Here is a 144179-nt window from a genome sequence, read left to right as displayed (position 1 = left end):
AGCTTAAGAGGTTTTGGTGTTTATGGTTCCCAAAGCTACACTAGACATCCAGAGAAAGGGTAAACAACAATGTCCCATTCCTGTGACTACAGTCTTCTGGTAGTGAACTAGATCTAGAGAGCTATATTCTCATTAAGTATCCAACTACTGACATAGAATGTGTGTCCACTTAGTCTCTACAGTGGTAGTGTACAGTGGTAGTGGACACACATTAGTGTCCCCAAAGCCCAGGGTATAGGCTATCCTAAACGTTACAAGAAAATTTCCTGACCACTTCTCTAAAATTTTATAATATAAATTTTAAGTAAACAATTCATTCACGTTTGCGTAATTTATTTATTTGTTTGGGTTTTGATTTTTTTTTTTGGGGGGGGGGTTGAGACAGGTTTTCTCTGTGTAGCTTTGGAGCCTATCCTGGCACTCGCTCTGGAGACCAGGCTGGCCTCGAACTCACAGAGATCCGCCTGCCTCTGCCTCCCGAGTGCTGGGATTAAAGGCGTGCGCCACCAACGCCCGGCTCAGGTTTTGATATTTTATTTATTTTTAGTTTATATGTATGGGTGTTTTGCGGGCCTGTGTATCTTTGCACTACTTGCATGCAGTACCGGCCATGGCCAGAAGAGGGCATCAGAGCCTCTGGAACATTTTGTGCATTTTTATCAGCCTAATACATACACATGTTTTAATGAAAAAAATTAATGTATTTGGATCTTGTTTTCCTATCTCCCAACTCCTCCCAGATCCCCCCACCTCCCCACCCAACTTCATGTTCTTTAGTTCTCTATCTCTTTATAAAACAAACAAGCAAATAAAATAAACAAACAAACCGTAATTAAAAAAAAAAAACACCAGGCGGTGGTGGTGCACACCTTTAATCCCCATAAGAATACAAAATCAGAGACCATAATATACAAGCAAAAGACCAGTAATACAAAAATGCCCAATGAAGCAGTGTGAGGATCTACGAAAATACCACTGAGATTGTTTTGTGTTGGCCATCTACAGCTGGGCATGGGGCTTGCCCTTAAGGGTTAATATAGTCAGTAAGACTCCATTGGAAGCCGGGCATTGGTGGTGCACACCTTTAATCCCAGCACTTAGGAGACAGAGGCAGGTGGATCACTGTGAGTTCGAGGCCAGCCTGGTCTCCAGAGCGAGTGCCAGGATAAGGCTCCAAAGCTACATAGAGAAACCCTGTCTTGAAATGAAAGACCCCCCCCCAGACCCCTAAGGGCCTCAGGATCCCAAGGAGCCACCGAGACTCAGAAACCAGACCAAGAGCTGCAAAAGCAAGAGGGTTTATTGAACGAATGCGCATTCGGGTGTCAGCAATATCAGGGAAGCTGCACACCCCAGCATGGGGTGCAAGCTCCTTATATAGGAAAAAACTGCAGATCAGCATACAGGCAAGGGGCACAAAGTGATTGATTACAAAGTATGATATCATGTTAGAGTGGTCACCCAGGTGTGACCTGCTTTTTTACAAAGGAAAAACCACAGACTGTACACTGGAAAGTCCTTGATTGTCTGTTGGCCAGCCAGGTGTGACCCAAACAGAGTTGTCTTGGCGATTGCCCCCATCTAAACCATAGGATGTGCCCGGGGTTGGGGCCAACCCCCTTGTAGTGGGCCAAGGCCTGTGGGAAACTTTTTCTCTCTGTGAACTAAAATCTTTCAAAACTTTTTCTCTCAGCAAACTAAAATCTTTCAGAAAAACCAAAAAAAAAAAAAAAGACTCCATTGGAGGAAACTAATGTTTCCTTTGCAAGCAGATGTCAATTGGAGATAGCTTCTTGGTTATAGATGGGATCCTTCATCCATTTCTCCCTCTCAGTGCTTGGACCCTATATCTGCCTTGAAGGCCCCATGCGTACTGTCAGTTCTCTGTGAGTTCATATGTGCATCATTCCTGTGTGTTTCCTTAGTCACCTCTGCCACACACACCCCCGTGTGTGTGTGTGTGTGTGTGTGTGTGTGTGTGTGTGTGTGTGTGTGTGTGTGTGTGTGCGTTATTGATTCTTTGGGAATTTTCCACCATGCACTCCAGTTGCGCTCACCTCCCAGTCCTTCCATATCCACCCCTTACCCCTGCAGCATTCCTCCAAAGAACTCCCCTCCCCCCCCAATTAGATAAAAACAAACAGAAAAACACCTCCATCCTCCATCTTTCTAACACCTCTTCATTCACCCTAGTGGCCATCAGGAGCTGCGGTGTGTCACGCAGTGTTCCCTTTTGTCCAATCATCCCCACCCTCAAATGTTGATGCGACGAGTCATTGGTCTGGTTCAAGACCTCTGACACACCATCCTCACTGGGCCCTCAATGAAACTGTCAGATATCCTGCTGTTGCCTGGACTCGCGGAGATCCTGCGGCTATGATTCTCTGTCTCTTACGCTCCCCTCTGGCTCTTACACTCTTTCTGCCTCTCTCTTCCTCATTGCTCTCATTGCTCCCTGAGTCCTGAGGGGAGGGATCGAATGAAGATATCCTATTAAGGACTCAGTGCTCCAAAATCTCTCACTCTCTGCACATTGTCCAGTTGTGGGGCTCTGTTATTTCCCATCTACCACAAGAGGAAGCTACTCTGATGATGGCTGAGCATGACCTTTGGGTATACCAGAATGTCCTTAGGAGTCATTTTATTATTACATTTCCTTAGCAGAACAGTAGCATTTGCTTTTGCCCTAGGCCCAAGGCCTATTCAATTTTGAGTTCTTAGCCACCTGAGCAGTGTCAGGTCTGGCTATACACACACACACACACACACACACACACACACACACACACACACACCATCAATATTAACAAACTCATCTGGGCCTTTTTTGGTGAGGACTCTGTACTATATAAACTTGAACTACAATTTATCTTTTTTAAAGATTTATTTACATTTTGTGCATTGGTGTGTTGCCTACATCTATGTGTGACAGTGGCTGTCAGATCCCCTGGAACTGGAGTTATAGACAGTTGTAAGCTGCCATGTGGGTGCTGGGGATTGAAGGCAGCTCCTCTGGACAAGATCAAGTGAGTTGGGGGTGGTATAGCCATAGACTAATCAGAGTCCTCAGGAAGAGCAGTCAATGATCTTAACCACTCCAACTACAATTATCTTAAGGCACACTCTCCTAGCCCTCCTTTCCCCACAATCCCTACTTCCTAGGGGCTCCTCCCCTCTGCTTTGTTAGTCATTCTCCTTCCACCCAGTGGCCTCAGTCCTTATGTCACAATGAAGTGCCTCCAAGCCATATTCCCTTCCAGCACACCCTCCACGATATCACCAAACTAACCTTGCTAAAAAGGAAATCCAATAATGTTATCTCTAGCTTTAAAAAAAAACCACCACCAACTGGTTCTACAGTGTGAAAGTTCAATTTCCATAGTGAAGTAAAGGCCACGGCTTTCATCTTAAGGGAATAAGAGATTATTTTGGAGCCCTTTTGAATGATTGTGATCTGGGAATCCCAATTTAGGTTACCCTAATTCTATGCTCCAGCATCGAAGCAGTCTCATGAAGTTTTTTTTTTGTAGTTTTACAGAACAAAGTAAGTCATAAATCAAGGCAAATTTTAAATACATTGGCGGCTGCATCAGAGAGGCAGGTACCTGGAGACAAGGGACCTTTCTTTGTAGGCCTCAGATGTTACCTGATGACATTTGAGCCCTTGGATTGGTGGAAGCTTGTGCTCTAAGTTAATGGTTTCTAAGAGGTTTGTTTGTTTGTTTGTTTGTTTGTTTGTTTTTTATCACTTCAGATAACAGAGTGGGGAAAGGCATGGCTGTTCCAGAGGCCCAAATGAGTCCAAGATAAACCAGTTAGCATCTGGGCCTACAAAATTCCAATGGGTCCTTTAGTCTCTGCAGACACAGACTCCTTCCGGGAGTTCTTTGTTCACAGCTTCTCTTCAGGAATTTTAGTTCACAGTAGAATCAGGATTTGAACCCAGCCTGTTTTCCCCAGCTCTTCTCTGGTGTTATCCTACTCCACCGCTGCTCTCTCTCAAATCCCCCAATCTGCAGCTACAGAGAGCTAGCTGTTAATCTTTGAACCCTCCATCTTTTATCAACTTTCATTGTGCCTTTGCCTATGCTGGCCTCTCTTTCCTGGGATGGTCTTTCCCCTCCCCCTTCCCAGTGAATGTCTTCAGCTCCTTCAACACCTAGCATAACTGTCAATTCCTCAATGAACCTTTCTGAGCACCTCAGGCAGAATAGGCTCCCCCTGCTGGGTTCCTCATACCTTTGGGTAATTACTTATTGATGCTTAACTCGCCTGAACTGTGAGCAACTGTCAAAGGCTGTGAGCAGCTGTCAGATATCATAATATAGCTGCCTGTGTCATGGTCACTGTTCTCTCTCTAGGGTACAGCTTATTATAAGTGATCAGTAAATGCTGTTGGATAAATAGGATAATTTCTGAAGCCTCAATCAGATCACGAGCACAGAACCCAAAGCTAGAGAGACCACTCAGCAGTTAAACATGCCTACTATGCTTACAAAGGAATGGAGTTGAGTTCCCAGAACCCATGACAGGCAGCTCATAACTGCCTGCAACTCCAGCTCTAGGGGATCTGATGCCTTCTTCTGGCATCCCCAGGCACTGCATACACATGCAATTACACACACACACACACACACACACACAATTTAAAGAATAAAAATAAAATCTTTAAGGGCACATAATCTTAAGTATGTTCACAAGAAGAGGCAATGAGGGACGAGTAGATGGCCCACTCCTAACTAACTCTAACCTTAACCCTGTGAGGCTAGGTATGATGGTTATCTTTAATTGCCAACTTGACACAACCTAGAATCACCTAGGAAGAGAGTCTTATTGAGAGACTGTCTACATTGGACTGGCATGTGGGCATGTCTATAGGTGATTGTCTTAAGTTCATTGATGTGGGAAGACCCAGCCCACCTGGTGTTAGGAATAAAGTGTAATGGGTTGGGACCGCAGGTGGCAGGCACTCAATCCCACGCTGGAACTCATGAGGATAGCGGTCTGGCAGTGGGTGATGGAGTGTGGATGGGGAAACCTGTAGATGCGACTCATATTGAAAGTTTTATTGAGGAGGAAGGAAATAAGGGAAGGAAAGAGAAAAGAGAAAAGAGGTAAAGAGGTAAAGAGACACAGAGACGGTACTGGGGGGAACAGGAAAGGTTCTCTCTGCCCTCCAGAGAAACAGCAGGAAAAAAACGGAAGTGGGTGGAGCCTCTCTCTCTCTCTCTCTTTTTTTTTTTTGTTTGTTTTTCCGAGACAGGGTTTCTCTGTGTAGCTTTGGAGCCTATCCTGGCACTCGCTCTGGCGACCAGGCTGGCCTTGAACTCACAGAGATCCTCCTGCCTCTTCCTCTGCCTCTGCCTCTGCCTCCCGAGTGCTGGAATTAAAGGCGTGCACCACCAACGCCCCGCTGGAGCTTCTCTTTTAAAGAGCTAGGGTACAAACACCTGCCATGCGCAGGTGGGTGAGAGGCAGGGCCAGGTTTCCCTGAATTACAACACCTGGGTAGCACCATTTCCAAGGCAGGAGGTCTGAACTGTGTAAGAGTGGAGAAACTGAGTTCAGTACAAGCAAGCAAGGAGGCATGTATGAATTCATTTCCTTCTTCTCTTGGCTGTGGATGTGATATGTCTAGCTATTCGAACTTCCCTCCTTGACTTATTTACAATGATGGGCTAAAAGCTGGAATCGAAAATGAAAATAACACCATTACCCTCCCAGTTACCCTTTTTCGGGGTATTTTAACACAGCAACAGAAATGAAACCAAGACAACTGGTCACAGGAGGAAAGTATTAGTATTTCTTAGGTGGCATAGTGGTTTGAATGAGAATGCCCCCCATAGGCTCATATACTTGAATGTTGGTCCCCAGTTAGTGGAACTGTTTGGGAAGGATTAGAAGGTATGGCTTTGTTAGAGTAGGTGTGGCCTTGTTGGAGGAAGTGTGTCATTGGAAGTGGGCTTTAAAGTTTCAAAAGTCCAAGCCAAGCCCAGTGCCTCTCTCTGCTGGCAACTTGGGGATCAGATGTGAGCTCTCAGCTACTTCTCCAGCACCACGCCTGCCTGCCTGTCACTAAACTCCCTACCATGACAATAATGGACTAACCATCTGAAACTCACTATAAGCAAGTTCCAATTAAATGCTTTATTTTACAGGAGTCCCCTTGGTCATAGTGTCTTTTTACAGCAACAGAACACTGACTAAAGCAAGTATCCACTGTTATTTTTGTAATGCTTTCTCCCCTAGCAAACTTTGGTGGAACTGTGTGATATCATGATTCATCAAATACTGCTGTTCTTGGAAATGGAAGAAATAAATGAATAAGACAGAAGGGCTGAGGGGAAAAAAAGTCCCATCGTCCCTAGAGAAGTTATTCCTTGTTCCTCCTACCTAATATCCTTGAAAACTAACAGGCTCTAACATAAAGATCATCATCAAGGGCTCACAATAAAGGGCCATTGACATTTCACAGCAGACATTTCTGGTCGCCCTCCTGACATTTAGAAAGCTTGAGTGAATGACTCTCACTGTCTGCGGCTCTGACACAGAGGGCACAAATGGGTTCTGCTAGGACAAGAGATGGAAGCTGCATCCTGCTAATGCACCTTGATAGAGGTTTGTTTAACATTCACAAGGATGGAAACGGGGTAGAGAAAACATGACCTTGATGAAAGGAAAAGGAGATCCACATGTGAGTCCTTACAGGCCATCATCTCAAAGAGCTGTGCTAAAGGCCCCTGAAATACACCAGTGCTGAGCTGTACATGCTCCACTTAACTGTGTCAGTCACGGTCCCCTAGGGAAACAGGTGGGACATACAGGTTGGGCTGGTAGATACATGTGGACTCAAGAATTGGTAAAGGACTGTGTAAATGTCTCCACATTTCACCCGATAATGGACTAACCCTCTGAAACTACAAGCAAGCTCCCAGTTAAATGCTTTATTTTATAAACTGCCTTGATCACGATGTCTCCTCACAGCAGTAAAACAGTGACTAAGACTAGGATTCACTGTTATTTTTGTAATACTTTCTCCCTTTGCAAACTTTGCTTGAATTGTGATATGATTTATCAAATACTGCTGTTCTTTGGAATGGAAGAAAATTGGCGTGACAGTGACACTGACCTGCTCACAGCCCATCCCTTGCTGTTGTGGCACACCAGTTGAACACACAGGAGGCCAGAGTACAGTTCAGCCTGTATCACTGGCTATCCTGTGTCTTGTAGGCTACTAAGCAACACCCTGGACTTCAATCCACTTTCTTCCCTCTAGTAGTGATGATGATAACCAAAAATGTCTCCAGACATTTCAACATGTTTAGTGGGGATAGAATCACTTCAAGTTGGGGGCTGGAGAGATGGTCAGAGGTTAAGAGCACTGACTGCTCTTCCAGAGGTCCTGAGTTCAATTCCCCACAACCACATGGTGGCTCACAACCATCTGTTATGAGATCTGGTGCCCTCTTCTGGTGTGCAGATATACATGGAAGCAGCATGTCGTATACATAATAAATAAAATCTTAAAAAAAAGAATCACTTCAAGTTGAGAACCATACATCTAAGATAACCTAAAATTATAAAACATATTCAGAGCTGGGCGTTGGTGGTGCACGCCTTTAATCCCAGCACTTGGGAGGCAGAGGCAGGCAGATCTCTGTGAGTTCGAGACCAGCCTGGTCAACAAGAGCTAGTTTCAGGACAGCCTCCAAAGCCACAGAGAAACCCTGTTTCGAAAAAAACTAATAAAATAAAACATATTCAATGATAAAAGTGTAACATGTAAAGCTCCACAACTCCTGTTCCAAAATGGTTACTCAACTATGTAGAAATTCACCAAGATGTATAAATTTGGGGTATGGTTAATTTTGGTATGTATTTTTTCTTTTTCTGTATTTTCAAGGGCATTTTTATAACAAAATTTTATTTTTATTTTAATTTTTTGAATTATAAAATATACCATTGAATAGCCATGAAGGGAATTAACATCATTCTGCTATTTGGATAATTTAGTTTTTCATTTCAAAGATGCCAATGTTATGTGAGCCTCTAACCTAAAGTAAATTTTATTTATATTTTATATTTATTTATAAAATTGTTTGTGCCAACAGATGAAGCCACTGCCTCAAGTACACAGAATAGCAAATAAGTGACTCCAAGACTCAGATGAGCAGGTTTCCTCTGTGTGGTGGTTCCAAAGAAGGCTAGACTTTCAAAGCTTGAGTAAGTTACCACAGCTTTGTGGGCATTCATCACTCTTGTGTTCTCACGCTGCCCAAAGAATATTAGGTGAGTGAAATGCCCAAAATGTTCTGTGTCAGGATCTTCCTAAGTGCCACGATTTGCAGTGATTAATTGTGCTTTTGTATACATAGAGTATACAGATGCTTAAAATCCCCAGTGAACCGTGATATGAAATTAGCATGGGTGGGAATGAGTCCTTTGTCATGTACTTGTTGACTATCTCCTGTGTGCCTGGCACTGTTCTAGGATCTGAGGTGACCACCATAGTCACGATGTCAACACTCACAGGGTCCCACACATTCTAGTGAGAGGAGCCGGTGATAAATACTAAAACATACATGAAATGCAGATAATTCCATAGAGCGGACATAAAGAGTCAGATGGAAGATAGTCGTTTGCTTAGTCATGGGGAAGAGCTGTCTTTAGCTGATCATGTGAGGCAGATCGGGCGTTGGTGGTGCATAATCCCAGCACTCTCGGGAGGCAGAGGCAGGCGGATCTCTGTGAGTTCAAGGCCAGCCTGATCTACAGAGCAAGTTCCAGGACAGCCTCCAAAGCAATACAGAGAAAGCCTGTCTCAAAAAATCCAAAACAAACAAAAACAAAAAAGATGTTAGGCGGCCTGTGATGGAATTGGGGTTTTGTTCTGCTGATAGTGGGAACATACAGGAAGCTGTTGAGCAGGGGAAGGACAATATTGATTAATGCTTTTGAAAGAGACCCTTTACTACCATGTGGGGAACAGATAGGAACAGGTTGAGAAGACACATGACACATGAGAAATGGTAGACCCAGTAGGTTGGAGAGTGATATGTGATGTGGGCTGCTTTGATGACTCCAGGCTTGTGTTGGAAGCATGTGTGGGCCTTGCAGTGTTGGAGAGAGAATCCGGCTCTGTTTAAAGACAGGCCGAAGTGTGAGGTGCTGAAGGCTTAACAAAGCTATTGAGGCCACCAGAAGCTAGAGCTCCAGGGAATGACACAGTGACTAATGACAGAGACCATGACATGCCAGGGCCTTGTACACCCATTTTTCTTTTGAAGTAGGCCAACAGCCAGGAAGTAGGGCATTGTGTGCCTCCCTGGAGCATCACATCCAGTCAATCCTTGAAACTTAATGAACAACGCAGCCCAAGAGTCAAGGCTGGACCACAAGGGACTGGATTCTGTGTAGCCTTTTCTCAAATCTCTCATCTGTGGGTGATGCCTACAGTACCAATCAGGCATGTCCAAGCTGGGGACAGTGCAACAAGATGTTGTCATCTACAAAGTACAATCTCAGGAATTGCACGATCAGGTTATAAAAAAATTACAAAATATCTCACAATGGTTTTCTTGTTTGTTTTTCTTTTGTTGTTGTTGCGCTTTGGTTTTGTTTTTGATGTAGGCTGGCCTGGAACTCACTGTGTAGACCAGCCTGGCCTTGAACTCTTAGAGATTGACCTGCCTCTACTTCCCAAGTTCTGGGATTAAAGGTGTGTGCCATCACCACCAAGCCCTCATAATGTTTTAAGAAAGATTACAAGTTTATGTTGGGCCATATTCTTAGCTATCCTTGGCTCCATGAGGCCCATGGGCAGCAGGTTAGACAAGCTTCAGTTCAGAAAAAAAGTGCAAGCTTCCTTTCTACACACAGAACAGAAGCTAATGAGGGAGACCAGACACAAATGAGCAGTGTGACTGTGAAGAATAACCTTGAACTTCAGGGTAGTCAGAAGGTAAGCCAGCTGGGACCTGGAAGTAGGATATCTGATTTGGAAGCATTGGAGGTTGGGGGTGGGGCAGAACAGGGAAGAAGTGACCTTTAGACCCAGAAAGATCTGGTAAGTGGCAGAAAGGCAAGGATGTTTTCTTCTGGGCTTTCCTAAGTGAACCTGCTTGTAGCAGGCACTCACCAAATCCTCATGTGGCCCCGGAGTGAACCCAGGGGTATGGAGTATAGGGGCAGGTGCTAGAGAAAGCTTTCCCAAGTTCTTCTGGTGACCAAACTATTCAATTTAAAGAGCAAGTTTCAGAACATGTCAGACACGGAAAGTGTTTTAAGTGTCATTTGAAAATGTGATCAAACCTAACTTCTTCCCTGAATTTCTTCTTTTGTTTAAAACGTTGCTAAACATCCTTTTCTTTTCTATTTTATGTGTATAGGTGTTTTGCCTCCTATATATCTGTGGATCACATGAGTACAGTACATTTAGAGACTAGAAGAGGGGTGTCCAATGCCCTGGAACTGAAGATACAGGCAGCTGTGATCAGCTATGTGGGTGCTGGGAATCGAACACTGGTCTTCTTATCTTTTAATGCATCAACTTTTTTCCATCTCATCTCCAAGGAATTTAGATTAGTAACATTTGCCATTTTAGTCCCAGTCATGTTTTCCTCTATCCAACAGGATGTTCCACCTGTCCAACCAAAGGCTAAAGATGCCTAGGGAGGGCCAATGAAATAATTCAGCAGGGAAAGGAGCTTGCCACCAAGCTGGACAAACTGAGTCCCATCCCCCGGATCCACATGGTGGAGAGGAGAACCAAACCCCACAAGTTGTACCATGACCTCCACAAGTACACCTGACATGTACACACCCACGCACAAACATATGCACACACATGGATAGGCACAATAAATAAACCTATGGTTTTCAAAAGAAGTCTAAGGAAAAGAGCTCTCAATCACCTGGTTTTCATTTGTATTTCCTAGTGCATATCTTGTTCTCATGTTAATTTTTATCTTCAGTAGTCCCTTGTAGTTTAATATTATACATGCATCCTTATGTTGTAAATATTTATTGAATCTATGCTATGTATCAGCTTCTGTAGTAGAAGCTGGAAAGACAGAAAAAGTCCTTTTTTCTTCCCAAGAGCATTTTTTAGCAGTGGCCAGACTGTAAAAGCAAATCACTAAAATGTAAAGAAAGCACACTATAATCAAGACACACTCAGAACACTGAACAGTAATTTTAGTTTCCATTTTATTAAGTAAAGAAACCATGTATCCATCACTAATATGCGAGTTGAGATTGGTAATATTGTCTTTACATAATTCAAGAAAGTTCCATGCACATTGGCGAGTGTTTTCATTTTTTAGGGTGTTAATGCTAAACTTTTCTTACTGCTTATGTTGGGTTGCCACCTGGTGGAAAGTTGTGTAGGCTTCTCACCACCCTTATTATTTCCCTTGTTGGAATTCCATCTTCTGGCTTATTAATACTATTGTAGCTCAGGTTTTCCCCGGATTTCTTATATTAGGTTACAGCCTTATAGAATTTGTGTGGTGTTATGAGACAGTCATCCCTTTTTACATGTCAAAATACTCCCTGAGGAATTTGTCATAACAAAGCAGGTCTTTTCAGTATTAAACAGGCACAACACAAATTGCTTATAATTGCACATACATGTTTCAGTCTTACTATCATTGTAATGCCCCCATAGTGGAGTTTGTCATCAATTGCACACTGGAAAAATTTTTCTGTATTTTTCTAGGTGGAGTGCTAGCTAGCCTAGCTATCTGCTTGTAAATCAGTGATATTTCTTCTGTGATTAAGGTTAGAATGCTAGCCCAGTGAAATTCATGTGGGTGGGATTATAATGCCATCACAGAACGGATATTGCTTTTTTGCTTCTACCAGCATACACATGCAATAGATAGAAAATGCATTTAAGGACATTGGGGATATGATCCAATAGGTAAGAATGCTTGCTGTGTAAGTATGAGGACCTATGTTCAAATGCCCAGCACCCAAGTAAAAATCTGGGTGTGGCTGTGCACATGCCTAAAACTCCAGCTATGTGGAAACAGAAACAGGAGAATCTCTGGGGCTTGCTGGCTGCCTACCTAGCCCCAGGTTCAGTAAGAGACTCTAACTGGAGGGAATAAGATGGAGAGTAATAAAACAGGACAGCCAACATCCTCTTCTGGCTTCAGAGTGAACACAAGGCATACCCCCAACACACACACACACACACACACACACACACACACACACACACACACACACACACACACACACACGAGAAAATGCATTTACTAACCTAACTACTGACAGCCTAACTAAGCACACTATAAAGCCCTGACTGCTTCCTCATAGCTGGGCTGGAAACTATGGCTGCTAATCCCAAACAGAAACACAGAAGAGGTGTCTTTGGTTGGGGATTTCTTTTTCCCTAGTATTAGAGTGTAACCTGGTAGGATTTTCCAGCTGTTGCAGAACAAATGCAGTATTGATGAGAGTGCCATTTAGTTGGATTGTCAAAGATTCTAAAGTACATGATTGGTCCTCAGACTTGTACCCAAGCTCCCTGGAGAACTTTGGAAAACAAAGATTGTAGGCCTCTGCTTGCTTTCCTATGAGGAGGGAAGCTGGGAATTTTCAATTTAACTTGTATTCCCATTTGTGCTGATGCTGCCTATTGGGGGGTCTGCACTCTGAGAACTACTGAGAATCCATCGTAAATGTAGCTTCCCACATAGCTCACCCTTTTCCTGTCTAATTCTATCACTGTTCCAGTTGGGAAGATCTGTGGAGATTTGAAACATTTGCTTTCTGGGCTTATTCCAAAGCACTCAGGGTACCTTTTGATCAAATGTTAGCAGTGGGTGTTTGTTTATTTTATGGGTTTTTGTTGTTGTTTCACAGTATGGGATTTTTTTTTCTTTTTGGTTTCTCGAGACAGGGTTTCTCTGTGTAGCTTTGGAGCCTATCCTGGCACTCGCTCTGGAAACCAGGCTGGCCTCGAACTCACAGAGATCCGCCTGCCTCTGCCTCCTGAGTGCTGGGATTAAAGGCGTGTGCCACCAAAGCCTGGCTCACAGTATGGGATCTTATCTGTTTGTGTATCTACAAATCTTGGAGAAGGTACTCCCCCCAACTCAGTTGGCTTAGTAAATAAATTTGGTCCTTCAACAGTGACAGTTTTTGTTTTGTTTTGTTTTTTGAGACAGGGTTTCTCTGTGACTTTGGAGGCTGTCCTGGAACTAGCTCTTGTAGACCAGGATGGTCTCGAACTCACAGAGATCTGCCTGCCTCTGCCTCCCAAGTGCTGGGATTAAAGGCGTGCACCACTACCGCCCGGCAACAGTGACAGGTTTGTTTGAATAAATGAAGTAGATGTGTCTTTCCTTCTCTCAAACTTCCCTACACTTCACACTATAGGAAATCATAGGTAGAATTCTGTCAATATCTTTCACTTAGGCAGGTACAAACTCTGCTGGATATCTTGTTCCAGTGACCTTGTGACTGCCTGACTAGCCTGAAGTGCTGACCCAAGGCCCACTCAGTCATGTGACAGTCTTCCTTAAGGACAGGCATAAAGTCATAGCTCTAAAGGTACTTGGCTTTGGGCTCCTTCATTGCTCCACTCTGTTCATTGGGGGGGGGGGGCAAAGATTCCTCAGAATTCTTCTTGCCCACCACATCTCCAGAACACCATTTACCCACTTAAACTTATACCTAGCACTTCTTAGATGCATCAACAAGTTCCCCTGCTACAAGATTATTAAACTATTTTGAGATGGGTGTCATCAGGTGGTGGTGGTGGCAGTGGCGGTATTGCACGCCTTTAATACCAGCACTCAGGAGGCAGAGGCAGGCGGATCTCTGTGATTCCAAAGCCAGCCTGTTCTACATATCGAGTTCCAGAACAGCCAGGGCTACACAGAGAAACCCTGTCTTGAAAAAATGGGGAAGAGGACATGGTGTCTTATATATGGCAGACTGGCCTCAAATTTGCTATGTAGGTGAGGATGACTTTAAACTTCTACCTCCTGACTGGCCGGATTATAGGCATACATCACCACATCTGTTTCTTTGCATATGGTATTTGGACTTGAGTTCAGCACTCCAAGAATGATCCGTAAGTCCTCTACCAATTGATCTATACTTCCAGACTTCTGGTACAAATTTAAATAGGTTACTCACAGGCTTTCTAATATATGAACTACTGGTTAGGATTCTTCAACCATCGTTGGCACAACCCTTCAGTGCAGCTCCTTGATTAGGGCACATCACAAGGTAAATGATGGGTACAGGGTATGGAAGAGTCTAGTTAATTTGTAGGCATGTTGATGACACTCTGTTGACTGAATTCTGTTCATTGCAGATAGTATAAACCCAAGGAACATGAAATTATTGTTCATGCATTTATTCACTCGCTCTTAAAAGTCTGGCATATGGAGTTTTAGACTAAGTCTCAGGAATTCTAAGTTCTAGTCTTATCAATTTCCTTTAGGCAAATTATGTGACAGCCTTGGACTCTTAGACTTTAGTCTATTCATGAACAAAAGGGCTTAACATTGCTGAAACTAACCCCAGTTCCTAAAGTGTCATGGAGATACTATGTACCTGGCAGGCCGAGCTGGATAGTGAGAACTGTCTCAAAAAAAAAATCAATTAGCAAAATAAGAAAAAAACACTGCAAAGGTCCTGCAGGTGGTGCTCACATACCAAGGTGGAATACTAACTTGCTCTAAGGAAGCCTGGGCACAAAGTCCACCTCGGGGTATGTTAGGACTGGCTGGCTGGCAGTAAGCAGTAATACAAGAGAGAATGGTGTGAGACACAATCTATCCATCTTTGCATTTTCCAGGTATGAATAGACATATAGGTCTGACATTTTTACTGTAGCCCCAACCAAAGCCAGCCTATCCCAGGAATAACCATGATACACTTTAGGGAACCACAGCTGGTATGCAGGGCAGGGTAGAGGACTTGAGCAGAATCTGAAGGAGAACAGATGGGACAGATGACCAAGGGCAACTCAAGCACTGTCTTAGTCACTGTTCTATTGCTGTGATGAAATGCTATGACCACATCCACTCTAAAAAGGCCCACCTCCTAATCTTTACCAAACAGTTCCACTAACTGGGGACCAAACATTCAAATATGAGCCTATGGAGGCCGTTCTCATTCAAACCACCACTAACAGTTTCATACTTTGGAGCTATAAAGAAGTTGTGTAGAGGGGGAATAACAGTGATTACTTGAGGCTGGGAGTGTGGCTCAGTGGTAAAAACACCTGCCTAGGGGGCTGGAGAGATGGCTCAGAGGTTAAGAGCACTGACTGCTCTTCCAGAGGTCCTGAGTTCAATTCCCAGCAACCACATGCTGGCTCACAACCATCTGTAATGAGATCTGGTGCCTCTTCTGGTGTTCAAGCATGCATGCAGATAACTGTATACATAATAAATAAATAAAATCTTAAGAAAAAACACCTGCCTAGCATGCACAAGGCTTTGGGTTCCATCCCCAGAGCTGCCAAAAATGTCATTTCCTCACCAAGTTTGGGAGTCAACAAAGCAAACCAAGAACCACTAACTTAGTGAAGTGTGCCAGGTGCAGGTCCTAGCACCCTGGAAGAAAACTTATAATCCTACCATACCCCATATTATCCCTGACATGACTTGCCTTTGTTTTTGGAGATAGGTACTCCACAGTCCAGGAGGCTAACCTGGAAAACATTGTGTGAAACAGGCTGGCTGGAATTCACAGTGATCTTTATACCTTTGATTATCAAGTGCTGAGATTACAGGTGTGAACCACCAGGCCTGGCTCTCACGGACCCTTTGAAGCACAGCTATAAAGCACATGTTTATGTTACTTTTTGGTAGGTGGTGAGACAGGGTTTCTCTGCATAGCCCTGGCCATCCTGGAACTCACTCTGTATACCAGGCTGGCCTCAAACTCAGAGATCCAACTTGCCTCTGCCTCCCGAGTGCTAACCTGGCTAACCTGCTTATAAATTTCTAAAATGAAAGCCATAGATAATATAGCCTATGTGTACATATCAGGTATATATAAACTTTTTAAAGAGTGTAATATTAAGAAGTGAAAGCAAAAAAAAAAAAAAGCCAGGCTATGGTGGCACACACCTTTAATCCCAGCAATTTGGAGGCAGAGGCAGGTGGATCTATGAGTTTTTCAGCCAGCCTGGACTATAGAGTGAGTTCCTGGACAGCTAAGGCTACACAGAGAAATGCTGTTTTAAAAACAAACAAACAAAAGGAGTGAAAGCCATTTGTTATAGATGTGTGGCCTTGGACAGCAACTATAAACATAAAATCCATGTGGCTATAACAGCTGTGAGTGTAGACTGACCAGGGATGTTAGCTTGGTGACTGAAATACCATTTGAAGCCTTGCTGTTGGTTATAGGATTTTTCTGCAGTGGTACATAATGCCAGGAAAAATCCCAGAACAAAGCACATTGTTGACATGATTGTCTCTCCATAAACTTAGCAAGCACTTTTGTATTCCTAGCAAATCCCCAGACTCCTCACACAGGTTTTTCACCACCATGGATGTCCAAAGGAAAATATTTTCAAGTTGTGTGAGAAGTATGAATGGTGGTGGGGAGATGGCTCAGTAGGTAAAGTGCTTCTTGCTACACAAGCATGAGGACCAGAGCTCTGATCCACAGCTCGCAAGTAAAACTCTATTGTGGCTGCAGGAGTTTATGACACTAGTGATAGGGGTGGGGAGTAATCTATTTAAATTTGTACCAGAGGTCTGGAAGTATAGCTCAATCGGTAGAGTGCTTACTGATCACTCCCAGAGCTATCTGGCGAGACAGTCTAGCCAATCAGTGAGTTCCAGGTGGAGAGCAATTGAGGAAGATACTCCCACATCAACCTCTGGCCTACATAGGCACATGCATGGGTGAAAGTGAGTGTGCACACATGAACATGTATACACATACACGCGCGCGCGCGCACACACAGACACACACACACACACACACACACCACGGGGAGGGTGGCTTTTACCACCCAGGCTGCCTGGTTCTATCCAATGACGTCAAATGTTCACCACTATGCCAGCCAGCCTTCCCTCTCCATTGACAGATGTGGCTTTGGGGGCAGCACTGCTTCCACAGAAAGAGTTCATCCTTAAATCTGCCAAACACCCAACTAATTCATTCCCAAGGCACATCTGAAAGCTGGGTTTTCACCAAAAGCACCAAGAGTGCCAAAGATATGGATATTTATATACAGTAACAAAATTCTAATATAGGGCATGTTAAGGGCCAACCATGAGACTTGACTAACTAATGTTAACCCATGAAAGCTCTAGGAGATGAACAGTGTCGTTACATTGTTGAAAGATGAGGACATAGAAGCCCATAAAGATAAAGCAACTTGCTCAAGGTCACGGAGCTAGTAAGTGGTTGGGCCAGGATTGGAAACCAGGTGGACTAGCTCCAGAGTCCAGCTACTAGGCTGCCTCTCCATGGGCCTGTTGCTAGGTTCCCAAAGATTAATTCTGCTTGGGAATAAGCCCAGAAAATTGTTGAGAAAGTAACTTCAGGCCAGACTAATCAGCCATGGTTTGCATGATAGGAAAACAAGCCGAGATTGAGAAGGGCATGCAAAATTATGTAATCCATGTGTGTTGGGAATAGCCCTTAGATCCTTGACCTTAGACATCCCAAATTCCAGCGCTATGAGAAATAAATGCCTCTTGTTTCCAAGTTACCCAGCATGGACTGGGACCACCAGCCCCCTACCCTCCATAACAAAACTTAAATGGGTTACAAATATAATTGTATATATAATAATTTATATATTTAATTACTGCCACCACTCCCCTTGCCTGCCAGATCACAAGTTCCACAAGGAGCACAGGGACACTGTTGATTAGCCACTGTCTCCTGTTCCATAAGAGACTAGATTGTAAGGATGGGTTCAATGTATATTGCTCAGTGAATGAAGGTATCTTAGCGTTTCTGTTGCTATGATAAACAACATGACCAAAAGCAACTTGAGGAGGAAAGGGTTTATTTCCTATCAAAGCTTATAGACCATCATCCAGAAAGTTGGGGCAGGAACTCAAGGCAGGAACTGAAGTGAATACCATGGAGGAACACTGCTTACTGGATTGCTACCTGTGACTTGCTCATCCTGCCTTTTATTTTTTTTCTGAGACAAGGTTTCTCCGAGTGGCTTTGACTGTTCTAGAACTTGCTCTGTAGACCAGGCTGGCCTCGATCTCAGAGACCCTCCTGCCTCTGCCTTCCTGCATGCCCAAATTAAAGGTGTGTGCCACCACTGCCCGGCTCACACTGTCTTCTTATAGCACCCCAGGACTACCTGCCCTGGAGTAGCAACACCCAGAATGGAATAGATCCTCCTGCATCAATCATCAATCAAGAAAATACTCCACAGGCTTGCTAACAGGCTAATCTGGTGGGAGCATTTTCTCAATTGAGATTCCCTCTTCCAGAATGATTCAGGCTTGTGTCAAATCGACATGAAAATAGCTAGCACAGAAGGAATGTTAGGCAGTGTTAGCCACTGCATGGCATAAGCAAGTCCATTTAGCAGCTTCGGTGTGCTGTATGTAGCAAGTGCCCAAACAAGAGACTATGAAAATTTTAAGTTAATTAGATGTAATAGCTCAATCATTGGTATCTGATATGTGCACAGTTTTTGTAAATGAAAAAAATTCAAATACAAACACAGCCACTGGCTGCTACATACCTATCACTGCATGTAACAAGGACAAGTACAGGCCCATCTTGTTGCTTCTGTTTGAAGCCTACAAAGCACCCCAGAGCTTCCACCACTATTACTGGAGTATTTCAAAGCTCCCTCCAGACATCTTATCACCACCACAAAATCTTCTGTATGTGGGAACTTGAGTATGGCTTAATGGTAGCTCATCTTCCAAACATGTAGCATACATGAAGCCCAACCAGCACCACAAGAAAAACACAAAGCACAAAACCCACCACTCTAGTATGTAGCTATAAAAGGTAAGGGGTCTTTTGAAAGCCACTTTAAAGGCTAAAAGTCTTTAATACATTCAAATATCCAGTCAGTGTTTGCCAAATGGAGCTGATAAATACCTTTCTTACACTCATTTTGTTTGAGGTATCCATGTAAGAGAGGCACATCTATTGTATGTGGTTAATAATAATACCTTTTGTCTAAGACAGGGTTTCTCTGTTAGCCCTGGCTATCCTGGAACTCACTCTGTAGACCAGGCTTGAACACACAGAGATCTGCCTGCCTCTACCTCCTGAGTGCTGGCATTAAAGGTGTGCACCACAACCACATGGCAATAAATCCCTTTGTAACATGTGACAGTTACCTGTTTGTTTTAATATTGGCCATTGTTTAGTAAAACACTAGGTCATTTGTCCTTAGTGTTCTTTGCATTGTTTTCATTCAAGGTGTTCTTTGTTCTTTGTTCTTTTTACTTTTAATTAAAAATGTATTTATATCATTCCCCTTTCATTTCCTCCCCACAACCCCTCTTATGGTGCACACTCCTCAAATTCATGGCCTCTTTTCCTTTCTTATTGTTACATATGTATACATGAATAAAGACAGCCTTCTGAGTCCTTTTAGCATTGTTCAAATGTGTATGTTTTTGAGGCTGACCACTTGGAACTGGATAATGAATTAGGCTGCTCTTTAGTCCCTGGGGAAGACTAATTCTCCCTCTTTCAGTAGTCATCACTTGCTTGTAGCTTTTCATCTCGGGGTGGGCTCCCTATTGTAGCTCTTCATCTTGGGGTGGGCTCACTAACCCAGTTGGGTTGTTAACTGGAGTTAGCATCATGTAGTCTTGTTTAGGTGGCCACATTGTTGAGATGTCATAGGTGTAGCTTCCCTGTCAAATCTAGAAGACACATGCAACAGATTTCCTGGTCTTCTGGCTTTTAGAATCTTTCCACCCCCTTTTCCACAATGTTCCCAGAACCTCAGTGTAGGGTTTGGGTTGTAGATGTATCAATTGCGACTGGGCACCAGATAGTCAGTTGTTCTCTACATTTTGATCAGTTATGCCTTTTTGTTATGGACTCTGTCTCCTGCAAAAGGACGCTTCTTTGATGAAGGGTAAAGCCACATATATTTCCTGTACATTTTTTTTTTTTTTTGGTTTTTCAAGACAGGGTTTCTCTGTGTAGCTTTGGAGCCTATCCTGGCACTCGCTCTCGAACTCACAGAGATCCACCTGCCTCTTCCTCCCAAGTGCTGGTATTAAAGGCGTGCGCCACCAACGCCTGGCTCCTGTACATTTTTTTTTTAACCAGGAAGATTGCAACTTCCTTGTCAGCTGGTAGAAGTTTGAGTGAATTCCCTTCTTGGTTTGGAGGCTAGAAGGTTTCACAACTATTGAGGCCACTTTATCTCCTATTAGGACATGCTTTGGTTGAGGTCTCAGTTCTCAATGTGACCCCATGTTCCGAAGTCCCTCCACAATGGCATCTCTGGTCTCCTTAGGGATTGTAAGATGGGGGCATTAAAACAACATAAATTTTTATGGTAGGGGAAGCAAAGGACTACTCCTCATCAACCATTTCTTTGTCTTTTTGTTGAGTGTATACAAAGGCAAAGAAAAGCTGTGATTCTTTTTCTTAACCATCTGCCAGAAGAATTATTATTGATCAGATCTTTGCTTCTAGGACTTTCTGGGGATATAGTTAAGACCACTCAACTTTGGCTTCTTGGTGCTTGTGTTTATGACTCTTCCTTTATGCTAAAAATCATGGTTCCTAATGACATTTTTTGAGACAGGATCTCATGTTGCCTAGCTGGTCTCTAACTCACTGTTGTCACTAAAGATGATCTTCTCATTCCTGCCTACATCTTCCAAGTACTGGGTTTACAGGCTTTAACCATCATGGCAGTTTTATGCATTCCTTGGAATTGAACCCAGGACTTCTTGTATGGTAGGCAATGACTCTACTACCAATAAGCTATATTCCTAGCCCCCAATGACATTCATATAATTATATACACTTTGTGTGTGTGCATGTGTGCTCACGTGCATGAGTGTCTGTCTATATTTAGCTTCAGAGAATAACTGATGGGGCTAGAGTTGCCTTGGATTTAATCACCAGCACCAATAATAAAATCTAATGGGATCCCACCCATAGACAAAGAACCACTGGCAACTAATGACTTCTGAGAGAGAGAAAGTCTTTCCCTAATTGGTTATCCAATACAGAGTGTTATCCCTGAAATCATATACTCACAAGCCACACTATGGACTCATAGGGCTGTATTTAACATTTTGCATATATTTAATGACAATAATAATAATAATAATAATAATAATAATAATAATAAAAGAGGGAAAAAAGAAAAAATAATAAGAGGCCATCAATTAGAGGGAGGAGACATGAGAAGTGTTGGAGGGAGAACAGGGAAGGAGTAGGAAGTGATCTAACTATATTTTAACTTAAAATTTTTTAATAAAAATGTAATATTTAGGCCATACATAGAGTTCTACATAGAGTTCTAAGATAGCCAGGGCTACATAATAAGACCCTGTCTTAATAACAACAACAGCAGGTAGTGGTGGCACATACCCTTAATTCCAGCACCCAGGAGGCAGAGACAACATGGTGTCAGCACATTAAAGCCAGTTCTGAATGCTGACTTTTATAGTTTTAAATGTTCTGTTTTCTGGTGGGGGACAGGTGGCAGGGAGGAAACCAAAAGCACACTAAGGACTGTGGAGTGCAGAATAAGTCCCGAATGAATGTTAGTTGTTGACATGAATGTATCCATGTTCAGGATGCCATGCCTTGGACCCATGGGTGTGGCAAAGCCTTCCCCCAGATGAGGCTTGGAGGGACAGCAAAGCTTTGCTCTGGTGGAATTGCAAATGTTGACAGTATGTACAGAAACTGTCAACCATATCTTCCTCCTCTTGGAAGACTGTAGCCTAAGGCTGCTCCTCTAAGGGACCCCCTACTTACATTACTTAAACCTGTCTCCTTACTCATGCCTATACCATAAACCCTACTCCTTATTCATGTGTATACAGTATCCCCACGGCTTTGATTCAGATGTGTAAATTAAACACACTGAGGTTCCAGGTTGCTGTTGCAGTTGGAGACCACCATCAGAATAGCACAACCCACCAGATCCCAGCTTTTCTGTATGTGTCTGTCTTTCTTTCATTCCTCATCACCCCATTAGGTCAATTCCAGAAACTGTGCAGTGCATGGCTAAGGACTACGCTTTGCCTAAAATTCAGCTTGAATGAGAACTTTAAGGAGATTTGCAAAGGAAAAATCAAAAACAAAAACATATAGGATCTCTAAATGTCCAGAGAAACCCACCTTAAACTGGAGAGCATGGTGAGAGGGACTGGAAAATAAAGCCCCCTGTTTATAATTTCATCCAAAACAAAGGAGCCCTCCTTTCCCAAGAAATCTCTTCCTCAGGTCCCAATAGAATAAAATGGTAATAAAATGCAACAAACCAAAATAATCATATATCAAGTTGCTGGCATAATCCACAGAGAGAACTCAAGTTACTTAATTCTTGGGGAAAGTGGCTATGCCTCCTCTTCAGTGGCATATATCCTCAGGGGGGGGATTTATTTTATTTTATTTTATTTTATTTTGGTTTCTCAAGACAGGGTTTCTCTGTATTGCTTTGGAGCCTGTTCTGGCACTTAGTCTGTAGACCAGGGTGGCCCGGAACTCACAGAGATCTGCCTGTCTCTGCCTCCCAAGTACTGGGATTAGAGGCATGCACCACCACAGCCTGGCTCTATTGATAATTCTTACCTGCAATGGTCATTATGTCTTTGCCATGTGGTGATTCCTGCCTCCTTGGTCTGTGTATATTTGTGTGTGTGTGTGTGTGTGTGTGTGTGTGTGTAAGTTAGAGGTTGATGTTGTGTCCTCCTCACTTACTCTTCATCTTTTTTTTGAGGCAGGATCTGTATTTATCCTGGAGATTACCAATCAGCTAGACTGACCAACAAGTGCCTGGGATCCTCCTGTCTTTGCCTCTCCAGTACCAGGATTACCAGCACCAGCGGCTATGCCCCATTACTTTCAGCATTCCTTTTACATTAATTGGAATTCCATTGCAAGGAAATGTTGATCCCTTCTTATTCAGTTATGTATTTGTGAAAGATTCATGGCTGTGAGCCTAGCCTTTAACAGCTGAACTATCCCTCCAGCCCTAGGGGCAGGTGGGATGTTGGGGGGAGGGGAGGGAGAGGGAGAAGGGATTGACATCTGAAGCAAGCTTGTTCCTAATTTGAACGAATAAAATAAAATAAATTTAACAAAAAAGTTACTAGCCACCTTGTAACCTTACCTTTGCTTCAAAAGAGTTGTTATGGCTACCTTGCTGTCAATGCCTGTTGTTGTGACCACCCTGCAATCACATCTATGTTTCAGAAGGTCATGATGAGTAACTTGTTTTTCTCTGATCCTTTAATCCCTCCTAGTTTGCCTTCTAAATCCCTCATTGGGAAACCCCCTTCCCTTGAGAAATAAAAGCCTTGTCTTCCTTACATCTAATGCTGACCTCCCAAACCCTTCCTTTGCGGGGGGGGGGGCAGCCTGTATGTATGAATAAAAAAGCTTTCTTTAAAAAATTTAAAGGCATCTTCCACTCAAAGTTTATCAGAATTTCAAAGACTTTTTAAAAAATAATTTATTGACTCCCTCTGTTGATGTGTCTCTTTTCTTGCTCTCCTCTATTCCTCTCCCCACTCAATCTTCCTGGTCCCTCGATAGAGGGAGCCACTATAGGTTTAACGAGAAATCTGCCACTAGGGAATTGTACAGACATCCACAAGGATGACACCAACTAGGAACCTAAGGAATAGTAGAGAGGCTACCTTAAATGTCCTTCCCCTATAATGAGAATGATGACTACCTTAAATGCCATCCTAGAGCCTTCATCCAGTAGCTGATGGAAGCAGAAGCAGAGATCCACAGCTAAGCACTGAGCCAAACTCCTGGAATCCAGTTTCAGAGAAGGGAGGAGTAGTTAACAAAGGGATCAAGACCACGCTGGGAAAACCCACAGAAACAGCTGACCTGAACAAGTGGAAACTCATGGACTCCAATCTGACAGTTGGGGAACCAACATAGGACCAAACCAGGCCCCATGAACGTGGGTGTCAGCTACGTGGCACTGGACAGTCTATGGGGCCTTTAGCAGTGGAACCAGGATGTATCCCTAATGCACAGACAGACTTTGGGAGCCCATTTCCCATGGAGAGATACTCTCTTAGCCCAGATACACAGGGGAGGGCCTGCCCCAAATGACTTGACAGATTTTTATGGTCCCCCATGGAAGGTCTCACCCTCCCTGAGGAGTGGATGGGGGATGGGATGGGGGTTGTTGGTGGGGGGGCATGGGAGGATGGGAGAGGGAACTGGGATAGATATGTAAAAGATTGTTTCTAATTTAAATAAAACTTATATAAAAATAAAAAAAAGATTCATGGCTATTTCTTTCCCATGGCTTATAATGTACCACTATCAGCACTCATTTCATCCTTCATCCTCTGTGGATGACAGAACAGGACAGAGCAATGACCAAGATGTCAGTTCCAGGAAGAGGGAACAAATCAGCCAAAGCATATGAGGGACTTCGTAAGAACTTTCAGGCACATTCTCCTTCCATGTTGCATTGACCATGGGGATCATAAATTAAAATATTAGGGTATCTTTTATCCTGGGTTCCCACGTAACCTCTTAGAAATGGTCTGGCCAATCCATGCCGGACATTTGAGTGGAAAAGTCAACCTCTATTTCTCTGATCCAATGATAATTTGAGGTTGACTTGTCAAGGCAACATAAACTACTCTACTGTGGCTAATACAGTCCAAACTTTAAGAAATCATCTGCACATTTCCCTTGTTTTCCTAAAGTCTTGTGTCCTGATCTTTATATTTATAGTGTTTGGGTAACAGTGACAAACAGGAGACATGCTTTTCCCAAGCATAATGGACAAAAGAACTGCTTGTCTAAAACTGAGTTCCTCATGAAAAGAAGCAAGCTAACAGAAAGTCAAAGAACAAATACGGGCTAAGGCTGAACTCATACTTCTATGGTCAATTTGCTTGCATTTACTTATTTTTATTTTTGAGACACTCTCGCTAAGTAACCCAAGCTTGCCTTAAACTAAGTAGCTAGCCTGGCCTCCGACTCTGGCGATCATTTTACCTCAGCTTCCCAAAGGAAGGAATGACAGGCATGTACCACCACACCCAGCAACATCCAACAGTTAACTGTTAAGTCTATTTTTGTTATTCTCACTCAAGTCAACAAGGGCAACATTTTGCAAGGCTATGTGATCTTTTAAAAGGCAAATTAGTGGCAGAACCATTTCTAGAGACCAGATGGTCTGCCTTTCAAGTCTTGACAACATGGCTTTTCTGTGTGCTGGGACAAGGTTGCAAAGCTGTACCACCAGCGCGACCCGCCTTTGCACCTTCACTGTGGCTTGTGGGGCACAGTGCAAGAAAAAGGCCAGGCCTCCCTGGGCCCCCGACTTTCCCACGCAGGCGCCCTGGGGGTCCCGCCTCCTCACCCGCTAGCCTCGCGTAGTGACGGAAGGCGTCCCCAGCTCCACCCCTTTTTTGGTTAATTCTTTAATGGGCGGCCGCAGGTTCCTTAGATGGGCAGAACCTTCGCCGGCAGCCACTCTAATTGGCCTGCAGACTGGCGCGGCGCATGATGTCGTTTCTACTCCGTCACTGCGTTTAGGGCGTGGTCTCAGCTCAGGGCGCCTCAAGGAGACTTGGGGACGTCCGAACCACTCCTTTTGAGTGCCCCGGTGCCCTGGCCACCGCGTGGATCTGCTGCGCTCCATGAGGAAGATGCTCGCCGCTGTGTCCCGCGTGTTGGCAGGCGCTGCACAGAAGCCGGTGAGGCCGCCAGATCCCGGGAGGCTGGGGTGGGGCTCGAGCCTGCCTGAGGCGGAGCGGGAGGAGGGCTGGCTGGATCCCCGGTGAGCTCGGCTGGGTGCCGGGACGAGCTCGAGCTACCGAGCTCGCATGGGCCAGCTGCGCGGTGCATGTCGTCCCGGCCCGGGGAGGAGTGGCTTGAGAACGGGCCCCATCCACCGGGCCTTCCCCAATCCAACTGGCAGAGCTCCCCAGCTCCCCAGCAGCGCCCCAGATCCTCCCGTTGCTTATGGGACACAGGGAGGCGGAGCTTGGGTTTGCTCCAGCCTCCATGGACTCCGCTGACTTGCACTCTCCTTCTTGTCATTGCTCTTGGCCAAGAGGCCACGTAAGATGAAATAAAAAGCTCGCAATCCCGGGACTCCGAGGTTCCATGCACATCCCGACTTCATCGTTTGCTCGTCTTGAGTCCTTACCAAGTACCAAGAATTAAAGAGATTTTTTTTTTTTTTTAGTCGTCTTAGGGCCCAGTTTCCTCATCTCTATAATGGAGGTACTAAGATCGCTACCTCATGGGTTATCTTGAGTCAGGGAGTGGCACGTGTGCCAACCTCTCTGCCTGGCACCTGGCGCGTACGGGTGCCCCAGCTGTACGGGTGCCCAGGTGAGCATTTGTGTATCATCTACCTATGCTTGGTTCTAAGTAGAGTTCATACAGGGTCAGGCTCATGGAAAACAAACTTCCTCCACTCCCTGCTCTTCTGACTCCTTTTTTTTTTTTTTTTTTTGGCAGTGAATTTAAGAGTAATCGGGCCTAACCCAGAGGAAGCCGCCTTTACTCTTAAACACACAGGAGCTTAGAGTTCAAAGTAGCGAAAGAAAACAGCAATGATTTTCGGAGGACACGGATTAGAGGTTAAGACTTACTTATGGCCCAGGCTTTAAAAGGTGTCTAGCACCTAAGCTTTTAGTATTTTGATCTCTAGCCTAGCCACACAGAGGTTGTGTTTTCTTGGTGTAACAGGTACCAGGCTTTGATTTGTAATTCTTGTTCTGTTCATTTCTTCAGGATTTGATGCAATTCTCCTTAGTTTAGGGAGGTTGTGGAAAGGTTGAAAGTGTACTTTTCCAGGAATTCCATTAAGTAATAGAAAAACAGTGTTTTATTGAGTGAATGCTCTATTAGTGTTTCAATCTGAATCGGCAGTAAAGCACATTTCTTAGTGTGTCTTTGCATATGTATAGGCCATTTATTGAGCTCTTAGTATGTGCCCTGAATTCGGCCAGCATATTCACAGGTGTTAAAACTGCATTATTTTTATTGGTTTGAACAAGTTTCTTGTGTGTAGAAATGTTAGTTGAAGGGTAATTTGTTTATAGCGTGGAGACTGGACATGGAATAAAGATGAAAACTAAAAGAAGCTTTGGCGGGGTGTTGGTGGCACACGCCTTTAATCCCAGCACTCCGGAGGCAGAGGCAGGCGGATCTCTGAGTTCCAGGCCAGCCTGGTCTCCAGAGCGAGTGCCAGGATAGGCTCCAAAGCTACACAGAGAAACCCTGTCTCGAAAAAAAAAAATAAAATAAAGGAAGCTTTGTTCCCCTCAGCAGAAAGGGGAAAAACAGCTCTTACTAAATCAAAGTTTTAAGAAGTTGAATTAGAATCTTAAATCAATAAAAATCCAGCTGCGGGGTGGTGGCTCACGCCTTTAATCCCAGCACTCGGGAGGAAGAGGCAGCTGGATCTCTGAGTTCGAGACCAGCCTGGTCGACAAGAGCTAGTTCCAGGACAGCCTCCAAAGCCACAGAAAAACCCTGTCTCAAAAAACCAATAAAATCAATAAAAATCCTACCTTCCACTTTTAAGACATGTGCTCCCATTTTGGAGTATAGAGGGCAATAAGAGCCTGGGGACACCCTTAAATGTTTGTTAGATGCTAGACCTTGGGTGTGTTTAGTTTCCTTTATTCACCTTACAGCAGGAAAAAATGAATTCTAGAGTTGAATTCACCATAGAAAGAACCCAGTTATTTTGCTCACTTGGTGGTGTTATGGTGTAAACTCTCCAGTAGCTACCTTTTTAATTCCTTTTTGAGACAAGGTCTTTCACTACGTATCCCAGGCCGGCCTGGAACTCAGATCTGCTTACCTCTACCTCCTGACTGATTGCATTAAAATCTTGTGTTACCACATCTGGCCGGCTAAGATGGTGGGTGGAGTAGCTTGACCTGTGTTTCTGCCTGTCTCCTTCAGTAAGGGGTTCACTGGAGCTCTGACCAGCCTCCTGTCACAGAGATAGATCCCTGCCTGCCTTTGCCTCCTGAGTGCTGGGATCAAAGGCACCACACCACATCACACCACGCCTGGCTGTTAATTTCTTTGCGACTATACTTGTTACATGCTAATTAGGAACCATTCCTGAGGATTTTTAAATGTTGAAAACTTCCAAGTTTCACTTCAGAGTAGACCATTAAACTCTAATGAATCTTTTTATTGTTTGCAATTCTAAGTAATTGCAGTTTTCTTTTTATTTCAGCCTATGTAACGCAAAATAGCTCGATTTTTTTAGGTTTTCATGTTAAACATATGAAAAGACTTTTACATTTAATTTAAGCCTTGCAACAAGATCCTTACAAATAGTAAGCAGTGGCTCTTCAAACTTGTGTAACTAGAGCTGCAGTGGCCAAGGGATACTCAGTGGGGGAGGGGGATTAGGCACTTGCTTCTTGATAGCTGAGATACTATGCCTAAAGTTTTCCTCTGAGGCCTCTACCTGTTTTGTACCTTTCCACGTTTTATTAGGGAAGTGTGGAGATGTACTTCAGTTTTGTATGTGTAACTTCGAAGTGGATTATAAAAGTGTGGTTTTACTTTTAAATGAGGTGAAAGACTGAACTACATTTAAAATTTTTATTTTGCCTTATTGCTTGTATTTTTTATGTTTCCTTTTGTGAGATTTTTACTACCAATATCATTTTTTCTTGCCTTTGCGTATTAGGTAAGGTTTTTAATTCATGTTGGTACTTTCTGAGAATTCTTAGAATACTTTTGAAAATTCTTTCTGTATTTAGATACACGTTTTTATTTTTGTTGAATAAATTGTTAAGGTCTCTGGGAAAGGAATTTCATTAGGGGCTGAAGTGTAGCTCAGAGTATGCACATAGCATACGTGAGGTCCTGTGTTCAATCCCTAGCCCACCCCAACAAAAAGAAAACCCACCAGGAATCCCATTTCAAGAGAATTATTTTTGATTGTTCTAGACAGGATTTTTCTGTGTAGCCTGGCTGTCCTAGAACTCCTGTAGATTACTCAGAGAGAGCCACCTGTCTCTGCCTCCCCAGTGCTGGGACTAAAGGTGTGCCCCACCACACCCAGCTCTATAAATTTTATCTTTGAGAAAGAACTTATCTTTGCTACCAATGCCTCGCTGGTTTACGAATGAAAAAAATAAAAAAGGAAAGTTCATAACTGTTCCTAGGAATGGTTGAGGAGAGTTTATTGTAGGTATGAGGGAGAGCATAGTCAAGAGGCAGGAACATCTGGGAGAGTCCAGAGTGGACACAACCAGACTGAGCTGGGCCATGTGGGGAGGGGTGGGCATAGGGAAAAGGGAGAAAGGGGAACCAAGTGCTGCAGCCAGGTGGCCAAAGGTACTAAAAGGGAAGGGTAACTAACCACTGTGTCTGGATTGTATAGGGAAGAGCCTCTGGGGCTGGGAAATGCTGGGAGAACCTGGCTGGCAAGTCCAGCTTTGATATGTTAAATAGGTACCTAGGCGTTTGTTGGGGGTTTGAAACTTAAGTTTTGTCTCTGCCTTAGATTGTTCCCCAAATTAGTTTCTGTAGTTGTATCTAGAAACTTGTTTTGCAATAGAATAGCTTTTTCTAGCTCCACAAAATCTCCCCCCCCCCTTTTTTTTGGTTTTTTGAGACTGTGTTTCTCTCTGTAACAGTCCCGGCTGTAGGCCAGACTGGCTCTGAACTCACTGAGATCCACCTGCCTCTTCCTCCCAAGTGCTGGGATTAAATCATGTGCCACTACCGCCCGGCCACAAAATCATTTTAACTGCCAAAAAAAAAAAAATAGCACAACCATTTGTTTGCTTCTTGGTTGGTCTCAGGTTTATTTTTTCTACATTTTTCTTCATTCTAAGATAGCTGTTTACACATTCTCTCTACCTGATTTAACTGAAGCATCCATTACTGGTATTTAGTTGGATTTTTTCCTTGGGTAGTCATTGCCTTTGTTGGCTTTATCAGAAATAATACAGCAGTTGCCATATTGTGCCCCTCCCCACCTTGTGTCCCTGGCTTTGCAAATTTCCCTAGTTTCAGTTACCTCTTGTCAGATATGGTCTGAAAATACTCATGGAAAAGTTTCAGAAAGAAATAATTCATGAGTTTTAATCTGTGTGCTATTCTGACTAGAATAACATAATCCTATACTGTCCATATTAGATTAGGATGTAAATCATCCCTTTGGCCAGGTGTCCACCCTGTATATTCCACCCACCCCCTGATTATCATCAGATCAGCTGCCTTGGTGTCACAATACTCACACATGGCATTAACTGTTTGCAGTGGCTTTGGGCTTCTACTGAGAATCTAAGACTATATCCTGTACATAGGTAAATAGAGGCTACTGCAGGCCTGTAATTCCAGCATGGGGGGGTGGAGGCAATGGAAAAGAGTAAGAGAGAGCTAAGTAGAATTTTCACTCTGCCTTTTGGCTCATACATTTGGAGGTATAACTAGTATGCTGATCTTAACTCCTCACCAAGGTCAAGTCCAGTGCTACAAAATTATATCGGGGTACATATTAAACATGTTTTTCTATGGGATCTGGTAAATGTGCTTTACATCTCCAGGAAAAGAAATGATGCTAGTTTACATGTAAGTATGTGAAAATGTGGCTGTGGCTAGAATAGAATAATTGTTTTTGTGCTCTATCGCTTAGAATGTTTTTGTTGTATTCTGATTGTTCAGTTGTGAGGGCAGAAAGGAATCAGTAACTCTGAGTAATGATAGCACTCAAACCAGTCAGGGGAATACTGTTTTAAGAAATATTCTTCTGTTATGGGGCTTCAGGAGGAGCCTTCTCAACATTTAGGCTGCTCCTGTTATAGAATGGCTGACCCAAATCCATTGTTTTTGACAAGTGTTCACATGGTTTTCACTAAGGTATTTATCTCACACTTTAGTTTTTTTTCTTCATGGGTATGTCATAGAAAAGTACTTTGCCTTAAATAGGGATTAACAGATAGTTTTATTTGCAGTATTTTCGAATAATAAACCTTAAAAAGCCCATACATAATCTAGTTTCTTATTTGACCAGTTATTATCCTCACTGTAATTGCTTTGAAAACAAAGTGGGAACTGGATAGGTTTGACATTTGCCACCTTCCTTTTTGTCTTCAGATAGTGATATGGCTGTGTTTAAAATCCATAAGCAGCTAGGCGGTGCACTCAGGAGACAGATCTCTGTGAGTTCAACATCAGCCTGGTCTACAGAGTGAGTTCCAGGACAAGCCTCCAAAGCTACAGAGAAACCCTGTCTCAAAAAACTACAAAAAAAATCCTTAAGCATGGATTCATGATAGTAATGACTTGTTCTTGACAGTAAAAAACAAAAGTGATGACTTTATTTTCATATTTTTGTTTTCTAGGCAAGCAGAGTGCTAATAGCTTCCCGTAATTTTGCAAATGATGCTACATTTGACATTAAGGTAAGAGGTGTTTCACTTCCTATTACTAGTTTTTTTCACAGGTACAGTCAAATTCAGTTTCACCTTTAAGGAGTATTTTGATACTGGTGCTTTGAAGATGGAGTCACTTTCTTTCAAATATTCTAGAATCAAAGGTTCAGAGAAGTTTAGTAAGAATAACTTGCTGGTGGTTTAACGGAGAGGGGCTTGAAAAATACACTCTGGCAGGGTTGTTCAACCTCTTGACATTCTGACATGTTGTCATCTACAAATATGTTTGGTTGAACCAATAGCTATCCTGGCACATGGCCCTTTTTGAGCCAGAGGTTGGGTATACCTGTGGTATAGGGTGTGAGTCAGTGAAACATTGATGACCATAAATTTAAGGACTCAGAAGCATTTTGTAGCACTGTTTTTGTTTTGTTTTCGAGGCAGAGTTTCATGGAGCCTGGGTTAGTCCCAAACTCCATCTAGCAAAGGATAACCTTAAATTCTTGCTCCTCCTGCCTTTACCTTTCAAGCGATGGGATCAAGGTGTGTGCTATCATTCATTATTCTTGCAGCAATGCTGAGGCTTGTGTTTCTTAGCTGCTGTTCAGGTTGTGTATTATTTGTGTGGAGTTGGATCTTAGAACGAGTCAGCAGTATTTGTGGAGGGTGACCACCTTATTTCATTTCAGAAATGTGACCTTCATCGGCTAGAAGAGGGTCCTCCAGTCACCACAGTGCTCACCAGAGAAGATGGGCTCAAGTACTACAGGATGATGCAGACTGTGCGGCGAATGGAGCTAAAGGCAGATCAGTTGTATAAACAGAAAATTATTCGTGGTTTCTGTCACTTGTGTGATGGTCAGGTAAGTGATAGGTTTGTTATACAGACGTGTATGTTATTAGGATATTTTAAATAGGTTTCTTTCTTTATGCCTTCTTTCCCGTCATCTCTTTTACTTCCCCTTCACCCTAGGCTTTTAAAATATTAAAAAAGCACCATTTGTTTACTTATTTTGTTGTGTGTGGGGTATGTATGTGTGGTGGGGGGTCAGAGGACAGCTTGCAGGATTTGGTTCTTCCCTTTTACCATATGGGTTCCAGGGATTGACCTCAAGCTGTCAGGCTAGATAGCAAACATCTTTACTCACTGAGTTCTCCCTTTGTGTCTGTCCTCCCACTGTCCAAGATGGCTTGAAATTCCTGGAACTTGACAATGCTACCTCATCCCCCAGAATGCTGGGATTATAGGCATGAGCCATCACACTTAGCTTTAAATATGGTTTCTGTTTTTATTGGTTTTCACACTGCTGCTTGGATCAGAAGGATTTGAAATAGGGATTTCAGAATAAAAGGTAGAATGCTAGGACCCACTATGAATTTTAAGCATAAGAATTCGTTCATACTTAGCATGACTTTTATATCTGTTCTTAGAATTCTAGTTTTAAAATTTGCTAGAACCCCACTCACCTACACTGAATACATTCTTGGGAAAAGGTTATTTTGTTGTTGTATGTATGTGTGTATTAATTACTTCCTTTTTTGACAAATAGCCAACAGAAGCAATATAAGGAAGTATTTATTTTACCTCACAGTTTGAAGGTACAGTCCATCTTGGTAGGGAAAGCATGGCAGTAGATGCAGAGATAGATAGCTGGTCATATTGAATCTGCAGTCAGGTCAGGAAGTGACTGCAGATCAGACTGCAGTGAATGCTATTGCTCACCTTGCTTTCTCCTTTTTCATTCAATCTGGGATCCTAGGCAATGGGGAGGTGCCATCCACATGTAGGGTGGGTCTTCCCGCTTCAGCCCAAGAAACTTCTTCATGGACATGCCTAGAGCTTTTTAAGTTGACAGTTACTATCACAATGGGTTACAGCCACTGGTTCTAAGCTCAGAAGCCTACAGGAGCTAGCTAGGTAGAATAAATGACTGAAGTAAGCTATATATAACAAAATGTGGACAGTGTAAGATGGATCAGTGGAGAGTTAGGATGGTTATGCCCTACCCAGAGAGGCTATGACTTGGTTCCAGTCAATTACTTCTGTGTGGAAACATAACTAGGGCTTCTTTGGTTTTCATGCATTCTATCAATTTTCTAATGTTGACATCCAAGTGGCAGATTATATTTTTAAACTCTGTCAAGGCATATTTGTGCATTGGTTATGGCTTCTAGTTTGGACCTTACCCTCTACTTTGTTTTTTTGATGAAAAAGTATTCATTTTCCTTGAGTTACAAATGACGGGTTTATTGATCCATGGGTTTTGTTTGATTATTTTTTGTCTGTTTTAGTTTTTCTAGACAGGGTTTCTCTGTGTGGCTCTGGCTGTTATGGAACTCACTCTGTAGACCAGTCTGACCTCAATCTCACAGAGATCTGCCTCTGTCTGCTGATAAAGTGTGTGCCACCATTGCTCAGCTTGATCCAAGGTTTTTAAAATGTTGGATCTCTAATAGAAACTTTTTATTCAAAAATAAATAATGGCATTACTTCATGGTTCTTCCTTTACCACAGGAAGCCTGCTGCGTGGGCCTGGAGGCTGGCATAAACCCCACGGACCATCTCATCACAGCCTATCGAGCGCATGGCTTCACCTTCACTCGGGGCCTACCTGTCCGAGCAATTCTTGCAGAGCTAACAGGTTTGCTATGGATTTACAGAAAGGGATAGTGAGTGGAGGAAATTTTCAAGTATCTCCCATTAAATTACTAAGCATTATAAGTTAGTGGTAAAAAAAAATAGTTATTTTGTTTTTGAAACAAGCCTTGTGTGTATCCTGGTACTTCTGATGTGCCTCTGAATAAACCATTTATGAGGTCATCTGGCCCCTCAAGTAAAATTGGAAAAGCATAGCCCTGTATAGTGGGAATAAAGTTCACTATCACTAAAACTTGAGACACATAGCAAAGAAAGTAAATTGGGTTGAAGTGATTTGTGAAATGTAGGCAGATTCTAGACAATCTGTTTCATATTCCTCTTTTCTGTGACTGTTTTGAACCTTACATTATTTAGTGTGCCAGATAGAAGTGAGGTGTGTGTACTCCCCTCTGAACTCAATGTCAAAAATACCATTGGATTAGCCTAACCTCCTTATCCCAGATGGAGATGAGGAGTGTATTTTCCTGGAGAGACAGGTGTTTAGACAATTGGATTGTGTGGTGGTTATTGCTTTGTGTGGTTGGTTTTTCATGCATGGGTGTGTGTGCTGCCATTTCTAGGACGAAGAGGAGGTTGTGCTAAAGGGAAAGGCGGATCCATGCACATGTACGCCAAGAACTTCTATGGAGGCAATGGCATCGTTGGAGCTCAGGTAGTTGAGGAAGAGCACGTCCTTTAGTATATATTTGATCCTGGTCTGTGACTTCACCCAGAGAACTTCTCTGAAGGAGTTCGATAATTTGGGAGTTTGATTTGTCTTTAAATACTTACTGCTTATCTTGCCAGTTGTGTAATTAATAAGTAGATTTGGGTAGTGATTTTAAAGTTCATGGTTTTTTTCTTTTTTCTTTTTTTTTCTTGCTCAAACTACCACACTCATCAAATACTTCTCAGTAATGGTGATTGTGGCATTCTATTCTTCCAGATCTATATTATCCTACTGCTTTGAAAAAAAAGTGGGTAGGGGACAAAGAGTAAGAAAAAAAAGTTCGTGTTTTTGTTGTGTTTTATGAGTAAAAGGCTATAGCAGTGGAGCTATCCCTTCACCTTTCTTTTAATATTTCAGTAAAATTAATGGCTCATCACCTCATTCACTCACTGATATACTCATAAGCAGTGTAAGCACTGGGGCCCAATTGCAAAAGAGCAGCTTGTTAAATTGATAGTGTAATAAAAAAATCAAAAGCCTTAATATTCATCAATAGTCTTCATTCTCATCAGTTAATGAGAAGTGAAACAAAACAGCATGCAACAATGTCTACTACAGTGAGTTTTTAGTGTGTGTGTGTGTGTGTGTGTGTGTGTGTGTATTACATTCAGGTTCACTTTTTATCTTGTTGGGACCAGTAATTAAAACTTTGGGTGCAGAAATGTGAAACAATATAGGATTTATTCATGTTTTGTTGAAAATAACAGGGTAGGTGGATAGTGACGGGGTTGGGAATGAAGACTGAAGCACTGGTTTAGCTTCCCAGGTTCTCTTCAGGAGTTGAAATTTAAATGCATTTTAACTCTGATTAATTCCTACAGTTCCTTTCTTGGTTGTTGTTTATGTTAGGTGCCCCTAGGAGCAGGGATTGCTCTGGCCTGCAAGTACAATGGAAAAGATGAGGTCTGTTTGACACTATATGGTGATGGCGCTGCTAATCAGGTAAGTGCATCTCTTAATTTGCAATACAATTACTTTTATTTCCAAGTTATGACTGGTCATATTTGGATTTATAAAGAAATGACATACTGTTTATTAACTGAAATGGCACTTCATGTGGCTGACTCACATGAGAAATTTATCTCTTGACATGAGTTACCAGAGCTTTCTAGGGGCAAATTTCTGTGAGGAAACTCCTTTTGCTTTATATTGGTGCTTTGCAAATATGCTCTGTTGTGGGAGATTTTTTAAAATTCCTTTTTAAAGATCTGTTTATTTCTAGTTTTGCCTACATGTATGTTTGTACACTGCATGTGTGCCTGGTGCCCATGGAGGTCAGAAGGTCCCCCCTGGAACTGGGGATAAGGATGGCTGTGAGCTGCCATGTGGGTGCTGGAAACTGAACTTGAGTTCTCTACAAGAGCAGCATGTGCTCTTACAGCTGAGCCATAGGTCCAGCCTTACTTGTTAAATGTATACCCCATTACAAACCAATAGTGCGATATAGAGGCTCTTAATTTCTTGGACTCCAGGGCAATGCCCGATTCCTATCACATCTGAACCTTGGCTCTTGGTTTCTTTGCTCATCCTGTCTTGGTTTCAGTAATTACCAGTCTCTGGATGGCATTTAGTGCTACCCTGTCCGAGATGCTGAATCTCAGATGCTGCTAGTTCACTCTAATTATTTGGTCAAGTGAGTGTGACTAATAGAGTATAAAACTAATTGGTAGCTCAGTGCTTTTCCATGGTCCTGTTTGCAGTTGGTCTATATTAGTAGATCCCCAAAATGTATTCTAGTCATACAATACCCACCACATTTCCCTATCACAGGCAGCACATGCTCCTTTCCCCTCACCATCGGAAACTTTGTGCAAGCTTTCTGTGTTAGGCAGAGCAACACCTGTTAAGAAATGCTAAAAAAAAGTCTAGAGAAATAGATTAACCACTCAAACATTTTATATACTTTCAGGGTCAAATATTTGAAGCTTACAATATGGCAGCATTGTGGAAATTACCTTGTATTTTCATCTGTGAAAATAACCGCTATGGCATGGGGACATCTGTCGAGAGAGCAGCTGCCAGTACAGATTACTACAAAAGAGGAGATTTTATTCCTGGACTGAGGGTAAGCTTCCTTATTGTAGAGACAAAAACCATACCCTGTCAGCTAGACGCTCTATAGTTTTATCACATTAGTCCTGAATAGGTCATTGAAAGTTGAATGGGAGGGCAAGCGGTGTGTGGCTCAGTGGCAGAGCACTTGCCTAGCATGTGTGAGGCCCTGGATTCCATTCTTTACCACCACAATAAAAGGGAAATGGATTTGGACAATTCACTTACATTCTGCCTCTCCCATCTTTATTAATAGGTAGATGGAATGGATATCTTGTGTGTCCGAGAGGCAACAAAGTTTGCAGCTGCCTATTGTAGGTCTGGTAAGGTAAGATAAGATTATAGGTTATAAGTTTATAATGATATTATCTCAAAGTTAAAAGAAGCTGTTGGAGCTATCCTGGGGTAATGACTAAGTGAGCTCTCTAAGACAAGCAGAGTCCAATGAGGTAGCATGGTCTTGGCTCACCTGGTTGGTTTCCTTGGCATTTTGCCTCTGTCTTCACTTTGACAAGCTGTTTTGTCTTTTGGTTTGGTTAATTATGTGTTCCCATCCCTCTGTGTTCCCATCCCTCTGTTAATCGTAAGTCATTTGATCCCCACAATACATAATTTTACTTAGATAATAGGTAGGCATTCAAGTGCAGTCTATCTTGCTGCTTTACCTGTCAGTGTATGGCGATAAGGGAGAGGGGAACAGAGACTGGCTTAAAAGGTTCAAGTAGCTAAATTTTAGTAGAGTTCTAACCACAGAAAACATGCCCCTGCAGTTTACTTTTGGTAAAATTGAGAAAGATGAAACATGAGATAAATAGGTGTTAGGAATCAGTCCAGACTGGGTGGTGGTAGCGCACGCCTTTAATCCCAGCACTTGGGGGAGGCAGAGTTAGGCAGATCTCTGTGAGTTTGTGGACAGCCTGGTCTACAGAGTGAGTTCCAGGGCAGGCTCCAATGCTAGAGAAAACCTGTTTGAAAAACAAACAAAAAAGGTCAGTCCTGGTGGTGGCACATGCCTTTAATCCCAGCACTTGGGGAAGCAGGGGATCTCTGTGCATTTGAGGCCTGCCTGGACTACAGAGTGAGTTCCAGGACAGCCAGAGCTGTTATACGGAGAAACCCTGTCTTGAAAAACATCAGTTAACCAGTAAACTCTTGACAACTCAGCTGATACATAGAAGATGGATAAGAATGTATTGGATGTTGTGGGGGGGTTTCTTCATTTGAGGCAACAATTCTTGGCACACATCCCCATAGTTCCTAACCATCTGTTTTAGGGGCCCATCCTGATGGAGTTACAGACTTATCGTTACCATGGACATAGTATGAGTGACCCTGGAGTCAGGTAAAGTCATGGGGTATCTGAGTGTGGTTTCCATGGTAGGTGGGCAGGCTTTGAGCTATTTAAATAAAATAGTAGAGCACTTCATCATGGCTCTTACAGCCAGATAAAACTATTTGTTGGCATCAAGTGGTTGTTTTTAAGTCTTGGTCTGAAGAGCCCTATAATGTATCTTACATGTTAGCATGAGCAGTGATTTTAAGAAGAGCATTATGTAACTAAATTGAAATATAGAACTGTCAAGAGAATTATTTTGGGAGTCATTTAGTTTATTTGGGCATTATTACCCCAAATTCAGGCATGGCATATTCTACCCATAGAGCACTGAGACTTGAAAATCTCACTGGTGGGGAGCAAGGCTAACTGCCACGTGGAAAGTTTTAAGTTGTTCCCTTTTCACTTAGCTCTAGCATGTAATTATAAATTAGGCTTGACACAGTTAAAAGTAGTCAGTTTACTCAAAGTTCAGCCATTGTAGTGGCTCTCAACCTGTGAGTTGCAATGACCCTGTCAGAGGAGTCACATACCAGATAGCTTAAACTATGATTCATAAAAGTAGCAAATTTACAGTTAAGAGGTAGCGATGGAGATAGTTTTATGGTTGGGACTCATTAAAACATGAGGAACTGTACTAAAGGGTAGCAGCATTAGGAAGGTTGAGAACCACTGGATTAAGAGAAACAAAATTAGGTGGGAAATGGATTTTGTGTAGTAATTGTCCCATCATATAGAACCCTTATATTTTATTAGAAACCTAGTGCGTTCAGGATATTGCTGGCCACGCTGCTTTGGGGTCTTAGTGAGAAAGGCAAGGTGTATTTATTCCCTACTTTGTATGATGCTTCAAATCCTATAATTATCACCACTGCCAGCTCTCTTGCCCCATCCATGTAAAAACTTGAGGCTAAAGGGGGTAGAACTGGTGACCTTTTCTTCCAGGTTAAAGAAGCAAATAAAAACTTGGTCTTCATCAGAATGCCAATGAAGCCCCAAGTTACAGTGAATTAACTTTCTATAAGAGATGCCTAACAGCCTGTTACACCTATTATTCCCACAGTGATATTGGTATTAACTTGTTCCTCTCATTCAGAAATACACTCCTGTACTTCACTAAGCTGTCTGGTTCACAGGCACTGTTCTTACGAGTCTGTCCCTGCATCTCCCTTCCCCATAGTTACCGCACTCGAGAAGAAATCCAAGAAGTAAGAAGTAAGAGCGACCCTATTATGCTTCTCAAGGATAGAATGGTGAACAGCAATCTCGCAAGTGTTGAAGAATTAAAGGTACAGTTGCTCTTGGAGATTTAAGCTTGGCTTTAAAGGTTGGTTCTCTGTGACCAGTTTCCCATATATCACAAAATGTCACTACCAGGTGGCTGGAGAGTTGAGTTTTTCCAAACCCAGAAAGCGATCTGATGAGGCTATTGTTTTTTGGTCTTTCTGCTGAGAACTAAGAGTTGAAGGGCAAGGGATATGGCTCAGTTGGTAAAATGCTTGTTGCGCAAGTATGAGGATCTGAGTCTGGATTTCCACCACCCACATAAAATGGGCACAGTGGTGCATGTGTACAACCCTAGCTCTGGATAGAGGTAGAGACAGATAATGCTGTCTCAAAAAATAAGGTGGAGAGTAATAGATGATACCTGACATCAGCCTCTGGCCTCCACATAGAATTAAAGAGTTGAAAGGTAGGCCACTGCCTAAGATTAATAAGCACATTAGTACAAAAACTTTGTTTCCTCCTTTTTTTCTAAAAATATCCTTTGCATTTAGAGTCACATATAATAGTAACAGGTTCTCAGACACCGTAGCTGGTTCCAAAGCTGCCCTTAATTGAAAAATCTCTTGCATTGTATTCTGGTGTTTAGGAGATTGATGTGGAAGTGAGGAAAGAAATCGAGGATGCTGCCCAGTTTGCTACAGCTGATCCAGAGCCGCCCTTGGAGGAACTAGGCTATCACATCTACAGCAGCGATCCTCCCTTTGAAGTGCGTGGTGCCAACCAGTGGATCAAGTTTAAGTCAGTCAGTTAATGGGAAATGGAAATAGATGGGTGTTGGGTGTTCATCATCCACTGTAAGAACCCTTTGTGCTTTCAACGTTAAGGACAGGAAATACCCAAACAAAAAGTCTTGAAAACATGTAAATTAAGGAAGAGTGAGTTGCATGTTGTTGTATGCAGTGTATCCATGTGAATAAGAGTGTATTGGATTTGTATAGGATTTGAAATGGGTAATGTAGTGTTTATGACTTTCCCTCATCTCCTACAACAGTTACTAAAAGGAATAACTTTGCCACTTTTTGTTGTGTGGCCATGGATAGCTGTATGTCCTCCAGGAGGCCTCCTGGGATTGATGCAATGCATGGGAAGAGGAGTAGCAGCTGCTACCCTGCATTGTGGAGGCTGACATCCGTTGGCACTGGTCATCATGTCCCTGTGATCAAAGGCTATAAAATCAGGCATTTTAAAATAAAGCTACTTCAAAGGTAAAATAATTTAATTTTCTCCATTTAGACATTTAACAAACGTGAACTTGTATTCCCATTGCAAGGCACACTTTTTTACATTTAAGTATTATGCTTTTATCTTTCCAGCAGTTGCTATAAGGTATGTTGACTTTTTAAATGAAATACAATCCTAAGAATTTAGTACACTAGATCATGGTTGATGTTACATACAATCCTGTTTATACACAAGGATGACCTAAATTATGCATGCTTGAATTAAGTGAACAGGGGTCCTTCTGTGTAAATGCAGGATTTGTGTGTACATGAACAGAAGCTTTGGCAATAAGCAGGTAGGGTATTTGCGTATTCTCTCCAGCTTGGCTCAGTGTGAGGACTCCTGCATTTGTCTTCTGTGCTGGGAGACTGCATGCCAGAGTCTACAGAGGACACCACCGCTGCAAAACAGGAGTTTCCATAAGAAAAGCAAATTTGAAAACAGCCACCTCACAAGTAGGAGAAACAAGCATTTGATCTACAGGATTACATTTGCCAGCTACTCTTTCAAATATAATCTCTAACTTATTAAGTGTGTGTCTTTGTCTGGACCTGGTGCCATAAGAGTGTTGGTGGTGGCAAGAGTGGAAAGATAATTTCATTATGATTGGAGGAAGTCACCGGCATTTTGTTAATCTACTTCATTTTAAAATGTTCACTAAGACCTATTATTCAAAACATTTGGAAGCTTTTACCGTAGTCTGAGGCACCTTAGGTCTTCCTTAGTAATATCATTGAGAATATCAGAAAGTGTATAATCCTCTTCAACAATCTGAAACAGTGATTCAGTGTATGAGATAAGCAGCTTTTCAACAGTATCATGGAAATACTTTGATTTAGAAATTTACCTTTTCTATTGTATTTGCATCCGCTCCTTGTAGTTGCAACCAGTCTATAAGCTCTCTGTCTGTTCCCACTTCATCAGGAGGTACTGGATTCTCTGTACCACCTATGATTCCAATTTTGTTTTATTGTATAGTACTGTATAACCATAAAACTGCTTCAAAAGTAACAAAGTGGATGTAATGATGTATCCAAATAGAATGTAAATGAGATGTGAAAAGGAAATGAATAAAACTTTTTTGATTCAGCTACTTTCATAAGTCCTGGGTTTTCTTTCCAGAGAATAAAGTCATCTCTATCTAGATGCCTTTAGTAAGTTTGGAATTAGAGATATCACCAGCCTCATTTATAATGCTTGTTCTCATCTTGGGCTGGATATTCCTGATTATAATGAAACTCAAAGGAAGAAGCGTATGTCCAGTTCTTTATCCCACGAGCTATTTTTATGCTTTAAGAGACAGATATGAGTGTCATTCTAATTAAGGGATCCTTTTTGACATAAAATTGTGGGATGACTCACAGTCAAGATACATTTTTGTTACCCTGTCCTTTCTTAATCTTCTGGGCTCTTCCCCCACCCACTGTGATTTCTGTCCAGTCACCAGAATCAGTTTGCTTATATGGTAACCTCAACCATTTCTCTTCAAGGTATATTTAATAGTTTTTCCATCTTTGACACCTACATCAGAGCAAAGTGAAAATGACTCACCACTGGATTTGTATTGTAACTGAAGATGATGTAATTCTTGAGTTTTCTGTTCTAGAGTTAGCCGTAGAAGATTCTGGTACTCTCTCTCTTTTTGAACTAAGTGTTCCCAAAGTCTGTTTTTAAAAACAAAATCCTCCAATCATTAAGTATCCATATTCAATTCAAACATCTGTTAAGCATCATGTATTGGAAAAACAAAGAAAAGGGTACAGTTCAAATCTAAACTGTGGGGCCCCAAAGAGAATCAGGTTGATTTGTTCCTAATGATTTTTGTCATTAGTTCTTATCCTGTATAGGAGAAGCGTGTTTTCTTTTCCTTGACACCAAAGACCCAATACTAGTAGTGTGGGTATATATTTGCAATGGAGTCATTGACTGTGTCCATCTTGAAATTCATGTTAAAATGGTAGGAAGAGGCCTGGGAAATTAGTGCCTTGTCACCCTTTCAGGACATGGGAGTGTATCTATGCACCCTCGCCAGACATTGGATCTGCCACCAGTGGCTTGATCTTAGACTGTGAAGTATGCAGAGATGTGAAAAATTATTTTATTATTCTATATAAGAGCAGCCTCCTATGGACTAAAATGTATCAGGAACCAAAAGTGAATTTTCTGTTGATCATTAGAACTTGGCCAGAAGGACCATCTGATTATTCAAACCAAGTCTGATAAAGTAGCTGACTCTAGGGTGGGCAGCCTTCTTTCTGCACTCGGTAGTAGCCAAAGCAAGAGTACTATTTTGGCAAGAACAGCCTGGGACCAAGGATGGACAGTGCAAATTGCAGTTGCGTAAGAGGAATGCTGCTAGCAGTCACTTAGTACTCTTAACACCTAGGATTGTCCTTAGTGCATTTAAATCTTAGAACAAACAATTCTTAGGAAGTAAACATCCTTTTCCAAGCACAGTTTCTTTAAGCAACTTATTCTGTCTCGGGTGGGGTCTATGACATGTAGTCTTATTCATGGTCTCCCTGGGATATGAAAGGCAAGTCTTCGTACAGTTAATCCTCAGACTTCTGGATCTCCCCATGCTAGCTCATTAACAGCAGTAAGGAACAGGGTTGCAAGTCAGAACCAAGGCTAGTCCTTTTTGTTTGCTCATGTATCTAATGAACAAGATTACTTTAGCCACATGGCATCCCCTTTTAATTAGTTTATCTGTACTGGTGAACAAAGGACTGTAGTACTAAGCTTTAAATTACGGGAGTTCATTATTGATGCTGTCCAAAAGGGCACAGCTATAATATAAATAAATGGATAAAAACAGTTTGAGGGGGTCATTTGGTAGCAAAATGGAGTGGGAGAAGTATATACTTCTACCCCAGCAAGACCACAAGGAGAAAATACTAGTGGCTCAACACATAAAATATCCTCTCACCTCTGCCCTGCCTGCCTGCCTGCCTGCATCTGTCTCAAGAAGCGCTTCTTTGAGCACATTAAGTAGCTTGAGCCTCTGGTGGCTCCCATTTTAATTTATGTCACATCATGAGGATAGGCAGGCTGTGTATTAGCTAGTCACATTAACACTGAGTTGGATGACTACAAATCTTTCTGCAAAGACATTTTAAAGAAAGGTAAGTTTTATCATTTTAAAACTCCTGAGTGAGCCGGGCGTTGGTGGCGCATGCCTTTAATTCCAGTACTCAGCAGGTGGATCTCTGAGTTCGAGGCCAGCCTGGTTTCCAGAGCAAGTGCCAGGATAGGCTCCAAAGCTACACAGAGAAACCCTGTCTTGAAAAACCAAAACAAACAAACAAACAAAACTTCTGAGTGTTTGCCATCATGGTCATTTAAATTTCATGCCTTAAAAATATCTATATCATTGAAGATACCCTATGAAAGGCCTCACCCTCCCTGGGGAACAGAAAGGGTATAGGATAGGTAGGGGGGCAGGGGAGGAGGGGAGGGAGAGGGACTTGGGATTGACATGTAAAATAATCTTCTAATTAAAATTTAAAAATTTCAAAGAAATATCTACATTAGATCAAAGTTCTGAGTCCCCTGAGGGATGGGTGGACATATATAATACACACACACATATACTCATCCAAAAACGTGTGCCCACCCCCCCCCCAGTACCTAATCTCCCCATTCATACAGCAATGCTGCAAGCAACAATGTGGCATTTGGAAGAAACAACTGCTAGTTTACTATAGCTGTGGATGGTGATTCTCCAAAGCAAAAGGGAATTGTTACTTGCTTACAAGGCTAGATAGTAATGCCTGCCTAGGAATCCACCAGAAGGCTACAGGATATGCCACTCTGCAAAGTGCTATACTGTCCCACTTCCTGTCTTGGGGGCAGGCTACAGCTGTCCCCAGCTGGGCCACATGCCATGCCAGAGCCTCCAATGTGAAGACAAAACTCAGATGGTGCTGCTGCTTTTGGTATGATAGATTTGTGTGTGACCTATAACGAAGCACTGTCCTGATTCCTGGCATTGAAAGAAATAAAGCCTCAGTCTACTGCTGATGCTGTAAATGTTCCCTTGCCCCAGTTTACTCACATATACATTCTCTCCGCCCCTCCCACCTGGATAAAGTTCTTAACAGTGACCAGACGATCTTATACAAGGTGTGGAAGATCCTAACCTGTTGTTCTCTTGCCTGAGCTTGCTCAATTGGAGAGTTGGGTCCTGCTGGTTGGGCTGGCCCTCCTGGATACCCACTGAGCCAGGTCTGGTACCTCTGGGTGTCATGTGTACTTGGCCAAGCAGGTCTACTAAGGGATAGTCCCCTTCCACTTCTGTGTCCTTGTCTACCCCTTCAGTCTCAGAGGCAGGTTCAAAGTGGGCTTGGAGCTCTGTGGAAACACAGACCAAGGGGTACAGAATAGCACTCAACAAAGCAATTCAGTTCACTGCTTGCTGTATGAGGGGACTACTGACCAAAGATGATTTGATTGGACTCCGCAGGGTAAATATAGTCCCACTTTACACAAGAAGAAATGGACAATGAAGGCTGTAAAGGCCAGTTAACCACGGATGGCTACAAATAGGCCCATGCTCTGCTTGGTGCCTGTTCAAGGAATATTTCGGAGAGCAGGCAGAAGTGACCAGCAAGGGCCCAGTGTCAAGAGTGGAAGGGAGAGAGGCAACAATTCTAAAGCCTGCCCTTCCTCAGCCAAAGTACCAGGGGAAAAGCAACCTGAACATTAAGCTTGTGCTAACATTTCAAAAAGGAAGCCTCCTAAGATTGGGCTGGGAGCACATAGCTCATCAGAGGTACAGCATGTACTTCAGAACAGGTAAGACTCTTAAGTTTGTTCCCCAAAATGGACATGCATGGACATGCACACACATACAGCAAGACCTATAGCCATTTTTCTACTAAGAGAGGAAACAGCCATGTAATTATCAACTATCTGATAAGCACACTGAGGAGGCTGTATGAGCACTGGAGGATCCCTGCCTTCAAACATTGACTCCCTGTTAAGATCAAAAGTATAATCTATACACAGTCACCTTAATTATGCCCAGAAGGTAGGTAAACAGGGCACCATGAGATGTTATCACAGACTTAGTCCCAGAAAGATCTATGACAGCATTTACTTAACTGTGGGGAAGTATAAAGCCAAAACAGAAACAAAAAAGGCAACAGCTGTTGGATGCTGAGAATATTACTTTTGGACAGTCTGAACCTGATCTCGAGTGCAAGAGGGCATTTACCTGGGATGAGAATGGCAACTGCAGCCTGCACAGCTCTGCGAATGATGTTGTCCATTGCAAACATCCAGTGAGGCCTAATTAAGTGGTTTCTCAAAATTCTGTTGACCTAAAAACAATCACAAACGTCCATATGTCTATTCTATTGAACTTTTAAGAAACATACTTAATAATTCTAATTTGTTTCTATTTCCTCTGAGATGAAATGTTGCTGTGCTGCTCTGGATTTCTGCCTGATTCATTCTTCTAAGTGAATTTTCCTCTAGGTAGGCCCCAAGTCACAATGGGTTCTAAATGATGAATTATCACAATGGGATAAATGACATTGGACCTCTTGGCTGTTTATTCAAGGAGCATTTATTAAACATCTATGACATGACAAACTATTGGTAGTATGTGACAAGATAAACCAGACTTGGCTTTGGTATTAGAGGAGCATACATCTAGGCAGGCATAAAAGCATACCCACTGTGCTGGCAAATGCCTCTCCCCATAACCTATACATGCTCTCTGGTCAAATGCAAATAATCCACTTTACAAAGTGTTATTTACTATGTGCTTACAAAAAGCTTCTGAGATTTTGAATTCAGGTTGTGAACAAATGAGAAGGAATGAGTGCTCCAGAACAGTGTGAAGAAACTGGTTTAGCTATCATGTTCTCCAGGGCCTGATAGAACACTCACAGCATCCTGGAATCCAAACAGGATCAGGTGAATCTGGTTGATAGAAGAGCTGTCAAAGTCCAGGTCCACCTTTAGTTTTGATATTGTAGCCGCCATCACCCTGTGCTCTGGGGAGCGGATGAAGTCCCTCAGGATTCCAATTATCTGTTTGATGTGGCCAACCGACAGGAGCAACTCTTCTGAACTCTGACAAAAACATACACACATACACAAAATCATTTTCATTTGAGTGAGTCAGAGAGGACGTAGAAATTTCCAAATGCATAGTGGGAAAGTAGACTTCATTTGCTAACAGCGTTGTAGGAGATCCTGAGTAAGGGTCTCTTCTTCAATCCCCTCCATATCTTTCCTGTCAGTATTGGGGGATCCTCTCTGACAGGTGGGTAGACATAAAGCCAGCACTAAGCCAGCTGGGAATGGTTCTATCTTCATGTTTGACCACTCTATAGGGCCCTCAGTGGGCCTTGGAAGGTACAGTTCACAGCAAGTCAATGGCCTTTCTTAAAAGTAACGTCCCATACATAATAAGAGGTGAGACATCACTTTGCTACTTACTACCGCAACCTAGTTAAAACTTTGTTTTCTACCATAACCATTCTCCCTACAGTGGCTGTTCTCTTAACTTCTGAGTGTAGCCCTAGCATGGTGGTTGTCAACTTTCCTGATGCTGTGACCCTTTAACAGTTCCTCAAGCTGTAGTGACCCCCAACCATAAAATGATTTAGTTGCTACTTAATAACTGTTTTTGCTACTATTATGGCTTATAATGTAAATAAATATCTGATATGCAGTTTATATATATGTGACTCCAAAGGGGTCATGACCCACAGGTTGAGAAGCATTGCTCTAGAGGCTCTCTGGAGGCCTTTCAGCTACCAACTGGCTTGTTTTCCATCAGAGGGCAGCACCACGCCACCAATGCACCACTCTGAAAAAGTACCTTTCAGGGGAGTTTTTCTTTGTGCTTTCCTTTGTTAGGAAAGGGAAGAGAAGTAAGTACAGTAATCATTACAACTATGTGAATGTGCCAGAGTACAGCACACCCTGTTGTCCCTGTTATCAGATGCCTTCCCTCAGCCTGTACCTACCTGGACCACACACTCCTGCAAGTTGGAAGCCACTTGGTTCTGTTCCTCCCAAAGGATTCTGTACAGGATGGCTCTGCGCTCACTGTCTTTGCGGAGCAGAAAAAGACCAGGATCCCTCTCCTCTGGGGATAAGGCTGTGCTTCGGTCTTCTAGGGCCGCGCTTTCATCTGGAACACTGTGGAATAAAAACATTCAACAATTCCTGTGTGTGTCTGGGAACAGTAGTATGTTCTGCCCTGGAGGAGACTCCAGAAGAGGAACTTGTGGAAGGAGACTGACTGGTGGGTAAGAGGTGTAGTATCCCCTTTGACTTCCTCCATGGTATCCTTGGGGGAGGGAAACAAGGAGATAAGGGGCCAAAAGGGAGGGTAAAGGAAGTGGAAGGGAATAGGGAGAACAGGGAGGCAGAGAGGATGAGAGGAAGAGACAAGAAAAGGGAAGTGGGGGAGGGGTAGGGGTAGAAAGGAAGAATAGGGACAACTAGAGAAGAGAAGGGACACCGGATAAATCAAAAGGGACCCTGGCTGAAGGAAGTGTTTCCTTAGCCACTCTGCTGCCCTGCAAAAACCCTTCCTGTGACCCAGCAGGTGTTCTATTACTGAGGAACAACCAGCACCCTGCAGAGGGACAAGGGACACTGACAGTACCTGAGAAGGTGGCTGAGCTGATGCTTGGGCACCTGGGTCTTCTCAAAGAATGCATCATGCTGGGCATCTGAGTCTGGGGAGACAGAGCCATGCTCGCTGCTGCTGCTGCACATAAGCTCACCTGCTGAGGGCAGGGCCAGGGTACCAGTGGCACTCCGGACACTCTCTGTGGAGAAACAGCCAGAGAGTGGCCAGGTTTCCAGATAAGGGCTTACTACTTACTAATCATGGACTGCTCTAATTTGCTGAAAATGTAGGTTTGGGGTGAACCTCATCTGGAATACAGCTCTCTGCAGCAAGTTGGTGAGCCACACTGCCATAGCCACCAGTGAAATGAGGACAAATTATTTTCTTTTTAAAGGCCAACCTTAGTTCACTGAAAGGACTTAATACACAAGAAAGTATCATGTAGGACTTTCTGGCCTACAGGACAGCAACCACAGGCAGACATGCCCAATGTGCCCTTTTATCAAGTTACTATCAACAAAGGATGACAGGCCAGACTTCAAAAATGGATCACCAGCCTCCACATGTGGGAAAGGTACAAAACCTGAGGCAGGGGACCTCCACATGTCTTCTTCCTCTTTACATTCCTCAAAGTAGTACTTTAAGTACAGGAAAGGGCATCATAGTGATCCATGAGGTGTTCTGTGCCTGTCAGAAAATAGATGGACAACTGGCTGGGTTTGCACACTCTTCAAACCTCTGGGACCACTCCTGCTGTTCTTCACACAAGTGGGTCTACCATGGGAAGCTTGGTATTCCAGGCACCCAGTTTTCCCCCTATGGGCATGAGAGGAGCTCAAGCCCAGGATGTTCTCCAGCTGTCCAGGTAGGCCTTACCTGAAGGCTTGAAAGCAATTCGATTCTTCTTGCCCTTGTTCACCTGCCTTAAAAACCCTTCTTGGAGTAGGTTAGCAGCAGTGGCCCGTTTGTGAGGGTCAGGCTCAAAACAAGATAAGATGAAGGCTCTGGCTTCAGTTGAAAGGCTTTCTGGAATTTCAGGATGAATCTTAAACATCCCTACCTGCATTGAAGGGACAGTTAATGTCAGTCTTGGGTGAATTCAGGTGCATGCACTTTCAAAAGAAGCTGCATGTGGAGGGCCCTTTGCTACATGGTGTTTCTGCTCCTCCCATGTACAGATGGAGTCTACTTCCCCTTTCCTGAAGTCTTAGCTAGTTTCTCACAACTTTTTACCAAGAAACTACTGGGGAAGCAATAGTGTGAGGCTTTCAGGACATAGGCCTTAAAAGGCCTGATAGACCCTGCTCTTGGAGTCTGGAGACCATCACAGTATGAAAAGGGAGCCAGGATAGACAACCATGTGGAAAGAGTGGTTCATTCGCCATGTCTGCTGTACTCTCAGCCATGCAGGAGAGCCCTGTCAGATGATCCCACCCCAGCAAGGCCACCAGCTGGATGCGCCCAGGAGTAAAGACCAACAGTCAGCTCAGAACTGTGAGGAACCACTGTGTTTTAAGCCTCTAGAGCAGCGGTTCTCAACCCCTTTGGCAAATGTCTATTTCCAGAAATATTTATATCAATCATAATTCATAACAGTAGCAAAATTAGCTCTGAAGTAGCAATGAAATAATTTTACGGTTTGGGGGTCACCACAACATGAGGAACTGTATTGAGAAATACTGCTCTAGAGGATGGTGGTTTCAGGATAGGAAAGCCTTCAGCTGAGAAAATTCAAAGGTTTCAGAGATCGTACTATCTTCCCAGAATAAAGACTCTAAGAGACACCACTCCCTCTCATACCTCTTTATCTCTATTTTACTCCACAGCCCAGATTCTTAGCCTCCAGCTCTAAGCCACAAGCAAGCACAGCCCGAGGCTGCCACCTTACAGATAAGCAAATTGTCCATCTTACAGATAAGATGGCCTCCTTCCCCCACTGGCTAAGGTCACATGTCTGAGGGAGGCATAAATGCTTTCTTGTTAGGGCTTGCAAGACCAAGCTAGCTCCAGTTCCTCTTCTTGCCAGCTAATCCACTGCCCAGTTAAAGGAGGTCCCATGTGAACCATAGTGAAGCAAGAGTCAGTCCCTGGATGTCACGTCCCATCATGACATAGGAATCTTCTGTGAAAACTCCTACATAACTTCTTCCTACATAACTGTTTTCATTAAAGGCTGCTCTCCAGCCCTTTAAGGAGCTGCCATCATAACCCCATCACCTTCCTGTGCCTTTCCCAACTCCACTATGCAACCCAGAGTTAGAAGCCACTTTGTCTTTCATATCCATACTTAATGTTCACTCCTCGGCTGTCCTGGGGGCTGTTTTTTTTTTTTTGAGGGGTGTACACTTTGTTGAAAACTTTAAATACTCTTCCCATAGGACATCACATCTTCAACAGAGGCTCTTGTATGGCCGACACAGAAACATGAGTTTTCAGCTCGGAGAGTACAGTACAGAGAGTTTGCAGAAGGGCCCCTCAGGATGCATACATACATGCTCTTCTGCCAGCTTATCAGCCTTTGCCACAGCTTCTTCGGCTAAAATCTGCTGGAATCCTTTAATGGTCTCCTTCAAGGGCACCAGCTTTCCCATATGACCCGTGAAGACCTCAGCAACCTAGAATGGCTGAGACATGAAGTGCTGTATTTTTCTTGCCCGGGGCACAGTCAATTTATCTTCCTCAGAAAGTTCATCCATACCCAAGATGGCAATGATGTCCTGGAGAGATTTGTAGTCCTGCAGGATCTTCTGTACCCTGGGGGCTGGTTTTTATTCCCTTGCTGAATTCACTATGTGAGCTCTGAAACTTGAGAGCCTTCTGATTTTATCTCCACAAAGCCCTTGACCAAATAGCATGTCCCAGTCTCAGGACACCACTTCTCATAGCTTGAATGGATGAATGGTCTAAGAGTTACGAGACTATTAGATGCTGGATAGAATCCAATTACCAGGCATTATCTGTAGCACCCTCACCTGAGCAATGGGGAAGAGATGTTTGCAGTGCCTACCAGCACCAGAATACACAAAGATTAAAAACTCAGGGACTGAATCCAAAGTGGGAAAAGGTAGTTCCTCTCTGGTTCCTAGAATAAAAATGGCAAAGCACGTAGCACCTGGCATCTTGCACATGCATGTCTGGGGCTGGGGATAAGAAAGGGTCTCGTGTGTCCCAGACTGGCCATCAAACTTAGTATGTAGCTGAGGATGGCCTTGAACTCCTGATCATTCTGCCTCTATCTCCCAAGTGCTTCCAAGAGTGTGCCACCATGTCCAGCCTAAGTACATCATCAAGAGTGCTTTGATTATGTTTTGTTGGCAATAAAAACTGACTTCATGTACAACCCAAAGAAGTCAATACATTTCCAGAGTTTGTGGTTAAGCAAAAGCTGAAGACAGGAAGAGGATCAGGAAAGTTACTTCTGCCCTATGGATGAATTCAGTTCATGGCTGTCAGCTGTGCTTCCTGAGCACCACAAGAGTTCAACAGACCAGGAAGAAGACAACATGCTCTCATTAGCACCAGCTGCTCTAGATTCCAAGACCTGTGATGGAAGCTGGAAGTATGGCCTTCAATGGTCCCAAATGGATCAATTATAGTCATTGATGGTGCTGAGGGTAAGTTGTTTCTGTTTTGCAGCCCTTACATTCAGGGTTCTATTGGGATTGAAAAGTCAGAAGACTTTTTATCTTGGCCTTGAATTGCCTGATGTGAGTCAGGAAAGCTGTGAGAACCTTCTGCAAGGCTCAACTTCAGTGATGCCATCATGAGCTTCACACATCTGGGAAGTTCTGCCCCAACATCCATCCAAACCACCCAAATGAACAAATATATATTTACCTTGAACATGGCTGCTTGTGGCTCACCAAGCTCATGGAATGGAGGCCTGCTGGTTGCCATCTCAATGATGGTGCAGCCCAAGGACCAGATATCAGCTGGAGCACCGTACCCTCGAGGTCCTTGATCAATAATCTCAGGTGCCATGTACTGCAGAGTCCCTACATGAAAAACAAATGAGTGAAGACTTGGGGACACCATATTGCTTAAAAGTGGAGCATAAGTATTTAAGTGTGTGGATTTAACTGCTTTGGCAACGGCAGATGGGGACTTCTCTTTTGTGTAAACCATTTGGTTGCATCATTTTTTTGAGACAGGGTTTCTTTGAGTAGCTGTGTAGACCAGGCTGGCCTCAAACTCATAGAAGTTTGCCTGCCTCTGCCTACCAATTGCTGGGATTAAAGGCATGTGCCACCACCGCCCAGCCTGGTTGCATCATTTTTTTGATCAGTGACATGCAATATGCTTTCCTTTAACATGATTCATACTGAAAGAGGATTATTTACCCCCCCACAAAGATAACTGAGTCCAACTCGATATGCATATTTTAGGGGGTGTTTCAAGACAGGGTTTCTCGGTGTAGCCTTGGCTGTCCTGGAACTTGCTCTGTAGACTAGGCTAGCCTTGAACTCACAGAGATCTGCCTGCCTCTGCCTCCCAAGTGCTAGGATTAAATGTGTGCATCTCCACTCCCTGGCTTCAATAAGTATGTTTTTAATGCATGCCTGATACAAGGAAATTGGAATTTGAGACATAAGCAGATCAGAAGGAGCTAACATGGTAAAGAAGATGGCACAATGGTGGTGGGAACAGTGATAGTAAAATGCAGTGTTATAGAGATGGATCAGCCATTTATTTATTATTTATTTGGTTATTTATTTATTTATTTATTTATTTATTTATTTGGTTTTTTCGAGATAGGGTTTCTCTGTGTAGCTTTGGAGCCTATCCTGGCACTCGCTCTGGAGACCAGGCTGGCCTCAAACTCTCAGAGATTCGCCTGCCTCTGCCTCCCGAGTGCTGGGATTAAAGGTGTGCACCACCAACGCCTGCCTGGATCAGCCATTTAAAGGCTAGGTTCACAACTAAAATGCAGTGCTATAATAGAGGTGCCTCAAAGAGGCTCATGTGGATGAATAAATGCTTGATTGGGCTTGGACTGGGTCAGGGAAATTATCAATGTGTTGATTTTGTTCGCTGACAAGCAAATGCTAAGACAAAGTAGATGTACAAGGAGTTGTTGGGGAGAGGGGTATGAAGGATAAAAAGGGAGGGGGGCAAGAGTGCCAGCTTACAATGCAATTTTAATCTCCAGAAATGTGGGGATGGGCAAGAATCAGGTAGGAGGTATCTCAAAAAGCCACTGCTGTGAGCCACCAGGGAGCTCCTGGCCAAAATTTGTATACTGGATGAGTTCCACCTTTGTCAGATCAGTCATTAGTTGGGAAGAGCCTGTGTAAAGCACAACCAACATGATCCAAAAGGGCAATAGCTGATGTTGTCAGTGAAGTTAAGTTTCTGCTGTAAAGATCAAAGAGGTAGAAAAAAGCAAATGAGGGCATCAAAGCAAAGGAAGTACTTGAGCAAAGCTCAAGTATAGAGTCCAAGGTACAGCCAAGTGATGGTTGATCTGGGGCAAGGTGACAAAAGGTAGCAAAGGAACAACCCTTGCCAAAACCCATCTGAAGGCTGAATTTGGACTTTGACCTGTGGGTCAGGAGCCACCAGAGTTTGCTAAAGGGAAGGTGGTGACTGGCTATGGCAACAGGAATGTGAAAGGAATAATGAAGGGAAATACATGGAGTGAGTGGGAGGTTGGAGAAGCCATCAGAGGGCTTGGGAAATAAAATCTTTGGGTTTCCTTAAATATAACATGAGAAAAGAAAGTGGAAATGTTGACATGCCTTAGGAGATACTATGGACTGACAAAGAGGTTTAGATAACCTTAGAAAAGGCATCACTCGAACACTGATGTCCAAAGCAAAGAAAACGGTCTGTCTCAAGACCACACAACTAACAGTAGCTTCCTGAGTTTTTAATCAATGAAGCTACTACATTCTTTTCTTGAAAGGCCAATGTCATGCTACCATTTTCCTTTCCTATAAAAAAATCAATTAATTAACAGAGACTCTGTAGCTCAGGTTAGTCTGATCTCACTATGTAGCCCAGGTTTACATGGAAAATCTTGATTTTCCTGCCTCAACCTCCAGAATATTGAGTTCATAGGCAAAAACCAGTATGCGTGGCATCATCATTCATCCAGTATCTCACTACATAACCTGAACTAGACTGAAAATCATTATTATATAGTCCAGGCTGATGCCAAACTCATGGTGATCTTCCTTTCTTAGCTTTCCAAGCCTCTATTAAGTGGGAACCACTATACCCAGCTTCCTATGAACATTTTAAAGAGTCTAGAAAGTTGTGACCAATAGAATGTTCTGCAATTATGGGCATGTATTCTGTACAGTCTGACTTGTTAGCCTTCAGCTACATAGGACTATTATGTTGTTGAAACATGCTTAATGAGCCACAAAAGAAATGAATTTTAAATTATTTTAAGTTAGTTTCAATCACTTTGAAGTTATGTATTATTATTGGTAAAGACAAACAGATCAGTGAGGTGCAAATAAATGCTTTGGCTTCCAGAGCCAAAATGAAGGGGGAACTGATTAGTCAGTTGCAAAGTTAGGCAAGATGAAGGTGCATCTCATGTACACTTGCACTGTGAAGAAATCCCAGTGCCTCAGGAAGGAAACTTCTGGTTTTACAATATCCCCTACAGGCTGTTGTTGCTGTGACTATCACAGGGAGTAATGTTGGCAGGAGTTTCTCCCTCCAATAATCTATAATTAAATAAGAAAGATTTAACACTGTATTGTTTATTAAGCACTCAGCTCACTCTGCCATATGATGTTGGGGCTGGTATGCCCATTCCTCCTTGGCTGCAGCTCCCTGTTAGGTTCTGCAACTAAAAGACACTAGAAAGACTCTGGAAGGGTGGAGGGGGACTTACACTTCCCTGTATGTTTGTTGTTCCTGTAAGCAGATCTTGATGTGGACCCTCAGGTTGGCTCCAAAATCCAGGGTTTTTTGTCACTCTACACTCCCAGAACCAGCTTCTTGCTCCTCAGAGGTACTTACACCACCCTAGGTACATTCTCTCCTCAAAGTTCTGATCCCACCTTACCATCTGTGCACTCCCACCCCTGTGAAGCCCCCTGATGTCTCAGTCTCCTTTCTGCCCTTTCAGTTTCAGTACTTAGAAAATAGTCAGTGAAAATAATTGGGTTATTTATATTTTCCTTCCTGGACTATAGCTAACATACTTCAAAGGTAGATAGGTAGGTAGGTGTGTGTGTGTGTGTGTGTGTGTGTGTGTGTGTGTGTGTGTGTTTGTGTGTGTTTGATATATATATATTATATATATATATATATATATATAATATATTCATTGTACATATTGTACATAGTGATCGGTTTCATAGACACATTCATACAATTATTTCATAGACTTCAACCATATTCACACCCCTCTTCTCCCTCCTTTCCATATTTCTATTCATTCCCCCAGATAGCCTGTCTCCTACTGCTGTGTCATGTTCAGATGTGATTTATGAATCTATATAGGATAAGGATGCACAAAAGTAAGAAAACATACACTTGTGGCTCAATCTGACTTATTTTGCTTATATGGTGATCTCTAGTTGCATCTATTTTTCCTGGAAAGATATAATTTCATTCTTTATGTACAAAGGTGTTTTTAAAAGAGGAAAACATACATACAAGTACATTATATGACTCAATGGGTTATATTTAGGAATACACACACACACACACACACACACACACACACATATATGCATGTAACAATAATTAGTGAAGAGAGAAAATGAATTTGAAATAGAACAAGGAGAGGAGTATATGGGGGAATCTGGAAGGAGGTAAAGGAAGAGGGAATGGTGGTATTATAATCTCAAAAATAAAGTAATTTGTAAAAGGAACATAAAAATAAATTTACATTATGTAGAATTCAAAAATAGTACTAAACCAAACAGTGATGGCTAACTGACCCTGATCAAGCAACTGTCTACCTTAGTATAATTTTTTTCATAATTAAAACCATAATTAGCCGGGCAGTGGTGGCGCACGCCTTTAATCCCAGCACTCAGGAGGCAGAGGCAGGCGGATCTCTGTGAGTTCAAGACCTGCTGGTCTACAGAGCGAGTGCCAGGACAGCCTCCAAAGCAATACAGAGAAACCCTGTCTCAAAAAACATAATTAATCTCCTTAAGCTAAGCGTAGAATTTACTCTGTATGAGACCACAGTGACTATCACCTGTTGTAAAGTTAAGGAATCAGTAAGGACATCCATATTATTTATTCTTATGTAATAAATTGCTCCCAAATTTAGCGCTTAAAAGAATGTATTGGTACACAGGATATAGCTCAGTAGTAGCACGTTTGACTAGCATTCACAATGCTCTGGACTCCATCCTTAACATAACCAAAAGAGTCATTATGGTCTCACACAAGACCTAAGGGTGGGGATCTAGTAGCAGCCAGCTGAGTAGGCAGGGATTTCTCCTATGAGGCTGAGTCCAGATGTGGATTGGGCTGCATGATTTAACATTAGACTAACGTGGCTAGGTCCAAGATGAATCTCCCTCTTTCAGACTGGGATGAGCAGGAAACTTCATAACTGCAGTTTCTCATAACATGGAATCTTTCAGAGGAGAACTCAAGACATGATTTCTATAAGTGAGTATCATCTGAGAGAAGGAAGTGGACATTTTTCGGCCACCATCACTTCTGTCTTTTACATTCAATGGAAGTGAGTCACTTTATCCAGTCCATATTCAACTATACTGGAGGCTGGTTCCTACATCTGACTTTGGGTCAGTATTTGATGGCATATAAGTAATTTCCATGTAGTGCTATGCATTTGACTTTCATAATTCTGGTAAGATAGGGCAAAGGGGGTGCCATCTACTGCTATTGCACATTTTATAACAGGAGGCAAGTGAAGTTCAGAGAAACTAGTCATTGAAGCTGGAACCCAGGTCTTCTATCCCTGAGTTCAGAATTTGACATCACTGAATTATATAACAAATCGAGAAGTACTGCTGAAGAAAAAGCTTCAAAGACGCACTATTATCTCTTTCCCACAGTTCTGGAAGATACAGAACAATGGTGGAAACCCAGGCACTCCATTTGATTCACTACTGTACTCACAGGGTAAGCATCTGTTCACATGGAACAGCCAATAGAGAGACATGGAACTACACAAATACTTCAGATAAAGGAAAAATCCCCCAGTGGTAAGTGTGTAGGGGCATGTGTCAATTCTACCAAAGGCTGAAGTCTGGAAAAAACTCATGAAGATAGCACTATGGTGCATTTGAACTATGCACAAATCTTGAAAAATTGCCTTGCCCTGCACCTGGCTCTCTTTGGGGCCTCACTAGCTTCCCTCCAAGAGGCACTCTATTCCAGTCTTTGAATGTCTCCATGGAAAATAAGAGCAATAGGTACAATGTAGTGGTTGGAGAGGTTCAGGGGGCACTCAGCCAATGGCCAGCCTAGGCCCCATCCATGACATGGAAATCACATGCAGGGGGATCCAACAAGTGAAATGAACATCAAACACTAGGTCTCAGAGTATAGGGATCCAGCTTACAATGGTGTTAATCAAGACACATCTTCACCTGCCAATCTCCTTTCTTTGCCTTCCTGCAGTGGGTGAGTTAGAAAAGAGGTAGAGAAGAAGCAAACACTCTTGACTGTAGTAGAGGTCACTGCCCACAATGCAGCTGGCAGGGAGAGGGGCAGGTGAGCCACCACCATGAATGAGGACCATAGCACTCATGAGTACATAAGCCTATACCTTTCCCATCACCCATCTTGACCTGCTGTTCCCTCAACTTTCATTGTGATTCTGTCATTCAAAGCAGCTGGAAAAGTCATGGGACAAACCAAATATTCTCTGGGCTAAATTAAGGGGCAGTAAAAGACAAATATAACATTTATGATGACACCTTTTGTGTCCCACAGTTTCAACATGTTCCATATGGAAACAGTTCTCTCAAAGGCACCCTCCAGCTCTAAACCCTTCAAACTTCTAAATGCAAATTCATATTAAGTGTTAAAATATAAATTGTATTTTGTAGCACAAATTCTAGTCAGTATTAATAATAAAAACCCAGAATCAGATATGGGGAGGTGAAAGATTAGAGAAGCAAAGCAGCCAGCCACAAGCTCTTACCTTTACCTCGGATCAAAGGGGCAATCCCACCTGAAGATCGACTCCTCAGTTGCATCCTGACTGCTTCACAATGAATTCTGCTCAGACTGCCATCTCAGACTACACTGAGCTCCTGTTTCCTCCTGCCTTATATTCCACTCTCCACCCAGCCATATCCCTTCCTGTCTCCACCTCCACCCAGCCATATCCCTTCCTGTCTCCACCTCCTTAAGTGCTGGGATTAAATGTGTGTCATTCCAAGTGCTGGAATCAACTTTGTGTGAGCTCTGTTTCTCTTTTAGACTGGATTAATTCCATGTAGCCCAGGGTGGCCTTGAACTAACAGAGATCTGTCTGCCTCTGTCTCCCTAGTGCTGGGATTAAAGGTGTGTACCACCACTGCCTGGCCTCTATGGATATCTAGTGTGACTAGCTTTGCATTCTGATCTTCAGGAAAGCTTTATTTGTTAGATCATAAACAAAATATGACCACAGTACTTATTAACAAATACTTAATTTTACTTGCTATAATCCAGGTGCCAGTCAAAATATTTCATCAACATTGGTCCATTTCATCCTTGGTAACCACCTGAGATCTACTTTTGTTCTGTTAACAGTTACCTTAGAGTAACTTCCCATTTTGGAGGGAAACCCCTTAACTAACTATAGGGAGGTCAAACAAGTAGGTGTTCTAAAGGGAGGTCAAATACTGCAGGGAAGTTCATTATGACTGAAAGTAAACAACTTGAAATAGATTCAGGAAGTCCATGAAACTGACTAGATTCTCTATTTACTCTTGAGGAAGTAGGGTTCTACTAGCCAAGCTGCAAAAAAGACTCTCAGCCTAGCACAGCTGCTTGAAAGAAGCAGAGATGAACCAAGCAGTCTAAAAATAGAGAGAGAACCAGCAGAGACCAACCAAATTGGCTAGAAAAAACAAAACCGAGCCAAGCTGCCTAGAAATGGCTTAGACCAATTGAGCTACCTGAAAGGGTACTCTCCAACTTTTTATGCTACCTACAGGTAGGTTCCCAGTTTTTATGAGCTGTCATCCATGCTGGAGTAGGCTTTGGTGATACAGCTGTCTTTGAGTCATTTCTGTTCCTCTAAGTAATCTCTCATCCATATTCCTGTAAGTAACCCCAACAAAACTCATTGGTTCACCAAAGTGGACTTTGGTGTATCCATACTTTGGTCTATCATGGACTATCTATTTGGGGAGAACAGACATGTATGCTCCACAACACCATTTTACTCAATACAAATCTGAGTGAGGAGATAGAAGATAGATAGATAAATAGTAATTTATATGCCTAAGGAGACACAGGTAGCAAGTGGTTAAGCCAGAAACTGGGACTGTTCATCCTTGATTGGAGGATGTTCATAGACCAAACAAAGTTTCTTTTGTGGATCTAATCTTAAGTACGTGTGTAAGAGGGATATAAACATACATCTGCATAAAGGTTCCTGGGAGTGCTCACAGAAGAAACTATACCATGCGTACTTTGGGAGACTATTCAGATGGAAAGGAATGAAGGCCTGTTACATGCCATAATATAGATGAGCATTGGAAACATAGCACTAATTGAGGAAGGTAAATATTTTTAGAATGTGTATTGTCATATTACATGTGCAGGAATATCCCAAACATGGTACACATACCAAGCCAATCCAATGATTGTCTGGGACTGAAACCAAGAGTGACTACCAAGGGGTACAGGGATATATCAGGGGAAGCAGAAATGTACTAAAATGCAAACGTACCATTACAAGGACAAAATGCCTTCGTGTGTGGTTTAGTAATAGAACACTAGCATGGCATGTAAAAGGGCCTGGTTCCAGCTCCAACACTGTTTCAAATTGAGTTTTGTTTGCAAAATTAGTTTATCATACCCAAGGCAAAGGCCCTCCATAGGATCATAGGAAGGAAGGGATTCAGGGTATGCAACTGCCTGAGATTACTGTTTTTCCTAACAAAGTTCAGACAATTTCAGATGATCTATGAGGAAAAAGTTCCAACATTATCTACCAAAGCCAGAGTTCTGTACCAGCCAGCTGAGACTTCTTTACAGAACTCTTCTGTTTTGTAAAGAGTAATTACATGCAGGAGAATTTCTTCACCAAAATGAAATCCTTTCTTTATTATCCCCTAAATACCCCTGCATTATTTTACATTGCAAAATTCATGCCTCCTTAAGCCAATTACTGGGGAAATATGATATGCAATAATGAATTATACGTGTGTTTTCCATGTGAATTTTTCCTCCTCAGGGATGCTAATTATTAAATAAATTGTTGGGGTTTTATGATTTTGAAATGATTCCCTGTCATATCAGAGTCCCTCTTACTACATACAGCTAAGCTAATTGGTGGCTTCCAAAGAGGAAGATATAAATTATTTTCAATTACAGTTGTAAAATGATAAGATAAATGGGGGCCAGTATTATATACAGATTCATATATAAATAGGGGCATATTTATATCATAAAACCTAAGTGAAAATTTAACATATTCTTTGTGTGGGAAATGTTAATGGAGTCCTGGTATAGTCTTGTCCATTTTAAGGCACATGCACCTCCTTTGGCCTTATAACTAAAGTCATTTTTGATAGATTAACATTCCCTTTCATGAGGGGCATGTTTCCACTGTGGGTACCCAGGGATTAACACACAATTCTCTTATTGAAGAAAAGTCCTTTAAAACTGGGACATTATTTACCACAAATAAGGCCAAATTGGTCCATTCTACAACTTTGGTCATTTTAAAGACAGAACAATCTATTACCTGCCATTTGCCATCTATACCTTATTTCAGAACTATAAGGTTATGAGAGCTGTTTCACAGTTCTATCAGACATGTTCCTTTTGATCATCATGTTCCTCCTTAGGGGACCACAACCTTATTAAAAATCAGCACTTCTTTCCAAGGATCAAAATTTTTGCTATAGTTGCTTTTAAACAGGAATTCCAAAAAGCCACAGGTAGCTTGTCAGAGGCCTTATACCTACTGGTTTGGTAAATAGAAAACCAGCTGGTATTATCACCTTTGAATCCAGTCCCTGTCAACGTTTAGAATGTTGCATCACCAACAAGTGGACAAGAAAATGCAGTTCTTCAAACTCACATAAAATACCCTGTTAACCCAGGAAAATTAGTTTCCCTTGGAAATATAATCATAACAAAGTTCAAAGTATTAGAATCCACTATGGTAAAGAGCTATTTTTATGATAGGCCAATAAAATGTCCTAATAAGTTATACATTACCCATGATTTTGACTGGTATGCTACCAACTGTGAAGACATACTTCCATTTCGCTGATTGAGAACCCTTAAGAAATCTCAGCAGAATTCTTTGTCTACCCAACTTGTAAGAGGCTAAGAAGAAAGTAGGGCAATATTGGTATAACAGATAGCTGCCCAAGTATATCACCATAACAAAGTTAAAGCATTTTAAAGTCAAGGACAATACTTCATCTGTATTAAGAATCAAAATGGATGGAACTTGAGACAATCATCCCAAGTGAGGTAACTTAGCCCCCCCCAACAAATATTGTATGTTTTATATTTGGATGTTAGCTTTTAAGTTTTAGATATGTTTCAATATGAAAAAAAAAAACGTGTAAGTTAGGTCCCTGAGTTAGGGACCAGGAGGGAAGAGAGGACCTTCCAAAGAAGGGGAAATAAGAGTATAGTGTAATAAAGAGGTAAAGGGGAAACTAAAATAAGGATGATTAAATAAGGAGGAAGAGGTAAAGGAGGGAATATGGAGATGGACAATTAACACTAAAAGCCTTTGAAAAGTCACATAGAAACTTGCTACTCTAGAAGCTTCCTAAAATATATCCACATAGAAAACTAAGTTAAAAAGAATCACTATATAATGGGGGAGATAATATACCAACTAGACATCATATGTTACCAAGTAAAACCTTCACTGCTAAGAATGGGTTACATCTTGTTGAGTCATTGACCAAAGGGGTCCTGTCCCATAGAACCCCCAAACACCACTGGTATGGTTACTCTCCAAATCTGATGGAATGTCCTATTGCTGAACATACAACTTCCTTACATCATCAAACATGGAGATATCAACCTGGTGCCAATTAGAAGATTTTTAAATTAATGTATTTAATGTACACTGGTGTAGCTGTGTGACGGTGTTGGATCACCTGTAATTGTAATTACAGATAGTTGTGAGCTACCATGGGGGTCCTGAGAATTGCACCCAGGTCCTCTGGAAGAGCAGCCAGTGCTCTTAACCACTGAGTCATCTCTTTAACCCCCCAACTAAAAGTTTTACCCCTACTGATTAGTGTTCATGATGCTAGAAATTACAGTAGCAGAGGAGAAAAGCAAATATCAATATTACCCAGCTATAAACCCTGCCACCTATGACAGTGACCTGCCCTGCAAGATAAACTGGTACAATAGTGGCACAAATGTTATGGGAGTAACCAATATATTTTTCAATTGGATTTAAGACCCATTCCATGAAATGGAACCCATACTTAACACTGTCAAGAACATGAGAAAATAGATGGGTCATGGGCCTAAGGGAAAACCTACTACTATTATTTTGTTAAAGGAACACAGTATTAAAATGACTCCCAATGACATACTGCTATATCTGAAGATCAATGTTTTACTCAACCATCATCAGTGAAGATTCTTCTTGTAGTAGGTGGGAATTAACACAAAGACCCACAAATGAACAATGTGCAGAAAGTGAGATACTTTGGAACACTCAGCCCTAAATTGGGATATCTTTATCAAGCCCCTCCATTAAGGCTCAGGAATCTATGCATAAGAGGAGGCAGAAAGATTGTAAGAGCCAGAAGTGGTAGGTGACTCCAACATCTTCCAGACACAACAGGAATGATACATATATGAACTCACAGAGACTGTGACAGTATGCCTAAGACCTGCACAGGTTCAAAACTGACAAAAGTCCCAACACTGAGAACAAGTAGAAACAAAGTCCCACCCCTAACCATGAAGCTATTTGTAATCGATACCTGCTGGGAAAGGGAAAATCTTAGATTGCCGTTTGGTATATCAACTACAGTCTAGGGCAGGCAGGGCCCATACCCAGGAGTAACTGGCCAACATGAAATAGATTCCATGTTTTTACACACTTTTGTTTTAGTATTTTTGTTTTACTATTTTTTCAAGATTGTTTGATTTTCATTTTGTAACACACACACACACACACACACACACACACACACACACAGAGAGAGAGAGAGAGAGAGAGAGAGAGAGAGAGAGAGAGAGAGAGAGAGAGAGAGAGAATGCATGAAGTTGGGTGGGTAGGAAGAGGAGAAAGAAAAGTATATGATCAAATTATATTCTATGAAAAAAATCTTAGATAAACTTAAAAAATCAAAGGTGACCAATAAGTAGTTCATATATGACCACAAATTCAGAAGGAAAGCTTAGATCCAAGATGGCATCACACAGTCAGCTCTACTCTGCTTACCTGCAAAGGTCTCAGTGCATGGGTTAATTCCTGCAAGGCGTTTAGATGTTCCAAAATCAGAGATTTTTACCACTCCACTATAGGTGTTCACCAGAACATTATCACCCTTTGGAAAAAGAACAGCATTGAGTGTGTAAAGGCAGATTTAAGCAAACTAGCACCCTATAGTGTGGGCCCTCTACAAAGGCTGGACCTGACATAGGATAGGGTGGGGTTATCCTGATAAGCTGTCTCCCTCTGTGAGCAGACTATTCCACCATACTATAGTGAAGGCTTAGAAAAACACCACTTTGATGGCTTAGACAAGAAGCCCATACCTTTATGTCCCTGTGAACGATCTGGTTTTCATGGAGATACTTCAGGCCTTCCAGGATCTGTTTGGTATAAAACTTGATAGTGGGTTCCTTCATTGGTCCCCATTTGGATCGCAAGAGAGCAGAAAGGCTTCCTAAAAGTGGCACAGCAAAACCAAACCAAACCAAAGCAAACAAACACAAAAGGAACCAAACCAAAAAAATAAAACAAAAACCAACAGGATGATAAAGATTCATTTGTAAGGGGTCAAGGAAGTAAACTCAAGTGGTATTTTTAACCCTAAACAAGTATTCAGATACTGATGATCACTATTCAATGAAATGCTATGAGATTTATTATTATTTCAATGCTCACTCATTTACCCAGCTCTTGCTCATTGCCAGGCACCTTTCCAGAAGCTCTTACATATATCATCTCATTTCACCTACTCGATGATTAGCTGAGGTAGGGCTATTTAATATCCTAGTGATATTTACTTAAAATATTATGTAATTACTACTCCAATTCTTACAGTTTATTTACTTAACCAAAAAATTGAATCTTAATGGCTAGACCCATTCAAACTACCAGTTAAAGATCCAAACAATTACTTTTTTTTGTTTTTCAAGACAGGGTTTCTCTGTGTAGCTCTGATTGTCCTGGAACTGGTTCTGTAGACCAGGCTGGCCTCAAACTCACAGGGATCCACCTGCCTCTGCTTCCCGAGTGCTGGGATAAAAGGCCATCGCCATCATCTGGCCAAAAAATTACTTCTAATACTCTATTGCCTACATGTAGGGATTTGCTACATAACGCACTGGTATCTGGTTTTATTATCCATTTGTTATTTTGCAATATCTCTTTAAAAGTAACTATGTCCAATGTGATATAAAAGTGTGTATTAGTGATACCAGGTATAAAAACGTTTAAAGGTGGTGAGATAGGGAGATGGAGGAAAGGTAGGGATAGTGGGAACACATTATTTTGTAAACTAATTAAAATTTAATTTAAAAAAATATCTGAAGGGAGGTATCCTGCATGGGTGGGTAATGATGCTCCCAGAATCCATAAATCTTTCAAAATTAATTTTATTCTATGTGTATGTGCATGCAGGAGCTTACAGATGTCAGAAGAGCATTTCAGATCCTTTGAAACTGGAGTTATAGACAGTTGTGAGCCACTATGTGGGTGCTGGGAGCAGCAAGTGCTCTTAAACACTAAGCATCTCTGTAGCACAAGCCATAGGTTTTTAAATGAAAACTCCAATGTAAGGTATCATACCTCTCTATGACTTGCTTACTAGCAAGGCCCCAGAGATTTTGAAAACAAAATAGTCTATTGCCATTGCTCTCGGTTGCCCACCAGAAGTAGTTACTAAGACTACTGCTGAAGACACAACATATTTTGTTTATAGGACATAAAGAAATCAAGCTGGAACTGACCAGGAAACTACCTCTCTGCTAGCTACTTTTCATAGGACTATAAAGTGTTATGCAGGTTGGTAGAGAAGAAAGATGGTATACACACTGGTTAAATCCTACATACTCCAAGGCCAGGTGTTGGTGGTGCATGCCTTTAATCCCAGCACTCGTGAGGCAGAGGCAGGCGGATCTCTGTGAGTTCGAGGCCAGCCTGGTTTCCAGAGCGAGTGCCAGGATAGGCTCCAAAGCTACACAGAGAAACCCTGTCTCGAAAACAAAAACAAATCCTGCACACTCCAATATTGACCAGGCTAGCCACTATTACTGAGGCAATAGTGGCATATTGGTTATGGGGGGGCAACCAATCATTTTCTGTTGGATTTTAGTTCTAGTCCCCAAGAGGAAATAAATGCCTGGTACTGTAAATCTGACCAAAAGCCTATGACTGGGTAGATCATAGGCCCTAGAGGAGAATCTATTACTGTTGCTTAGCTAATAGACATGTCAATTTGCCTTATATGTATTTGTGCTTATACCCAAAGATGAGTGCTGCTCTCAGACTTGGTGAGAGAAGTCTTTTGGTAGCAGGCAGTGGTTAATGCAGGCTCATAACTGGTCAAAGTACTGAGAATAAATAATTGCTGAGTGCTGAGTCCTAAATGAGACCCATCTATCACTCTTCTCCAAGGACTAGAGAACATTACGGAAGAGGTAATAGAAAGAATCTAAGACCCAGAAAACAGGGAGGAATGCTAAGAAACAATGTCATTTGAAATAACATGTCCATTGCAATTATAAACACACAGAAAATTAAGTTACCTTGAATATGAGCTGCATAAGATTGGGTCATTCAATATTCCATCATGGATAGGGGAAGGCCAATGAGACTATTAGCAATTAATAGTTGTGGAGGCGACTTTCTTTAGTGGTGTAGACACTGACATGTTACCCATGCTCTAATAACAAAAAAACAAACCCTAAACATGCTCATTTAAGCAACCTAATTAAACCCAGTGGATCACAAAAAAGATGTGAAAGAAAGAGAATTAGCTGGGAAGAAAAAGGGTCAGCAGGAGGGAAAAAGAGACAACACAGGATAATGTAGATAAATAATAATATTATTCTATGCATGTATAAAACTATAAAAAAGCTCCAGTGTCCCTTTTCCCAAACCACCTCTAAATTCCTAGACCAAGAAGAGCTGAGGTCAAGGCCAGAGATTTTGGTCTTCAATTCTTTGTCTCCAATGTTAGCACTCAGTAGATAGTGGGTGAGTATTTTAGGCTGATTAAATAAGCCCCAAATAAACTGTTTATGTGACCTTTGCAAAGTTGTATAGAACTCTTCTGAGAAACCAACATTTTCCAACCTCCAAAAGGTCTGTCATTTGTTAGACGTTGAGACAATCAGTGATATCCATATTGTATTCTCATAAGTGATTTTCAGAATGTGAGATCAAAAGAGAGTGACTAACTTACCTCCAGGCACCTGTTCCATAAATATCTTAATGTAGCCATTCTCCGAAACAGAGCCCAGGTACTGGACAATGTTGCGATGCTTGAGATATTTGTGTAGGGCTATTTCTTCATGCAGAGGCTGAGAGTATCTATTGCAGAAAAAAATAAAGCATGCACCACCTGCAAATCCCAGGGTTCTAGGCCCTAGTAGTCCTTTCATAGTATCTACCCTGCTGCTAACCATCCCTTCTAGGATCTCTTCCTCAGCTTCCATGAGAATATTCATCTTTCTACCTGTAAAACATGGGATACAGGCTAAATATACCTAATCCAAAAATCTATATGATCAAAAACATTTTGAGTATCAACATGACACCAGTAGAAAATGTCACACCTAACATTGTGTGCTGGCTCATTGTCAAAATTCAGACACAATAAAGTATTATCTAAAAATGCCTCCAGGCTATGTGTACAGGGAGCACAAAGGAATATTGTGTTTAGATTTGGGTACTATACCCTACAGGTACCTTACTACACACAGCATTCTAAAATTTGAAAAAAAAAAACTTATCTGAAACATTTCTTGCTACTTGTCATAAGAATTTCAGATAAGGAATATTCAACCTGTAACAATATAGCCATGTAGTGCTTCCAGGGGAGTAGAGTGACTTAAGTTTCTCAGGCATTGATGGAGGGACTGTTACATGGTAAACACTCAATTAATGGCTACTATTTCTACCGTAACTATTGCTTGGGCACAGATTCTCCAACAAAGTTTCACCTCTTTCAACAATCCTCTTTTTCCCATGGAAAGTGGTGGTCTAGAAAATTCTGTCCTAAACTGACTTACTCTACAGACTCAACCCATAACTAATGAGTTGTTAGCTTTAGTCTTTGGACTTTCAAGCTTTCATGAAACAACTCCACGTAAAGACCATACTGTTTAAGGTGGCATACAAGGACCTTCCAAATCAGGTCAGACAATACCTTTCACATTTTTGCCTCATGAGTCCTTCACTAGCCCATACCCTACATTCAAGCTTTATATAAACTGCTTTCTCAATGTGTGTTTGTTTCTTAACAGTTCTGTTTTACCCTCATAGGCCCCATTTTCTACTTATTCCTCAATAAACCAGCTTGAAGATGATTTGTTCTCTTAAACTTGACACAGCTCATCCAGCTCAGTCCCCCCTGTTTTCCAAAAACACTTTGTGTACCCTTCTATTATAGCACCAGCACCTTTCATTTTAACTCATGGACACAGTATCTGCATTCTCCACCAAAGCAGCACCCTAGGATGGGGACAGAATCCTGGTCACCTTTTATTCCCTAGCACCAATTCAGATTCATGGATGGAAAACATTCCCAGTCATCCTAAATTCAGCTCAAAATTTACAAGTTCGACAAAATGGCCTCTGAGGCCCTTTCCAGCTCAAATATCATCCCAGGAATTTTCGTAGGCAAGGAAAAGTAGGAACAGTACTACCAATGGAGATACATGCCAGGAGTACTCCCAAATCTATGCAACTTCAACAGCTTATGTATCACATGAATAAGGGAAAATACTGGATGACGGACCCTTTTGGGAGTCCCTTAATCTCCTTCAAGCTTGGTTTCCATATTGGTAATATGAAGAAGTCAGATTAGTTTGTTTCAGGTCTTCATTATAATTCATATACTATATTATTCCACTGAAAATGAACAAATTAGTGAATGGATGGTCACATAGTTGCTAGAAATTCTGTGTAACACAGACAGTGATCACCCAGATGGAGAGATGTATGCACATATCCATTAGCACCCAGAGCTGGAGGAAACACTGTCAACTATGGTGGATGTGTCTGTGGCCCATGATTATTTCTATTGCGGTCATGATTACATGTATAGCTTCTCTACAGAATCACTCAACAGTAAGCACTGCTGTGCTTTTGTTTAGATTTAGATAAGGTTTAAATATAAAATGAATTGAAGTAAGTACAGGAATTGGGTGGGTAGGGAAGTGGGGCAGATCTGGGAGGACTTGGGGGAGGGGAAAGAATATGATCAAAATCTATCACATGAAAATTAAAAAAAAATGTAATAATAAAATTCCTAAGTTGTAGTACTGATGGTAGAAAAACAGTCCCAAATCTATGGGCAAGGTTAAAGACCACAGTTATTAACAAAAGTTGTATTGTGAAACTCTGATTTTTAACTGCATTTAAATTCTGTAATAACATATCCACACAAATCATAGCCATTTTCAATTGTTACAGTGTAAATTTAAAAGCACTCAGTAAAGACTGGAGATGTAGCTCAGTGGTAGAGAGCTTTTGCCTAGCATGCTCAGGGACCTGGGTTCTAGCCCCAGCACTGAAAAACAAAGAGAAAAAAATTCTCAGTTATATTTTAAAATATTTTCAAATAGCTGCATAAAATGTAAAATTTCAGATATAGTTGTGGGTAGAAATACAGTTTTCCTTTGAAATATGACCTTCTTTAATCCACAAACTTCTAAGTATTTTGATTTTTTCCATGTGTTAATACTATAAGAGAACAAAAGCATATCATCCTTATAATAAGAGCATTACAAGCTCTGACAACATAAGGTAGCCGCATCATAAGGCACAGATTAAATGCTTACACCATCAGTGGTAGGCTTGGGATACAGATTATTAAGATATAAAATGCAGAATGCAAAAAAAGAGAAGAAAGGAAAAGAAAAGAAAATGCAGAATACCGAAGGCAGTCCCAACTTGCCTGATATCTCTCTCTGGGATTTCCTTGATGGCTATTCGTACTTGATTACTGAGATCTCGGCCAGCATACACAATCCCATAAGATCCTTTCCCCAAGACAATTCTTTCCCCATTCACATCATGGTCATACTCATACTAAACAAGGCAAAACAACAGGAATAAAAAAGACAAAACACAACGTATCGAAGAGAAGCCCCAAATCTATCTAACAAGTTTTTCAAAACTATAAATTTAGCATTATTTGAGTGCCAAGCAAAATATGCTTCTTAGGCTTTACACTTTTCATTTAACAATTATTCTTTTCATTTAACAATTATTCTCATCTGTTCATGTATTTATAGAATGACTTAATGAAATGTAATTCAGGAAAGTTAGAATAAAATAAGCTGGGCGTTGGTGGCACACGCCTTTAATCCCAGCATTCGGGAGGCAGAGGCAGGCGGATCTCTGTTAGTTCTAGGCCAGCCTGGTCTCCAGAGCGAGTGCCAGGATAGGCTCCAAAACTACACAGAGAAACCTTGTCTCGAAAAACAAAAACAAAACAAAACAAAACAAAAATAAGACTCACCTGTAAATTACCTGGCTTACCTTCTGGAGATTTGTCATCATTTTAATGCTGCAATTTAAAACTTTCTAAGCATGTTAAGTACCACAAATCAATATCTTCCTGCATGACAACTTGTCAGGAAACAACCCTTTCAGTAGCTCAGGAAAGAAAAGTCAGTAAAAGTTAACATCTTAATATCATATACACATGTTGGGACGAGCCCCTTTCAGTCATATGGATCTAGCACATACATTTTACAATCAGGATTACTAGTCCCTTTCACTCCTCTTATCAAAACCTATTGTGGCCTCACTGGATGTGGTAGTGCATGCCTATAATTCCAGCATTCAGAAGGCTAAGACAGGAAGTTCATGGGATCTCAGGGTTAGTATGGACTACAGAGAAACACCTGTTTTAAAAAGCAAAAACAAGGCCAGTGAGATGGCTCAGTGGTTATTGGTGCTTACTGTGTAAGCCTGGTGATTGGAGTTCAACCCCCCAAAACCCATAGAAGGAAGGAAGGAAGAAAGGCAGGAGGGAGGGAGGGAGAGAGGGAGGGAGGGAGGAAGGAAGGAAGGAAGGAAGGAAGGAAGGAAGGAAGGAAGGAAGGAAGGAAGGGAGAATCAACTCCAGAGTTATCCTGTGACCTCCACACATAACACGCATATTACATACTAAATTGAACATGACAACTATAGTAAGCCACTGCATGCAGCTACATTAAAATTTATTCTTGGTAATGATTAAAACAAAGGTGACAGTAGTCTAAGCAACTCATACGTAAAACAGAAAGAAAGCAGCTGGGCGTTGGTGGCACATGCCTTTAATCCCAGCACTCGGGAGGCAGAGGCAGGCTTGAACTCTTTGAGTTCAAGACCAGCCTGGTCTACAAGAGCTAGTTCCAGGACAGCCTCCAAAGCCACAGAGAAACCCTGTCTTGAAAAACCAAAAAAAATATGTATGTTCCTTCCTATATGCCTTTAAAGATGCTCATGACAATACACAATTAAGATGACCAAAGGCTCTCCACTGTCTTACAGACTTATTTCACTCTTTCCCACATGTTATTTCTATAACACATTGATTGTAAGCCAGTAATTCTTGTACCTGACCCAATTACTAAAATGAACCCTTTTTATACTTTTTGAAGAAAACCTTAAGGAATTAATTTCAGTCTAACTTCAAAAATATAATAAAATCTCAAGAAATTGTAATTACTGGGAGAACCTGAATTACTGGCAAATCTGAATGACTGCAAGATTAAAACACAAATAAATGATGTAGTCTTTGTACACCACTGTGCTTGCCAAACATGATAATGTCATTTCCCTTAAAGTGGTTTAAACTTTGATTTATTTAATATACCATGTGCAAGTAGTCCATTTAGAAAAAAATCTGTTTACACCTTGTCAACTTTTTTCTCTTGGAGTCTCAAATACTATTAACCTAGAAAAATATACTTTTCATAGTTATGCATAAAGGAAAACTTCATGTAATCCATGGCCATTTAAAAAATATTCTGACTGACAGGATCCCATGATCATAAGATTCTTCTACAGAGACACTTTAAACTTAATTTCTGACACCTATGGACAAAGATGTCTGGCTGGTTCAAAGGTATCTTTAACTATATTCAATAGAGGATTCACATGAAAATTGGAACATTTTTCTCTAAGCACCAAAGGTATATTAAATGATGTTTTTCTTAGTTCTGGGTCTTCTGTGACTTACCTCTAAGGTATCTCCATCTGCCTCTCCCTCCAACTCCACTGTACTGCCCACTCCATTGTTTAGCATCTCTTTGACCAAAGAGCAAAATCTAGAACAGCAAATTCCATAGAATACCACCCATCAGGATCACTCTTTCCCCTTATATTTAACTTAACCTTATTGTATTACATTGTACTTAAACATAAAATAAACTCCCACAAGTTATGGAACAATCATTCTACTCTTGATTTGACATGGTACTTTAGCAATTCTCCAATCTAGTTCAAAACATACTTGATGCCTAAGTCCTCTCTATGAAGTATCTCTATTAACTAGTTGGTTATTGATGCCAAAGTACCTCTCTTAAATGCAGTACATAAGTAAAACACAAGAACAGTTTCTCTTCTAGTAAACTGAGAAATTCTTTTTTGTAGGCTCCAACCATAGACTAGCACTAACTACATTTTGTGTATAGGTACCACATTTCTTTATTCATATTGCAGCTGATGGACACTTAAGACTTTCTATGTTTTGATATTAAGTGCTGCGATAAACTTGAGAGTACTGATGTGTCTTTGACAGACTGAGGTCAGAATAGAGATGTGATTACCAAAGTGGAGGACAGCAGAGGACAGGAATGGATAAAATAAGATGACCAGGGCCTGGAGAGATGGCTCAGTGGTTAAGAGCACTGACTGCTCTTCAGGGGACCTGGTTCCAGTTCCCAGCACCCACATAGCAGCTCACAACTGTCTGGAACTCCAGTTCCAGGGGATCTGATATCCTCATATAGACATGAAAGTAGGCAAAACACCAATGCACATAAAACAAGAATAAATAAATCACTAAAAAAGAAAGAAAAAGATGATCAATGGGTACTAGGCTATATCACCTTAAGATAGAAATGTAGACCAATGGAATAGAAGTCTGGAAGTAAGCACTATAAATTTAGAGGGCCAACTCATTTTCTAAGAATGCCAAGATTATTTGATGGAGAAAAGAATATTCTTTTCAACAAATGGCACTAGGACAATCAAGTACTATACAAAAAGTTCAGTTATATTCCTGTTTTATAGTATATTAAAAATTAATAAAAGGGATGGTGACATAACCCTTTGGGTAAATTCTCTTGCTGCCAGATCTGAAGACTTAAGTTTAACCCCTGGGATCCACATGGGGGAAGGAGAAAACCTATTCTAGCAAGTTGTCCTCTCACCTCCATGTGAGTACCCACCCTCAACAATAATAAGTAAAATGAATTAAAATGAACCAGAGACCTAGATCTGAAAGCCAAGCCTATTAAATTTATAGAAGAAAAAATAAGAACCATGGAGTACCTCAAATCAGGCAAAGCATTTTTATTTAAATTTAGTATTTTATTTATGTGTGCTTGTGTGCCTGCTAATCAGTACATATACCATGTGTGTGCAGTGATCATGGAGGCCAGAAGAGGACAATGGATCCCTTGGATCTGGAGTTAGAGGTAACTGTGAGCTGCTTGCTGTGGCTCTCTGAAAGCTCTTCCCACCCCCACCTCCCCACCCCCCACCCCTGCCCAAGACCAGGTTTCTCTGTATTGCTGTGGAGCCTGACCTGGAACTCACTCTGCAGACCAGGCCGGACTTGAACTCACAGAGATCTGCCTGCCTCTACCTCCCAAGACCTAGGATTAAAGGCATGCACTACCACTGCCCAGCATCTGCAAGTATTCTTAACTGCTGAGCAATCTCCAGCCCCCAAAACCTTAACTATAAACAAAAAATCAAATGAAGAGAAAAATGGATAAACCTAATAATTACAAATGTTTGTGTTGTAAATGATACTATTAGTAACATGAAAAGACAACCAAAGAATGGGAGGAGAAAATCTTAGCAAATTGTATCCGGGTATGTATGGAGAATACATAAATAAACCATAATAAAAAGACAAATAGCCTAACTAAAAGTAGACAAACATCACTTTCACTAGTTGATTCAAGTTAACATCACAGGAATAACAAAAACTATTGACTGTGATGGTTTCAAAGAAAATGACCCCCAAAGGAAGTGGCACTATTAGGAGGGGTGGCCCTATTGGAGGAGGTGTGATCTTGCTGGAGAAAGTGTATCACTGTGGAGGTAGGCTTTGAAGTATCAAAAATGCTCAAGTCACGCCCAGTAAGACAGACCACTTCCTGTTGCCTGCAAGATACAGAACACTCAGCTACTTCTCCAGCACCATGTCTGCCTGCATGCCACCATGTCCCACCACAATGATAATGAACTGAACATCTGAAGTAAGCCACCACCTCAGTTAAATGTTTTTCTTTGTAAGAGTTGCTGTGGTCATGGTGTCTCTTCACAGCAACAGAAACCCTAAGACATCGAGTATCCTCTGATATGAGGTATTAAGTAATACACAGTATCTTTTTTGTGCTATTCCTACCCTCAAATACATAATACACATATATAGTTATGATGAAACAGCAAACAAACCCTAAGCTAAAGGACTTTCCAACATATAATATCTATACTCTTTGCAAGTATTAAATCTTCAAGATGTGAAAAGACTATAATATACTGAGATGGCAACTAAATGCAGCACATGATCCTAGATTGGACTGCAAACCAAAGGTAAAATACCTTGCTTTGCTAAACAAAAACATTAGGAGCAAAATAAATAAAATTTTGTATGTACTAGATTATGAGCCCATGGCTATCTTAATTCCTAATTATGTAATTATAGTAAGTATATAAGTGAAGATTTTTTGTTTTTAGGAAATACACTGGAATATTTAGAGGCAATGCACCATTATTTCTTTTTTCTTTTCTTTTCTTTTTTTTTTTTTTGGTTTTTTGAGACAGGGTTTCTCTGCGAAGCTTTGGAGCCTATCCTGGCACTCGCTCTGGAGACCAGGCTGGCCTCGAATTCACAGAGATCCACCTGCCTCTGCCTCTGCCTCCCGAGTGCTGGGATTAAAGGCGTGCGCCACCAACGCCCGGCATGCACCATTATTTCTATGGCTTACTCTTCATTATTTTAGAGAAATCTATGTGTATAGTAACAATGTAATATAACTGAAACGAAAAGGTAGCATTAAGGAATTCTGGGAAAAGCATGCTTGGAAATTCTTACTACTTTACTGAGACTTTCCTACAGCTTTCAACATTTTTCTGAAATATACTATTTTTTTTTAGTTGGGCAAAGGAGTTGAACACACCTTTCTTTAAAGAGGATACAAAAGTGTCCAACCAACATATAAAAAGATGCCTAGAATAATTTGTCATTAGGGAAATGCAAACCAAACACAATGAGATTCAAACAAATATTGATAATAATAGCTAGAACTGAAAGAACAAACAATGAAGGGACACGGAGGCAAAGACATTGGAACCTTCACATATTGCTAATGGGAATGTAAAGTGGGACAAAAGTTACCTTAAAATTCAGTATTTTGATGCCAAAAAATCTATAAGCTTGTGTACTCACAAAATTTGCATATGGATGTACACAGAAGTAATATTCACAATAACCCAAAAGACAGAAGCATCCCACATGACCAGCAACTGATGAGCAGACAAATAAAATGCATCATACTCAGCTCCCAAAGCATCAAAGTATTGATACTGGTATGCCACAGAAGACTCTTTTGAAAACTGGATGCTACTGAGAGGTAGCCAGGCATGAAAGGCCACATATTATGCCACAACATGAACACAGATGTCCAAAATGGACAAATTCATAGAAAGTAGCAGGTAGTTGTATAGGGCTAAGGTTACAGAGGGTGAGGATAGGAGAAAATGGTAAGTGAATATTAACTGCTACTGGGTTTCCTCTAGGAATAATTAAAAATTCTCAAATTATATTGTGATGGTTGTAAAAGTCTAGAACTACGTTAAAATCATTATCTTACACACTTTGGATGGTTTGATGCATGTGGATTCTATCTCAATGCTGTAAAAACAATTGTCTATGAATTAAAATTTTGAGAAACATAGTAAGTCAATAAATATTTTAATAACAAAGACCCTTTAAGTTCATCTGTCATAAATATACTGCAAATACCTAAATTAGCTGTAACTCACCTATTACACTGGTCTTCAGTGGAAAAGTAGATTTGAAAGTCATCAGAATTATCATGGACATAAAGAAAACAGCACCGTTCATCAAACTTGGATAGGCTGTAAAATTTCAAAACGTAAGAATGCTTATAAAAAGCCAGGTTTGGTGGCACATGCTTTTAATCCCAGCACTCAGGAGGAAGAGACAGGTAGATCCCTGCATTTGAGGCCAGTCTGATCTACAGAGCAAGTTCCAGGACAGCCAGAGCTACACAAATCATAACAAAAAGAGAATGCATATACATACACATTATGATGCTTGTTTTAATTTTTAAAGAAAATCTAAAAAATGATTTTCTTTCATTTTCTAAGTTCCTGATTTTATTAATCATTATTTTTTGTTGTTTGTTTTTGGTTTTTTGAGAAAGCATTTTCTATAGCTTTGGAGATTGTCCTGGAACTCACTCAGTAGATGAGGCTGGTCTGGAACTCACAGAGATCTGCCTGTCTCTGCCTCCCAAGTGCTGGGATTAAAGGCGTACACCACCACCACCCAGATATTAATCATTATTTTAAAATTATTTTTATTTTTAAACTATGCATACATGTATGCCTGTGTGTGCAGGTTCTGCAGAGACCAGAAGAAGCTGTGGGATCCTTCAGAACTGGAGTTACAGATGATTGTGACCCACCCAACATGGGTGCTGGGACCTGAATCCAAGTCTCTACAAGAGCAACAAGTGCTCTTGACCACTAAGCCCAATTCTAGGCCCAATGATTCATTAATCTTTTAGAAAATATTCCCACAATTTGCCTGTTTTTTTCTCTATGAAATATAAAATTAGAGATACTTATATTGCAAAAAATCAATGACTTTAACATATATAAAGAGATTCTTCTATATCAGGGCAAAGAAAACATAGGCAACAGAAAAGGCTAGAAAATATTATCTCTGTCTTCTAGGAGTTTATAATCTTACAGAAACAGAAATGTAAGGGTATTTATGAAATAATTAGTCTCAAAGGAATTTCTACCCTTGGAAAGTATCAGGATACAGGAGTATTCATGGTCATGCAATATAAACTTGAGAAAGACCTTTGAATGTTTTCTATTCTATTTCCACCCAATGCGGGGACCTGACTTACAGAGCTTCAAACAAGCAATATTCAGTTTGATTAAACACATCCAGTAAATGAAAGTCACCACACTCTATCTACTTTACAGATTTTGCTGTTGGAAAGTTCACCCACATTGGGTCAATGTGTAATGACCCTCATTCTACCAGGTGGCACTAAAGAAAGATCAGGCCAGTTTACCATCTATACAATTAGCTCTTTAAACAACTGAAGCCACTTTATCTGGCCTCTTGTTTGTCATTTCTTTTGATCCAGATCCCATTTTTTTGTCTGTTTGTTTTGTGATAAGGTATTGCTGTAGCTCTGCACGATGCTGAGCTTGCAATGTAGCTTCAGCTGGACCTCCAATTCATGATTTTCTGGCTTTAGCTTACCAATAAATCAAAAATTTTAAACTATTCTTAATGCTATAGATGACCCAGAAAGATGAATTAAAACAGCAACAGCTCAGGGTGACTCAAAAAAAATTCAATCCAGGTCACAAATGAGCCAGTTCTGAAAAACTATAAAAAAATAACTACCATAGGATCCAGAGCATACCTGTTATGTTATGCCCGTCCTGAAATCTGAGTCACTGCCCTATGTAAATCCCTGCTGAAGGTCACAATTACAATTTTTTGTACAACACTGATGCCACGTAAGATAGTCTTGAAAACGTGTTTTGTACTATCTTGTGGTTTCTAGGCTGTATTATCCAAGTATACCATTCTTCCATTCAAACATTGATGTGTTCAGGACAGGATCATGCTGGGTGTGAAGGGATTCATTCATTGGTTTTTGAGTTAAGTCTTATATTTAGAGAAAGGACACAAAACTCTAGTCTACGCTCCTGATTTGATTAAAACAGAAAAAGCAAAAACCTATAGAGGGCAAGTGATTTTACAGTGTCACATAGTAGAACGCATATCTACTCAGCAACTCCCACCTTTGGACATCCTGGCATGCTGATTAGGACAGCTGAGGAATGTTAGCCTGGCTTAGGGTAAGCCTTGAAAGCTTGCCATTCCTGATCCCAAAAGCCAGTTGCATACTTCTTGGGTTATAACATCCTTGTCACTATTAACATTACTCTTGCCTCCAGAGCTCTGTCCAGGAGGCCCTACTGAAGTACTAGATGCAAGTAACTCCTAACTTTATTTCAGACCTTGGGGGATGATGATGGTGAACATTTCAATGTTTTGGTTTTTAAAAGATATTCTTTGTTCACTCAAGAGATAGAACTTCTCCTTAAAGTTTGATAGCCAATCATTTCTTCTACTAGATTAGAAAAGTTACCATATTACAAGTCAAGAGGTTCTTATTAGCATCACACTATGAACTTCATATAGGGCAACAATAAAGAAGTCTGTTAGGTTCTGTTAAAAATAAAGACATCATATCTTATAAATAAGTGAAAACATCATAGCACATTAGATACAATATTATCTGTATTTAAACAGACAGTTATATTTTCTCTTGTGTTCTTACCTTATTCCCTTAATAGAAGAGGGTGTAAAATTCCACTCATGGATTTGTTTCTGCAAGTATAAAAGATCAAAGTCAATAGCTTAATTTTTTTCTTAATAAAGTATTATTTCTGCTTCTTTCTAGTTTGTTTTCAACAGTGATTAGGGTTATAGCCATGTACTTTGCCTAACTTGGAACACAGAACATTTTCTGAGATATGAAAATTTGTGTCTCTGATCCAGTTTAGAGCAAACAATATAAACTTGAAACACATAGCTTGAGATAGATAACTACCCACACAAAAACACACATTGAGTAGTCTTTCATCTTCTGTCAACACATAGGCAACTCTGAAATAGCCTTAGGATAGTCCACCTCAGTTGAGTGGCTTATAAAATATTTGGAGAAATAAGACTGACAAAACCCATTTATCCTCATTTCACTTTCTCCCTGGACACACAGCTAACCCAAATTCCAGACTTCCTTGCAGTTACATGAGACCATATGGCAGAGTCCTTACCAATGGGATATGAGAAGTCCATACAAACCTCTGTGAAAGCTGAGCATAGGGACACAAGTCTGTAATCCCAGAATTGAGGCAAAAGATTGCCACAAATTCAAGACTGGTCTGGTCTACATAGTAAATTGCAGACCATCCAGGGCTACAGGGTGAGACCCTATCTCCAAAAAGTAAATCAAAAAGCATTTTCCCAATAAAAAGCATAGTTCCTCCTTACAAACACAAATATACAAACAAAATACCCCCAAGCCCCTACAGCAATCTTCTACCTTCTTTTTCTCCAGCTACTGCAAGATGGTATGAGGTCTTTTGTTAGCCTGGATATGGCATAAGGCACACACAAAGTTTTATCATGTTAAAATATTGCAATTGGGGGCTGTTTTAACAGCGTGGCAAAAAAAATAATGGGTTTCACTATATACCAAGATTCAACTTTCAAAACAACTGTCCCTTCTCTCTACCACCATTCCTTGTTCATGAACTTTGTATAAAGCTAAGCCTTAGAAGGAACATCTAAAACACTTTCAGAAAAGCCAAAGACTACACCACCAAAATATAATTGTAGAAAATATTTTTGTTTTTGGTTTCTCAAGGCAGGGTTTCTCTATATTGCTTTGGAGCCTATCCTGGCACTCACTCTGTAGACCAGGCTGGCCTCGAACTCACAGAAATCCGCCTGCCTCTGCCTCCTGAGTGCTGGGATTAAAAAAGGCATGCGCCACCAACGCCTGGCATAGAAAATAATTTTAAAAAGGAAAATTCACTTGGATTTCCTAAAGTTGTTGGAAATTGGTCTTTGGGATAAAATATACCACAGAAATAATCAAACTACAACTCAGCCTGAACTCCAAGTGAGTTGGTTCAACATTTCCCACACACTACTGCCTCATACTTCCAATGAGTTTGAATTCTTCATAAACCAGGAATTTAATCTCATTTTGCAGTGACATGTATATGAGTGTTCTCTTCCCATCATCCATACATATAACCACCAGGAAAAATACAACTGTGAAGAAAAATGTCATCTCACTCTAGACAACTTACTCTTGTTTTTCACAATCTGCCGATTTTCAAAATTGTAATGAAGGCAAAAGTAGAATGTGTCTCACAGAAAAATAAAAATAAAATTTCTATCTTTCCAACATTTCCTCTGACAAGTGTTAAGAGCTTAACAAAACATTTTATTGTCAAGGAAAACTTTCTTTGCATAGAGTTCTATTTCTTACTAAGAAAAAGTTAAGATATTTACAATTATTGAGATACATGCACCAAAGGAAATTTCTCATAAAAGTCAGCAACTATTCCAGGATTCGAATTCATTGGTAGAATTCCATAACATCAAAAACATTTTGCTTTAACAGCATTAGGTTTTTCTATAACTGTCTGTTAAATATGAGGCATTTCACATTTACATCAATGAAATTATAAGACTACAGATCTGAACTTTGAAGTTTCTACCACACTTATAGTAACATCCATGATATGAAGAAAGTAAGCAGATTCAGTGATTAGAACAGGATTTTCATCTTGAGGACATGGAGGTTGCTCTAAGAAGTCTGCCTAAAGGGAACTGGGGCAGGGTATACTGATGTTCTACTCCTTGACTTATACTGACTTCTGAGTGCATTCATCTTGTAAATTCACCACATCATACATTTGTGACTTGAACATGTTTTCATGTGTGTGTATACACATACATACATACATACATACATACATACATACATACATACATACATACATGAATACATTTTAACTTTCCCCAGGGTATAATATTGGGGACCAGAAGTGTTTCAGATTTTGAAATATATCCATAGACTTTAATAATTGAGCCTCTCTGATCTAAATATCTGAAATCTGAAATGCTCCAAAATCCAAAGCTCTTTGATTAGTAACAGTTGAAGAATTTCAGATTTTGAACTATTTCAGACTTGAAGATCAGGGGGTGCCTGCCACCTGTACTTCAATGACAAGATTTTAGAAAAACAAAGAGGAGGCAAATTAAATAAAATGTGTGCACTCTTCAAATGAGAAATATCTATAAATATTCAAGCTCATACTATATATATATGTGTGTGTGTGTGTGTGTGTGTGTGTGTGTGTGTGTGTGTGTGCTCACACATATATAAATTATATATAATTTCCTTTATATTCATGTTATTTAACATACACAGTGTAGGAAAAATACAAGCACATCATGGCAGCTCATCTTCATTAATGAATGTATTTTCAACAAGAAGATTGCTCCAGAGTTAAATATTAGACAAGATTACTGGCCTTCACTTGAGATTTGACTGTATTTGCTAAGGCATTTCTAATTTGAATTTGAGATTCTGTTTACAATGCTGTGTTTTATTTGTGAAGATAATGCTTATTTTTACCTGATGACATAATCATTCTCATTTTTGCTAACAGAGAGAAAAATAATCTCCTTTTGCTCAGCTAATGGTAGAAGGTCCCCCATACTCCATGGAAACACATGCACAGCAAATAAACCTATCTAATGTGCTTGTCACAGGTGCTGTGCTTCATTAGTCCTGATTTTATGAGAAAAAAACCCAGTGGAATACTTTATATAAACAGATACTTTTATTACCACAAACCTGAAGACCCATCTCAGCATTCTGTAATCTTTATAATGAGCAATGTAAGCTTGCAGAAGTTTAATAGTAGCTATCAAAGTTCTGAATATACATACTCTTGAGTAAATCAGGCCCATCGATACGATCACTGACAAGGGTGAAAAATGGGAGAATCTTACTAGGTATTAATGAGAAAGGTGAAATAAAGTAGGTTCATCTACACCAAGAAACACACCATACAATAAGAAAACATAAGGAATATGACATTTTAAAAATCAGGTGGCTATGCCTCAACAAAATGATGGGACAGACTTGGTAGACTTCCTAGGGGAGGACTTACTGTCCCCAAGGAGCAGATGGGGAGTGGAATGGGGAGGGGAAAGGGGGGATCGGGAGGAGAGGAGGGAGGAGGAAGTGGAATTGGAATGTAAAAAATACATACATACATACATACATAATACATACATACATACTCAGGCGGCTAGGTGCGTACTTTGTGAAAAAATGTCCATGATGTATAGATATCTTTAAAAACAAGTTTCAAAAGTAAAAATATGTTAGGCCAATGTAAAAGCACTTGTTGCACAAACCTGATGACCTAAATATGATCCTCAAATCCCAAAGTAGGAGACAACCACATCTTGAAAGTTGTCCTTTGATATTCGTATCGGGGCCCATAAAGAGGGCTCCACTTCATCTTGCCTCAAGGTCAGAGAGTTCAAAACGGTCTTTAGTTAGTCTAAAGACCTAAAGGTCTAAGGGTTGATGACTGCATGATGTTTTGGTTTTGGTAGAGGAGGTCTTATCTAAGTAACAACAGACTTGGGATCAGGTGTGTTTACTCTTGATCCTCAAGTCCAGATTACAGGTGTGATTACCAAATGCTTGGAGGATTAAGGGAAGTAAATCTGTTTGCTCCTTACACATAACAATAGAAGTCTTCTGCCACGTTCCCCTTTTGGTTGGGGTACTTAAGAAATGTGGAAGAATAAACTTGGTGCATTCAGTGTTCCTTGGGTTGCCCTCCTGACTCTATCCTGTGTCTCTGTCACTTTCTTAGCATCTTTACCTGACCATTCTCAATCCACTCTCCCCCTCCCTCTCAGGTACGAACCAGGCAAGAGGGCTGGTCTGACTGAAGGCCCATAAAGACAGGTTCCAACACCTTCATATGCAAATTGTGACACACTGGAATACATGTACACACACAAATAAAACTTTTTAAAATTTAAATTTATGTTGTATGGCCATATCATAATGTACAAATTTTATGTGTGTAAAATGAGGAAGATATGTATGTATATTATGCATATACAAGTGAGTCTGGAACAAGGATACAGGGATATTCACTATATCACTAGAGATGGGGATGGAAATTGGGACAAGGTTTGAGAAATATGTAGGAACTTTATATATCTTATATCTACTTCCTTATGGTCTAACTTTTTTGTTTTGGGAAACAGAATTTCTCTGTTAACAGTACTGGCTGTCCTGGAACCTAATCTGTAGATCAGGCTAGCCTTGAACTCATAGAGATATGCCTGCCTCTGCCTCCAGAGAGCTGGGATTAAAGGTGTGCACCATCACCACATCGACCTTATGATCTAACTTTTGAAAAAATACCCAAAACTGTACTTGTTTTATATTTACTATACATAAACACACATACACACATGTCCTCCATGTCCACATACACAAAATAGATACTTTCTTTCATCTGTGATTACAGTTTCACACATAGTATCATAATTTAGAAGTTAAGCATGGGTGCCTAATATTTCTAATACCAACACATGAACTGTCCTACTTGAAAATCAAATTATTGGTTAAATAATATGGAAGAGAGGGTTATTCATTATTTTTCTCCTTACCATTTCTGTGGGGGAGACATGCCATAAAGAAACAGTTCTTTCCTCAGCTTCATTGTTGATAGAAACATAAGAAGGCTGATAGACTTTGGTTGGCTCTATTACCAGAACCTAAAATAAGAGCAGATTTTTACAAAACACAGCAATCTACAACAGATGACCCTGCCTACTGAAGAAATGGAAGAATTTGTACTCAACAAATACGAAGGAGCAACTATGCCAAGCATGGCTCTAGGAGCCAGGGCTATAGCATGGCACATAAGTCCCTGGCTGTATGAGGGCACCCAGAACAACGAATGCACAAGGCTATCTGCCACACAAGGCAATACACAGTGCCACACAACACTCCAAGTAGAGTATGTCAGGGGTGGGGAAGTTGGGTCTCATCATACAGGAAGAACAGAAAGGCCTGCTTGAGAAGGTGCTACAAGAAAGGAGGAAGTTACTGTTTTTGAGAGAAATAAGGAAGTAAACAGACAGGGTGGCCAACAAGTCCAAGTAACATTAGTTAATTGGTTAAGAATAGAGGAGGGCAAAAAGGAAGAAAGGGAAGGGGAGAAAAAGAGAGCATGTAGGTGGAGGGAGAGGATGAGAAAACGAATTTCCCAAACAGAGCAACAACACATTTAGTATGATAAACCTAAATAAAGCTTACACAAGTTTCTGCTTTGTTACTGATATGTACCTATCCAGTTGGGAACATTTTAAAATTAAAACAAGATTTTAAAATGTATTACCCAGAAACAAAATAATTATAATCATTTTTAATAACTGCATTTTTGAGTCATTAATGAAATCCTTTTTTAAAACACACATATTCACAAAGTCTCATGGCATAAATATGAAATACAATTATTGAAATACAATTTCTAGAATACTTAGATATCTTACGTATAAAAATTTATGAGATGCCCATAAAACTGAAATAAAAACTAAATGAAAAGCTAAAAGCAATTCTGAATTTTCAACAAAGTTTTAAATATTAATTAGTAGTACTGGAGGCAAACCAAAGTTTAGGAAAAGACATCTTTAAATTCCATGTACAACATTTTTTTAGAACAATATCTCTTCATTTTTGCCTTACTACTTTAGAACCAGATAATTACTGTGTGTGTGTAGGGGGTGCTGTTCTAATTACTGGGGGACATTTAGCAGACTTCCTAGTTCTTACACCGTATTGTCAGTAGCATCACTTCTTACATTTAGTTCTAACAACCAAAAATGTCTCCAAGTTCTGCCAAATGTCCCTTGAAACAAAATTACATTCAGCTGAGAGCCACTATTTGAAAGACATGGGCAACTTTTTCCCAGAGGATAACTTATCATTTGCTGATTCCACAGAGGACTTATCCAAATATTATAAATTGAAATTTTCTTCCTTTTCATAGTTTTTAATAATTACATAGCATGAATCCCTAGTCTTTTTGGTTTATCTTGTTTTTTTGTTTGTTTGTTTGTTTTTTGTGTTTTTGTTTTTCGAGACAGGGCTTCTCTGTGTGTCTTTGGAGCCTATCCTGGCACTCGCTCTGGAGACCAGGCTGGCCTCGAACTCACAGAGATCCACCTGCCTCTGCCTCCCGAGTGCTGGGATTAAAGGCGTGTGCCACCAACGCCCGGCCTTTTTGGTTTATCTTAAAAGATTGGGATGACCAAATTGTTCAGTGGTAGAATATTTGCTTAGCATATGCCAGTTCCTAGGTTTGATCCCAGCAAAGGAACAACCACCACCTCCCTACCCCCGTTTCGCATATCTTACTGGAAATCTGAGTCCATTAGTAACTTCATTTGTTGCTTCAAAAATTATATCTAACCAGAAGTTAAGCCGTTCCTGCCTGGGTGAATATTCTGTAATGGGTTTCTTGAAGCGTTGAATTAACAGCAAGTTCTGAACTAGTGACCGCAGGTACCTGGAAAAAAAAATCACAAACCTCATAAACTAGATTCCTAAAGAAACTGAAATCAATTCTAATCCTTTTAAAAGAAGCTTCCTAAAACAAAGGTTTGTGTACTTCAATTCATATTTGTCACAAGCTCTTCATAGTCACTGAGCAACCACATAACAAATCATAAGAAATGCAAACAGCAGGCAAAATCAGTCCAATAAAATTCTAAAAGACAGCTTTTTACTAACACCTCAATTTTAGTACATTCTATCCAACATTTTTTAGCTTTTTTGGCTAACATCAAGCATCAGTATGACATCTAATCATAGTGGAAAGCATGGGATAACTGTTTTAGAAAACAAAATCAATTAGTTCAACATAAAAAAGCAATTACAAAATGGAAATATGTCAAATCCCTTTTTAAAAACTTAAGTAATTTGTAATAGCCATATCTTGGAAACAACCTAGATGCCACTCAACTGAAGAATGCATAAAGAAAATGTGGTACATTTACACAATGGAGTACTATCCAGCGATAAGAAACAATACATCCTAAAACTTGCAGGCAAATGGAAAGAATTAGAAAAAAACATCCTGAGTGAGGTAACCCAGAACCAGAAAGATAAATAGAGGATGTACTCACTCATAAGTAGATACCAGACATAAAGCAAAAGATACCCAGCCTATAATCCACCACCCCAGAGAAGCTTGAACCCTCTTACACAAACAGATGGAAGAAGATGCAGAAATCCACAACTAAACATTGGGCCAAGCTCCTGGAGTACAACTGAAGTGAGGGAGGAGTGATAATATGAACAAAGGAGTCAAGATCATGATGGGGAAACACACAGAATCACCTCACCCAAGCTAGTGAGAGATCACTGACTCAGGTCTGACAAATGGGGAACCTGCATAAGACTGAACTAGACTCCCTTAATATAGGTGACATTGGTGTGACTGGGGCAATATACGAGGCCACTGGCAGTGGATCCAAGATCTAACTCTAATGCAGAAACTGACTTAGTGGAGCCCATTCTATATGGAGAGATACCTTACTCAGCCTAGACATGGGAATGTGGAGGGTGAGGTTGTTCCTTGGTCCTGCCTCAACGAGATAACAGGACAGACTTAGTAGACTTCCTAAGGGAGGCCTTACCCTCTCCAAGGAGCAGGTGGAAGATGGGAAGGCAAGTGTGAGAAGCAGGAGGAGAGGAGCGAGGTGGAACTGGGATTGGAATGTAAAAATAAATTAATAAAAAAGAAAAATTCCATAAGAATTAAGTATTCCCTTTTTATAATAAATATTGAAAGAATTAATATCTATGTAATACTAATCCTACCAGTAAGGAAACTTTGAGAATCTCCCTAACTCATTTTCTCTTCTGTGTTTTCATAATTATTTGTATAATTATACATATCTATAGTCTTACAAAAAATTAAGCAATCTTTCTGTTTTAAGCTATTATTGGAAATAGTATACTAAAACCTGTATATCCTTAATTCAGTATGCTCTACTGACAATATCTTGCAAATCCATAGTATAGAATCACAATCAAACTCATAGTATAGTATCAAAATCAATTCTGCCATTGATATAGTTAAGGTAGAGCCCATTACTATGAGCCACCATCTCCTGTTGCTGTCCTATAGTAATAACTACTTCCTTCCTGTCCCCATCTTCTCCCTCAATTCTAGAAATGCTTATCTCAAACTTGTTTTTTACTTTAAAAAAATCTGGCCAGGAAGACTTTCATGTTAGGAAGCCTTGATTCTGCCCACATTTTTCTGTCTTCAAACAAACTCTATATTTGGAAAGATAGTTGTCAGGCTATGGTGGTTACAACCTCTCTGGTACTAAATATGGATGGTTAATATTAAAGCATCATTGCATTATTTGTTTCTTGAGAATAAAGTATAGGGCAATCTAGAAAAGTAGACCAGCTAAAACTCTAGCTGACTTGTTTGGGTAATTACCAAGCTTTAACCATCCAAAATTGACACATTTCACAGATAGGTCTGGCCCTCATCTAGTTACTAATATTGCTCTAAGCTCTGGAATATCCTGTCTGCTAAGAATGTATTTTCCAGGGGCCTTAGGCCATGCTAGACAGTCTGCCCTAACAATATGACTCATGGTGGAAGCTTAGGTCCACACACCATATCAGTTTGACCTCTGGAGAAGCTGAAGACTGTGATATTAAGAGGAGCCACCATGAACACTTTGTACCTACATAATTCACCTCAATTAAAAAAAAAGGTGAACATCAAGGCTTACTGAACTTTCCTGGCTTGCAACACTTCATACCTGACGTCACATATTGGTGATGGGAGAATTATGCACCATGCATACTATTCCACTGAGAGATGGGAATTGGAAGTGTGTACATAATCTCCTCTAGACAAATGATCCAGGTATTTTGCCATCACTGATTTAATTTGTATTATTTCATTTTAATAAGCCACAACAGTGAGTATAATAACATTTCTGAGTTCTGTAAGTCCTTCCAGTAAATCCTAATAATTAGAATGTTCTTTGGGTACTGGGCACTCATGACAGCAAGCACAACACTGTCTGTCAACTCAGGTACTGATGTAAAGGCACTAGATCCAACTTTGGGGTTTCCTCTCTTTGGCATCTACTCTATCTGGTCCAGTCACAGCAATGTACTTTAAGATTAGGATGCTGTACAAAGCAGCCATTCTAAGAGTGTAGAGACCCAATATGGATGTACTTTTTCTGTCTAAGAGAACTTCCAAAATATTGATATGGTCTGAAAACCAAATGTTAGCTTGCTCATGCTGGGGAAAATAGGGTCAAAGTGGGTATGACTGAAGAAATTCCTAGCCGCAGAATCCAACTGGTCTACTAAACTGAAAAAGTTAAGAACTAGCAGGTGAACATGGGCCATTTAAAGTAACTTAAAAAAAAAAACATGTAATATAAGGTAAACCCTAGTCAGAGAATGTGAAATCTGAAATGTTCCAAAACCCCCAAATTCTGAGTGTTGTTTCTGCACTTCTGTGTTTATTATTGCACAGTTCACAGTAACATAATCAGCAATCAGCCTAGGTGCCCATCCACAGGGAAAACATGGTATACATAAGCAATTGAGTGTTATTTAGCTATGAAGAATGGAATTATAACATTTGAAGGCAAATGGATGGAATTAAAAATCATTAGGTTAAGCAAAATAATCCAGGCCATAAAGGAAAAAATATGGGAAAATATCGTAATTTTAAAAAAAAAACCTTGAAAGCAGAGGGGGTACCATTTTGGAAAAGGAAGGAGACCAGAGAGAAGGAGGGGAGATGGGAGAAGGTAATGGGAGTGAGTACAATCAATAAGTACTTGATCATTCAGACAGAAGAATTTAACAATGAAATCCATCATTTTTCATAATCAACAAACACAATTTTAATGTTTGTGTTTTGAAACAGTTCAGATTTGAGTTAGGGATGCTCAACTAGTAAAGTCTATAGAAATATTCAAAAAGAAAAGAAAAAACAACCCAAACTCCCAAATCTCAAATGCTTAGGGTTATAAGTATTTCTGATATGGGATATTCAAACTGAAATAGATTTGTATTTTAGAAAACTCAGATAACACGCATCAGAGAAAACATAAAATTAAAATCTTTATTAAGTCATCTCTCTAAGGCAAGCATTGTCAGGATCTAAGATAACATGCCTCTTTGTCATTTACTCATCACACAAATAAAATATCTACTAAGCATTCATTATGAGACTATAGCCATCAAGAAGGTAGCCATAATTCTAATGAACTTCATATATCTATGGGGAAGTCTGATATTGTCCAGGCTTTTTCTGTGAGTAGCATACCAAGTATACATTTTTAATTAAAACAAGAGCCTATAGAAAAATGGTTCTTGGGGCTGGAGAGATGGCTCAGCAGTTAAGTGTACTGACTGCTCTTCCAGAGGTCCTGAGTTCAATTCCCAGCAACCACATGGTGGCTCACAACCACCTTGAATGAGATCTAGTGCCCTCTGCTGGCATGAAGACTGTATATATAATAAATAAATAAAAATCTTTAAATTAAAAAAAAAAGAAAAATGGTTCTCAAAGTGTGGTCCTCAGATTATCAGTAGTAGCAGCTTATAATTTGAAAATGCACATTTTCAGGGTAAACTATAGATTTACTTAATGAGACACTGGAGTTTGGGCCTCACAATTTATGCTTCCATCAACACAAATGTTTCCAATGAACAGCAAAGATTTGGAACCATTAATGCAGAAAAATGCAACCTGTACCTGGCCTTTCTCATTCTCTGATAAACACTGAACCTACTTCATGTCTTTATAGTAGTCTTCTCTGCACAGTTAAATGGCTGTTGCTGTGTCACCATTTTATTAACCAGTCTTTTTTTTTTTTTTTCCGAGACAGGGTTTCTCTGTGTAGCTTTGGAGCCTATCCTGGCACTCGCTCTGGAGACCAGGCTGGCCTCAAACTCACAGAGATCCACCTGCCTCTGCCTCCCAAGTGCTGGGATTGAAGGTGTGTGCAAAGTGGTTTTTTTTTTTTTGTAAGAATTATTTATTATGTATACAGTGTTCTGTCTGCATGTATACCTGCAGGCCAGGAGAGGGCATCAGATCTCATTACAGATGACTGTGAGCCATCATGTGGTTGCTGGAAATTGAACTCAGGACCTCTGGAAGAGCAGCCAGTGCTCTTAACCACAGAGCCATCTTTCCAGCTCCTAACCGGTCTTTATTACCAGTCTTTTAGTCCCAATTTTCATTGGAGATGAACATCATCCCCCCTACCCTAAAGTGACTTTAAATACTCATCAGGGTGCCACAGGAAGGAGTTGGGGTGAGAGCTTGTTACATGTATGAAGCTGCCCCGAGAGACAAAACTGGGTGGGGGGAGGCGCTGTATGCAAGGCCACTGGGGTATCCCATCCCTACCACAGAATAAGGAAGTAGGGTAGAGGCCCTTTCTGGAGGGTCTCAGAGCTATGTAGGAGTCAGTACTTCCCTGGAGGTAAGATCATCTGGGAGGGAACTGAGGAACAGCTCCCACAATAGCAGTGGCAGGCCCATGGCAGGCAATGTCTTCCTTAGCATTGCTGGTAGCTGGGAAAACCTAGGACCAGAGGTCCTTTTAAAGGATTAGCTGGCTGGGGTTCTACAGGAATAGGGGTACCTTGTGGAACAGCCAGGCATTATAGCATCTGAGGAGAATGCCAACACCCTGGATGAAGGTCAAGAAAATACTCCACATCACCACAGAGCCTACCATGGCCAGCGGACTAGTGAGTGCTGCCAGCTCAGGAACATCATTTTCTTGATGTTCTTTTTCAGTTTTACTACATGTTTTATTACAAACACATACTAAAATCAAACAGCATTTTTCTCTTGAAGACACAAACTAAAAGAAGTCAAGAGGACTGACAGTCTAGTATCAGGGATAGAGCATGCAAGGATACATTCCAGGTGAGAATATATCTGTCTATTCAAACCTGCATATAAAAATCTATGAACCCTCAGGACTGTTATGTCTTATAGCTTCTTTAATGAAGAAGCATTAAAGGAGATGAAACAGCAGTAGTTGCTCTGCTGTATTTAACATTTTCTTCTTGAATGAGACATTTCAGAACAGGTTCAGATATGGAGACATGTGATTACTAGGCACACATGGGACTTACCAGACTGGGGGTTTCAGTTTGAATAACCTCTCTGCTGCCTGGACAGCTTTCCCAACATCACTTGCCAACATACTGACGGTGAAGAACTGACCTACATCCCAGTAATTGTTCATTTTCTCCAGGCTCCCTTTTCTTCCCAATAAACTGTTCAGCCGGACACCTTAAGAATTTGAATTTTGATATCATGAAAAAATTTTTCCTAGTGCCGCCATATTATACAAGACTTTAGGAAAAGCACAAGTAGGCATTTTATTTGGCTGCTGTCTCAGGTATGCTATTGGAAAGTGACTGAACATTAGTTATTTGATCTCTCTCTCTCTCTTGCACGCGCGCGTGCACACACACACACACACACACACACACACACACACACACACACACACACACACACACACACACACACAGTCTTTCTATGTAAGCCTGGCTCTCTGGAAGTCACTATGTAGACTAGGCCAGCCTAAAGGAGATCAACCTGCCTGTGCCTCCTGAGTGCTGGGATTAAAGATGTATATCACCATACCCAGCAAATTGAACATAATTTTTAATGTTCAACTTGTATAACTAAATCATAACAACTGTAATAATAAACAACTTTACCTATTTTCCTTAGTTCCATTGAAGTTTCAAACTGTTGTCCAGCAACTATCAGCAAAACTGCAAGGTTAATTCCCGAATAAAGAGATGACTGGAGTTCAAACCCTTTGCGATACCTATAATTATAGAACCACCAAATTCTTATTACATCACCTTATTTATTGAGAATGAAATGCATAGATAATACAAACTACCTTTACATGAAAATATTTATTACTCTGATGTTTTATAGTCCCTCTCCTAACCCTGATGACAGGTACACACATCATCAATGTTTTGAAAATATAATAGCAACACAGTAACTTAAACTAAGAAGATTTTAGTTTCTCTCCCAAGATATTTTGATTATGAGAGTCTATTGACTAAATGAATAAGGAAATCATAAAATCATATGAAAACACACAAAAGAGATTTAAAATCTATGATAATCATCAAAAACGACCATAATTTGATACCTAAGTCTCATTTTAAGTTAAACTCCCAGTGTACACTGGGTATTTTTATTTTATAGAAATGGCATCAATTATGGGTTATTTCTCTTTATGCCATTTGCTTACACTATCACAACATTGAAAAACTCCTTCATGTATGAGGATACTGCCTGAATCTCAGATCCTAAATGGCTATCAATGCAAATGTGCAGGGGAGGTAAGAGGTAGGGAATTTACCATATTAGGATAGGGAATGAGATAAAAATAATTAGGCGTACCATTTTAAAGGAAAATGTTTACAGTTTCATTTTTAACTCTCCCCCTTCTTTACTACACATAAAATGTTTATCTATTAGCAAGTATGACTCCTATGATAAGGAAAAATAATTTATTCAATGGAGTATAAACACAAACACAGTGGAATACCAAGGATCTGCAAATCAGGAGTGATTTACTTTTCATTTATGTGACAAGAGAATTTAGTGACACACTAGTTCTTAAAGTGGAAAGCTATCATTTAGTCAGTTACAATGTGGTTTTATGAACTTTGGAGAATACTACAAAGTACCACCATACAGATTAGAGGACACCAAGAAAAATCACTGCTATTCCACTCAACAGAATTCCAACCTTTCTCTCACTCTTCAATGTTCTAAGACTTCAAATTTCATATCTTACTGTATCTTCCTATTTTTCTGTCACAATGAAAAGTTATACCAAAGCTAAGTATAGTGAAGGTTCATGCCTCTCTCTGTTCTCAACATTTGCAAGGCAGAGGCAAGAGATTTACAATTAACTCAATATCAACATCACCTTAAAGTAGAACAGGTGGGCAAAGAGAGGGTGATGTGGAATCACAGTCTGAAAGAAGTTGAGCTGGAGATGTGTCCTAAGGTATGGGTGTGGCTGAGAACCCCAGAAATGTTATGTGCATAAAATAAGGTGGCAGAGATGTAGCATATTTCTCTACTCATTTGCTTTTGGCAGGCCGCATGACTTATTTTTAACAAAATGTGGCAGAAGTGAGTTCAAGTGAGCCCCTGAACATCAGCCCCAAAGGGCCTTGCAGCTCCCACCTTCACTTTCAACATCAGCTACCAAATATGCATCTTAGGTTTTCTAATCTTGCCTAACCTTCAAGTGGATAGCAACTTTTTGGAGTGAGGCCCTGGAGGAAGTGCCTCAAAATCCCACAGAATCACAATTCTCCAAACAAACAAACAAAAAAGTAGCAATGTGAAGCTACTGACATTCACAGCTTTTGTGTAGTAAGTAAGCACAGCAGGGACACTCCCTAAAATATATTCATTGCCTGAAAGGGAGAATACTACTGTTAAAAATGAATGTCAGATGTCATGCCTTTGATTAAAACTTTCTAATGATGTCCCTTCTCATGTAAGAGTAAAATAATCGTCTTTATGTTTCATTTCATTGCTCTTCTTCTGTCTATTCCTCGCCGTCACTAAGTGTGTCCAGCATACTTCCCAGCAGCTTTGCCCTTGTTCTTCTCCTTACTTGGAACATTTTATTCATCATTATCTGTGAAGCCTTCACTCCCTTCATCTCTTTTTTGGCCTTCTCTAACCTATTTAAAAACACAAACTGGGGGGCTGGAAGTATAGCTCAGTAATGGAGCACTTGCCTAGTATGCAAAAGGTCCTGGTTTGATCCCTAGTACCTCCAAAATGAAACAAATTAAAATTTCAGAACACTCTTCCAGCCTTCCTTTAATCCTCCCTCCCAGATTACCTCCCCTGAAGCCTTCACCATCAGCTGATACCCTATAGATTTTATTTGCTTGCTGACTTCCCTTACCAGCAAAGCAAGATCCCCAAAGATAAGGATTCATGTTTGGTGTGTCTGCATCTCCCACCTAGAAAAGTATCTAGTACAAAGTAAGCCTTGAATAAACATCTGTTGAATAAAGACAGGCAGACATGGACATCACTGGGAAGATGACACCAATGGTGGTGCACACAATTCTGGAAAGGGCAACTAGCGGGAGTATGTGAAGCCTCACTCCTTTCTCATGAATGAGTAAATGAATGGGATAAGCATAAACAGCAGGCACCTGCTTCTCGTGGCTTTCTCTCAGATCCAGGAATCTGAACATTTCTAGACCACATATATTGCAATCATTTAATCATTTTCACTGTCAGTTGACAGATGCATTGAGGAAAAGACCTGGCTACTCAGCCTACATGGTTCTGCTCTATGCAGCACTGTGTGTGCTATTTACCACTCAATGGCACTGTCTCTGCTTGCATCCTCTTCACAGCCTGAATCCAGGAAGATGTCCTTGTAGATCCTCCCACACAGGCAGAACATGTCAGGAGCTGGGTGGTCACAGCTCTGCAGAACTTGGAGCATGACCTGAAGAGCCTTCTCTCGGTCACCTGTGCTATTTCTCCTGAAAAAAATACGTTATGAGGTCATAAGCATCTAATTTAAGCTGTTATGTATATATGCATTGTTTTGCTCAAAGGAAAGATACTCTAAGGCTTCTTTTTCCCTTTTTAAATATATCAACTACTGAAGAACTGTGCCAGAAAATCTCATACAAAAGTATATTCAATTCCTTTCTTGATTTTATTCTTAATATGTCAGAAGAAGAAAATCGAGGAGAAAACAGTATTAATGAGAGACTTAAGAGTCATGTCAATCAAAGGCAATATATAAACTATGTCTAGATTCATCATCAGACAAATCCACTGTAAAAAATATATATAAGTAAGGCATTGGAGAGATGGCTCAGTGGTTTAAGGGCATTTGCTGCTCTTGCAGAGGATCTAGATTTTGTTCTCGGCACCCATGTCAGGTAGCTTACAACCTCCTATTACCCCAATTCCAGGGGATTTAACAGCCTCTTCTGGCCTCTGCATGTACCATGGTGCACACACATACATGCAGGAAAACAGTCGTAAACATAAAATAAAAATAAATCTTTTAGAAAAGTAAAACTGTGAAAACAATGATATTAAGGAATGGTTATTAATTTTAGCTATGATACCATATCTATAATTATTTCATAAAAGCACCCTTAACCTTGAAATATCTATGGGTGAAGTGGAATGTCTATGATTCGTAATAAAATCTAGTCTTTGGGTACAAGAAAGTAATGGTTAAAGTAAAATAAAATTGCTTTTGCAAAAGTAATTATTCAAGTGAATAAAGGGTACACTGAGATTAATTATAATGATGATTAGTTTTACATATCAACTTGACTTTGCTAATGGATGCTCATACTCTTGGTAAAAATATCATTTCTGGGTGTGTGGGTAAAATTGACATTTGAGTCAATAGATTAAAGACTCACCTTCACCAATGCTAGCTAGCACCACTAATACATTGAGGCCCAAGTAGAACAAAAAGGCCTATCTCAATCTATTATCTCCCTCCTGACCCCCCTTTGAGCTGTGAAATTATCTTCTCCAGCCCTTAGACATTGAAGTTGCTGGTTCTAGGTTTTCAGACTTCAGGGATCACTCCTAATTCTCAGCCTTTGGACTCATTGAATTCTACTACTGGCTTTCCTGGGTCTCTGGCTTGCAGGCTGCCTAAGATGGGGCTTCTAGGCCTCCATAAACATATGATATAATTCTAATAATAAACGTATTTACATCCCTATCCCCTCTATCTTTTTTAGACATGATTTCACTTTGTAGTTCCTGGAACTCACTGTGTAGACCAGACTGGTCACTCAAACTCACAAGAGATTCTGTCTTTGCCTCTCCAGTGCTGGTATAAATATGTGTTACCATGCCAGGCTCTTCTTAGATTTCCCTATTTCCTATTGGTCTGTGTCTATGAAGATCCTTGCCTATAATCACAGTATTCTCCAATTTTGAATATTTTTGAAATTTTACATAAAATTAAAAGGTAGGTAATCATCCTGACTTAACAAATCCACTTCTAGAATTTATAATATAAATTTTCCCAACAAGTTTTGAAAAATATTTTTGTTATAGCATTGCTTATAATAGTGAACTTGGAGATGGTTGCAAATGGTCTGTTAACCGAATGGACACATAAATGTATAACAACTAAGTTATGTAATACTATGCAGCCCTTAGAATAGAAAAAATGCATACTAATGTAGAACAATATCCATTATGTTGTATGGAAAAATGCTAATGAAGAGTATGAAGAGTTCTTTGAAATAAACACTACTTACTAACACATATGTTCATGTATATAGCCAGAAGCCTGGAAGGTTAAACACTAAACTCTTCAGAAAACTCCTGTGAGGTTTTCTATAAAGTGGTAGTTTTTATGTTTTGTTAATAACTAGTCTAGTGAATCTATTAAATATTTTGTTGGGACATGCCACTCAGCCAAAACTAGACCGAAACTCACTATGTAGTCCAGGATAGCCTCAACCTCATGGCAATCCTCCTGTCTCAGCCTCCTAAATCTTGAGATTACACGTTCCAGTGACTACACCCAGCTTTATTTTAATAAATAAATAAACAAATTATTCTTCTTAATTTCTTGGTACTTGTATAGCAGGTTTTTATGTTTTCTTTCTTAAATACATACCTCAAAAATTTACTTCATTATCCAAACTAACCAAAAGACACAGATAGAATACCCAAATTAAAAAAATCAGAAACAAAAAGGGGGACATAACAACAGACATTGAGGAAATCCATAGAATCATCAGATCATACTTCAAAAACCTGTACTCCACAAAATTAGAAAACTTTCAGGAGATGGATAATTTTCTAGATAAGTACCACATACCAAAATTAAACCAAGAACAGATAAACAATTTAAATATACTGATAACCCCTAAAGAAATAGAAACAGTTATCAATAGTCTCCCAACCAAAAAAGAAAAAAAGCCTAGGCCTAGATGGTTTCAGTACAGAATCCTACCAGATGTCCTACCAGAATCCTAAAGAAGATTTAATACCAATACACCTCAAATTATTCCACACAATAGGAACAGAAGGAACATAGCCAAACTCTTCTTATGAGGTTACAGTTACCCTGACACCCAAACCCCACAAAGACACAACGAAGAAAGAGAATTACAGACCAATTTCCTTCATGAATATAGATGTAAAAATACTCAATAAAATACTTGCAAGCTGAATTCAAAAACATATCAGAAAAATCTTCCACTATGACCAAGTAGGATTTATCTCAGGGATGCAGGGATGGTTCAATATAAAAAAAATTCATGAATGTAATCCACTATATAAATAAACTGAAAAAAAAAACACATGATCATCTCACTAGATGCTGAAAAAGTCTTTGACAAAATTCAACACCCCTTCATGATATAGGTCTTGGAGAGAACAGGGATGCAAGGAACAAACCTAAAAATAATAAGGGCAATATACAGTAACCCAACAGCCAACATCAAACTAAATGGAGAGAAACTCAAAGCAATACCACTGAAATCAGGAACAAGACAAAACTGTCCACTCTCTCCACATCTATTCAACATAGTCCTTGAAGTTCTAGATAGAGCAATAAGACAACACAAGATCAAAAGGATTAGAAAGGAAGTCAAACTCTCGCTATTTGCTGATATGATAGTTTACATAAGTGACCCCAAAGATTCTATCAGAGAACTCCTACAACTGATAAACACCTTCAGTAATGTGGCAGGATACAAGGTTAACTCAAAAAAAAAATCAAGAGCCCTCCTATATACAGATGGCAAATGGGCTGAGAAGGAAATCAGAGAAACATCACCATTTATAATAGCTACAAATAACATAAAATATTTTGGGGTAACTCTAACAAAACAAGTGAGAGACCTGTATGACAAGAACTCCAAGTCTTTAAAGAAAGAAACTAAAGAAGATATCAGTGCTGGCACAATTGGATTCGGACATGCAAAAGATTGCAGATAGATTGCAGATAGATAGATTTCTCCATAAATCCAGCCACACTGAATCTTCTAGAAGAGAAAGTGGGAATTACCCTTGAACAAATTGGCACAGGAGACCGATTCCTGAACATCACGCCAGTAGCACAAACACTGAGGTCTGCAATTAATAAATGGGACCTCCTGAAACTGAGAAGCTTCTGCAAGGCAAAGGAAACAGTCAGTAGGACAAAACGACCACCCACAGAATGGGAAAAGATCTTCACCAACCCCACATCTGACAGAGGGCTGATTTCCAAAATATACAAGGAGCTCAAGAAGCTAGCCACCAAAACACCAAACAATGAAATTAAAAAGTGGGGTGCAGAACTAAACAGAGAATTCTCAACAGAGGAATCTGAAATGGCTGAAAGACACTTAAGAAAGTGCTCAAAATGCTTGGCCATCAGAGAAATGCAACTCAAAACAACTCTGAGATACCACCTCACACCTGTCAGAATGGCTAAAATAAAAAATACCAATGACAATCTATGATGGAGAGGATGTGGAGAAGAAGGAACACTCCTCCATTGCTGGTGGGAGTGTGAACTTGTAAGACCACTCTGGAAATCAGTATGGCGGTTGCTCAGAAAAATGGGAATCAGTCTACCTCAAGATCCAGCCATTCCTCTCTTGGGTATATACCCAAATAGTGCATGTTCATACAACAAGGACATATGTTCAACCATGTTCATAGCAGCATTGTTTGTAATAGCCAGAACCTGGAAGCAACCTAGATGCCCCTCAACTGAAGAATGGATTGAGAAAATGTGGTACATTTATACAATGGAGTACTACTCAGCAGAAAAAAGCAATGGAATCTTGAAATTCGCAGGCAAATGGATGGAACTAGAAGAAACCATCCTGAGTGAGGTAACCCAGTCACAAAAAGACAAACATGGTATGTACTCACTCATATATGAATTTTAGACATAGAGCAAAGGTTTACCAGCCCATAATCCTCTTCACCAAAGAAACTAGGAAATATGAAGGACTCTAAGGGATAAACAGACCCCAGGAATGGGAAGTGGCATGAACTTCTGAGCTAATTGGGAGCATGAAGGTAGGGAAGAGGGTGCTGCCACAATAAGAGCATGAGAAGAGGAGTAGAGGAGAGGAAATGGAGGAGCAGAGATATTGAGTAGGGGAAAGAATAGAGGAGAGAGAACAGGATGAGAGATACCATATCAGAGGGAGCCACTATAGGTCCGAGAAGAGATCTGGAACTAGGGAGATCTCCAGAGACCTACAAGGATGACATGATCTGACAATCCAGGCAATGGAGGAGAGGATAACCTAAAAGCCCTTCCCCTAAAATGAGATTGATGACTACTCTTCATGCCATTCTAGAGCCCTCATCCAGTGGCTGATGGAAGCAGAGACAGACATCCACAGAAATACACTGAGCTGAAATCTGGAATTTAGTTGAAGACAGGAAGGAATGAAGATCGAAGGGGTCTGTACCAGGTTGGAGAAACCCACAGAAACAGTTGGCCTGAACAAGGGAGAGCACATCGACCTCAGATGCTACCTGGGAGGCCAGTACAAGACTGATCCAGCCCCCTGAACATGGATGCCAATAAGGAGGCCTCTGCACTCCAGGGAGCCTCTGGAAGTGGATTAGCATTTTTCCCTGGTGTAAGAAGGGACTTTGAGAGCCCATCCCATGTGAAGGTATACACTCTGGCCCTGGACACATGGGGAAAGGCCCAGGCCCAGCACAGGAAGATTTGGTGGACTTTGCAGAGCCCCCCCTTGAGGGCCCTACCCTGCCTGGGGAGTGGTGGGTGCAAGGGGTGGGGGGTAGGATGGGGGTGAGGGGAGGGAGAGGGAGAACGGACTTACATGTGAAACAAGCTTGTTCCCTAACTTGAATTAAAAAAAAAAAAAACAACTCTGAGATATGATCTTGCTCCTGTCAGAATGGCTAAAATCAAAAATACCAGGGACAATTTATGCTGGAGAGGATGTGGAGAAAGGGGATCACTTCTTCAATGCTGGTGGGAGTGCCAACTCCCACAGTCACTATGGAAATCAGTATGGCAGTTTCTCAGGAAAATGGGAATCAGTCTACCACAAGATCCTGCAATTCCTCTCTTAGGCATATATCCCAAAGATGCACATTCATACAACAAGGACATCTGTTCAACCATGTTTATAGCAGCATTATTTGTAATAGCTAGAACCTGGAAGCAATCTAAATAGCCCTCAACAGAAGAATGTATACAGAAAATGTGGTGCATTTTCACTATGGTATACTACACAACAGAAAAAAAAACACAATGGAAACATGAAATTTGCAGGGAAATTGATGGAACCTGAAGAAACCATCCTAAGTGAGGTAACCCAATCACAGAAATACAAACATAGAATGTACTCACTCATATATGTATTTTAGACATAGAGCAAAGGATTACCAGCCTTCAATCCACACCTCCAAAGAAACAAGGAAACAAGGAGGATCATAAGGGAGATTGGTTCCCCAGTGAAGCAGAAAAGTCAAGAGCTCATGAAAAAATTGGGAGCATGAAGGGAGTGGGGGAGGAATGGAGAAGAAAGAGGAGGGGAGAAAATGAGGGAGGAGGAGAACATGAGGGATCAAGAAGGTTGAGTGGGGAGAGGAATAGAGGAGACCAAGAAAAGAGACACATCAATAGAGGGAGCCACTATAGGTTTAAAGAGAAATCTAGCACTAGGGAATTGTACAGAGATCCACAAGGATAACCCCAACTAGGAACTTAAGCAATAGAGGAGAGGCTATCTTAAATGCCCTTCCCCTATAATGAGAATGATGACTACCATAAATGCCATTCTAGACCCTTCATCCAGTAGCTGACAGAAGCAGAAACAGAGATCCACATCTAAGCACTGAGCCCAACTCCTGGAATCCAGTTTCAGAGAGGGAGGAGTGACCAACAAAGGGGTCAAGACCATGCTGGGAATACCTGCAGAAACAGCTGACCTGAGAAAGTGGGAACTCATGGACTCTACTCTGACAGCTGGGGAACCAACACAGGACCAAACCTGGCCCCCTGAACAGCCTTCATCTAGTAGCTGATGGAAGCAGAAGCAGGCACCCACAGCTAAGCACTGAGCCATATTCCTGGAATCCAGGTGTAGAGGAAGGAAGGATGAGCAAAGCAGTCAAGACTGAGCTGAAGAAACCTGCAGAACCAGCCGACCTGACCTAGTGAGAGCACATGGACCCCAGTTGTAAGCTGGAGAACCAGTATTGGACTGAACCAAACCCTCTGAATGTGGGTGCCAGTTAGAAGGCCTGGGCAGGCTATGGGACCTCTAACAATGGAACCAGTATTTATTCATCATGCACAAATGGACTTTGGGAGCCCATTCCCTATGGAGGGATATTATTGCAGCCCAGAAACATGGAGGAGGGCCTAGGCCCTCCCCCAAAGGTTGAGACAGACTTTGATGATCCCCATGGAACAACTCACCATCTTTGGAGAGTGGGTGGGGGTGGTTGGGGGGTGGGTAGGGAGCATGGGAGGATGGGAGGGGATGGGAACGGGGGATTGATATGTAAAATTATTGTTTCTAAATAATAAAAGGAAAAATGTCATTGCTAACAAGAAAATGGAAAGATCTCCCATGCTCTTTGATAGGTAGGATCAACACAGTAAAAATGGCAATCCTACCAAAAGTAATCTAGAGATTCAATGTGCAATCTTCATCAAAATCCTAGCACAATTCTTCACAGACCTTGAAAGAACAATACTCAACTTCATATGGAAAAACAAAAAACCAAGGATAGCCCAAACAAACCTGTACAATAAAGGGACTTCCAGAGGTACCACCATTCCTGACTTCAAGCTATTATAGAGCTATAGTAATGAAAACAGCTTGGTACTGGCACAAAACAGACAGGTGGTATCAAATCAAAGACCCCGATATTAACCCACACACCTATGAACAACCAATTGCTGACAAGCTAAAAATATAAAATGGAAAAAAGAAAATATATTCAAGAAATGGTGCTGGTATAACTAGAAGAATGCAAATAGATCCATATCTATCACCATGCACAAAACTCAAGTCCAAATGGATCAAAGACCTCAACATAAATCCATCCACATTAAACCTCATAAAAGAAAAAGTGGGAAATACACTTGAATGCATAGGCACAGGAGACCACTTCCTAAATAAAACACCAGTGTTACAATAAATATTTCCGCCAAAAGCCACCCGAGCCCACGTGGGTGGTCTCCGCCAGCCGCCTGAGTTCTGCCTGCCACGTAGATGGACAAAATAATACAGAGACTTATATTAGGTACAAATGCTGCTTGGCCAATGACTAGGATTCTCATCTGTTAGCTCAGTCTTATTTATCATAAAATCTATATATTTTATAAGACTTATCAGATGCCTTCCATTGGCGTCCTCCCTTGCTCGTGGATCACATCACGAATCTGAAGGAAGAGAGAGCCCACTTCCTTCTTCCTTGTTTATGTATGAGTGTTCCTGCTATGTCATTTCCTGCCTGGATCAACACTTCTTTACTACATTTCCCAAAATCCTCTTTGACTCCTAGTACTGTCTAACTTGGTTGCCTCATTGGCCAAACAGCACTTTATTCAACAATCAATAAGACAAACATACACAGAAGTACATTCCCCATCACACCAGTAGCACAGACACTGAGAGCAACAATGAATAAATGGGATCTCCTGAAACTGAGAAACTTCTGTAAAGCAAAGAACATGGTCAACAAGTCAAAACAGCTCCCTATAGAATGGGAAAAGTTCTTCACCAACCTCACATCTGAAAGAGGGCTGATCTCCAAGATACACAAAAAACTCAAGAAACTAGACATCAAACTACCAAATCATCCAATTAAAAATGGGGTACAGATCTAAACAGAGAATTCTCAACAGAACAATATCAAATGGCAGAAAGACACTTAAGGAAATCTCAAAATCCTTAGTCATCAGGGAAATGCAAACCATTCTGAGATTCCATCTTACATCAAATAGAATGGCTAAAATAAAAAATCCCAATGTCAGCTTATGCTGGAGAGGATGTGGAGAAAGGGGAACACTCTTCCACTGCTAGTGAGAGTGTAAACTTGAACAGCCACTGTGGAAATCATTATGGCGATTTCTCTGAAAACGAGGGACCAGCCTACCATAAGACCCTGCAATACTACTGTTGGGCATATTCCCAAAGGATGCACATTCATACCACAAGGACATCTGTGCAACTATGTTCACAGCAACATTATTTGTAATAGCCAGAACCTGGAAACAACCTATGTGTCCCTCAACTGGAGAATGGATAAAGAAAATGTGGTACATTTACACAATAGAGTAATACTCAGCACCAAGAAACAATGACATCCTAAAATTCGCAGGCAAATGGACAGAACTAGAAAAAAAAAAACATCCTGAGTGAGGCAACCCAAAACCAGAAAGACTATAGGATATACTCACTCATAAGTGGATACCAGACATAAAATAAAAGATACCCAGCCTACAATCCGCAACCCCAGAGAAGCTTGAGTCCTCTTCCAGAAACAGATGGAAGATGCAGAAATCCCATGTCAGACCTCCTGATCTCTCTCCCTCTCCCCTTCCCACCTCCCTCCTCTCTCCCCCATGCTCCCAATTTGCTCAGGCGTTCTTGTCTCCCTCCCCTTCTTTGGGGGACCATACGTTCTTCTCTTGGGGTCCTCCTTGTTTCCTACTTTCTCTAGTGGTGTGTATTGTAGGCTGGTAGTCCTTTGCTCTATGTCTAATATCCATATATGAGTGAGGACATAGCCTTTTTGTCTTTCTGTGACTGGGTTACCTCACTCAAGATGTTTTCTTCCAGTTCCATCCATTTGCCTGCGAATTTCAAGATTCCATTGTTTTTTTCCACTGAGTAACACTCCACTGTGTAAATGTACCATACTTTTTCTATCCATTCTTTGGTTGAGGGGCATTTAGGTTGCTTCCAGGTTCTGGCTATTACAAACAGGACTGCTATGAACATAGTTGAACATATTTCCTTGTTGTATGAATATGCATTCTTTGGGTATATGCCTAAGAGAGGAATTTCTGGATCTTGAGGTAGACTGATTCCCATTTTCCTGAGAAACCACCATACTGATTTCTTTGGTGGTCGTACAAGTTTGCACTCCCACCAGCAGTGGAGGAGTGTTGTTCTTTCTCCACATCCTCTCCAGCATAGAGGAGGGCAAGAAAGGAGATGCTTTTATAGAGGGAGACAGTATAGGGTTGGAGCGAGGTCTGATACTGGGGAAATGTTCGGGGTTCCACAGGGATGACACCAACTAAGAATCTAGGCAATGGTGGAGAGGTTGCCTTTGATGACCTTCCCCTAAAGTGAGATTCATGACTACCTTGGTTGCTATTCCTAGAGCCTTCATTCAGTAGCTGATCGAAGCAGAGGCAGGCACCCACAGCTAAACACTGAGCCATACTCCTGGAATCCAGTTGTGGAGAGGTAAGAGGGATGAGCAAAGGAGCCAAGACTGTTCTGGATAACCCTGAAGAAACAATTGACCTGACCTAGTGAGAGCATGGAGACCCTAGTGGTAAAGCTGGGTAACCAGCATTGAACCAAACCAAGCCCTCAGAATGTGGGTGCCAGCTAGGAGGCCTGGGCAGTCTATGGGACCTCTAACAGTGGAGCCAGTGTTTATCCCTAGTGCACAAACGGACTTTGGGAGCCCATTCCCTAATGGAGGGATACTATTGCAGCCCAGATACACAAAAGAGGGCCTAGGTCCTTCCCCAAATCATGTGAAGGACTTTGATGGTCCTTTGTGGGAGGGCCTCACTATCCTTGGGGAGTGTGTTTGGGGATGGGTGTGGGGCATGGGAAGATGGGAGGGTGAGGGAATGGGGGAATTGGTATGTAAAATAAGAGTGTGTGTGTGTGTGTGTGTGTGTGTGTGTGTGTGTGTGTGTGTGTGTGTGTGTGTATGAATGAAGATGAAGAAATCCACAACTAAACATTGGGCGAAGCTACAACTGAAGTGAGGGAGGAGCAATAATATGAACAAAAGAGTCAAAACCCTGATGGAGAAACCCACAGAATCAGCTGACCAGAGCTTGTGAGAGATCACTGACTCAGGTCTGACAAATGGGAAACCTGCATAAGACCAAACTAGACTCCCTTAACGTAGGTGGCAATGATGTGACTGGGACGACATATGAGGCCTCTGGCAGTGAGTCCACCAATGCACATGATGACTTACTGGAGCCCATTCTATATGCAGAGATACCATGCCCAGCCTAGACACAGCGGTGTTGGGAGTGGAGAGGTGCCTTTGTCCTGCCTCAACTAGATGATGGGACAGATTTAGTAGACTTCCTAGGGGATGCCTTACCCTCTCTGAGGAGCAGATGGGAGGTGTGGCAGGGCAGGAGGAGAGGAGGTAGTGGGAACTGGGATTGGAATGTAAAAAAATAAATTAATAAAAAATTAAAACCAAATAAAAGTTTGTATATTTTGTTGTTGTTGTTGTTGTTTGAGACAGGGTTTCTCTGTGGCTTTTGGAGGCTGTCCTGGAACTAGCTCTTGTAGACCAGGCTGGTCTCGAACTCATAGAGATCCACCTGCCTCTGCCTCCGGAGTGCTGGGATTAAAGGCATGTGCCAACAACACCCAATAAATTTGTGTATTTTTGTAATAAAAAATTTACTTTATCAACTAAGAAGACAGAATAGTATCTAAATAGTCTTTCTAAACTGGAGACCCACAATAAAATTTGTATGACTATTTTCTAAATCCTTCCAAAGATGGTACATGACTAGCTCCATTGCACAGCCAGGAAAGAAATTACTCATGTCGTTCAGTGGGTGCCATAGGGCATTAGGGTTTAATTCTCTTTCTGGAACTTAACCCAGATTGAGAAGGGCTAATCTAGGCACACTTGGCCTCCTTCTGGGAACCTGTAACAATTAAGCCTGTTTTTTTCCACTCTTTGTTTCCATCTTGTTGTTTTAAACCATTTGTGTTCCTGTTCTCTTTGTCCTATAGTATCTAATTTACCCAACCTGCAAACCAGATTGTCTTTTGTATAGCCTACCATGATATTCTTTCATTATTAGAGCTAATAGATACCAAACCAACTGAAATTTACTGAAGCATCTAGATAACTCATGTCTATGCTAAGAACATGAAAAATAAAGGTGGTGGCGCACGCCTTTAATCCCAGCACTTGGGAGGCAGAGGCAGGTGGATCTCTGTGAGTTCGAGACCAGCCTGGTCTACAAGAGCTAGTTCCAGGACAGCCTCCAAAAGCCACAGACAAACTCTATCTTGAAAACCAAAAAAAAAAAGAATATGAAAAAATTTTAAAACTTTAATGAGGTGCAAAATTTCTACACCTGTTACTAGCTGACTTTTGAGGGTTGAACTATTCAGGATTTTGCAAAGAATATACTTAACTCACCTAAATTCTTAATTGCTGATGAGAATTCAGGCTAGGTTACTTTTTTCTGGACTAGTTATACTAAAATTTCCTTTTGAGATTTTTTAAAAAAAAATTATTAATTTGAACTGACCCTTGTTAAAATGAAATGTCTTTTGAATATACAACAACAAAAATCAAGCACCTGACAAAAATGAAAAGCCAGGAGATTTTTCAGCTTAAAAGCTACTTTAAGACAGGTGCTAAACAGCCAGTCCCTTTAGTGGTTACTAATCAGCTTTCAGATCTGCTTATCATTTTCAGATCCCAAGTATCCAGAAACAAGCTCTATAGATAAAGAACTACTGTGCTTAATCAGTCAGCAACATCAGTTTCTAACACTAAGGACATTTCACAATGATGAGAAAGTAAAGAAGATAGTGGGTCTTAACCTTATTAGACACAACTAGGGGTCTTAAAAGCCCAGGGACCCAGTGTGCACCCAAGATCAATTAAATGTTACTCTCCAGAGATGAGACTTGGACATCCATGCCTTTTATACTGCACAATCTGACTCAGTGTCTGCACTACTGCTAAATCTATGCAATAATTCTCAGTCCTTAAACTTTCTGATCATCTGAGCTACACATACATTTGACCTGTGTATGCACTTGACAACTGTGGATCCTTTTTCATTCATTTGAATTGTAGGACACTGCATTCACCTGATTAACCTATTACTAGAGCTTGATTACAACTTATATCCATCATCCTTTAGCAATGGAGTATCTCCACACACAAATATTTAGCCTTTCTCCTCTCTATCAAATACATTAGATCTCCTCATGACACAATCTTGTTACAACCCGAGTTTTCAAACCATCTATATCAAATTTCTCTTTCTGGCTCAGATTTTTCCTAAACTCCGTATCTCCACCTGAGCACATCCTGTGCATGTTTAATCCATCAATTTCAATACATCTAAAATCATTTGACCATACTATCATAATTTCCTTTTTTCAGCTTCCCAATATTGTTTAATGATCAGTCCAGTACTCTTGTTATTTAGGCTAAAATATAACATTAATCATAGTTTATGTCCCTTAATACTGTTTATTCATCAAGCAGATGCCACTGGATTTTATTTCAAACCATATCTGAAAAGTCCACTCCTCATGACTTCCACAGTTACCAACATGACTCAAGCCACTGTCACCCCCACCTTCTCCCTTACTTCTCTATAATGTATTCTTAACACAGAGGTCATTGATCCTGCAACAATTTTATGTCAGGTAACAGCTCTAATCTGTTATGTCTCCTGAAGCAAGCTGGCTGTGATGGTGTATGCCTCCAATTCTAGCACTCTAGAGGCTAAAGCAGGAGGAGCATTATACATTTGTGGCCTGGGCTACACAGTGAAAACTTTGTTTCAAACAACTACAACAGAAATTCTTCAGGGACTCTTAGCTTAGAAAAATTATCATTTTCTAAAAATGGTCTTCAATACTTTCCAAGATCTTGTAGCCAGTTATTTCTCCAATCTCATCTCTTACCATCTATACTCCCAATCGTCTATTCTGCTCCAGCTGTGCAAGCCTTCTTGCTGTTCCCTGTGCTGGTCTCTCTACCTATAGCTTTCCTCTCCATGTATTTAAATGACATGACTTGTAATTACTTTCTGACCTTTACTCCATATCACTTTCTAATGAGTGAGGTCTTCTCTGATGAGACCACCATCCTTTCTAGAACACTGTCTTGCAGGTGCTGAAAACATAAGAAGACTTTTAGGACATACGAGCATGTGAACAGTCCTTTCTGTGGTGGGAAGTTGTGATGAAGTCAATTCCAGAAACATGACAATTTCCACATTTGCTTGCCTTGTCTAAGTAGATGGCTGTAAGAAAAGAGCCTTTGATAGTAAAGACAAGAAGTAAATAAGATATTGTGGAAATAGTATAAGGTGATAGGAGAGAACCATTTTAGAATAATCCCTAAGCAAATCAAAATCATTTGCTCTAACAATTCTGTTGCTCTATCTCTACCCCCTAAATTTAGTCTAGAAAGCCACAAAAAGAAGCTCAGAAACCAAAAGCTATCACATGCATTAATCACAGCACTTGGATTCTAGGTCCTGCAAGAAGTGAACCCAAAGATATCAGAAATGGCAGTCCCTGGCTCTTCTTGCACAAATATTGACAAGACAGAAAGGCAGTAGAGGGACAGGAGGCTGGAGGTTGGGCTAATCACAGGTGAAGTGAATCAAATTAAAAATGCAAACCATGGTTAAACCAGCAATTCTCTAAAACTATTTTTAAAAGCCATAAATGCTTAATCACCAGGCCTAGGCAAGGCTTCCAATATTCATAATAACAATTAAAATAAAACCATACTTCAGACTCAGGTCTTTTAAATATGATGTGTGGAGTACAGAAAATTGTGACATGTGTAGAGAATCAGAAAATGTGATCCAATAATTGAGATACAATATAATCAAATTGTACTGACCCAAAGATGACTTTACAGAAAGTTTAAAAAAACTTGGGAGAGGTGTGGGTACCTGTGTGCATGATCTAAGCATTTGGGAGGTTGAGGCAAGAGGAATGAATACCTTGAGGTTCAGGCTAGCCTGAGCAACATTAAGACCCTGTTACAAAAAAATCTACTGCTCACTCAGGAGGCAGTGGCAGGCAGATTTCTGTGAGTTAAAGGCCAGCATAGTCTACATAGTAAGTTCTAGGACAGCCAGAGCTGCTACACAGAGAAACCCTGACTTGGAAAGAAAACCAAAAATCTACTCCAAACAAGAATTTGAAATCAGTTATTAATACATTGCTTCCATAAATATTGTGCATGGTGGGGGTGGAGAAAGGGAGAAAAAGGGGAAAAAGGGGAGAGAAGGAATTAAGGAACAAGGGAGAGAAAGGAAAGAAATGAAAACTCTAGAACCCAAGAACCATAGGAAAAAATTTTTAAAAAGAATCACTGAATGGGCATATGCAAATTCTGACACTACCAAAAACAGAAAAGAGGAGCTGTGGAACTAGATCAATCAATAATACACAAATTGGGCCTAGATGGTGGGGCAAGTGACTAGAAAGGGGCAAAAAAGATAACTTTTGGGGATTGAATCATTGTAGCTCCTCGGCACTGGTAAACTCATGAGTATATTTTGTTGACCACACTCATCAAATTATATACTTACAATTTTACATTTTATTCTATATAAACTATGCCATGATAAAGTTGTGTTAAGAGCATACAGAAGACAACTGGTATATCTGAAAGTGCTTCATTGGGGCAGTGATGGGTTTGTTTTCTTTTAGATACTCTCCCAGTCTTCGCTATTCTGCTTTGTTCATGGAGCTTGTAAGTTTTCACGATTCTGATGACTATCTGGCAGTAGCCACTGGGAAGGCTGTCTAGGCAGGTAATTGGAGAATGGGGAGGAGGAAAAGACCAGGCAACTTTTTCTGTCCTTTCTTGGTTTGGGGCAGCTCCAGCAATAACTGGTTCTTTTCCACAGACAGCTCCTAGAAGGCTGCCTGAGTATCACTACTCTAGGTTACTCCTGTATCTGGCTTCTGGTACTACCACCTATATTATAGACCTTGCTAGGTAAAGAGTGAGAGCAGCTTCCTAACAGCTGCTAATTTCTAGGTTGCCTCCTAGTTTTCTGATTCCCTCCTCAACTCTTTCATTGCCTGTGCAACCAATTTCCTGTGTTCAGTTTCCTCTATTTTAAATACATAGGGTAGTTTGTTTCCTGGTTGGGTTGACAGATACACACCTGCCACAGGAAAACAGGTGCCCTCCACTGGCCAGATGCCTCATATTTACAGAAGAGAAGGGAACAACTAGAGACAACCTGTGTTCTCATGTGAACAATGCCCATAACCAAAGAAACACAAACCAAAACAGTTGTTTTCTACTCTATAGGTGGGTCCAAGTTATATCACAGGGCAGAAGCACTCCTGCTGTGCTCCCATCATACCAAGTTTCCCCAGTCCTCAGGAGAATTACAAAGAAATATGTGAGCCCTCAAGGAAGGCCTTACCCTTTCCCTCTAAGAAGCAGATGGGGGTGGGCTGGGAGGAGGTGGGGGAGGGCGGGAGAAGGGAGGGAGGAGGAACTGGGGTTGGTATGTAAAATGAAAAACAATTTTTTTTGGTGCACACCTTTAATCCCAGCACTCAGGAGGCAGAGGGAGGGGAATCTCTGTGAGTTCGAGGCCAGCCTGGTCTCCAGAGCGATTTCCAGGATAGGCTCCAAAGCTACACAGAGAAACCCTGTCTTGAAAAACCAAATAATAATAATAATAATAAATAAATAAATTAAAAAAATGTGATGGCTTTACAGTGACTAGAAGACTATTCAACAGAATTGGACACTTTTAAACTGTCTCTTCCCACTTGCCCAAATTTGAAAACATGGAAGATCCAGCTGCCAAGTTTCTTTGGAGAGAATAGGTGACAAGTAACTTAAAATTTTAAGTTTTGGGGCTGGAGAGATAGCTTGGTGGTTCAAAGTAGTTGCTATTCTTCCAGAGGATCTGGGTTTAATTCCTAGCATCCACATGTTGGCTCAATAACTTTAGTTCCAGGGCATCCAATGCCCTCTTCAGGCCTACATAGGCATCAGGCATGCATACAGTGAACATACATACATCAAGACAAAACACCCATACATATAAAATTAAAATTAATTTTAAAAGACTCATAAAAACAAAATTTAAGTTTCATATGTGTGGGGGTGTGTACGTGCATGCACGTGTGTGCTTGCATACATACAATGAACTGATTATATTCACTCCCATTACTATCCCCATCATCATCCCTTTCTTTCCCTCTGAATTCTTAGTTTTCAGCTGATGTTTTGCTCAATAGCACATTGTCAAACTACCCTCAAATATTTATGTTTAACATACAAAGATTGGTGATACTCTCAATTTTGATCAGACAAGCTTATTTCAGAGGGTAGTGGTTAATACAGAGAAATATAACTGCCCAAAGTGTTTGAGAATAAGTGATTGTGATTACTCAGCCATAGATGGGATGGCTATACCAATCCTCACCCAGAGCTAAGGAAGCATCTCAGAAGTGGAAAGAATTTAAGAGCTAGGAAATGGGAAGGAGTGCTGTGAAATGCTGTACTCTGGACATGACATGACTATTACACACATGAACTCACAGCAGCCATGGTTACCAGCATAAGACCTGCAGAGGATCAAGCCAGGTGATAATTTCAACATGATATATGTTGAGGGCGGTGGACTCCTGATACCCTAGCCAAGGGGTTATTGGCAGATGACAGCTGCTGGGGGAAGGAGAGTCACTTTTTTGGCCTGGGTGGTCACCGGTAGGTAGCCCATGTCTCAGTAGATGACCACACACCCATGCACATATGAACAACAAAAATTGGATTCAGTGTGTTATTTAAAAAACAGAACATAAATTTAGAAAGGGTGTGTTTAGGGGTAGCCTGGGGGAAGTTTCAGGGAGGAATAGGGGATAGATAGGACCAAGATACATTTTGTACATGTATGAAATTCTAAAGAATAATAAAAATATTTTTAAAACATTTTCTCATTCTAGATGGTTCTTTGAAGGTTAGCATTGATGTTTCATTTGGAACAATGACAGAGCCAACAATCTCCATCTGTTCATAAAGGAGGGGTAGTTTTCTCATTATAGTGATTCTCTCAAGTTCCTCTCAGAAGAAGCTCCATGTATGTGTGAATAATCCAGAGATGTACTGCTAAAAGCTTTCTGGGTATTCATTTATCAGACACTCAAACAAAACATGTTTTTGAGATGGGGCTTTTCTATGTTGCTCAGGCAGTCTCAAGCTTCTAGGCTCAAAAGATCCACTTGCCTCAGCATTTTAGTAGCTGGGACAACAGGTGTGTGGTAATTCACCCAGGTTAAAACCACTTTTGACTAGAGAAGTATTACACCCTAGCAAACAAAAAATCTTCTCTTGAGAGAGAGAAAGAGAGTGGGGACAGATGGGAAGAATTAGAAGGGGAAGAGGGAGATGGATGTGTGGAATGATGTAAATACAGTACTTATGTAAGAAATTCTCAAAAATAAAATTTATATCACAAAAAGGAGAATACAGACAGGCAACAGTTTTTACTTTTAATGTCTATTTGTTAAGTTAAAATTTATCTTAGAAATGTAAGATACCAGCTATCATCATAACATTTAATAATTTAGCCATTATTATATATAGAACAAGCTAACCTAGATATTCAATGTTACAGTTGATTTGTATATCTCATGTAATTCTCAGCACAAAACTATCAGTTTATTTAATGAACATTAATCTATCATTTTACATGTATTAAAGCCTTAATATTTGACATTTGTATACTAATAATATTCCTGAAAATTAAATTCATAGCAATAAGCCTGACAAAGATTTACAATGTACATTACCCAGAGTCATCATAGACAAGTTTTTTATGTCCTCTTATTTCAGTTACACAAGTATTACACAAATAAAATAAAAATAATTGTTTAAGAAAAAAGTCTTCAACAGAGTATAATATCAGTATCTCATAATAGCTTTCATTCACATAAACAATTCAGATATATCTGGTTTCTTATGCAAAGCAGAACAAGTCACTATGAGAAACTAAAATGAAACAATTCCCAAAATTCTATGCAAAATATAATGTAGGAAAAACTTAGTATTTAAAGAAAAAAAAACACTGATGAAAAGAGGAGACATTAAGGATGTGAAGTCAACTCCAATAACAGTAGGAGTAACAGATACTCAGATCTCTGCCCTTATCCTACCAGCACTCATCTCCACACAGAATAGTCAGCAACCAATGATGGGTGGGATTTGGTAGGTAAATTGGCAGCTCTTCTCCCTTAGGTAAGACAACAACGAAGTTTGTCCTAATTAGAATAGAGCCCTAGCTTTCTGCTTCTTCACATGTCTTCTATGCCTACAGCATTTCTTCTTTTCCTGTTATACATTCTCGTATTCTTCTGAAGCATCATATGATCACCTCCCAAATAAATTATGTGTACCCCATTTTTAAGAAGCTGCTTCTAAGAGAGAATGTAGACTGTGACTTTATAGTACACAGAAAGGATTTTCTCTCTCTCTTCTTTTACCCCCCTTTCAACAGGGAATCATGTATCCCAGACTACCCTTGAGCTTACTATATGGGCAAGGAAGACCTTGAACTTCTGAGTTTCCTGTTCCACATCCCAGGTGTTGGGCTTACAGGTGTTCACCACTATGTTACATGGTACTGGGGAATCAAACACAAGGGTATTGTGCATGGTAGGAAAATACCAACTGAGCTACATCCTTAGCCTTACAAAGCTCTTACTAAGGAAAATTCCTGTTGAGATTATCTATCAAATTGAAATTGCTTCTAAATTCATAAGCAGCAAAACAACAAAACCAGATAGGGGCTAATCAAGGAAGAGGACAAATTATTTGAGGTAAGTTTGTCATTTAGTAGCGAAATAAATTTTAAGTATGGCTTTCAGCCCATGTTCTGACAAAATCTTGTTTAAATAAGACATTCATGAATACAATGTAATATCTGAAAGCGTATATAGCTACTGCACTCTCCCCTGAGTGGTGACAGAATTGAGCTTCTATCTATGAGTAGGACTGAGATTACAGATAGGATAACGGGTCCTCTAAAAAGGCAAGGTCTCAAAAATGCTCAAAAATTTTCTGCCTTTTGTTACAAACTCATGGAAATTTTTAAAGAAAAGCAATATTTAAGACCACCCTAACCAACTCTTTTTGTTGTTGTTTTAAAGTGGACTAATGGGTTCAGAAGAGATTGATGACCGGCTTAAAGAAAAGACTATACAAATAGTGGCTCATATGGCTGCCTTGCTTAATCATTAGAAACAACCTAATATCTACAGAACAATATTCAAATCCCTCCTAAGTAATAGTCCTCAATCTCTATCACCAACCTCCCTCACCTATTTCCATCATAAATGAGTCCTTCATTCAAGTTGAACTAAACTGATCATTATAGTTGGAGCCTACCTTTGATCTTGTCAACATCAATTACAGAAATATTTGGGGTAGTGCCAGGTGACCTTGCAACTGTGCACTGAGTACAACCAAAAGTCTGGAATTCGACATATAACCCATTCTCCTTTTACACTTTTATTGCACTCACTGTATAATTGTGTAATGTATTCACACATGTGTGTGCATGCATGTATGTAAATATAACACGGCAGCCATGTAGGAATTAACTCTCTTTTTCTACCATGTGGGTCCTGGGGAATGAATTCCGGTGGTCAGGTTTGGCAGTAAATACCTTCACCTGCTGAGCCATCTCACTGTCCCTCTCCTTTTTTTGTTTTTTTTAAGTAGCTGTCTTTTTTTTTTAATTAGAAACAAGATTGTTTTAAATGTCAATCCTAGTTCCCTCTCCCTCCCCTCCTCCTCTAAATCCCCTCCAAATAAACCCTACCTATTATATATCCTTTCTGCTCCCCCTGGAGGGTGATGTCCCTCTCCTTATATTTTATTTTATCTTTGCAATGTTCTAATTCCTGAGACGTCACATGACTTGCTTACGGGTGCATGGGTAAACATCAACAAAGTGGAGGTGGAATATAGTTACCTTACCCCCAAATGAAAACATACCCTACACACAAATGTCAGTTTTTGACAACTCCATAACACAGGAATATTAGTCTCTGTATTGCTTTAGCAACAGCTGTGATACACTAGAAATGTTTTATTCACACACACTCAAGCACTGGAGTCTTTGGTAAAGCACCACCTGAAACTATGATACGGACAGTATTTAGCCTAAAATGTGAACTATTATCCTTGAACTCAGAAGGGAGACGCATAGAATTGATTTGGTGGTTCTTGTGAACCTTCAGAAATTTGTTCTGAGAAATCTGCAAACCTGCTTCCCTGTTTCTTTCATGCCTAATTTCAAGGGCAATAACAAAAGAAATGAATGCACATGAAGTCTTTTAATATACACTGAGACTAAGAGAGGTTGATTTACAGGGAAATCTCAGGAGCGCCTATAAATGAGACTTTAAAAAAAAAAAAAACATACATGGAATCCTTGGACAGAGGATGAGAATGTGACTTCCCCAAGTAAAAATGCAGATTTACAATTTGCTCTTTCCAGATTCAATATGGGAACTTGTACTTAAATACTCAAGTAATAGAGAATATTCACATGCTGTCCACTTAATGCCAAGTGGAGGACTTGCTAGCAATTTACAGATTAAATTTCCTCAAGGAATGATGTGGTGTTTGAATAAGAATGCCCCCCACCCCCAGGCTCAAATTGAATGCTTGGTCACCAGGGAGTAGCACTGTTTGAGATGGATTACAAGGATTAGGAAGTATGGCCTTGATAAAAGTAGGTACGGCTTTGTTGAAGGAAGGCATCACTGGGGTTGGCCTTTCAGGTTTCAAAAACCTATGCCAAACCCAGTCAGTCAGTCTCTGTCTCTCTTTCTGCCTATGGCTCAGGATGTAGTTCTCAAGCTACTGCTCCAGTGTCTGCCTGTATGCTGCCATGCTTCCCACCATGATTATAGTAGACTAAACCTCTGAAACTGAAAGCCACCTCCAAATTAAATGCTTTCTATTACAATAAATTGTTGCCTTGGTCATAGTTGTCTCCTCACAGCAACAGAACAATGATTAAGACAAATGGTTAATGATTAATGGCTTATTTTATGTGTCAAAATGTATTACAAATAATGGCTTGGCCCTTAAATGATATCTGAATCTGGTAGCTGCCAATACTTACTACCATGAGCCTTAAAGCACCAATGAAATGATTGACTAGTAATGCTGTATCACTGGAATTTTCTGGATATTGAGGTTCAAAGATGAAAGACTTGCTAAATTAAAGGTAAATACTACATTTTCTTTCCTATGCAGAATCTAAGATTTAAATTTGGATGTATTTTTAACATGAAAGCAGAAGGGAGTATCAGGGGAAGAAAGACAGCAGGGAGAAGGACAAGGAAAAACAATGGAGAGATAAGCAAAATGAAATGTTACACTACAATCTAAAAAATCTAAAAATACTGTATTTAAAACCATTACTCTGTGTGCTAATTTTTAAACACTAGTTAAAAAAACTTATACTAATCTCAAATTTAAAAACACAAGAAGAAAGATATGTTAACACAAAGTCTCCCATATCTGACTCTAATGTCATAAGGTTAAAAAAAATACCTTAAACCACTACAAAAAGTGAGACGGCATTTTTCCCCAAAATACACAAGATAAAAAAAATAAACACAAAACATATTCTAAATCTTATTAGAAAGACTGGTGTTAAGTAGTACTAACAACTATTCTTCAAAATTCCTTTACTAATTTTATTTAATTATTTTAGAGCTGTACTTTCTTTGACAGAAAACTGGTAACATTGTTGGGATTCTCCTTTGATAAATAGAAGTGCAATTAACATTTATCCAACATATTCTATTTGCTGAATATTATGTTAAATTTTCTGCTTATGATACTGTTATTTAAGTTTTAGAAGCCTCCATTAATGCTACCATCCTTAGTTCTATGAGTCCAGTCTATGACTTTGTGGAATATAAACAGCATTGTGATTTTGAAATATTTCTCAAATCATTCCAAAGCAGCAAAGTTATTGTTTCCCATGGGCCATTTGTCAATGTTTGGAGACATTTTAAATTCTTATATCTGGAGGCATTAAGTTCTTGGTATCTAGTAGGTAAAGACTATGGATAGCTCCAATTACAGAGAATTATTGAGCCCCAATGTCAATCAGACTAAGAATGAGATACACATTGTAATTAACTTTGAAATCACCAAACATACTACCACTCCTTGTGCCTTCTAATATTGACATTCAAATAAACCTTGTCCTATTCAAAATAGTCATCTTACATGAAAGCAGAAGAACTACTGTGGGAAGATGACAAAAACAATGTATGAAAGAAAATACCATAATCCACTAATTTATATGCTAATTAAAAACCAACAATATTCTGTGCTAACAACACAGGCATAAATGTCTCCTTAAGAATTTTATCCAAAGCTGAAGATAAGTATCTTCATTGGTGGTAATCTCTACATTTTGTCAACTGTTTTGATACTTGGAAGTAGTTAGGTGTTATCACTCAAGCCTGGTAAACTATGAAAGATCAAACTACACCATGATATTAATAGCCACAGATAATCACCTGCTTCATGCCATGACTATAACAAGTAATTCAGGTTGAGTATCCCTAATCTAAAAATAAAAAATTAAGGATATCATATTTAGACATTCATATTTCTAAAAAAATTAATTTTTATGTATATGGATGTTTTGTTTGAATGTCTGTATACCACGTGCATTAAGTGTCCATGACATAAGAAAAGGGCATCAGATCCTCTGGGACTCGAGTAATAGACTGTTCTGAGGCATGTGGGGGCTGGGAATCAAAGCCAGGTTCTCTGCAAGAACAGCCCAGCTACAGCTCTTGACTGCTTTGTCATCTCTCTAGCCTCAGATTTCATATTTTTTGATAAGGGTATTCAAGTGGTAAAGCATGTAAATATTCTAAAATCTGGGGGACCCTAAAAAACAAAAAATTACTCTAGTCCCAAACATTTCAAGTAAGAAATCTTTTAAATTCAGCTTTTTAAAACTGTATGTATGTATGTACTACGTACCTACCTATTTTTGAGATAGGGTCTCATATAGCTCAATCTGACATTACTAACTATGTATCCAAAAAACTTAACTTGACAAGGTAGAAAATGCTTTGACACTGATCATAAGACTTAAGAATATGTGCTGCAATTTAAATTCAGATTTGTCTGTCTGTAAAATATACTAAAATGATATTAATTTTCCATGTTCCTTCTAAGTTGGCTTTTAAACAACTCCAGAGGCAAAACAAAAATTTCCTTTCTGGTATCATACTATTCTGAATAAAGGCAACACTGACAAATGCAGATTATTGCAGCAAATTACTTTGAAGAGAATGAGTTTGCTTATTTGTGTAGGAACGTAATGCACACACATGATTTTTTTAAAAATTGCCTACTACCTTCATTCATCCCTCATTAGCTCACTTCCTTTTAACATACAAACTTCTGTTGATATTTAAATGAGTCAGTAAATAAAGGAGAACAAATAGGAGAGAGCCAAAAAGGAAATAAAACAGGATGATATGTTAAGCTCGAGGTGGCCAGTGAAACGCAATATGAGCAGACAGAAAGGGCAAGTAATTTGTAAAAATAAAACATGTACTATTGGCAAGGCTGTTGTTCAGAAGGAAACAAGGTAATTCATTTTCTCAGAAAACTAACACAGCAGGATTTTTGTTCACAGCAGGAGTCACAATAGCCAAGAGGTAAAGTTAACCTAAATATCCATCAAAGGATGAATGGATAGACAATACATGGTCTATTCATACAATGAAATTGTATTCAGGCTTTAAAAAGAAGAAAGTTTTGGTACATAGCACAATGGGTATGCAACCTGAATACACAAAGTCAAATAAAGAATGAACAGAAGACTAAACATATATAAGGTATTGAAAATAGTCCAATTCACAAAAATATGGTAGTTACCTGATGCTCAAGGAGGAGGGAAGTAGAGTTGAAAAATAATAGACAATTTCAAGCTTGGGTGATGAAATAGTTCTAGAGGTCTACTTTACAACAGTAGAATGTATTTAATACTACTGAATCACAACCTTAAAATTCCTTAAGAGTAAATTTCAGATTACATGAGTTTATGACAATAAGAAACATTTGTTTCTTAACTAAAGTATCTATTATAAAAACAGTGTCAACCAACATTCAGCTACCATCTAGTACTCTCAATTACATACCAACCAAGAAATATAGAGAGATTGCCCAGCAATTTTAACTGGAATTCCATGGCTTGTTTTGGTAGTCCTACAGGCACAAAATATGAATTAAAGCATTTTGAGATTAGTGTAATTAGTGATGCCATAATATTATTACCTTAGCTTTATAAACTATTACATATCATTATATTACATATCATATGCTAATTAATGATATGACACAATCAAATTGACCAGCTGTTAAATTTTGGAACTTTACTTTTTTCTTTATCCTCTATAAAATAAAAAGTTAGAATTACATAATTCTAAGTTGGCAGTGTTTATGGTTCTTGTCATTTTAAGAAAACAATAACAAATACCTTTGCTTTTAGGTAGCTGAAGACAATGTACTGTAACAATTGGAAAATAGCATTTTTCTATTCATGACAAACATTTAATACAGAATGGCTATTTATATAACCATAGAAAGGAGATGGTTGCTGGGTAGTGGTGGCACATGCCTTTAATCCCAGCACTCAAGAGACAGAGGCAGGTGGAGCTCTGTGAGTTCAAGACCAGCCTGGTCTACAAAGCTACACAGAAAAACCCTGTCTCAAAAAACAAACAGAAAAGAGAGAGATGGTTACACGGAATAGTGAATATAAACAGAAGAGACAAAAGGAGGCTGATAGCTACTACAGAGATGACAAACCCATATGACTCTTCAAGACAAAGTTTCCTTTCACTTAAACAATGACCTGGTTGGGGAATCCAGATACTGAGGTTTGGATGGCTTCTACAGGTTCTGTTTAAGATTAGTGTCCCTCTGATATATGCCAGATTAAGTTACTTTCACCAATTATCCCAGTCCTCCATTTTCAGGGACAACAAACAAAGTGCAAAGATCTGGCCTGAATGTGGACCCAGATAGAAAATAGGGGAAAAGAGTCTACCAGTCCTCACATGCAAGCTCCATTTTCCCCAAACAAGCAGGTCTACTACTGCTACCTCAATTGCCTGTGGTCATTAGACCCCAGACTCTTCATCCTTTCAATGTAGACTCACATCAGCAACTCTGCAAGAGCTTAAATACCCGTAGCCTTGCACTGGGAATGCATCATTGGTTTCTCTTGTTCTGCTGAGACTTCTAGCTTCTTGGACTGAGAAACTGCCAGGTTCTCAGACTTTCTATTATGGTACTGATGGCCATTGTTGGACTATCTAACTTTCAAATATATAAGCCAAATGTATTAAATTATATTTTATAATTATTTTATATATGATGTACAGTATACTTAAGCACACACACACACACACACACACACACACACACACACACACACACACACACACACACACACACACCCTATTAGGCTCTTTTCCTGTAGAGAACACTAACAAATACAAATTTTGGTGCCAAGGAGTGGGGCTCTAACTATGGGTTTATCTGACAATGTGGTTCAGAAGCCTTTGGAATTGGTTTCCTTAGGAGTTTGAAAACATTTGGAGTGTAAGACAGAGAGAGAGTTGTAACCAAAGTTTGATGGGTGAGTATAGTGAGAGCTCAGAAGACCAGAAGGCTAATAAAAATACAGATAGTAAAGATTGTGTTGATGATATTTCAGATGGTAACAAGAACACTAATGGGAATCAGAGGATATTTATGTTATAATATCATGAAAAAGAACCTTTCTACAGTGTCTTGAGATTGTATAGTAGGATGAATTTAAAGGTGATAGATTGGGCTAGAGAGATGGCTCAGTGGTTAAGAGTATCAGCTGCTCTTCCAAGTGACTTGGATCCAATTTACCATTACCCCTCATGGTTGCTCACAACCTCTGTAATTCCAACTCCAGGGAATCTGTGCCTCTTTGGGCCTCCACAGGTACAAGGCATGCATGTGGTACACAGACACACATGCAAGGAAAATGCCCATATACAAAAAATAAAAATAATTTTAAAAATAAAGGTGGTAAACTACTAAATTTGGCAGAGGGAAGTACAAGGGAAGCCATCATTCAGATTGTGGCATCTATCTCATTGCCTCCTTTTAGCCAAGTTTACAATGAGAATTTTAAGCAGAAATATTTGGATATTTTACATTGAGCAGAAAAGCTGCTGAAGATATCTGGGCCATTAAAAGAAACCAACTATTTTGCATCAGGACAATAGAAAAGATACCTTGAGTATCTCCAGCAATGACCCAGACTGGGTCATTGCAGACTCAAGGGTGTAAAGATTAACTAATTTGAAAGACTTTGCTTTGAAAAAAAGAGCTCTAGGGCTTTCTGCTGGCATAAGGCCATTTGGAAAGTGTTTCTCTATTTACTCATCTGAGCACTTACAAGCTACAGAAGCCATAGTCCAAGGGAGGCACAGACACTGCTTAAACTGGCAACAGGCCTTGATGTTACCCATATGATACTGTTTTCACAAGGATATAGAAAACAAGAATTATGGGGGTCATGAGGCTTGACCTAGTAGCTAATGTGTGGCAGGATCAAGATCCCTGCAGGCAACACCTGGAAGGCAATGTGTAAAGCTGTGCAGATAAAACTACTAGGGATATTAGAAATTGAACATCTAAAGAAAGCTGCCAAGGGGCAAGCAGGGTTAGCCCAAAAGGTCATATTGGTTGTAAACAGCAAGGCCACAGCACCAGGACAATCCTAACGCACCTAGAACATACATAATGGCACCACCCTCATGGATGCTAGACATGGATCTATAGGATTCAAGGTTTGATCTACTGGGTTCTAGTCTTTCTTTTGTCCCATCCCCCTTTTTTGGTCTCATTTCTCCATTTGGGCCTGGAATTTTCTTCTGTGCCTTTGAATGTGGAATGTATACAGCATGCTTTCTACATTTTGCAGAGGTTCACAACCAATAGTTTACCTTTAGATTTCAAAGCGACTATGGACTTGGGCTTTCTAACAGTGCCAGAGCTGTTAAGGATAGAGGGACTCTTGGAAATGGATTGAATGCATTTTGTATTATGAGCTGGACATGAACTTGTAGGGGAGCAGAGGTAGAATGCTATAGTTTAGAAATGAAATATCCCCAATGGGGCCAAATATTAGGGGCTTAGTTGCTAGCTGATAGACCTTTTGTAAATGACTAGATCCTGAAGTCTCTGATCTAGTCAATCTGTTGATAGATTCATATGATATCATCATCAGGAGGGAGTGAAAACTAGGAGATGGAGTAAGTGAGCCACTGGAGGCATGCTTTGAAAAGATAACTTGTCCCCCTCTTTCCCTTTTGCTCCTGCCAGCCATGAAGTTTGTTTCCCTGCTCTATTATGTGATCCCTACCATACACTGCCTCCACAGATCCATAAGTGATAGAGCTGACTACTATGGTCTAAAACTTCTGAAGCTGAGAGCCAAATGAAATATTTCTTCCTTTAAATTGTTTCTCTCGGACACTGTCAAGCATAGTCATCTTTCAGCCCACTGGCTAGATCCTTGGTTAGAATATTATGCCTGCAATAGTGTAAATAGTAAAGTCTTTTCTATAAAACCAATAGAAAATACAAAATTGCTGGTAAAGGATTCTACACCATGAAAGGCCAGCAGTTTAACTGCTCAGTGGAAGTTTCAAGTAGCTTTGAATGGGCTTCTGAATGCAGTGAAGTGGAAGATACCAGGAAATACTGGCTGGCTCAAGCCAGCTTTCCCACTGACAGGGAGCCCTTGCCATCTGAGGGTCAAACATCATTCATGCCTGCCAACCTTTAGTAACTAATTTATGGTCATGTTTTGGTTCACTTCATAAAAGTTAAAGGTCAACTGAAATGCAGGAATATGCCTTTCTTTTCCCCACCACTATTTTCCCCTTATACAGATAAGGTAGCACTACTAACTTCCTTAAAACTGTATATAAAGCCATATCCTACTACAACTATGACGATAGTTGGACAAGTTAAAATAGAAACATGAACTTCAAGACTATGTATACAGATGAAGCAATTCAAAACTCTTAGTTTACTGTGTGAAAAATAAGGTTTTCAGTACCAATGACCCTTGCCTGAGCTCAACAGATTCAGTATGTGACAGGAGACAATGAGACCAGAAAGTAAAACTGATGTTGGGCTTCTGTGCACAATACCAAATATTCCCCCCTCCAGATTGGAAATATATTTGTCTCTGAATCATCTCATACTGTCACACCCATTTTTAGATGTCAATTTTCCACTTCAAACCCTGTTTTATTCTTTCATTCATTTGAGAGGACAGTAATCATTATTTTACCTACTATTTGACAATGGGTATGCTTTATTCTGTCAAGTTAAAAAAAATAGCAACAAGCAACTTACATAGCTCCCAGTTCTTATTTAGCAAGCTCATTTTTATAGTACTTATATTGCACCAGGAATTTAGTCAAGAATTTCACAAATGATGACACATTTAATTCTTTTAAATCAAAAATCAACCACATGGAGGCAAGTGTTACTAAAATTAGAGTTTACAACACTAGGGAGACAGGATTGTTAGACTTTGTTTTTTCAGGCTTAATGAAGGATGGCCTTCATTCCTCAGATACTCCCCCTACTTTGGGGTGTTGAGTTTAAAAGCCAATTGGATTTGGGGTGAAGAACATGAAGGAGAGCCCACATTTTCATAGAGATTATGATGCCCCCTCCCCTTGGTGAATCAAAATTCCATCATTTGCTGGTATCCATTACACATACATAACACATACATAATATATATACCCAACATAAATGTGTGTATATATCTATGTAAAAACATGCACGAGAAATGTTTACAAAGACATTTGGTTTAGCGTTCTAAACCTGGAGTATCCTCAATGCCCATGAATTATGGAATATTTACAATGGAATATTCTATAGCAACAAAAAACTAGTGATACACACAATAGCATATATGAATATCACCAACATACTGTTGAAATCCTGAAGCCAAACACAAAAGAGTATGTTGTATGATTACATTTATGTGATGTTTAAGGACAAGGAAAACTAATATATGAAGATAGAGGTTGCAATATTGGTCGCCTATGGAGAAGCAGAGAATGTAGACAAAGCTGAACAAGAAACTTCTATGGTGATTTTTTTATTTTGGAAGGGGTATTGCTTAGATGTGTATATTCATTTCTCAAATTCATCAAATTAAATATTCAAAATCTATACATTTTCATTGCTTGCAAAATTTTTATCTTATTTTAAGAGGAATAACTTTACATAGGTTACAAGATTCTGGGAAAATATGGGCTCCTGTTTTGCTGCTGTCTTAAAGATGCTGCCAGTGATATATCAGCAATATGAAGCTTAATACAGCTGCTGAAAAAAAGAACAGCCTCTGAAACTGGGAAACCAGATGCAGTAATTCTCAGCTCATTTGGAACACTTACTTTACATATTTCTTATTTGAAGATGTTATTCATTGGAAGACTTGTGAGTCCACACTAGAAGCCCCTAGCTATCACACCAAGATGCATATATTTCTAAAATAATCTTCTGTATTGATCTGACATAATAATGTAAGAATAATGTAAGTGACAGCTTGCTTACTGGGGGCAGAAAAGAATGTATCTTGGCATGATTCTTAAAATATTTATTTTTCCCTATATATTATCAATGGAAGAAGAAAAACAGTAGAAATAAGACGTTTAGACACCTGGGATCTTTGAGAGGCTGAATGTGAAACACTGTTTGTCTTGCAAATTCACAGTAGTCATGTTTGGATGGCCACTTAGCTAGAAACTACATGTCTTACTTAGGGTTTCTATTGAAACACTGTGACTAAAAAGCAGGTTGGGGAGGAAGAGGCTTATTTGGCTTACACTTCCTCATTGTTGTTCATTACTAAAGGAAAGTAGGAGAGGAACTCAAACAGAGCAGGATCCTGGATGCAGGAACAGATGCAGAAGCCATGGAGGGGTATTGCTTGCTTCCATCGCTTGCTCAGTCTGCTTTCTTCTAGAACCCAAGACCACCAGCTCAGGGATGGCACCACCTACCACGGGCTGGGCCCTCCATCAATCACTAATTAAGAAAAGGCCTTACAGCTGGATCTCATGAAAGCATTTTATTAACTAAGGTTTCTCCCTCAAGATGATCCTAGCTTGTGACAAGTTGGCACACAAAACCAGGCAGTACATTTTCCAGCTTCACTTGCAGCAATATGGAGTCAACTGACTTAAGTTCATATCAACAGAATATAAAAGCAGTAGCAACTCACTTGTATTGACTAATTTTATGTTATCTTGACACAAACTAGAGTCATCTGAAAAGGCAGAATCTCAACTGAGAAAATGTTTCCAGGTCAAACTGTAAACAGGCCCATAGGGCATTTTTTTTTTAATTAGTGATTGATGGGCGAGGGCCCAGACCATTATGGGTGATGTCATCCCTTGGGTGGTGGTCCTGGATGCTATAAGAAAGCAGACTGAGCAAGCCATGAGGAACAAACCAGTAAGCAGCACTCTTCCACGGCCTCTGTATCAGCTCCTGCCTCCAGGTACTGGCTCTGTATGAGTTCCAGTCTTTACTTCCTTCAGTGATGAATAGTAAGCCAAATAAACCCTTTCCTCCCAAAGTGGCTTTTGGTTATGTTTTTTAGCACAGCAATAGTAACCCCAACTAAGACACCATTTTAAAGAAAATCCCTCATTTACTTTTCTCCTCTGGTAGCATGCATAGCACCTTTCCACACTAGGAAAGATATCCTGCAAGGATAGAGTTTCCAGGTGAGTAACAGCTTGAGTTTTTCATGTTCTGTGAATCAAGTATGTGGTGTCATCAGAACAGGGTCTTGCCATCAAGATCTGTAGGGTAACCAATAGCATTGGCAATCACCTGTAATGTTGGGGGTCTATGAAACCTTACTGGCCAACAACTCCAAAAGAGGCAACCCATTCCTAGCATGGGGCTTTTTGTTAGCCTATAGTGCCTAGTAGAGGCACTATTGCCTCATTATAGTGACTCAGTTTCAACTCCTTCTTTATGAGTATGTGTATATGCACATACATACATACACACATGTACACACATAAATACATGTATATGCATTGTATACATGTACACACACACACACACACACACACACACACACACACACACACACACTTGATCTAGCAAAACATCCCCAGTGATACAATACTTTCATGAACATCATGGCAGTAATAACCACTTTCTGACTGGATTTAAGCCTGGTCCAGAAGATGAAATCCATACTTGGGACCATTATCAGGCCAAGAACTTGTAGTCCTATGGTATAATCTACTATTATTCTATTAAATGAACATAGTACTAAACTGATTTCTAATAACATAGTCACAGATTAATGTATGTCTCAACCATCATCAGAGAAACTTCTATTTGTGGTAGATGGTGATTAACAAACACCCACAACTGGTCAAGGTACAAAGAATAAGAGATTGTGGAATAGTCAATCCTAAATGGAACATATATACTAAACCACCTCTTCCAGAGGTTCCAGAATCACTGCAGAAGAGCATACAGAAAGAATGTAACATCCAGAAGTTGTGAATGACTACAAGGAAACTGTTTTCTAGACCCATCAGTGCAATTCCACAAATGAACTTGCAATGGCTGTAACAACATACACAAGACCTGTGCCAGACAATATCTCAGCATGGAGAGGTGAGATGGGCATGAAGTCTCACCCCTACCCAATGAGCTATTAGCAATTGTTAGTGTAGGGAGAGGGAAAGTCAGTTTTCTTTAAAAGTGTAGCCCCTGGCAGGTCAACTGCACAACCAAGAATATACAGGCATCACAAACTTGATGAGTTTTAAAACATAGGGATACAAATTTGGGTGGAGCAGTAAGAGGGGTGTATCTGGAGGTAGTTTTGGGAGAGAGATCAATGTAATCAAAATACAATATACAAAATGCTGAAAGAATTAATAAGAGGGAAGGAGGAAATCACTTGCCTCACACTTCCTTCTTGTCCCTGTCCCATCAGTTGCAAACGTAAGAGTGGCAGTGAACTAGCTTCAATTATGCAGATGTCAACATTCTAGGGCAATGGTTCTCAATCTTTCTAATGCTGTGACCCCTTAAATATTGTCCCTCTTGCTGTGACCCCAATGTTATTTTGTTGGTATTTCATAACTACAAATTTTGTTACTGTTATGAATCATAATGTAAATATATGATTTGCAGGATATCTGATATACAACCCCTATGAAAGTCATTCAATTCCTCAAAGGGTTGTGAACCCCCAGGTTGAGAACTGCTGGCCTAGGGAATAACAAATCCTATAAAATGGTTGGGTGCTAAGTCTAAATGCAATGTCTAGAGCAGTGCTGCTGTGCTAACAGCCTGGTTCCCTCAACTCTATCCTGCTATACAAGAGGGAATTTTCAATCTTATCTAAATCATTGCATTTGCAGACTCTTTGCTACATAATTTTGGCTAATTTACCTTCTATTTAAGCATTTGAGCTTTGTAGTCTCTAGGCAACACTTTCTAAATTACACACACACACACACACACACACACACACACACACACACACACACACACACACAATACACACATATGAATGCACACTCAAAGGAAAATAACCCAACACCATCTATACTGCCTGATTTTTAGTCAACCTGACACAACCTAGTCATGAGATATAAGGGATACTCAATTGAGAAAATGCCTCCGGAAGATCAGGCTGGAGGCGAGCCTGCATGGCATTTTCTATATGAGTGATGTATAGGGGAGGGCCAGCCCATTGTTGATAGTGCCATACCCAGTGGTCCTGGGTTCTTTAAGAAAGTAGGCTGACTACAGAATAGGAAAAGGTCTTTACCAACCCCACATTTGACAGAGGGATGATCTCCAAAATATACAAAGAACTCAAGAAACTAGATATTAAAAGATAAATAATCCAATAATGGGATACAGATCTAAAAAGAACTCTCAACAGAGAAATCTCAAATGGCTGAAAGACAATTCAGGAAATGCTCAACATCAGTAGTCATCAGAGAATTTGCAAATTGAAACAACTCTGAGATACAATTTTACACCTGTCAGAATTGCCAAGATAAAAAAACAATGATGACAGCTTATGCTGGAGAGGATGTGAAGTAAGGGGAACACTCCTCCATTGCTGGTGGGAGTGCAAATTTGTACAGACACTTGCACAGCACTTTGGAAATCAGTATGGTGGTTTCTCAAAAAATTGGGAATCAATCTACCCAAGACCCAGCAATACATTGGTCATGACAAATCACATGCCAGACTCAAAATCAGAAGCTGCCTTTAAATATGGGACTCATACCATTACTATTTTTGTGGAATACATCAAGATACTATTTAGAGTTTGGTTCTTAATCTTCCTAATGCGGTGACCCTTTGATTAGTTAGTTCCTCATGTTGTGGTAACTCCCAACCACAGTTTTTGTTTTTTGTTTTTTGTTTTCAAGACGGGGTTTCTCTGTAGCTTTGGAGCCCATCATGGAACTAGCTTTGTAGACCAGGATGGCCTTGAATTCACAGTGATACATCTATTTCTGCCTCTTGAGTCCTGGGATTAAAGGTGTGCACCACTACCACCTGGCATAAAATTATTTTGTTATTGAAGTAACTGTAATTTTGCCACTGTTATGAATTATAACATAAATATGTTTTTCCATGGTCTTAGGCAACCCCTGTGAAAGCACCCTTCGACTCCCAAAGGGTTCTTGACCCACAGGCTAAGAATTGCTGATTTAGAGGATCCCAGGGGCATACACCCTTTAAATGGTATCCACCATGTAGGACTATGCTGTTACTCAAACTACTTTGAAACTGGAAAAAAAAGGAAGTAGGCTGAGTAAACCATGAGGATCAAGCCAATAAGCAGCACTCTTGCATGGATTCTTTATCAACTCTTGTCTCCAGATTCCTGCCCTGTTTGAGTTCTTGTCCTGACTTCCTTCGATGAGGAACAGTGATATGGAAGTGTAAGCCAAACAAATATTTTCCTTCCCAACTTGCATTTTAGTCATGGTGTTTCATTACAGCAATAGAAACCCTAAGACACTATCTTTATCTATTGTGCAATATGAATCTTACTGCTTCAGCTAGTCCCCCATAGCCTAAAAGGTATCATCAATACCTTCTTTTTCCTTTCCTTTCCTTTCCTTTTTATTTTTTCTGAGACGTAGTTTCTTTGTATATCCCTGAGTGACATGGAACAAGCTCTATAGACCAGACTGGTCTTGAATTCAAGAGAGATTCATCTGCCTCTGCCTAGAATTAAAGTGTGCCTGGGACTAGAGTGCTGAGATTAAATGCATGTACCACTACCATCTGGCAATACCTTTCTCATATGTATAATCCCATCCTCTATGCTTAACCTTATATCCTGTATTTGCCTTCACTTGCATCTTGTGTTCTGGTTGCACTAGATATTACTTGGAGGCACCTTGTGCAAAAGAACTCTATGCTCACACTCCAGCCAAATGGAATGTTCTTTCACTCTCTTCCACATTTTACCCTCTCCCATCCATGGTATAATTCTTTACAATTTAGACCAGAAAATACAAAGAAGCTTTTCTACCCCTACACAGAACAACTCTCTCCTTCTGCTATATTTCTTTTTTCTGTTTTTTCTGCTATACTTCTATATCACTTCATTAAACTTCATATCTCCCCAAGCTATTAGAATTTCTTTATTTTTTGAGACAGAGTCTCACTATATAGCCCTGGCTAGCCTGGAACTTGTTATATAGACTAGGCTGACCTGAACTCAGAGATCTGACTGCCTCTGCCTCCTGGGTATATGGAATAAAGATGTGTACCACCACATCTGGCCCTATTAGGATTTTTAATATGTCTGATCTCATAGTTAGAATTATGTTTCAAAGGAAAAGTACCTTGTGTATTTTCATACCTTTGGCAGTTAGCATATGACTTGGATCACATCTGATGAATGTTGAAAAGACAACAGAAGAATTTAACAGGTCACATATTCACAAACACTACACACAATTATTCTTACCTATTCAGTGCAAATGCATAGTGGAATTTAATGTTGTGTTGATCAGCCAAATCACATGTAGGTAGCATCTTCAGTGTTTCTACTAGCTTGACCATCGCATCATAGTCCTGTTGGCACAACATCTCAGAGTGTGAAAAAGAGGAAACAGCTCTTCATAGATTTTTCTGAATAGCTACAAACATAAGACAGCCTCCAAATTTAAAGATAAACCTTTCCTTACTGATAGTATTTAGTAAAATTAATTGTAGCATTGACAGGTACAGAGAAATATATAAAAAAGAAGATAAATGGGACAGAGGGCACAAAAGGATCAATAAAACATTTGTTAAATCCAACAACAAGAGCACAACTGAGCCTAGTAACAAGGAAGCAACAAGGAAAAAGATGTTACGTGCTAAATGTGGAAGGTTTAATACCAGCAGCAGAACCATACACAAGAAAACTTAGTCACTTTCCAATGCAAATGGAGAAAGCATCTTACTCCTTCCTATTTTGCCTAAATAAAATTAATCTAAGCTAGAATTTCTCAACTGTTGATATTCTAGGCTTTTATCTTTGCTCTGGGATGCTGTTCTGTGTATTGCTGGATGGGTAGCTTCATCCCTACTATAAGTCACAAGTATCCCTGCCCTACAGTCAGTTTTGACAAATTAGAATGTCTCTTCAGACAATGTCAAATACCCCCATGCTAAGAAATACTGTCCCAAATGCTTCATGAATTACCTAAGGGGTTAAATTGCTACCATGTGTGTCTCCATTGGGTTCCATTTTAGTAGTGCCACCAACAGTTACCCATTTAGCTAGGCTTAGAAATACTGGTATTGGCCAACTTGATGCCAGCCAGTCAGCAGAGAGGATCTTCCTACAGAAACCTGACACTTGGCTTAATACTTTGAGGCTGTTGCCTCAGAAAAGAGAAGAAATACCTTCCAGGAACCTTCCAGCTCTTCCTTGGGCTTAAGAGTTCTACCAATGAAAAATTAAGAACTGAAAACATTCAGTAAGGGAAGGGTAGAAGACAGCCAGCAACTCAAAGAAACATTTCAAGAGCAGGGGTGTGGTGGCACACACCTATAATCATTGCATTGGGGAAGCAAAAGCTGGAGCATTGGGAGTTCAAGTCATCTTCAGCTAAACGGCAAAGTCAAGAGTCAATGGGTTACAAAAGACCCTGTCTCCAAATAACAACAACAAAAGCAAAGCCAAAAAGAAATACGTCTAGAAAAATCAATCACATTTTCTTGTTGCATAATACCACCTGTCATTAAAAGCAGGTAGCTTATTAGTCACTCAGGCCATGGATTCCTTAGTAGCTGACTCTGTTCTGGGTTCAGACCATAAATGGATTCTCTCTCCATCATTCAGAACTGTGATCAACAACTGCTAGTGCAGCTTTGTAGTATTCTACAAGTAAAGTATGTTATCCTTTGTGCCTCTAGAAGGAAGAGGCGTAAGATACCCTTAAAATTAGTCCAAATTTGAAGAGAAATCCCCAGTTTCCCTTCATGGTTCCAGACCTCAGAACCCGAGTCTCAAAATTTTCCAGTAACTTTAGATGTCTATATTAGAATAAGCATCTGCTTCCCCAGTTCCTTAATGTAGCCCAGCTACTTCTCTCACTGAAGAGTGGTGGTAAAAAGAGAAAGATGTGACAAAGGCATAAAGGAAATGCTGGAAGCATTGAAAACAAGGGCAATGGAACTAGTCAGCCTTTGTCTGAATCCTGACTTTCCCCTACTCTGTGAATCTGAGCAGGTTACTTAATTTCTGTGCCTCAGATTTCATTTGTAAAATAGAAACAATAAGAGCAAACCTAAACCATAGGGCTAAGAGGACTAATAAATCGGGATTTAGGAAAGACTTGCAGAGTATTACCTAAAATAAAATATATGTAAAATGTTAAATTCTTTGTTTCTTATTTTAAGCACAATAGGGGCTCTTGGCATGCTTACTTCAGCTCTAATATGACAAAACTACCTTTAAATCGTCTATTAAAGCCCATCACCAGGCCACATACCTATTTAGGTAGAGCAGTCTCTTAATCACACCCCTGATGCAAGTAAGTATACTTTCTATGAGAAATTCCATGTAACAAAGAAAAGTCAGGCATATGTTAGCCTCACCCAAGCACACTTCATACCTGGATATCACGGTAGGAGAGGAGTAAGTTAATGATAATGTCCGATGTCAGAACCTCAATATTATCCATGCGGAATTTGATCCGAGTCAACTCTTTTGCCAGTTCATCACCCTGGTATTTTTCTCTGGCTTTCCGGATGTCATTTAACAAGGTTTCTTTGTAATAAGCACTGAAGAAGAAAACAAAACCCCCAATTACATACCTGACTCTCACAATTTTTTTTTTTTTTTGGTTTTTCGAGACAGGGTTTCTCTGTGTAGCTTTGGAGCCTATCCTGGCACTCGCTCTGGAGACCAGGCTGGCCTCGAACTCACAGAGATCTGCCTGCCTCTGCCTCCCGAGTGCTGGGATTAAAGGCATGTGCCACTGACGCCCAGCTCCAAGACTCTCTTGAGTGCTCAAACAAGTATGGTTCTCAATAACACACAGGGACCTTGGCCATCCTTGAATCTTCCTATAACAGTAAACATAATATCTGCTTTTTTGCATACTATAGCAATAAACTAGTAATAAAAATTCAGCTTAATACAACCTTAAAATATCTTCAAAGCTTAACTTTCATACAGTCTAGAGAATTTTCAACACAACTCCCTAAGAATTATGTAATTTACACACACACACACACACACACACACACACACACACACACACACACACAGCATAAAGTACATTTACATGATTATTTAATTTTCCCTACTATCAAAACATTATCAAAAGCTAAACAAAACTTCAAAAGACATGAAACCTAGGCAAATTCATTTAAAAGCATTTTAATCTACTAAATTTTCCCAGTTAGTGGTCATGAAGCTGTTGCCAGGTGAAGGAGAATGGAAACTAGTGATGTATCGTTGAGCAATCCAAGAAATGGTACACAGAAGCCATGCCAGGAAGATTACAGACAACTGTACCTTCCATCCTTAGGTTTCCTTATTATTTTTCTGCAAAAATGTTTTCCAATATAAAATAAAAAATTCTCTTTTGTGGGCATCTAAACAAAAAGAGAGTATGTAAAAACATTTAAAACAGTGTAAATCTACCCTGATATGTCATCATAGCCTGTCATAAGCCTATGTTAGTATGTGGTACTTCATTTAAAACTTAAAAAAAGTCCTCATTTAGTGGTATAGAAGCCAACTTACAATGATAACCACAGATTGATTTAAGTACCTTGTATATTTTCCAAATAATTTTAAATAGAGGTTGAGCATTACCAAGAAGTAATACTATCAACCCATTATTGCGCTTCTCACTTGGGAAAGAGTAAATCAATTCTAGAGAAAGAAATATAACCGATAAAATAAGAACAAATAGTACTTAGTCTGAATAATTATAAAGTAATGGCACATAAATGTGCACACAGTACAAAGCCTAGTCCGACCAATGCTCCTAATAAGACCTCAATTAACATTTAAAGAATGGAGTGATAGTCTATAAAATGGTTTTGATATAAAAATACCAGTGCACTTCTTTCCTTATTTGTCAACTGCCATTACACTAATGATGAGCAAATTATAGATTCTGCCAGTGTTTAAAACTCTGTTATTAACTGAATGAGTCATTAAGTTGGGTGACATCCATTGCCCATTCAGCAGACTATAAAGGCATCAAAGCTATTAAGGTGTTACTAATTTGGCCTGACAAGTAAAAAGTTATACTTTAGTCTTGTTTTCAAGGGTAACTGAAAAATCACTTTAAAAAGAAAATACAATATGCACAGTAACTTTTTGCAAATGGAATTATGGCTGGCATGTTGGGGATATCAGATATGTACTAAGTATGTAGCCATTTCTTCATCTGGTCACAAGGGAGGATGTTGCTAATCTCTGGGGACTCAGAAATGGTTTCTAAGTGCTTTCTAGCACAAGACTCAAGATAGAGATAATAAATCTTCGAGAGTTGGTACTTGAGCTAAAATCTTACCTGCCATCCCTGTTATAGAGGTTTTCAAACATAAGCACCATTGACCCTCTCATTGATGATTGACAGACACCAGTCACAGGACAGAATTCACCAATAGGTATTTTGAGCCTTTGGGAATTAAAACAAATGCCTCCAAAGTTTGTTTTCCCAATACATGAATTTACTGAATGAGAAACAAACTTGAATCTATTTCTTACAAAGACATTTGATTCCTCTGTCAGATTCAAGTTAAATACCTCTTTGTTAGACCTACAAATACACTATTAGGAGAGGTTTCTAAAATTCACTAAAATCTTTCCTTTGAAGTAAGACAGTAACTATCAAAGTGTCAAAGAAACCCCTATTTGTTCTCTGTTGATGCTGTTTGGGTTTCTAGACTTCTTTCCCACTAAAGTGTGCATCTCAAGGAAAGGCAACAGGACGGAAAAGGTGTGAAGGATGTAACAAGTGTAACCTTCATGCCAATACTTTAACAGTAACCCTCTACGGTTCAGGGTGCCATGATCTGAGCCAAAGTATGACATGAGGTCCTTGACATTTCATTACAAGTCAGTTCTGCCAGTCCTTTGGATTTTCATTTGTTTTGGAAGAACAAATCCTTCTTATGACACAACTCACAGGAATAAATCCTTTAAATTGGCTGTGAGCAAAACAACAGGGATCCTCTAGTTAAGAATCATTTCCTGCCTTTAACTTTCCAACTAGCAACACTGTAGGTACAGTTTATTTAGCACTAAGGTTCAAAGAGGGGAAGTGACTTTTCCAAGGCTACCCAGGCAAGCAATCACCTAAACCAGAATTCATACTCAAACCTGTCTGCCTCTGAGTGGACACCACCATACCCCATGACGTAAATCTACAGATAACATGTCACAAGACATCCTGAGGTCAGGTTGGCTGAAGTTTGACTCAATGCATGCTTATGACAAGAACTTAAGGTCAGAATGACCTTGCTCTGGCATTTTGAGAACCTGAATAACTGAGAGTATAAAATTATGTTCAGAAACTATCTGTAAACACAGAATCTTAGAATTGAAAGAGATCATTAAAAATAACCACAGAGTTAACTTCCCTGTTTTATAAAGAAAAGAGCCATAGAGAAGAAGAGTTACATATCAAGATCACATAAGGAAACATGGTTAGTCCCAGGCCCAGTTATGACTATGCCCTTTTCTGGCTTCATCTCAGGAAGTCAGCTTAGTGAGGCACTAAGGGGGTAATGATGGATTCCAAGATGTTTAAGTAGATCGTCAATGACCCCTATTCTCTGGGCAACCTGGTCACTTCAAAGTATACCACCTCCCTGAAAATAAAGGGAAATTTTCTGTAAGACTTTCAGGATTTTTAGTGGCTGGTGGAAATTACCATGAGGTCACACGAATGTCCTTAAGGAGGCTAGTGAACTTGTCCACCAGGGGCATACATAGTGGGCCCAGGATGGTGTCCCAGTTGGGCTGCATGTACTCTGAGGCTCTCCTTTGGGCATCACTCTCGCAGCAAAAATAATCAGCACATGGTGTCACAGTGTAAGGGATGAAATAATAATTTCCACTAGATGCCTGAAAAAAAGAAACAATAAGTATTTTAGAAAGCAAGTGATACAGAAGCACAGCTACAGCCCTGAACAGGCAGGCCTGGTAGGACATGGAAGGAGAAGATGCACAGTATGAACAATACTTTGTGTGATTTTCATCTCAAACCTATTAGGCTCAAAACAGGAAATCATTCAATTTCAAAATCATTACCACCTGTGGATGCCTCTGAATTTCACTGGTAAAAATGTTAAAGATTTTTAAATTTTAGAAACTATGTACATTCACTGTCTGTCCTCCAAACCACCAGGAACTTAGACCCCTTGATAACCAAGGATTATAAAATGGCATATTAGTTTTTATTCTAAATTAAAAATTCATATTATTTGATATTTAATGCAGGTACTGTTAAATTTTTTGACTAGAAATGACAAGAAGCACATTAATAAATGATTACTTTCAAAGGTTTTATGAAAGAATCTGTTGAAATTTTTCACACCATTAAGCAATACTCATGTAAAGCAACATCTTTTGTTCTATAGAATAATTATAGTTGACTGAATCATGATTCTTTGAAAAGCAAAATCATTACCTTTAAAAGACACACTATGTACTCAATTTTTAGCACACTGAAGTCTAAAAAATACATTCTTCATGACATTCTTATACTCAGTCTTCTTTGTAAGTATACATAAATATATAAGTATACAAATAAATTTGACATACATATATAATTAAATAGGATGGAGACGAGTGCCCTAACTCTGGGAAAATCTTTTGAAAATACTGGAGGTTGTGCCAGAATAGTTTTCATCTTATTGAATTGTTGGCCAAATGGTTCTCATGGACCACTCCAACACATCGCAGGAGATTGCCAAGGATATTGGTTGCTTTCTAGAACCTGATGGTAAGGCCATATTGCTGAAGACAACACTTACTTATGTCATCAAACATGGAGAAGTCAAGCTGATACCCAACTAGAAACTTCATACTTACTGAGTAGCATTTATTTTGCTGGAAGTTACTCTGCATGGCAGCAGAGGAGTCAAGTAAGCATCAGTGTCACCAAGCTACAAACACTGCAATCTACAATGTGACCTGCCTGCAAGATATACTGATATAAAGGTGTCATAAATGTTATTGTAGTAACCATCCACTTTTTGATTGGATTTAAGTTTTACTCCATGATATGGAACCCACACCTGACACTGCTAAAGCAGCCAACAACCTGAGACTAGACTGGCCATCAACCTAGGGGAAAACCTACTAAAGAAACATAGCAATAAAATGACTCCTAATGACATACTGCAATGCCCATAGATGAATGTCACACTCAACCCTCATCAAAGAAGATACTATTTGTAGTAGATGGGGACTACCACAGAGACCCACAACTGGACAGTATACAGAAAGTGAGAGACTTTGGAGCATCCAGTCCTAAATGGATGTTTTTATCAAACTCCCTCCCTTAATGCTCAGGGACACAGAAGAGAAGGCAGAAAGATTGCAAGAGTCAGAGGTGGTGGATAACTTCAAGAAACAGTGACTTCCAGACACAACAGAACGAATACACTTATGAACTTACAGAGACTGTAACAGCATGCATAGGATCTGCACAAGTTCAAGAAAGAAAGGGTCCCAGAGCACTGAGAGGGTTCTGGACACAAAGTAACACCCCTAACCAACTAGCTATTTGCAATTGATACCTGCTGTTAAAGGGGAATCAATTTTAATATTGTATCACTGGGTATATCTCAACCACACTCCATAGCAGGCCAATGCCCAGAAGTAGTTGGCTAAACAAAATGAACTCCTTGTGCTCTTCTATGGTTTTCTTGTTTTGTTTTGGCATTTTAAAAAATATCTATTTTTATTTTGTGTTCACTGGTGTTTGGTGTCAGAACTGGAGTTACAGTTGTGAGCTGCCATGTGAGTGCTGGGAATTGAACCTGGGTCCTCTGCTAGAGCAGCCAGTGCTCTCAACTGCTGAGCCATTTCTCTAGCTCCTCTTGTTTTAGCATTTTGTATTAATGATTTTTTTGTATTAATGATTTTTATTAATTGTTTGGATTCTTTTTAGAAAGAGAAAAAATGGAGCATGAAGTTAGGTGAAGAAGGAGGGAAGATTTGGGAGGAGTTGGGGAGGAGAAAAGACTTTTATATATAATGAAAAAATTGTAAATAAATAAATACCTATGTGGCATTAAGCAGGGAGAAAAACAAAATGCTGGAGGTTTAGTTGAATGCAAATCCAACAGGAACTAAGACTAAGTAGGGATGCTCAATAAGCTACTGCTACACCAGGTTATACTAAAAATATCTAGAAAGGAAACAGACTCATTTTGGGTTAGTTCGATTACATTTAGATCATTATCCCAGATGCAAATCAGACTGACTGTCACCAAGCTGAACATAATTAATTTGAAACTAAGTTTCATGGAGCCCTTGTTGGTCTTAAACTTACTGTGTAGCTCAAGGTGACCTTGAAATCCCGATCTTCATCTTCCTGCTTCTACTTCCCAACTCCTGAGATCACAGGCATGTTCCATCAGCCCTTCATGTGCTCAATCTGTTGTTTAAACTTTTCAGTGAAAAAATAGCTTATAAATTTATACCTTAATCTCCAATAGCCCATAAACTAGGTGTGGTGGCATATGCTTGTAAACTCAGCCCTTTGGAGTTAGAGGTACGGGGATCAGAAGTTCAAGGTCAGCCCCAGCTCTATAGCAAGTTTAAGGTTAACTTAAGACAGATGGATATCCAATCCCTGAAAAATTAAACAAATACCCATATTTAAACTTGAATTTTGAAAGAATTTATATGGCATGGGAAACTATTCACCTCTCTTTTTCAATTTTTAAATTAAAGTAATAGAAGTATCCAGGAATTTGGACATAGTGAAGATACAACAACAGAATGTACTTTTGTGGGGTTGGGGAGATTGTTCATTCAGTATAGTGCTTGCTGCACAAGCATGAGGACCTCAGTTAGGACCCACAACACCCAAATAAAAGTCAGACCTGGGCTTGTCTATAATTCCAGCGCTGAGAGGCAAAAACAGGCAGATCCCTAAAGCTGACTGAACAACCAGCCTAGGTAAATAGATGATCTCCATGTTAAATGAGAAGCCGTCTCAAAAATGAGAATGGTAATTGAGAAAAATAACTGACATCAACCTCTGGTATTCATGTGTGTGTACATAAGCATATACCTACATAAACATGCTTATATCACACAACGTAATTTTTAAAGTACATTGTGTTCCCAGTAAGGCATCAAATAAGGGATAAGACTTCTTTTAAGTTGAAAATATCTCTCAAATGTATGAATTATAGAGAAAATTGTCACAATATCATGATATAAGATCAAGCAGAAAATTTTACAACTTACAAGATTTCCTTCTGAATTAAATCTGCTTGATGGACATATAGGTCACATTCTTTTCTTCTATTTTAATTTAAAATATAATTGTCCTGGAATTCTCTTTTTGGACCTTGTGGGCTCTGTCATATCACATTTTGAACTTTAAAATAATCTGCTAAAAACAATTACAAATACTGCCTCACTAAAGCCTATTTTAAAGTAGGTGAGCTTTATCTTGGGGACTAGATGATTATTATTTTTGGCTTTTCAGAATTCCGAGTATCTTTTTCAATTACTCTACTCAGCTATAGGAATGTGGAAGCTGACAAAGGCCATCCACAAACACAGGAGCAGGGGCCATGAGCCAGTATAATTTTATGTATGGATACAAATTCAAATTTCACACTTGTGTATGTCATAAATTAATTATTTCCTAATATTTTTTAAATGTTAAAAAAACAACCATCCCTACCGGACGTTGGTGGCACACGCCTTTAATCCCAACACTCGGGAGGCAGAGGCAGGCGGATCTCTGTGAGTTCGAGGCCAGCCTGGTCTCCAGAGCGAGTGCCAGGATAGGCTCCAAAGCTACACAGAGAAACCCTGTCTCAAAAAACCAAAAGAAAAAAACAAAAACAAAAAAACCCCAAGCATCCTTTTGTCTGGAGAGATGAGTGATTAAGTGCACCAACTGTTTTTGAAGAGGACCCAGGATCAATTTGCAGCACCCATGGCAGTTCATAACCATTTGTAACTCCAATTCCAGGTGATCCAACACCTGCTTCTGGACTCTGTGGCAACATATATGGCACATACATATAGGCAAATACTCTTACACACAAAATGAAAATAATTTTTTTAAAGAATGAATCCTTAGCTCAGGGGCTATAAAAAAAAAAAACAGGTATGAGGTCTAGCTTGTCTCAGACTAAGTCTTCAGATGCTCCATTAACCATGAAAATGAGCTTCTCTGAGAATAATTACCCTGCTGTGACACAGCAGCTGGAAACCATCCCTGAGGGTACCAACTATTGGATGACATTAAACCCCTCAAAACTAAAGTGCCAATATTATAAATAGAAAGGGCAAAAGTTCATGCATGTGGATAATGACTGCAGAAGGGTGGCACATAACAACTTTACTATCACTAGGAATTGCCTGCACCAGGGAATGAAAGACCCTTCCCTCTCTCTAATACTTTGAAGTTCTCAGAGATTAAATTGCTAAGCAAACTAAAGTTTTGGTGGGTTAGAGACAAAGTTTTTCCTCATTCATGCCAGGAAATCCATGTCGCTAAAGAAAATTAAATTAAAGCCCATTTGCATATTAAAAGTTGAAATGTTTTTTGAACTGAAACTGGTGGTTATGGTAAAGACCTTCAAATTTCAGATTAAAGGAGAAAAACTCCAAGTGCATTGGTGAGGTACAGAAGACAAAATATGTTTGAAGAATTATAGCTTTTTAAGGGTATTTGTGTCAAACTAGAGGTGTCCCAAGCACCTTAGAGCCCATCTCCATAAAATTACTGTAACTGATTAAAACCATTTAAAGTTTCTGTAAAAGATTGTATGGACATGTAAGAAACAGAAAAATACCGTTCAAGAAACCCCACTAAATAGTATTAAGAAAAGCAAAATTCTGGAGCATCTGAGCCATAATCTGTCCAGCCTCAAGTAATAGAAATATTACTCTTAGTGTAGCCAAGAAGTTGGGATTCTCTCCATCTCTGAGTCTAGGATGACACCATGTCCTGGCGTTGTAGGTGCTCTAATCCTAACAAGTATGATCAAAAGGAAAGCTCTATCCTAGGGAAAAAAGCAAAACACTATGTTCTGATTGCTTTTATCCATGCTTACTCAGAAGGTAAAGATTCTATACCAGGAGACACAAACCAAGAAAAGACCCAAGACTGCCACCTCTACCCTGTGCATCACGCATAGAACAGGGTATTAGCCCAAGAAAAGTTACTGTCTCCATTGTCTGCTCCAGAGCATCAATATAGTGTAGTGTCTGAGGAAGAAGTGGCTACAAGGACAGTTTCTCAATAGGGAGCTGATTTTATGAGTAATACAACATGGGAAATTTCAAGTCTATGGACACTATTAAAAAAGAGAGATTGGTGGCAAGAGGTAGATCAGGTTTAAGTTTTTCAGAGAGCAAGCTACTGAAAGAGACAGCTAAAAGGAACCTTCCTGAGGTTAGAACAGACTACAAGGACTGGACTTGTGACTGAGGGCAGAGGAAGATGGTGGCAGGGGTGGGGGGTGAGGTATTTTCATAATAAATAATCCCAGATTGATGGTTGAAATTTTAAAAGAAAAGAAGGAACCTTTGGGTCTAGACTGTTCCAAATATTTACTGGAGTTTGCAGTGACAACAATGATGATCAAGTTGTAAATTGCCCTTTGGCAGTGAAGGTGCTTTGCCCAGAAGATGGAAAAGCAGCTATCCTGAGAGTTAACCAGGACTTTCTGGCAGTTAGTAGCAGTTAGTATCCCAGCAGCAGAGGAGACCTGCAGATTTGGATGTAGACCTGCTAGATGGCTTACTTAGTTCACATGGTTTCCTTGGTCCTGATTCAGTGTTTAACTTTATTCCTGTGGACAGTGCATTAGGCTTTCTTCCCTGGAAAATCAGATTGATTGAGACTGTACCTTTGCCTTCTCACCTAATCATCAGTTATGAGGACTTTTTCTCTGCCCTTAATCAGTGTATAGCTTGTGAACAGCTTCTGGGAAAGTAGTGGCTTCTGGCTGTATAATTTGATTTCAAGCTTTTGAACAAAAGGGCACAAGTGATTCTGATGTTTATAAAGTATCTATAAAACCCTGTACACACCTAGTTCAAATTCCTCAACAAACACAAATTATCAACAAACACAAAAAGTGACTTACTAGAGGGTGAATGTGTGTGTGTGTGTGTGTGCGCGCGCGCGCGCGCGCGCGCGCGTGTGTGTGTGTGTGTGTGTGTGTGTGTGTGTGTGTGTGTGTGTGTGTACATGTGTATGGAAATAAATTTATAAATGGGGGCACATTGAAGAATAGAGTACATAGACCAGCTCAAGCAAGGAGGAGCTAAGATTTCAGATGCAAAGGCTTCAGCTCCTGCTACTTCTCTTTTTGTGGGAAGTACAGGGAGTGAGCAGAGTTGTTTTAGTTTGTGGTAGGTGGAGAGTTTTTGTTCAGTCTTTCTTAGTGACAAAACTTCATTTTTTGAGAATAATATATTGACTTATTAAGTGCAAGTATTCTTTGAGCGAGTCAGAAACTCTAAATTGTTCCCATGTTGAAAGTTTGCTTACCTTCAGAGCAAGGGAACCTCCTCAGATTTCTGTCCATTTCATTTCTTCATTATAGTAAACAGTTATGACTTGAGAGTACTGCTTTGGTGTCTGTTCTGGGTTGTAAAGATCACTTGAAAAAACTTATAATATTGAAGTACAGAATACAAAAATTTAAATATTGAAATTAGGCAGTCAAAAAAACAAAAAAAGTAATTAAATGGTTATCTTAAAGATGAAAAATGCCCTTAAAAGACAGTGTTTATTTCCTTATTTGTGTGATTACTAAGTTGTATAGTACCTAAAAAGCATTTAAAATGTTTCTTTTAAATGGATAGAGAAAATGTGGTACATTATACAATGGAGTACTACTCAGCAGAAAAAAAAAAAACAATGGAATCTTGAAATTTGCAGGAAAGTGGATGGAACTAGAAGAAACCATTCTGAGCGAGGTAATCCAATCACAAAAAGACAAACATGGTATGTACTCACTCATATGTGGATTTTAGACACAGAGTAAAGGATTACCAGCCTACAATCCACACTGCCAGAGAAGCTAGTAAACAAGGAGGGCCCTAAGAGAGACATACATGGTCCCCTGGAGAAGGGGAAAGGGTCAAGATCTCCTGAGGAAATTGGGAGCACGGGAAGAGGGGGGAGAGACCAAGGAGAATAAGAAGGGGAGAAGAGGAGGGGTGAGGAGCACATGAGGGAGCAGAAAGGCTGAGTTGGGGGAAGAATAGACGATAACAAGAATGGAGATACCATAATAGATGGAGACATTTTAGGTTTACAGAGAAATCAGGCACTAGGGAAATGTCTGGAGATCTACAAAGATGACACCAGCTAAGCAACAGAAGAGAGGCTACCTTAAATGCCCTCCCCTGACAATGAGACTGATGACTGACTTATATGCCACCCAATAGCCTTCATCTAGCACCTGGTGAAAGTAGAAGTAGACACCCACAACTAATCACTGAACTGAACTGGAATCCGGTTACAGAGAAGGATGAGTGAAGAGCAAAGGGGTCCAGACTGGTGAAACCCACAGAAACAGCTGACCTGAACAATGGGGAGCTCTTGGTCCCCAGACTGATAGCTAGGATACCAGAATGGGACTGATCCAGATCCCAGGAACATGGGTTTCAGTGAGGAAACCTCAGAAATCCATGGGACCTCCTGTAGTAGTTCAGTACTTTTCCCTAGCATAGGCATGGACTTTGGGAGCCCATATCACACAGAAGAATACTCCCTGAACCAAGACACACGGGGGCAGGCCTAGGCCCTATCCCAAGGGATACGACAGACTCTGATGACACCCTATGGAAGGCCTCACCACCCAGGAGAGCAGAAAGGATATGTGATAGGTATGGTTTTAGTTGGAAGGGGGTAGGGGAGGAGGGGAGGGAGAGAGAACTGGGATTGTCATGTAAAACAATCTTGTTTCTAATTCAAATAAAAAATCTGCAGAAAAAAATGTTTCTTTTAGCATGTTATTTAAAATAAACATTTGAGAGAAGTTACCAAGGCTCCCCTTCCCCTCAAAAGTAATCGGCTCCTCTCTCAAGTGCACCTGGGGTTTTCTTTGCCAGTAAATCTCAACAACA

At 40.2% G+C, this 144179-nt stretch overlaps 2 protein-coding genes and 1 pseudogene across 2 annotated transcripts; 2 read left to right on the top strand and 1 right to left on the bottom strand.

Annotated features, from left to right (window-relative positions):
- The first annotated feature begins 25817 nt into the window (after positions 1-25817).
- Pdha1 (pyruvate dehydrogenase E1 subunit alpha 1) lies at positions 25818-40338 on the top strand. The gene is given in 11 exon segments (NM_001252299.1): positions 25818-25874; positions 31518-31577; positions 32237-32410; positions 34063-34189; positions 34767-34858; positions 35765-35857; positions 36825-36980; positions 37224-37295; positions 38242-38309; positions 39481-39589; positions 40174-40338. Coding segments are annotated over 11 exon segments (1173 nt in total).
- Positions 40339-40785: 447 nt separating this feature from the next.
- Positions 40786-136578, bottom strand: Map3k15 (mitogen-activated protein kinase kinase kinase 15). The gene is made up of 28 exons (XM_035449753.1): positions 136522-136578; positions 135763-135956; positions 132478-132646; positions 130338-130444; positions 102562-102642; positions 94543-94713; positions 91876-91988; positions 91279-91438; positions 85480-85630; positions 83727-83834; positions 78775-78824; positions 76196-76291; positions 72153-72240; positions 69876-70009; positions 67158-67285; positions 64282-64412; positions 63965-64070; positions 52246-52403; positions 49285-49468; positions 48442-48607; positions 47795-47969; positions 46707-46892; positions 46027-46132; positions 44951-45161; positions 42360-42472; positions 41656-41756; positions 41503-41579; positions 40786-41208 (listed from the first exon to the last, which is right to left on the bottom strand). Exons 1-28 carry the CDS (start codon positions 136576-136578, stop codon positions 41136-41138), a joined length of 3594 nt encoding a protein of 1197 aa, XP_035305644.1. The 3' UTR covers positions 40786-41135.
- A 185-nt stretch (positions 136579-136763) lies between these two features.
- Positions 136764-142035, top strand: LOC103160485 (annotated as a pseudogene).
- The last annotated feature ends 2144 nt before the right edge of the window (positions 142036-144179 follow it).

Source organism: Cricetulus griseus, chromosome X (genome assembly GCF_003668045.3).
Source record: "Cricetulus griseus strain 17A/GY chromosome X, alternate assembly CriGri-PICRH-1.0, whole genome shotgun sequence".
In the NCBI taxonomy this organism is placed as follows: Eukaryota; Metazoa; Chordata; class Mammalia; order Rodentia; family Cricetidae; genus Cricetulus; species Cricetulus griseus.
Note: the sequence above shows the minus strand (reverse complement) of the source record. Positions and strands in the feature narration are given on the sequence as shown.

Bases quoted from the DNA above. Each gene is read 5' to 3' on its own strand.
- Map3k15 (XM_035449753.1), bottom strand. From the start codon at position 136,578: ATGTATTTTTTAGACTTCAGTGTGCTAAAAATTGAGTACATAGTGTGT. The intron at 83,835-85,479 runs GTAAGATATGCG...CTCTTATTTTAG, and splicing joins CTAATGGACTCAGATTTCCA to GTTCTGGTAATAGAGCCAAC. The intron at 78,825-83,726 runs GTAAGGAGAAAA...TTATACTTGCAG, and splicing joins ATGTCTCCCCCACAGAAATG to AAACAAATCCATGAGTGGAA.